The following is a 144,179-nucleotide window of genomic DNA, read 5'->3' on the forward strand; positions in this document are numbered from 1 at the left end:
AAAGATCGGGTGGAAGTTGCTCTCTGTAAGGACCAAAATATATAGGTTGTGGTTGAGACAAAGGTAGAGTAAGAGAAGAAGACGGCCTCGAAGTAATTGGTTCAATTAGTTGAGGTGCCTTAGGCTATATGACTTTAGGTTGTAAAGTATTTGAATCCAAAATTTCAAGTTCAATGACCCCAGGTTGTAATGTTTCAAAGGTTTCAATTTTGACTACGTTAGGCTCACTAGTTGGTAAGGATGTAATTTTAGGTTCAATACTTATAGGAAGTGTGATTCTGGTTGATTGATTTCAGGTGTAGTTCCAGAAGGGGAATCTTTTGAAGTAACAGTTTAGGTAGTTTCGGTCTTCTTATTCTTATGACGACCAGGTGTTGCCTCTGGAGGTAAAGGAGACAATCTTTGCATTTTACCCGAATGACGGGTTGTTGAGGGTGTTCTTCCATGATGGATTAATCAATTTTAGAAACTAACAACATACATAAATCAAAACAGGGGTAACTAGGCAAAAGGATTTACCGAGTAACTGTGAACTGCAATATATTATTTCCAATACGTGTAGGCAATCTCCATGAATATTGTGTTCGATATATCACATTAGACAAGGTGATTGAATTGGTTACCTATGGCAGGATAACAACCTATAGGGGACTTCCAAAATAAATCTGGAGGTACATGGAAGCATAGTTCTTGGTAGTTTTGTCTAATGTGTCATGTACGACAAGAAGTATTCTAATATACTTTTCATACATGGAGCGCCATCCGATATACCCAAGGGTACGTGGAGAATGATCTAATATACTTACATTCGTGGAATACCAACTACCCCCATAATGTAACGCGAACAAGTAACAATAACTCCTACATTTAAAGACATCAGGACATGTCTCTAGCCTAAACCTCTATGTGTGTCGTTAATGTTCCAAATGCTCCTTAGGTTAATTAAGTATATTTTAAAATTGATCTTCAATTATGTTTCAGTTTCAAGACTCGTAGTACACGTTCACTTGAATTTCTTATGATGCAACTAGTATGATAACAAGAACTTTTTCACTTTTCAATGAAGATCTATCTACGAGAAGGAAAAGACAAGCAATAACTCAACAATCAATGATGAAACAAACAATTCTTCCTAAACAAATATTTAAATGTAACTGCTCCAATTCAATTCAAAATCCTATATGTAATGTAAATAATAATTATTTTTTCTTTTCTTTCCTTTTCAATTTTCCAATGTGATGAAAATAAAATGCAACTAGATCATTGATGAAAGAATTCACAAATAATGGGATTGTAATATAAAAATTCCTTTATCCAATCAACAATCAAGCCTAATGTTTTCAAAAACCTAATTGATAAGAAAAAAAATCAAAGAAACTCTCATAAAAGGCAAACAAAATCAAATGTAAACACAATGATGGCTTTACAGAGACACAGAAAAATTCAGAGACTCAAGAAAATCTTTTGGATCAAATTAGAACTGAGAGCAAGGTAAAGAAATGCATTTTTTTTTCATTCTACAGAACCATCACATGTGCAGAATGGGCACGAGTGCAAACCATTGCACTTCCAAAGAGGAGAGACTGCACTGGGTTGCTTTGTCTTAGAACAAAGAGTGCATTGGGGCTAATTTCGTTCAAAAGACGACACAAAAAACCTACCAAGCTCATTATTCTATTTTCTTAAGGCCAATTTTTATCTGAATAAGTCAATTCAGGTCACTTTGAAAGGTTAAAAATGACTAGGCCAAGGAAACCACTAAGGGAAATCTCAGTCCCTAATGGAGTCGCCAAGTTGTTATGTGGAAAATTCACTTCTGCAAACAAAAATGAACTCCTTGGATCTAGTGGTCTGATCTAGAAACAATAGGGGAAAAAATATCTATGTTTTCCTTAGAGAGATTAGAATACGGAAAAGAGACCTACCTGGAATCTATAGTAAGCCCTCCTCTTCTCCTTGCTTGTAAGCTCCAACTCTAGCTCCAAGTGTTATAAATGGAACCTGCAAAATGACTAAAACAAGCAAGATAACTACAATATCCACATAGCATAAACTAATGTCTCTAATCAATGAGTCAAATGGCATTGAAATACATAAGCATCAACATGACACAAGTATAAGAAAACATAATGATTTTTGTATTAATAAAAGAAGGAGATAGTTACAATCATTTATAGATGCTTGACTTTATATATGTCTCCCCAGTTGTCTTGTCTTTCCTTGCCACAAAGCAAACTTTCAAACTCAACCCTAATGCATTAATGGAGGATGATTCCTTAAGCTCAAAGTAGCAACATGAGGGCACTAGTAATCTCCAAAAGCCAACCTAGACTCTATGGGAGGCAATGAATTTATAGGGTAAAAGTGGTAGTTTAGGATTTACCAATCTAGGCTTGAGATCCACATATGAAGGAGGATAAGCTCTAAAGATAAGAGATAAGACCTCTAGAGTAGAAATTCGAGATATATATCAATGGTAAATCGTTAAAACCACCTTAGAAGCTTCTGGAAGGATAAGTTTCATTATATATATATCTATATCTATATATATATATATATATATATATATATATATTCACGAAATTCTAGAATCATCGCACCTACAAAGTAGAGCAACTTGCGTTGATTAGTGTAGGTGCTCAGTTATGCAACTTGCAACCATTACAGGTGGACTGAAGTGCAAGATGTGCTAGGGTGAAAAACATGGTTTTTGTGCTGATTGACCCAGAAACTCAGACTTCTTGGAGAGGAAATGCTTAGGGCTTTGCAAAGGGATAATGGCAAAGTGTCATGGATGTTGATTGATCCAATTTTCAGGCCATTTAATTGGATGCAATAAAATGACCTGTAACACTACATGTCCTCAAAGACAACTTTCATAAAGCTCAAAACCAAAAAAAATCTACATAGACAGACACAAGATAAAGCATAACGTTGATGTATAGGCATGGTGTACCTTCGTCTACAACCCTACAGGCATTCATTACTCAAAATGAAGGGGGCAGAAAAATAGAAGCCCAAGTTCTATGGGCCATATAGGATTGCGAGACGAGCTGGGGAGGTGGCCTACGAGCTAGAGCTTCTGAAGGGGTGTAAAAGTTACAACATATTCCATGTTTATTGCCTAAAAAAGGCTCTAGGGCAGCTTTTAGTTACTTCTAGCAAGCTTCCACCCTTAGATGAAGAAGGGGAGTTGGTTTTGGTTCTAGAGGAAATTCAGGAGATGAGGGAGCAGAAGTTAAGGAGTAGGATTATGAAGGAGTACTTGGTAAGGTGGAAGGATTTTCTTGTTGAATATGCCACTTGGGAAGGTGAACATGTGCTCAAACATTTGGAGTTGAAGTTGCTTGAGGACAAACAATCTTAGGCGAGGAGGATTGTAATGTTCCCAACTGCTTAGGTGGCATAAAGGGGGGTTATGCTAGCCTAATAAAGTTCTTGTAGGCTAAGGTGGGGAAAAATTAACTAAGGGAACATGATTCACTTGAGAGAAACATTATAAATGCTAAAGTGACGAAAAGGTAACATGTCATAGGCTAATGAAAAGTCACTTTTAATTTATAAGTGAAAAAGCCACTAAAGTGACTGTTATCACCTAGAACTACAGTCCATGTACATAATGTTTTCCCAAACAAAAAAAAAAATTCATTGTCAAAAAATGTGTGTCAAATGGTTATGGTCCTATGTGTGTTACTTAGGGATCATGTTTTAAAAAGGTATTGATGTGAATCATTTTCAAAAACCGTTAGTCATCCTCCATCATGATTATTTAAGGCATATCTTATCTTGTTTGCGTCATTGGTCCTTTTCGCAGTTTCGCAGCGCAGTTTGATTGGCTGATTTGGCAGCGCAATGATGTTTTAGCTTTTTCGTAGCGTGTCAATAACCAGCCATTTCATAGCGCATTTCGTTAATTTATAACTGTCTGCGCTACGAAATCGGGGATTCGGGGATTTTGCAGCGCGGATTCTTGAAATGTCAAGTCTGGGGGGATGAGTCATTAGGTCCGTCCATCTATTGTCAGTTGGTGTCCTCTCCAAGTCATTATGAGTCATCATTCCGCCATGAGGTTCAGAACCACGCACATAAAAATCATTCAAAGTGATTTTGTAATGTATGGTAGTGTCATGATATTTGTTCATAGTGCGTAAACTGACCTGCTGTTTGATAAGACTATTAAAGCGCAAAGGAGCCCGAGTTTTTATTTAAAAGGACCTGATGGCAAGCGAGCCTGCATTCCAAAGTTTAAATTTGCTTTTTGAGTTGAAGCTGCTGTTATTTCTCTGTGCGGAAGTTTTCAAAGCAAAATGGAGAAGAGGGAGCATCGATCAGGAAGGTGCCAAAGAACAGAACCGGAGGGGCTGGATCTTGCATTAAAGGATGAAGGAGTAGCAAAAGCTTTTAGAGATGCTGGTTGCTGGAGGTTTTGTGAGAAGTTGCAGGGAGGGCATGCAGAGGTGACAAAAGCATTTGCAATGAATTTTACAGGTTTAAACTCTAAGGTGTCCATGCTAGAATTCCCTGTATCTCCAGAAGCTATTTCCAATGTGACTGAGATTCCGAGAGGAGGACATGAATGGTTCAAAAATTTCAAATTCGATATGAGCCCCTGTAAGGAATTCTTGAAGGAGCTTTATGTAAATGAGGATCTCACAAAGGCTGTGCCAAGGAGTTACGTGAAGGAACATTTTGCACTGCTCCTTACATGCATCCAAAAATATTTAACATGCGAAGGGAGGTATAACAAAGTTTATTCCTATCATTTTAAACTTTTGTTACATTTCACAGGCAAAGCATCTATAGATATCCCATTCTACTTATTCAGAAGCCTTAGTAAGATGTGTGATAAAATTCAACTGAAGAAAGATGACTGTGAAACATCACTGTTTCACCATGGTTTAGTAAAGCTGTTAGTGCTAGATGGTTTGCAGAAAATTGGTAAAGATTGGAACTCCTTTATTTTTATGGCTGGCTTTCAGAGCAAGACAGGCCTCACTCCATTGCCTGTTAGGGAAAGAGAAGAGTCAATTGAAGAACCTACTCTTACTGAGCTTAGGAAGGAGGTGAAAGATCGGAAGAAGACCAAAACCAAGTTGAAGAAATCAGTGAAGCCCTTGGTTGTCAAGGAGCCACCTCAATCATCATCAAAAGAGAAGGTCAAGCACAAGAAGGATACACCTGGATCAAGTGAAGTTGGAAAGGTATCAAGAGTAAAAACAAGAAGTCAATTAAGCAAGGAGAAGGGAAAATCAATTGTTGTTGAAGAAAGTCCTATGTCAAAGGCTAGTTTAAATGATTTACTTGAGGCTATTGAGCTTGAACAAGATCAGCCAGTGCAGATTGAGCCAATAGAGTTTGAGCAGGACCAGTCAGTGCAGCCAATGCACATTGACTTAACCCAATCTTCACCAGAGAGCACGAAGAAATCAAAGGCTTCGAAGAGGTTAAGGTTTGAGGAGCCTAGTGAAGAATATGTGTTCAAGCCACGAAGGCCAGTTACAAGGAAACAAATGAAAGAGGCTGAGAAAGTGCATAAAGAAGAGGTAGCTGTAAAGATGCCCAGTACAGAGGTAATTGAAGTTTTGACCAAAACAGTGCAGGCAGCCAAGCGTAAGGACAGTAGGGTCATTATTACCCAAGGAGGAAATGTCATAGCTATAAAGAACCAGGCAGGAGCAACACAAGAAGAAGTGGCCCAGGTAAAGAATGTTTCTAAAGAGCGTGCAGTGAGATATGCCAATTATAGAAGGGCTGTTTTAAAAGGCTGTACAAGCCTAGTGGGTCAAGCTGACTCGGGATCTGATGTATATTCGTGGACGGTACCAGCACTTAAGCAAGCAAAACTCATAAGAAAGCTGAACATGAGCCTGAGATCAGAAAATAAGGCTTTGAAGAAAGAGGTTACCAGTTTGAAGAAGAAGCTAGGTAAACTAGCTCGCCGATTTAAAGGAAAGGTGATTTTCTAAAGTTTTGATAAATTTTGGTTTAAGCTCCATCATTTTGAAGCCATTTAGGTCCCTAACACCTGTAGTAAAGGTCTGAAGAAGTCATGAGTCTAAGCAAAAAGCGCTTCAAGACAAATATGCTCTGTTTTAACAAAAACAGCAGTTTCGTAGCGCGCTACAAAACTGTTGTAGATGTTGTTTTATAAGGAAAAAATGAGTTTGATGATGAAGTCAGCGAATTTTTGAAGGAAATACCTCAAGGACAGGAGGGAGACTATACAAGACTATCATAACTATTCAAAGAATGACAGCTGTGCATTTTAGAGAAAAAGTGAAATATTTTGTTTTTTGCCAAAGTCTTGTTAAAGGTACTTTATGACCGAATTGTTAGGGTTCTGGTAGGGTTACCAGAATTTTTGGTTGAAAACCTCTTCAGTCCACGAGGCATCCAGCTCATGAGACATATGGTGTTATGCGTTGTTTTTGAAGAATTAAAGAACTGGGACGTGTTCTTTAAGTAGTGAAGAATAATGGAAGACAGGGACCGTGGAATCAGGGCACTTATCTTAATTGGTTTATGAGCCATCTACACAGCTAGTATCCAAGGCCAGCTCGTTCAGTGTATTCTCCTCCAACATATCTCGGCCAAAACAGAAAATATACAGGTGTCAATAATCAAGGAAGGAATCATGCATACGAGGAGATGAAGTTAGAGTTTCAGTGTGATTAGAACTCTATGTAATTACAGTTCAATACCTTATGCATTTAATGAGTTTGTTTTAAAATAGATAAGGTTAGTTAATGATAGGCCATCGAGCTCCCCTCATGCTGGAGGAGGAGACTCAAAATAGTTTAGTTTGTTTTCCTATATATAGTGAAAACTCTGATGTAATGGGGGTTGGAGATTTATACAAAAAACAAAGTTTTTATATTGACTGATGTAAAAGACTTTTGACAGTAATAGAAAGATTACTTTTTCTTCTCAAGATTCATCTTGTGTTTAAATGCTCAGAATATATATGGTTGTGTCTCTTCCTTTCTGTTTTACAGCTCCATAGATGTGCAATCACTCTGAATTCACCTAGTGCTCAGATTTCCTGTGTATGTTTATGAGTTGAGGTTCCTTTGAGAAATGTTTTGAGTGTTTAGACATTATATGCCTTGACTTCCATGAATGAGTAGTTGGTAATTTACTGCAAAGGTGTTTGACTCCATGAGCCCAATGGAAGAAGTCTTATTTTGTTGTTCCAACCAGCTTATTTTCATGTACTGTTTGAAGAGTTAGCCATCTTTTCTTGTTATTAATTCATATCAAAAATCGGTGAGAGAGCCCTCTCTGACTAAGGAGGCTAAGCCTTAGTCTAAAGCCTGGTTTGAAATAGTTGCATGAGATCTTGATAAGTAGCAGCCCTTAGTACACGATTTTGTGATAACATTTTGGTGCGTCTGCCGGGAGCCTGATGATTACTCATTCCCGAAGTTTGAAGATTGAATTTCTGAAGGTAGCAGGAGTTCAAAGTGATTTTCGAGGCTGCATTCTACCTTGGTGACTCCATTGATTCTTAAAGTTTAAAGGTGGCTTCGAGAGGAAGATATACAAGGAGTAATCCTGACCCAAACCCACCTAGTCCTGTGGAGAATCCTAATATTATCTCAAGGAGTAAACAAAGATTTTCTGATATACCAGGTACTTCAAGCATTTCAAAGTCTTTATTTCCTGAGTTTTCTAGAAGTCTTGAGGATAAAATTGTTGATGATAAAGTTCAAGAGGTTTTATTAAGGTCTGAGAATGAAGAAGAATTGATTGGTATCATTTTGGATTTACAAAAGAGAGGTATTGATACTTCATCTCTAGTATCACAAAAAGATAAAGAAGAATTTTGGGAAATTGTTACTTCTGAATTGTTATTAGAGGAAGAGGACTTGAAACAGCTCAAGGAGCTTGACCCTTTTGAAGTCTTGCTTAAGTCTAAAACTGGTTTACCTCTCCCTAATTGGAGTTCTTTTGTCAGTGGATTACAAAGCCCCAATAGCCCTTTCCGTACTCATACTTTGTCTTCTGCCTCTGCCAGTCCAAATAGCCCTCAGACAACATCTCATACTAGTTCTGGTCCTTCTGGTCATACAGTACCTATTGTCACTGTTCCTCCTTTCATTATGGTTGTACCTGCTAGGTATGCTCCCCTAGCTCTCCCTGCCGTTTTACATGATCTTCCTAATAAATATGCTGCTAGGATTCCAACATGGGGAGGGGATGAAGATATTACAGCAGAGGAACATGTGGATAGATTCAATGATTTTATTGATAGGTATGAAGTGGATGATGAAGATGTAAAACTGAGGTTGTTTGCTCAGACTTTCATTGGAGAAGTCAGAAAATGGTTTAAAGCCCTAACAGCTGGTAGTATTCATAGTTGGGTTGAGTTTGAAGATAGTTTTCTGAGGAAATGGGGAAATAGAACCAATCCTGTTCAGGCCCTCACTGAATATAATAATTTAAGAAGAGCTCCAGATGAGACTGTTCAAAACTTTTCTAAGAGGTTTAATAAAACATATAATTCCATTCCAGCACATTTGAAACCTCCTGGAGCTTTGGCACAGTTAAGATATGCTGAGTCTTTTGATTCTGATTTCTCTCTTTTACTCAGAGAAAGAGAGTCTGCTACACTGGCTGACATGCAAAATGATGCAATCAAGGTAGAGGTGAATATGCTTGCTGCTAAGAAATCTAAGATGGCAAAGACTAAGATAAAGGAAGAAGAGAGACCTTCTACCTCTGCTCAAGAAGATAAATTTGAGACCATGATGAAAACTATGGAGAAATTGATGGATCAATTAGCACTTGGGAATACTGCTGTTCCCCAAGCACAGCAAGAGCCTCGGTTCAGGAATCCTCAATTTAGAAGGCCTCAAAATCAGCAAAGGCCAAGGGAAAATAGAAATCAGCAAGCAGATGCTCCAGTGAGACCTCCTTTCCAACAAAACATGGTAGATGAAGAGGAAGATCCTGAGGTACCTGAGGAATCCATTCATTGTCTTGGTGAAGAAGATTCAGAAATTTTCTTAACAAAGGAGGAACATGATGAGTCCAGCCAGTCAAAAGCCGAGGAGGAACCCTCAGATTTCTTAAAGGGTTATCAGCATGCCATATTTGAGATCCAAAAGCAGTACAACCTCAGAAATAGAGATGTCCCTATTACAGCCAATAAAGCTCAGCCCAAGAGGAATGTGTCAAAAGCAGTTGAAGATAAGAAGGAAAAGTCAAAGCAAATTGATGGTAAAGGTGATTCTTCTCTTGAGAAAAAGGATAATCAAACCCCTGCTCCTCCTAAGGAAATTGAAAGGTCTACTTCTGTTTTTAATATAGAAAATGAGATTGCTAAAATTAAAATATCAGTCCCATTTAATGAGATCTTGAAAGTAGACAAATATAGAAGTAAGATTGTGGAAATGCTTAATTCTCCACCAGGAGGGGCTGATATTTTAAATGTACAAGAGGATAGTCCTGTTATCTGTTTAGGTCCAAGACTTGAAGATGAACAAAATGATGAGTTTCCTCCTTTTTATATAAGCATTAATATACATGAGATGACTCTTCATAATGCTATGCTAGATTCAGGGGCATCCCATAATCTCATGCCTATGCCATTGGTTCCTATCTATGTTGAAGCCCCCTTCCAGCAGTGGGGATTAGATTTCATAGGGGAAATCCATCCTCCTTCATCAGGGCAGCACCGCTGGATTCTCACAGCCACTGATTATTTTACAAAGTGGATAGAGGCAGTACCAACAAGGCAAGCAAATGATTCAGTGATAATTTCCTTTTTAGAAAACAACATCTTGTCAAGGTTTGGTTGTCCACTTAAGCTTATCACAGACAATGCTCAGGCTTTTAAGTCTAAAAGAATGATAAATTTTTGTCATCAATATCATATTTCCCTTGGTCACTCCACAGCTTATTATCCACAGGGAAATGGTCTAGCTGAAAGTTCAAACAAAAGTCTTGTGAGGATTATCAAGAAACTGCTGCAAGAAAACAAAAAGGCTTGGCACTTAAAGCTGAAGTATGCCTTGTGGGCTGATCGCATTTGCACAAAAAGGTCCATTGGAACATCACCATATGAGCTTGTGTATGGAGCAGAGGCTATTTTCCCAACATCTCTTAGGGTACCAGTTATGAAGCTGATTCAAGGATTAGAAGAGGAACCAAATGCCATACAGCGAAGGATTAATCAGTTGATAGCTTTGCAAGAGAAAAGAAGTGAAGTGTTTGAAGGCCATCAACAAAATCAGAATCGGGTCAAGAGAGCATTTGACAAGAAGATTAAAGATGTTACATTTCAGATTAATGACAAAGTCTTGAAGTGGGAAGCTAGAATTGAAGAAAAAGGTAAACATGGTAAATTTGAGAATTTATGGAAGGGGCCATATCTGATTTCTGCTTTCCATGGGAATAACACCTACATTCTGCAAGAAGTTGATGGATCACCATATGCTGGAGGACCTGTTAATGGCAGGTTCTTAAAGCATTACAATCAGTGAAAATCTGCCAAGTATCTCATGATCATTGTAAATAACCGTTTTATGAATGTTTCCTGTTGAAAATAAATGACAAGCTGAACAAGAAAACTTTAGCCCGAGGAGAAGGCCCACAAAGTTTGAAAAGGATGCTTGTCAGCTGTGTGTGTTTAATAAAATGGACAAAGGCACTGGTTCTACGAGTTCTTAGTGTACTACAGGAGCACACTATCCCAAGTGGAGCCACTGTTATCACCTAGAACTACAGTCCATGTACATAATGTTTTCCCAAACAAAAAAAAAAATTCATTGTCAAAAAATGTGTGTCAAATGGTTATGGTCCTATGTGTGTTACTTAGGGATCATGTTTTAAAAAGGTATTGATGTGAATCATTTTCAAAAACCGTTAGTCATCCTCCATCATGATTATTTAAGGCATATCTTATCTTGTTTGCGTCATTGGTCCTTTTCGCAGTTTCGCAGCGCAGTTTGATTGGCTGATTTGGCAGCGCAATGATGTTTTAGCTTTTTCGTAGCGTGTCAATAACCAGCCATTTCGTAGTGCATTTCGTTAATTTATAACTGTCTGCGCTACGAAATCGGGGATTCGGGGATTTTGCAGCGCAGATTCTTGAAATGTCAAGTCTGGGGGGATGAGTCATTAGGTCCGTCCATCTATTGTCAGTTGGTGTCCTCTCCAAGTCATTATGAGTCATCATTCCGCCATGAGGTTCAGAACCACGCACATAAAAATCATTCAAAGTGATTTTGTAATGTATGGTAGTGTCATGATATTTGTTCATAGTGCGTAAACTGACCTGCTGTTTGATAAGACTGTTAAAGCGCAAAGGAGCCCGAGTTTTTATTTAAAAGGACCTGATGGCAAGCGAGCCTGCATTCCAAAGTTTAAATTTACTTTTTGAGTTGAAGCTGCTGTTATTTCTCTGTGCGGAAGTTTTCAAAGCAAAATGGAGAAGAGGGAGCATCGATCAGGAAGGTGCCAAAGAACAGAACCGGAGGGGCTGGATCTTGCATTAAAGGATGAAGGAGTAGCAAAAGCTTTTAGAGATGCTGGTTGCTGGAGGTTTTGTGAGAAGTTGCAGGGAGGGCATGCAGACGTGACAAAAGCATTTGTAATGAATTTTACAGGTTTAAACTCTAAGGTGTCCATGCTAGAATTCCCTGTATCTCCAGAAGCTATTTCCAATGTGACTGAGATTCCGAGAGGAGGACATGAATGGTTCAAAAATTTCAAATTCGATATGAGCCCCTGTAAGGAATTCTTGAAGGAGCTTTATGTAAATGAGGATCTCACAAAGGCTGTGCCAAGGAGTTACGTGAAGGAACATTTTGCACTGCTCCTTACATGCATCCAAAAATATTTAACATGCGAAGGGAGGTATAACAAAGTTTATTCCTATCATTTTAAACTTTTGTTACATTTCACAGGCAAAGCATCTATAGATATCCCATTCTACTTATTCAGAAGCCTTAGTAAGATGTGTGATAAAATTCAACTGAAGAAAGATGACTGTGAAACATCACTATTTCACCATGGTTTAGTAAAGCTGTTAGTGCTAGATGGTTTGCAGAAAATTGGTAAAGATTGGAACTCCTTTATTTTTATGGCTGGCTTTCAGAGCAAGACAGGCCTCACTCCATTGCCTGTTAGGGAAAGAGAAGAGTCAATTGAAGAACCTACTCTTGCTGAGCTTAGGAAGGAGGTGAAAGATCGGAAGAAGACCAAAACCAAGTTGAAGAAATCAGTGAAGCCCTTGGTTGTCAAGGAGCCACCTCAATCATCATCAAAAGAGAAGGTCAAGCACAAGAAGGATACACCTGGATCAAGTGAAGTTGGAAAGGTATCAAGAGTAAAAACAAGAAGTCAATTAAGCAAGGAGAAGGGCAAATCAATTGCTGTTGAAGAAAGTCCTATGTCAAAGGCTAGTTTAAATGATTTACTTGAGGCTATTGAGCTTGAACAAGATCAGCCAGTGCAGATTGAGCCAATAGAGTTTGAGCAGGACCAGTCAGTGCAGCCAATGCACATTGACTTAACCCAATCTTCACCAGAGAGCACGAAGAAATCAAAGGCTTCGAAGAGGTTAAGGTTTGAGGAGCCTAGTGAAGAATATGTGTTCAAGCCACGAAGGCCAGTTACAAGGAAACAAATGAAAGAGGCTGAGAAAGTGCATAAAGAAGAGGTAGCTGTAAAGATGCCCAGTACAGAGGTAATTGAAGTTTTGACCAAAACAGTGCAGGCAGCCAAGCGTAAGGACAGTAGGGTCATTACTACCCAAGGAGGAAATGTCATAGCTATAAAGAACCAGGCAGGAGCAACACAAGAAGAAGTGGCCCAGGTAAAGAATGTTTCTAAAGAGCGTGCAGTGAGATATGCCAATTATAGAAGGGCTGTTTTAAAAGGCTGTACAAGCCTAGTGGGTCAAGCTGACTCGGGATCTGATGTATATTCGTGGACGGTACCAGCACTTAAGCAAGCAAAACTCATAAGAAAGCTGAACATGAGCCTGAGATCAGAAAATAAGGCTTTGAAGAAAGAGGTTACCAGTTTGAAGAAGAAGCTAGGTAAACTAGCTCGCTGATTTAAAGGAAAGGTGATTTTCTAAAGTTTTGATAAATTTTGGTTTAAGCTCCATCATTTTGAAGCCATTTAGGTCCCTAACACCTGTAGTAAAGGTCTGAAGAAGTCATGAGTCTAAGCAAAAAGCGCTTCAAGACAAATATGCTCTGTTTTAACAAAAACAGCAGTTTCGTAGCGCGCTACAAAACTGCTGTAGATGTTGTTTTATAAGGAAAAAATGAGTTTGATGATGAAGTCAGCGAATTTTTGAAGGAAATACCTCAAGGACAGGAGGGAGACTATACAAGACTATCATAACTATTCAAAGAATGACAGCTGTGCATTTTAGAGAAAAAGTGAAATATTTTGTTTTTTGCCAAAGTCTTGTTAAAGGTACTTTATGACCGAATTGTTAGGGTTCTGGTAGGGTTACCAGAATTTTTGGTTGAAAACCTCTTCAGTCCACGAGGCATCCAGCTCATGAGACATATGGTGTTATGCGTTGTTTTTGAAGAATTAAAGAACTGGGACGTGTTCTTTAAGTAGTGAAGAATAATGGAAGACAGGGACCGTGGAATCAGGGCACTTATCTTAATTGGTTTATGAGCCATCTACACAGCTAGTATCCAAGGCCAGCTCGTTCAGTGTATTCTCCTCCAACATATCTCGGCCAAAACAGAAAATATACAGGTGTCAATAATCAAGGAAGGAATCATGCATACGAGGAGATGAAGTTAGAGTTTCAGTGTGATTAGAACTCTATGTAATTACAGTTCAATACCTTATGCATTTAATGAGTTTGTTTTAAAATAGATAAGGTTAGTTAATGATAGGCCATCGAGCTCCCCTCATGCTAGAGGAGGAGACTCAAAATAGTTTAGTTTGTTTTCCTATATATAGTGAAAACTCTGATGTAATGGGGGTTGGAGATTTATACAAAAAACAGAGTTTTTATATTGACTGATGTAAAAGACTTTTGACAGTAATAGAAAGATTACTTTTTCTTCTCAAGATTCATCTTGTGTTTAAATGCTCAGAATATATATGGTTGTGTCTCTTCCTTTCTGTTTTACAGCTCCATAGATGTGCAATCACTCTGAATTCACCTAGTGCTCAGATTTCCTGTGTATGTTTATGAGTTGAGGTTCCTTTGAGAAATGTTTTGAGTGTTTAGACATTATATGCCTTGACTTCCATGAATGAGTAGTTGGTAATTTACTGCAAAGGTGTTTGACTCCATGAGCCCAATGGAAGAAGTCTTATTTTGTTGTTCCAACCAGCTTATTTTCATGTACTGTTTGAAGAGTTAGCCATCTTTTCTTGTTATTAATTCATATCAAAAATCGGTGAGAGAGCCCTCTCTGACTAAGGAGGCTAAGCCTTAGTCTAAAGCCTGGTTTGAAATAGTTGCATGAGATCTTGCTAAGTAGCAGCCCTTAGTACACGATTTTGTGATAACAGTGACTATATAAAAAATAAAAGGGTAAAAAGGTGGCAAAATTGGCAAATAAGTTATAAAAAGGGGAAAATAAGGAGTTTCTCCTCATTTTGGTCTTTTGTCATTTGATAATAAAAATGATGGAGAGCTATTGGAGAAGAGCCTAGTGTTTTGGAAACCTTACTTGCATATTGCTAGTTTTGGTGTTGAGGTCATACTTCCTAGCTAGTTTGGAGAGCGAAATCACTTAGATTTTGCTATTGTGGTTCATTAGGGAAGAAGATTGTTGGAAGATAACGGAGGCAAAAATGTTATCTGTTGATTTTATCTTCTAATGTTGAGTATTCAATGAAATCTTTGCACACTGGGCTATCTATGGTATTTGGAGGCTAAATCTAAACTTTTCAGCGAAAGCCAAAGCCATTGCCTCTTGCTAGTCAATGTTCTAGATCTGAGCTTCTTGTGAGGCTAAGTATGCCTCTCTCAATGTTAGATGAGTTAGCCATGAATCTGATGTCATGGGTGCTCTAGAAGGAGGGTTGAGTACCTTCTCAATTGTTGGTCGAGTTCACTGTTGTGTGAGGAGTTGTTAAAAGGTTGAGTTATTACTGTTATCAGAGGGTCGAGATATATCTATTTGTTTTTACTGAGTGACATGGTTTGTGCTTGAGTTAATTTTAGTTCATAGAGGGGTTGAGTTCCTTGGATATTGGAGGGTCTAGTTCCCTTTTATTGTTGGTTGAGCAACACACTTCAAACTGGAGAGATTATACCTTGTAGGGTGGACGAGTATAGTACCAAAAGAGGGACGAGTTCTTACTCTGAGAGGACCAAGCCAACTGTCATTTACTATGGTCAAGTTCTAATATCTTTTTTTGTCAAGACACTGGCCTAGAGGACTATACAACAATTTATCCATGGGGATTGATATTTCTTGTGAAAGGGGTCGATTTCATGGCCATTTTGGAGTTGTATGTCTTGAAGATAAGACTGTTATAATCACACAAAAGAGGACTAATATTTTGAATATTATAATTGTTGGACAAATACGCTAGGTTCTCCTACTCTTGTCATTCACTATGTATGCTTATGCCAAGTTAATGAGAGGTTGTTTATGCTTTGATTTAATGTTATTCACACTAGTACCAACATTAAATATATTTTTGGGTTCAATATAAGTCATTCAAGACTATTTTGAAGCAATTTTAGGACATGTAATGGTGTATTTGTTATTAGAAATAAATTGTGAAAAGTGCACCTACAACAAGGTGTTTACAAACGGTTTGATGAAACTCCTCACTGAAACATCAACAAAAACTTAGAATATTTTGGGGAAATTAAAGCATTTTCCAAGGGGGAACCTTACATGGATCCTCTCCTTTTTTAGATGTAGTGGAACATATTTTGCAATTGGTGGTTTAATTAGTCTTTTGGAATAATTATCTTTCTTTGAAGTTTGTTGTCCTCATTTCTATTTGGTAAAGCACATGAGATTGAAGCTAGTGATGTTTTTTGTGGTGTATTTCCATGGTATGAATTTCTGTTGTATGCTACAATGATTTCATAATATGCCTTATGTACCTCTACTTGTCTTCCATCCACAATTTTATAGTAGCACAATGACATGTCTTCACATCTATGTCTAGGTGTCCATTTTTTTCCACACTTACGACAATTTTCTTTCTTCATTTCCCCCTCTCTGATTCACTACTAAATGTTTCAGAGTCCTTTTTTGCTTCACAAGTACATAATTTCTTATTGTTGCATCTATGCCTTGGTGGCCATTTGTCACCATAATATATACATTTGTTTACCCCTTTCTTATTTGAGTCATGATGCTAGTTTTCATCTTCTCTAATGCATGATGGTTTTTTGAACTTGTTCTTTTATTTAATTAATTTCACTACATATCTAGCATCCTCAACTATTTTAAGGTTCCATAGCTTTATTTCACTATGGATGTAATCTTTCAATCCACATATGTACATCTTTTGCAATTGTTCATCTATGAATCCATTTTTTCTTGTGGCAAAAAATTCTCATTCGTGCATGTAGTCATTCATGTTTCCCTTATGTTTAATATGAACAAATTTGTTGTATAGACCATCATCTTCCTTGTCATGGAAACATTTTAATAGGGCGATTATGAAACTTTACCAATGAAAAGAACGAGTGTCACATTTTCTAGTCTACTGCAAAAACGAATCATTATCTTCCACTTCAAAGTTATTGGAGGTTGTCATTATTTTTCTCCTTCACCCATTGAGGGGTTTGATTCAACGACACCTTCCATTTTTTTGACCTAGACGATTGCTCCTCTATGGTCCTTACCATCATATTTCGATAAGTCCTTTTAATTATTTGATAATCTCTATTTGGAACACTTATGTGGTACTTACTACCTAAAAAAATTACTTTAGGTGCTTCTTGATGTCAGTGGTAACTTGTATTTTGTGATTCTTGACTTGACATTGGTTTTTGGTAAGCTAAAGGTTCTGCAATTAATGTGTTTACACTTTTGGTTAGCTAGTCAATTATTTTTCCTTGCAAGTTAAGTCCTTTTTGTTCCATGCTTCTCATTATTTCTCTTTCTTAATGAGATTTATCATCGATTCTTGAAATCATCTATCAACTTTTCAATTATGTCTCTTTATATATATGTATATGTATATGTATATGTATATGTATATGTATATGTATATGTATATGTATATGTATATATATGTATATGTAGATATATATATATATATATATATATATATATATATATATATATATATATATATATATATTAGTTATCTCTTTTTGTCCTCCCAACTCTATTTATGCATTTTCAACATTACTGGGATAATATCTTACACCATTAACTTCATCCCTATATCAATTAACTTCTGCTTGAAGCTCATCATTACCAACCATATTGTAGTTGGGGTTAGCCTTTTTCCTTATGTACCCCACCTTTTATCTTTAAATATCTTTTTTTTAAAAGACAAAATTTTAAAATATAATTTTACTTTATATAAAGTTTTTAATTTTTTCACTTTAATAATCTGACTTTATAAATGAAGGTGTAAATTAACTTTTTACCTAAGTAGACTTTTTTTTTTATATAAATTCCAAGCCAAAAAATAAGCAAATTTAGGAAGATGCAACCTTATGATATCTTTGTACGACTATACAAATATGATAGTGAATGGCAAGGTTAAACTTTTAAAAAGAATATTGAAGGAGACACAACCATATGGGACCCAATTAATGGCTGCAACAATGTAGTGCTAACATGTATGGAATTTGAATTGGAGAATTGACAATTGTGGCAACATATTGTACAATGAATTGTGATGGCATAAGATGTATGAAACGATGATAGTATGAACAATGGTTATGTCTAGCAACAACTTTGTATGGGGGGCGAATGAGACACAAATTGTAGGATTTACAGGCAATATAATGGAAATTATGGCGACTACAGTTGGCGTTTCAGATAGTGTATGGATTTGAAGGAATGGTCATAGTGTACGAAAATCAATAGTTGATTATGACAACAAGAATGGTTGTACAAAATAACAAGTAAAGGTTATGGTGAAACTAACTTACAGTTTGGCTAGATCAATGGCTGTAATACCAATGTAACAAACAATATTGTTTTGTATTTGAAGGTAGAATTATTTAATAGATGTATAGTCATATATTAAATGATAAATATGTAGAAGAATGATGATATTACAATTATGGACCCCAATTATAAATAACTAGGTAGGTTCCTTTTCGTACTAATGGATATGATTTTTTGAAAAGACACATTTTTCATTTAATCATATTTATTTATATTTATTTTATATATATATGTTTGCTACATTGTATTTAACATGATCCTCCTTTTTCAATATGCCTTTGAGTAAAATTCATGTACCTAAAACCAAATATATCTGGTTTGTTGTTGAATTCAATTGCTTAGTACACATCCTATCCTAACAGATGTTAAGGTGTTATTTACATACTCTTCATCTTATATTCTATTTTCTTATATTCTCCATACGTTTCATCCTATTCTCTATTTGTCTGTTATATTTGAGAGGTTGCCAAAAGACTGATTTCATTATTATATTGTCCTTAACTTCATAGAGGTTGATACAAAAAGATTATGTTGATTAGACATTAATGGATGCCTTGGTATAGTTCTTTGGACATGAACATCTAAAACAACTACAAGATTATTGGAGGACTACTTTGACATTGTGTATGAGCTGATTAAACGAATTGACAGGATATGTTGGATGCAACACAATTCAGTTATAACTTGTAGAATAATTCAACAACAAGCTAAAGTCCATTTGAGTTAATGAATGAACAACAACGCATGACACTACATTTGGTGACGTAGGGTTATTATAGGAGGATTTCCTCACTTATGGTTCATGACAAGTTGGAAGGATAAGTTGGAGATGGATCATGTTCATTTGAATGACTCAACTGGGAGAATGAATCAACATATAGATCATGAGAGATGTGATGCAGAGTTCAACACAAGGGGTCAGGTCTTTGTTAGGTTATGCAAAGATTAGTTCAAGCCACCAACCACGGTGGCTCCATCATTGGTGCAAAGGTTTGAGTGTTCCTTCAGAGTACTTGAGAGGATTGACGATGTCATGTATAAGTCGAAGCTACGTAAAGGCTCATCATCTTGTCTTTCATATCAGTCAACTCAATCAATGTTGGATAAACATGGATGATCCAAGCTAAGTTGAGCCATCATGTGCCCCTATGGTGATTGTCGATCTACCCAAGTTGAAGGTTGAGAAGATTTTGTCACATAGGATTTTTGGTGTTGGCAAGAACCAACAACATGAGTATTTTGTCCATTGGAAGGACAAATTAGATGAGGAGGATTGTTGGGAGTCTCAGAAGGCACTATGGTGATGGGGGCATATGATTCATGAGTTGGAGAACAAGTACCGTGGAGTGCCTGCATTGCGACTATAGAGGAGGACTATGAATTGGGGTGGGGGAGGACGTTGGATCCCCGATACCAAGTTCTATTGCATGCCCCCATAACATGCAATGACCTAAGATAGATCAACAAATGGACTGAGCATGTGGCATGCCCAGTCCCCTCAATAGGAGAAATGGATGACATATTAGGCATGTTGGATGCCCTAGGCCAATAAATGTGCTAAGGAACCCATGCCCAAGACTTGGGATGCATGATATGTGTGTGGGCAGGGTGACCTCACTTTGTGACAAGGTTGGGTGGATGGTGGAGAGCATGACATGATACAACTAAGTGCCTTGAGGGAAAGTGAGTAATCAATGAGGATCGATACCACCCTAGCTTAAATGAATAGGTGGTCATGTGATAAGGGGCACATGGGTCCGTGTCCAGTCAAGAATATGAATGTTGAGTGGGTTAGCTTGTTCTAAAGGTGGAATGATACAACACTCCATGAATGGGAGTGATCACTTATATATACAAATGATGGAATGAACTGAAGGATAACACAACCATGCAAGAGAAATACATCATAGTTCAGTCCAAGGTAAGATAGGTGTGTGATAAAAAGAGTGGAATGAACTATTTGAGTGAATGACCACTTGAGTCAAGAGACAAAAGGACGAATTGCTCTGCCAAGGGTTTGGCATGGTTTGAAAGGCATGATAACATGAAGGCATGAAGGGAGCCAACAGGTTGTGACAGATGGCAGGTCATGCATATTGTTTTGGGGAAAACTCTATATGAGTTGTGTGCACTCCTGTATGAGTCGTGAGCTTGGTGTATGTAACACATTGTAACTTTGTAATCAATGTTAAGGTAGTTAGGTTTCCTAATTGAATACATATTACTTATGTCCATTGTTGTCCTTTATATATTTGAATTGGCATAATTGGTTAACCGTTGGACTACAATAAAACATAATTAAAACATATAAAGAGTGAAGGTGTAGTTTGAAACTAGTATGCTCTAGTGGCATGACATCTCACCTTGTTCATATCAAATTATTATTTAAAAAAAATATTTTATTAGGTAGAATTATCTACATGTCATGTTAATTTGTTTAACATGAAAGTTACATATCTTCCTCAACAACTATGCTATACAACATGTCTCACATCTCTTGGGGCAATAAACAATGGACTTAATAAATATTTTGGATGTATTATATTTGGTTTCCTAGAATAGTTTCTATGAATTTAAATTCTCCTCTCTTCTTTTGTACTATCTTACATTGGTTGTGACCTCTTATGTGCAATAACCCATAAATATTAAGATACCATGATTGTTATACTAATTAGGATGTTTACAATATCAGTGGATCTCATAAACATAATTGTTAAATAATTGCATGATAAATATACACATGGTGAATTTACTTTTATATACTATGTCACATTATTTATAACATCTCATTCATACTAACATAAATTATGGGGTGTTTCTATTATTTTTATCTATCAAAATTCCACCTTAGTTCAATGTCTCTATTATTATTATTATTATTATTGTAAGTCCATAATTTTCTATTAAATCAGGAAAATGATACATCGTGAGGAGTTCTTCTACAACCTAAAAATGACCTCACTTCGATTGGATTTGTTGGCCTTTAAATACAAGCAAAACATATCAGAAAGAATACAGGGAAAATAGGGTCTCATTCTATCCAATGCCCACCATGCATGAAAACTATTCAAAAAATATACAAAGTTGATTTTCATCTTCACAACTGAATAGGATTAGAGGCATTTGCCTCATAAGCTCTACCATTAGCACTAGGGCAGTGAAAGGCCTCATGGATGTGGGATTCCACATGAGACATGCAGGTCTCAAAATTATTCATATGATCCTTAAGCTGTTGCTGATTTCGCTGGAGGGTGGCTTGACGATCAATGATGCATCACTGGTTGTGGAAGATAACATCAAGAAAACCAACTAGGTTTGCATGGTCCTCATTCTGTGTTTGGGCTAGCCGGTCTACCAAATGTTGGAGGAGGTGGATTTGCGCCTCTAAGGAGTCAAAGGTTGTCAAAATGACTCGCCTAGGCGAGTCCCTAAGAGGGGCTACCAACTCCCCACAACTCTCATGAATCCCTTGACCTTGATTACCTCCTCCGCGCCTAGGGTGTCTTCTCTGGTGTTGCATAATGAAGGAGCCAAAACCTGCATTCGATACTTCCACAACTTCCTCCCTTGTTGAAATGCGGGAGCACCTCTTGCCTACCACTGAAAGGCCCTGTGGTCTATTGTTCTATTCACCAATGTGTCGAGGCCCATGGGGTTTGGGAACAGGTGCCCCCCCTTTGAAACCGAGATACGCTTAGGCCTCTGAGAGACCAGTTCTGTAACTACACTTTCTAACCATAAAATTCCTTTAACCAGGAGAAAACTCATTGACCGGGGAGCTAGGATATCTAACCCTAAATGTTGGTGTGAGCAAGAGGATAGTCTACCCAGGACTCCAGAGACAACATGAAAAGAGAATATGCAGCATAGAGAAAACCACAACAGGAAAATAGGAGTGTTATAAGTCACCTACGATAGCCAGGGCAATGAGAGGTCACTCCAGCGCGAAAATGACAATGCCATTGGCTCCCACCGAACCTTCCATGGATGAAGGCAAGCCTCAAGCCATAATTCCCTCACCGTCCCTATCCTCACTTGTTGCACACTAGGATCCCACAAAATAGGAACCCCTTGAAACCTTGGAGCTCTCATAATGCTAAACGTAGCTAGGTTTGAGAACCAACACTGCCCCCCTTGAAGGACAGCAGAGTAGAAGCCGAGGATACTTGCCTTATGGCGGACCCTGGTATCCTGAACTGGCAATTTCATTTCCGTTCTTGCCACCTTAGCTACCTCTCTAGTTCCCCTATTGTTTATAATAACCTCTGCATTGAGAACATTCTCTAGGCTCATTCCCAAGGCCCATTTACTCACCTTCTTGCTCATCTTGTGTTGCGTGTGTAGGGATTAATGCCCCTTGTCTTGCTCTCAGCCTCGATACTCAGCCCCAACGGGGAATTATTTTATTTTTTAATCTAGAAAGAGTATTTATATTTTATAAATTCGCACCTGGCTTGCGGCAAATAGATCAAGAATTACATATCAATTTCTTCAAAATTTCTATCATTTTTTTCTTATCAGAGAGAAATGCTAAACTTTCCTAAGGAGCATATTGCAAAGTGACAAAAATGGGGTTTTTGTAGGTCTATACCTTACATAATTGTCCCAACGATACACAACATTTACAAAACATAAAACTATTGATTGATAATAAAGTCCTTAATGACTATGAATCTAATCTAATGAGTTGACCTGCATTGAGTTAATTTTTTTTTGAGTTAGTAGACTCCGTTAAGGGATCATTGATGGTCTAATTTGGCCATTGATGCACAATCCTCCTGTTTTTAATTTGCATCCATCATTAGCGAACTTGTTTGCTTCTTTGTTATGGTCCCATAATACATGAAACTATGTTATTGATGGAATCTCTTTTACCATTTTTCGTGTTCTGTTCATGATATTTTCTAGATATTTTTCCTTTGCCATTAAACCTTTATCTAAATGCTGCAAAATGAGCGAGTCTCCTAAGATTGTGAACTCTTTCACTTGCTTTTCTTTGACAATAAAAAACCCTCATAAAAACCATAAATCTATACTCGATTATTTGTCATATAACTAAGTTTCCATGAGCATATAAACACTTTATCATTCTTAGAACCATAAAAAAAAACCCTCCCACTTTTGCAATATCTTTAAAATTATACATATAAATTATCATAAAATAAATAAAATTAAAATTATAATATGAATTATTATAAAATAAACCAAATTCAGCCCCTTCCACTACTGCAATTTCTTTAAAATTATACATATAAATTATCATAAATAAATCAAATTAAAATTATAATATGAAATATCATAAAATAAACCAAATTACTATAGCCAAAGTAAACTTCATAATAAAAAACTTTTAACTTCTCTTATAATTGCACACATTTGAAAATAAAATTAAAGAAATATAACTGAATTATATATTGATTTCAATGGCGAAAGTCAACACGGTATCCATAGCCGTAGAAGCGGAAGGAATACGGCATATGCGAAACCGCTCTCCCGTTTGAAATTTGAATTTAAACTGGAAACGGCTTTCAAATGAAATGACGCGAAATTATATTGAAATTCAGACAAATTAAATGAATGCGTTATACTCAGAGAAGTCAATACTGTTTGAGGTCCATTGCTTTGCCTCTGCTTCTACCATTCAGATTGAGCATTTTGTTTATTTATTCATGGATGCCCCTTCATTTCTTTTCCTTTACCCTCTCTGCTTATCCAGAACAACATAGCTGCTGTCGCTAATCGATCCCACGACTTCGTGTTCCACCCAATACAAAGGTTATAGATAAACCAAAGGTTTTTAGCCTGAAACATCCGGTTCACTCCCCCAGTATTTGACGAAGGTGAGAAGCAGCAGTAGCCGATGGGCAAGATGAACGTAACGAAAAAGAGCAGAACGCCTCTGAAAGCGAGGACGCAGTCCCCTGCGCGTGTTCTTCTCTTGAATAATAACGATGACGAGTTCGAACGGGCTCAAGCCCGCGCGGTCCGAGCCGCAGCCAACAGAAAGAAGTCTCTGCTTGGAAATGATGGAAACGGTGGCGCAGGAGGCATCGGCAGATCCATTTCTTCCCAATTACGGGACGAGGATCTCCTTGACAAAGATCAGATCTTAGACCTCCTACAGAACTGCATCAAGTTAGCCAGCGAAAATGTAACCCCAATACCTTATTAGTTTATCTTACTTGGCATAGTTGTTTACTTGTACAGCATTTATTTTATTTTATTTTGTCAAATGATGTAAAACCATGAAGCAAAGCCTTTTAGCAACTGATGTTTACAACAAATGGTAAAAAAGAAACTTCCGTCTTTACAAGCTCATCTGACAAGCATTCCAGTTGAAGCCCTAAATAAATAACTCCTGTGTGGGAAGAATGCCATCTTTATGTTCCCTCACAATAGTCTATTTATTCTTTTCAGAAAATTAATCAGCGGAATACCTGGGAGCTCAGCCTGATTGACCACCTTAGTGATATTATCAAAGTGGATGATGACGACACAGAGACCAATTTCCAAAAGGTTGGATTTTATTTCGTCTTCAAAGAGGCGACGGTTTATGTGGTCCTTTTTTGTGCCTGTTTGTTCTTTGGTTGGATGTAATTCTGTTAAGTAAATGGCGGGTCGTGAATTTGGCAGGCAAGTTGCACATTGGAAGCCGGTGTAAAGATTTACTCACTGAGAGTGGATTCAGTGCACACAGAAGCATACAAGGTCCTCGGAGGAATCAATCGTACAGGGACAGTAGATCAAAATGATAATGGTTTGCCATCTTCTATGTTATAAATCTTCTTTACTATCCCTCATTCAAATATGTGGCGTGCAAGATTATATCGTGTGGTCGTGCTTATAACATGCTTTATTTTTTAGAATACATAAACTTTCATGAATAATGCTTAATATGCTTTGTTAAGTTGTGATCTGGCAATAGACTGGTGTGAGTTCACGACAATTAGCTTAGGTTCTATTCTTAGCATTCTTGTATAGGCTTTACATGAGAATTCCCAAAGCTAAACGTCCCAGGAGTTTTGACTTCACTTTGTGGAAGATTTGGATTATCATTTTTCGAAAGAAAAGACATATGTAGACAGACTTTTGTTTCTATCTTCAATACAAATTTAAATTGACAGATTAGATCTGGTTCAACAGGCTTCTAAGATCTGGGTGGGCCAAGTTAGGCTCTTTTTCTCCTTACTATGTGTCTCTTCGAGGTACTCCAGTCTGTTTTTATTTTTCATTGATGGACACATTCCTAAAATTATCTGCTACCAGAAATGAGAAATGCTGAGAAGGTATATTATGTGAAATGGAAATTCTCAGGTATTTTTCATCTTTGTTCATATTCATTTACATCAAAATCATAAATGTTCACTGTCTAGTTCAAACTTCAAACATGATAAATTAGGTCACTTACAGACTAAGTTATTGATTCCATCTGCTCAATTGACATCATGGGGTGAAAGAGTTGGAGTCACGACCTTGACCAGGATCAGTAATAGAACTAGAAAGACTTAGAGCCTTTAGCAGATCTTATAAATTCATTTGCAACACCTCCCAATGCAACACATCATCACCATTATCTCGAGAATTGTCATGATTCCACCTTGCAGTGCAAAGAAGTCCAAAATCTGAAAGGAGTTAAGTCTAAGGTAATCCAACCTCCAGCTTCCAAGTGCAAGTTTGATGTACACAAAAGAAGTTCTAGAGTCCAAGCTCCAACTTCCAGGTCTGAAGCCAACTCATAGCACAAATGTGTGATGCATTTTAAAATTTATAACAATCAAGTTTTGGGGTAATAAATCAACCTCCTTTTTCTTCTTTACTTATAAATTATTTTTTTACATTTTATTATAGATAATATTATTTTTAAATTTGTTTTAAACTTTCCCCTTTTTTGTTGGTTAATTGAAACATGTTTTTCTTGACAAGTGCAAGTTGTTTCTTGAGAAATGCATTTCCAATCCACAAATACGAAATGCTATTATAGCCCCCCCCCAAAAAAAAAAGAACATTTGACATGTTTTTCATGCATATAAATGGTACCTCAAAGTGTTGTTTATGGTCTTAGGGCTAAAGATCATAGCTGTGGCCCATTTCCCTCCTCAAATGCTCTTGTTCAACATAGTTGAAATAACATGCAAACATATTTGAAGATTTTACTATGCCGTAAGGCATTTTTTTACTGTGACGCTTATGACCATGATGGGATGTTTGTTGAATGCTTGGACTTTGATGGGCATGGGAAGTCATCAATATCTTTTGTATTGTCTATCGTCATAACATCAGATTATCTTACAAATGACATATGCAACAACTTAGAAGTTTGAAATGTTGGCCATCCATCTTGCTTGAATGGTTTGTTTGATATAGCAAATGTGTGTTTGAATGATATTACAGAAGAGTGTCATTGGTTTGGTTTGACACTTGAGTGTTTTTTGGTTAAATGATGGTCAAGAGTTCCATTCTTTTGCAATGGAGTGAAGAGGTATCTTGGCTTCTTGTTAGTGCTTTCTTAACATATATTTAGAAACAAGATAATATATTAATAACATAATAAAGGCATATGCTTTTGGAACCTTTACCATTCATAGAGGTTATACTCATCTTTTGTTTTACAAAATTTTGCATATATTTTGCACCATATGTGGAATTCTTTTACATCATTATATAACTATAAGTGGCACTTGAGATTGCCATGATTTCTTTAAGGGGAATTACCCATGATTGTAGACATTATAACACAAAATGGCCACGAGTTCGGGTTATGATCTTGTACATCAAAACACTAAGGTATTAATGATCCCTTCTCAAACGAACCTCTTGGGATTTTTCTAGAAGCTTACAAAAGGCATTGACTATCATTGCTTGACTTGGAGAAGATACGATTAGATAATTTTGTTAATATCCAACAAGATGACCATGAATAGGTCAAAGGGACTGTTAAGTACAATAGTGTGGAATAGAAAGAGGGAGCGCAAAGGTTGCTATAATAGAATTTCTAGTAGGACTTGCATATTAGTGTAGGGGAAAGAGGGCATCCTTTCTTAATCCCATTGGTACTCTTGATGAAGTTTGAAACTCCATTAGCTGTGCAAAGTTTGCAAAGTATGGATTCATAGAGGTGTGTGATATCTGTGATGAGAACCTTTGAGATGCCAGTGTCTCTGAGTCTCTGAAATAGGGCCTCCCTAGCGACTGAGTTGAATGCCTTTCAAAAGTAAATGAAGCAACATAAGGATTTTGAAGATCAATGTTTAGCCTCCTCAATGTTGGCCTAGAGTGTGAAAACATGATTAATAGTTTGGTGCTATGGTCTAAATCCTGTGTGTCCTCTAGGTTGAAGGTGTCCCCTCTTTAGCTCCTCATAGCTGTGGTCCATCGATAATGGATCAAATCATTTATTGCTATTGATTTGTGAATCAAGTGATTGATTTGGTGGGACGATGTTTGCAGGAAGCTCAGGCAAATGATATGGGTGAATAGATCGATGATGTAAATGTTTATTTTTTGGGTAGCATCGGATGTGCTCTAGCCCAAAATTTTGTGGAGGGGCTACAACACATGAGATCTCCAAGACCTAGAAATCGTTTGGTGAAGTTCCCCCCTGATTGTATTTTATTAAAATAATTAATATTTTTAATGGGATTCCTAAGTCTAAACTTAGGAAAATTAAAATATTAATGAAAATATGGATGAGAAGCTTCTAAGAGACGAGGATCAATTCTAATTTAATCTTAGTCGTTGATTAGAGATTAGATCACGACAGTTGATTTCTCAATAGGAAAAGTATAAAGGAAGGCTTGGGGTCAGTTGGAGAACACACACAGAGAGAGCAACACTTGAGCTAGATCGAAATTCTGGGCGTGGTTTGCTGAGAATTTCAGAGTGAGCTTCTAGTGCAGAGAGGGGCAGTTTGGCAGAGGGACTTTCGTCCAAGGCCGAGAATACATAGCAGAGAGGCAGAGCAACACCAGGGAGAGACAACGCAACTCCAGAAGGGCAACGCAGAGGCTAGAGGAGCTGACGCAGTCACTTAGATGTAGCGCTGGGGTTTCTTTGAGGCAGATCGGGCATCAATTCAACAAATCGATTTTTGAGCCGGGAAGGCTCACTGGGAGGGCGACGCAGCTCCTATAGGAGGTGACACAGTTCCAACGCAGAGCTGGGAGTAGCGATCGCTGCACAATACTAGGGACAACGTAGTCACTTGTGGGGTTTGTTCATCTAGTTGCTGGATTCGTCAAAATATCTGTCTCCGGATAGAGGTACTTCTACCCATAGTTTTAAAAACCGTTCCGGTCCAACCGGTTACCGGCCTAACCGGCCGGTTGGGAGGCTCACTGGTCAGAACCGGTGAAAAAACCTGGTTAGAAGCCCCATTTGCCCGGAAAATTGACCTAACCGGTAAAAACCGGCCGGTTTAGGTCAAAACCGGCCGGTTTATTGCTAACCGGCCGGTTTATGGACAGGCCGCCGGTCAAGCAAAAAAGCGCACGGTTTTTTGGAACTGAGGGCGGTTTAGGGGTTTTGGGGGTGAGGGAAAGGGATTTTCCCTCCAAAAACACCCTCACACTTGCTATAAGACACCCCTCTCACTCTCATTTGTCTCACACAACTGATTTGGAGTGTTTGTGAGTTTGTTTGTGAGCTTGGAGAGTGTGGAGTTTTTGCTGAAGTAGTCATCTTGGAGTTGGAGTTGGAGCTATTTTGGAGATAGTGTGTAGCTGTCAGTGGAGTTGCCATCATCAAGAGGAGGCTAAGGGAGCTACTTTGCATTTCCAGGTAAGGATTTGCACTTGATAATTCCTCATTTGGGTCTGCTGTCCATGAATTATTTTTTTTGTGCTATAAACTTCTCACTTCAATGATCTATCATCTATGCTAAGCCTATGAACTCTCTAGCTCTATGCTATCAAATTTTGTAGCTTGCATGTGCATTTTTTTTCCTACATTTATCATTGGTTTTCCATGTTCCTTAGCTGCAATTTTTTTTTTAAATGGCAGATTTATTTGCAAATTGTTATTATTTCAAGCAAACATGGCTCCAAAAGGAAAGGACAGTGCATGGGCTCATTGTGATGTAGTTGAGGGAAAAATGATATGCAAATTATGCCATAAATCTATTGGAGGTGGGGGTATTCTTAGGTTGAAACAACACTTGGCTGGGGTAAGAGGCCAAGTAAAGCCATGTGATGCACCAAATGCACTGTTAGGTCCTATTAGGGCAGAATACATTGCCAAGCTTGAAAAATTTTATGAGGATAAGGCTAGGGAGAAGGCCATCCAAGATGAAATTGCAAGGAAGAGGGAATTATTAGAAGCCATGAAAGAGAGTGGGTATGATGATTATGAGATTCAAGACTCCACTTCTATCCCTTCCACCAATGACCCCTTTCACTATGTTCATCCTTCTGTTGGAGTTGGCCAACCATCAAAAGGACCAAAGAGACCAAACATCCAAAGTTATTTCTCATCTTCTGCCACCATTGCTTCTTCTAAATCTAATCCCACTTCCTCCCAGCCAAGTTCTCAACCCACTTTGGATCAGCATTGGAAAAAACAATGCAAAGAAACTTCTCACCAATACATTGCTATATGGTGGTATGATTCAGATATCCCATTTAATGCTGCTCGCTCACCTTATTACCAAGCTATGTGGGACTCTGTTATAGCTGCAGGAAAGGGCTTCAAAGGCCCTAGTATGCATGACTTGAGGGGAGCTCTTTTGCAAAAAGAGATATCTTCCATTGATGAGTATTTGACTGAGTTTAGAGAGTCATGGGTCAAAACAGGTTGTTCCATTATGTCAGATGGATGGACCGATGGAAAGAACCGCACTATCATTAATTTCCTTGTTTCTTGCCCTCAAGGAACCATGTTTTTGAAATCAGTTGATGCATCTGATAGGGTAAAGGATGCAAGCCTTCTATTTGAGCTTTTGGATAACATTATTCAGGAAGTTGGGGAGCAGCATGTTGTGCAGGTCATCACTGATAATGCCTCAAACTATGTTCTTGCTGGAAAGATGCTTGAGGCCAAATATAATACCATATTTTGGACTCCATGTGCTGCACATTGCATAGACCTCATGCTTGAGGATATAGGCAAGGTGGAGTGGGTAAAAAACACTGTAGAGCATGCCAAGTGCATTACAAAATACATTTACAACCACTCATGGGTATTGAGCCTAATGAGGAAACACACTGGAGGCAAAGAGCTTGTTAGGCCTGCAATTACGAGATTTGCAACTCACTTCCTCACGTTGCAATGTCTCAATGGTCAACATAGAAACTTGCAGAAAATGTTTTCCTCTGATGAATGGTCTGAATCTCGGTGGGCTCGTAGACCAGATGGAAAAGACACCAAAAAGAAAGTGTTAGACACTTATTTTTGGAAAAGGTCTGTAGAGCTTGTGAAAATTACCGAGCCCCTTGTTAAGGTGCTAAGGTTGGTGGATGGGGAAAGATTGGCCATGGGCTACATTTATGAAGCTATGGATCAGGCAAAGGAGCAGATACGGGCAGCTTACAATGACAGGTTAGCTAAATATGGCCGTATATGGGAGATCATTGATAACAGATGGAACAATCAACTCCATCGTCCTATACATGCAGCCGGGTATTTTTTGAACCCAAGGTATCACTATAAAAATCGGCTAGGAGATCAGCATGATGGGGAGGTCAGAGCTGGATTGATTGATTGCTTGGAGCGCATGGTCCCTAACCATGTAGACCAGTTGGATATACATAGACAGCTTACTATTTTCAATCAAGCAAGTGGTACTTTTGGCAAAAACTTGGCAAAGATGGCAAGAGATGTGGACCAACCAGGTAAGCAATTCCAATTTCCATTTTGTTTTTCATTTCAAGTTAAAATTGTTTACGTTCTTTACAATTCAAATTATAAACTAAGTTACTAATTATTGTCTTTTTCTTTGCAGCACATTGGTGGGAGTCATTTGGTGGCCAGTGTCCTCAATTGCAAAGGTTTGCAATTAGAGTCCTCAGTCAAACTTGCAGTGCTTCAGGTTGTGAGCGCAATTGGTCTGTTTTTGAGTGCATACACACGAAGAAGAGAAACCGTTTGGAACAAAAACGGTTAAATGATCTTGTTTTTGTGCAATACAACCTTCGACTGAGGAGGAACCAAATGATGAGCAAGTCACCTGATCTAGATCCCATTGTGTTGGACGATATTGATCCAACATCAGAATGGGTGGAGGAGACTGAAGATCCTGTGTTTGAGGCTGATTTTGATATCGACATGGCTTTAGCGGAGGATGAGGCAGATTATGTGGCGGCATCAGAACCAGGATCAGTAGCGGCATCAAGGAAAGGCAAGGAACCAATGGAAGGCACTAGTCGTGCAGGTCGACAAACTCGTGCTTCCACTAGGTCCACTTCTATTGTCATTGGTGGCATTGATACTGATGTTGCAGATGAGGCAGAGGCATCCTCAGACTCTGAACCAGATGATGTCTATGTAGCTCCTGATGATGATCCTGTGTCTAGTAGTGGTGATGATCTTGATGATTGATCATGTGTACACTGTAGACTTGTAGTAGGCCAATGGCCTCATAGCTTGCAGCATTGTTTTTGGACTTTATAGGCCATTTAGAGCCTCATTTCTTATGTATTTTGCTATTTTGTCGATGATATGTATTGCACTCGGTGCCATTTTGATATATTCACCTTTGCATGGTATATAAATGAGCAAACTTTGCATATTTTGTCTCTATTGGCTTGGAATCATGGTTTTACATCTTAAAAATAGTTTTGTTTCATTAAAAATTAATTATTTAATGTATTTTTTAAAAACCGGTTCGTTTAGACCAAACCAGTCCCGGTTAGACCGGTTCCGGTCGGTAAACCGGTTAGCTAGGTGGACCGGTTCGGTCACCGGTTCCGGTTTTAAAAACACTGCTTCTACCGGGTTTATTCTCTGTTGGGTGAGCCGTATTTGGCACCCTAGTTGTATTAAAAAATCTGCTTAATAATAAAACCCTCATATTTGCTGCACCGATTTTCACGCATTGGGTTTTTCGGGGACGTTTAGTCCAAAAATAAGTGTGTCCTTTGTGTGGTTGTCTCATTTATTTTTCAGTACTTGATCTGTATAGTGGTGTAGGCTGCAATGTATTTGCATTATTATTTTCTGAATATTTTTGAAAATAACTTGTTAAAATGAAGAACACAAGTAGGATTCAGAATTTTTTACAGTAAACAAGTAGAGTTGGTGTACCATATTTGAAAAACTTGGCTTGCGTGCTCAAAGAAAATATTTTATTTGTTGAGGGTATCTCTTCCTGACCTAGGAGTTAGCTTTGAGGTCTAAAACATTGTAGGGAGTTTTCCTACACATTATGCCTTGACATTAACCTTGTGAGAGTGGAAACAACTTGAGGGATAACACCTTCAAAACTCATTCCACTTTAAAGAGGCATATTCAAAGATGTTATCTCTTAAAAGCCTTGTTAAGCTTATAGCTAGTAGGTATATTAATCACCTTCTTCCACATAAATCCTCCTTACATGCCCCCTCATCTACTTTTCCTTATGAAAGAGATGGCCTTTCCCTCATAAAGGGACATGTTTGCCATGCAAAATGCTTTTCACTTAGACAAGGTGTTGGTCTTACCTTAGCTAGCTAGAAGATAAGATTATGGGGGCGTGCTTCATGTGATGGGTGGGATGCATGGTGAAAGCTTAACCCTTTGTTCTATCTTAGATTATTTTGATTGATTGACATTTGGAGAGTTTACTATAGGTGGTTGCTTGCTCATGGGATATGTGCTAGAGGAACCACACTTCTTGTGGAGCTAGTTATATTACGTGGTGGTTGACATCTACATAGGTGCATGTTGAGGAGGATGGGTGCTTGGCATAAAAGGTTGAGCTATCTGGTGGAAGAGTGCTAGGCATGAGGAGTAAGGGTGCCTTAGCCCTTCTGGATTTAGGACCACATGCTACGCATGTGGAGGTAAAGTGTTAGGCTTGAGGCTGTCTTGCTTGGAGGGCACTCCACTAGCGGTTGCTTGTGGAACCAATTACACACATGGAAGGGTGTTGAGCTTGGGGTCCTGTCTTGGAGATTGTGGATCCTTGTGATGAGGAGTGCTTGACATATGGAGGCTTAGATTGGAGAGTGCTTCACTTGGGAATTGGTGCTCAACCATCTAAGGATGTGTACTCTCTTGGTAGAGGAGTGCTATACTTGTGGACCTAGTCTAGTGACTTAGAATAGGTTGTTATGGCCTTAGAGCACTTATATATTGTTGGCCTATCTCCTCCTTTGTCATAAAAAACTATTCAAGTATTTACTTTTAATCTTGATGTATTGGTTTTGGAGTCTTTGTGCTTGTGTGATACAAGAGTTGGAATACATAGGGTTTGTGTGAAGTACCCCTAGAGAAGATTTTAGTGCTAGGATTTTCTTGAAGTCTTGCTGTAAGCTAGACCTAGGGTTTGTGGGATGAAGCCCTAGAGCAAGAATTGTAGCACTTGGATGCTAGTGGAGTGATGCATACTTGGTGAATCTCCTTGATAGCTTGTGGGGTGCAAGTGAGAGATCTAAGGGTGGACTAGTTGGTGTTGATGCTAGCTTCTCGTGGAGCCTTTAGTGTGTCTGGATAATTGGTGGGATGCCTAGCCATCCTTCATATTGTTGGTTAGGGTCTATTGTTGACAATTGATGCCCTACCTAGTGTTTGGGAGCAAATTGTAGGGTCCTTGCTTGGGATGAGCTGAAGGGATTTGTTGTACTTGCTTTGTATGATATAAGGTGTTGAGATTTATTTTCGTTCGTGTAATGGACGAAGTGTACTATATCTGCCATAAATTTATATGTTGTAGATTGAAAATCAAAGTTTTTATACTTATGTTTAATGGTTAGTTTCATGTCCGTTTAATATGGCGATTTGTTGGTATAGCCGGGCTGAAATGTCATGTGTTTTAGCATGCCTAGATGAAGCTAAGAAACATAATTAGGATTGTTATGAACCTGCTATCAGAAAAGTAATTTCAAGCCTGTGTGTTGGTTGAGATTGTGCTCTAAGGCATGTGTATTTATCTGTCCTTCAATTATATTTTCAATGCCTAACTTCTTGAACTTGCCTAGTGAAAAAGTTGAATAGAGTTGAAGTATTTGTTGTTGCAACAAATATTTCAAATTTAGCCACAAGGATGAAAGTTCTATGAGATAGATTTGGGGAACATCAAGTAAACGAGGTGAAATTTTTGAAATGTTTAAAAGTGCAAATTTAGAAATACCTACAGAATTTCCTCTGACAACTTAGGGTGTGTGCTTGGATTAGTAGAGAGTGAAGATATGACAACATATCCATCAAGAGAAGCATATTTATAAGCTTTGTTTCTTAAAGAGCCCTTTATCTTCCATATGTTTTTGATATGAGACAAGGGGCAATTGTTCCCTTTTTAGGAATTTCTGGGCACCATTAAACTCTTTTTAGATACATTGGCAAAGAGTTGTTGTCCCTGTTCATTAATGTGGCACTCATTAGGGGCCCTTTAGGGTGTACTAGATGTATCACATCTTTTTTCTAGTGATTATTTGAAGTGCTAGTATAAAGTGCCCTCTTTGATAATGTGTCTTCAAGATAAAACCATAGATCTATCACATACTATGCTTTGACTTGGCTCGTTTGATCACCCTTGGGTTGATTACGTTCCAAGGGATTGGATATGGTTCTTGCTTTTCATGGAGCCTATTAACGCTCAAACTAGCAGGGATCCTGGGAGGGGGGGATCCTATGGAGCAGCTACTAGGTCAAGGGCAGGAACACATCGATAGCCCACTGTCACCTCAGCTAAGGCTCCCTGCTCTTTACAAGCTTTCACCGATAGGAGGAGACCCAATGTAAGGGGAATCACTAGATGAATGGATCAATAAGAGGATAAGGAGTGATTCTTAAGGCATATTCACAAGAGAGACTCAATTATATGGCTTTCTTGCTCAGGAAGCAAGGTGATATGCTCTTTAGGAAGGGCTAAGAAGATTCCTGAGGCTAGGGTTTGTGAGTATATCTTGTAAAGATGATTCCTAGGCCGGAAAATCCTTATGGAGAATTGTCCTTTATGTGATCTTTGTGAAATTAGAGTTATAAAGTTGCGGGACCACAAAAGACCAACTGGGCCCAGAACTAGGTCAAGGATATGGAGTTGATCAACTGAGGAGGCACTTGACCTAATTAGAGAAGAGAAGAGGATCAAAGGACACATTTTATTTTAAGGATTAAATGCAATGATCCAAATGAGGACACTAGCCAAGGGAAACCTAGGGCAAGAAATGGTCCTTGAGCTAGGGCTTGCTATATCTTGGGATCCCCTGTCAAAATTGCTTCAAATTTGGAGGGCCTCTAGAGGAAACCCTAGCGCAGTTATGGACCAAAAATCGAGGTGTTTTGATGGCTACAATGAGATTTATTCGATGCCCTAGGTGACCTATGGTGGCTAGGCCTAGAAAGAGAGAGAGGAGGCAAGAAAGATAAGCGTTTAGGTGACCACCAGTGGATGGATTAGTACCTTGCCTTTGGGAGAGATGGAGTCAAGATGAACTTGTGATTTGGAGAGACTATACCCAATCAAGGAGACCTCTAGACAACTTCGCATGGCAATTAGGGCATGAGAGTAGCTGCCAAAAGATTTTATACTTCAATATGCAATAATTGATGACTTATCAAGGTATTTTCAACAAAGATAACCTCTAGGAACATTCATCCATTCATACATGACACATGCAATGATGCAACGCTTCAAAAGACCAAAATTTCCACAATTTCGCATAGAATAGTAGTAAATTTCAGACCTATATAGTGAAAATCCTAGCAACATTCATGTGACAAAGTAAATAACAAGAATAAACATGAAAAATATCACTTACATGTACAAATGAGTATATCCAATCATCAAATTATGCCAATAATGAAGCTCCAAGACCAAGAAGATAGAATCCAAACATCAAAATTCTTTCCATGAAACCAAACTCGTCCTCCAAAAGGGAATGCGAAATTCTCACAAGAGCTAATAACCCAATCCAAGTGACAATGAGAGAAATGAATCACCTCTCATTTATTTATACCATCTCTAATGAGTTCGATTTGCCTAATTGGCCTACCCCTTGTTGTGATGCATATTCTAACTTAGTGCCATTGAATGTTTTTGGTATATGTGGACAATAATATGATTTCTACCTTTCTTTCTAAGTTAGTTATGTTTTTTCACCTAGCTACTCTATCAGCCCATCCCATACGTTTATTTTGCACTGCACATTCTCCTAGTTGTGTAATCTATTTCTCAACTCAAATCTAAGATCGATCAAAAAAACAATGAAGGAATCCATTCAAAATCCATTCAAATTGCCTACTGTTGTTTAAACTAGAACATTAGCACCGTCTAGAAAAATTATCATTAAAATCTTTGTGGTTATGCCTCTTAATATAGGTTTTAACACCAAGGAAGAAACTGAACTCTACTGATGTTGAATCAACCTACATTTTATTGCGTTACATGGACAATTGTGGGTGAAGGGATCCGTGTTCATACTTATTTCAATTGGCTGATAACTTAAGCAACGTAAGTATACTTTTGGAATGAAGGAGAGAACAAACACAAAAGGAATGTATCGAAGGCATCAAACGTGTTGCCTCATTAATTATTGATACTTATTGTTTTAGTCAATATACTAAATTGGTGTTTGCTTTGTGAGAGGTGGTTTCATCTGGACTTCGTTTGTTGGCAGGTGAGGTGTCTCCTGTGCTTGTCTGCTGAGCAGTAGTATTTAGCCAATACATTTCATTCCCTTTCCTTGAGATCTTTGCATATATTGTCTTCAGTTCTGTTCTCCCCTGTTCCATTTTTTTATCAATTATTCTTTGACTTATATGTTCTAGGTGTGGTTTTCCAGGTGCTTAAGAGTGAGTGAGTAAGTAAATTTATCAATGTCCAACTGATGACCACAAAAGTAGGTCAATGGAACTGAAGAAGAGTACAGTCAGTATGACTACAATGTGGGAGTGCAAGTGCATCTCCTTAAAAAAATGCTAAAAATAACATATAGAGAGAAAGAAACCAGTGGTAGTGCTGCAACAACACGTATATAAGAGACTGTTGTATAATACAAAATACTCAATAGTCTGCAGCACAATGGCCTGCTAAAAAGGAATGAGTTAGTGAGATGGTAAGGTCTGGCATTGGCGCTGGAGATGTCAGGGGCTCCTACATCTAATTACTTGTGGAAAGGGAGGTGAAGCTGGGTACAGGTTCGTTGTCTAAGTCCCCTGGGCTCAGCAGTGGATCTGATCATATGATCCCGGGGGAACGTATGAGCGAAGGATACTCCTAGCATTCAAGGTCGGAAAGAAGAAACTTTGAATAGGTCTTTGGGCATTCCTATGGGACTGAGAGGTAGCCGGATGTGTCAAGGGTTCCCTGCTCTGGAGCTGTTTGGAGAGTAAATTTGCTGTTTTTTTTAAATGTTGGTAATAGTTGTTGAAGTGGTAATAGTACTAGTAGCTAGAATAAAGACATTGCTTCTTTGATACCATGTAATAGATCCCAATTGAAAACTTCAATTAAAGTGATAATAAAACTACCGATGTATATCTCAGTTTAGAACTTGAAAAAAAGATGTGGTTCAAGCATGCTAGACAAGAGAAGATAATCAGCTTCAATCATTCTCTGTACCACTCTCTGGCACATTAAACATGCAGATCCCTAGGCTAGCGTCAAATTGCTTAAAATGTGTTTTTTGAGATATCTAAAAGAAGAGGCCAATAACATTTTATTTCAAAATGGCTTTACGAATAATATCATCTAGGATTAATTGCATTGGTGTGACTTTGACATATCTTGTAGTTTATATCAGAATAACTTGCCAGTAAATTATGAGCTGGTATCTCGGGCATCCATCCACTGAGTCACTGACTCAATACTTAATAATGATTTCCAGGAAATGGTGAAGAGGGTGAAAATGGATTGACAGATCAAGATCAAAGTGATGGGAAGAAGAATTTCCAAAAGGTCTGTCAAAAACTGTTAATACCTAGAAATTCTTGAAGGGGCAGAAAATTATACATGACATGATCTTTTTGCAATCTATTTTGCAGATATCAGATCCCTCGAGTACTTTGGAACCTTCTTTTGAGTCATTGAATGTAAAGAAGTTTGATGGTAATATTTTAATTTCTTAGCACGGAGGGATGGGTAATTCTATTTCCTTCATAATATTAGGATTTTGAAACTTTTATGTGGAAATCTTGTCATATTTAATGCTTACGTTGCATTAGCTTTTATTCTCTACAGTTGCTTTTACGGTAGATCCTCTGTATCATCAAACCTCTGCACAATTTGACGAGGGAGGGGCCAAGGGTCTTCTTCTCAACACCCTTGGTGTTTACAATGATTGCCGGATAGTGTTTGACTCCTGGGACATTCCAGGGAAAAGTATGAAATCTGGATTTACACAAAACAAAGAGAGTTTTGAGACAATTAACATCTCTTTCATAAAAGGTATTGCCTGCACTGCTACCTGCCCAGCAGTGCTGCCAAAAGATTGGTTTTTACTTTTCTTATCCCAATTTTGTAAATGGCACCTGACCTTTTTTGTGATGCAGATTGTATTGAGCAAATGGTGATGGATTTACAAACTAAAAGGGAGATCTCACCAACACTAAAGGAAATTCTAAGATTGTTTGATGATCCTTACCGGAATTCAGCTGAGGCCATTCTCACAATGCAAAATGAAGATGAGACACTTGATTCTTCTCTTGATAACCAAGAAAGCCTTGATGAAGAAGTTGGAATGGATGAAGCTTTTGATGTAAGCCCTCAGGACTTTGAATGCAATGACAATGGTGGAGTTCTGAAGGATGATGGCTTGAATAGCCTGGACTCTGTTTCTGGTGGTGCTGTTACTTCAGAGTGGCCTGACAATGAGGTTTGTGTGTCATTTATAATAATAGAAATTAAGTCACCACTTCTGTTTTTAGTATTTATATCTGGATAGTAATTTTGATATCGTGTCTGATTTCATAATACCTTATTGAAATCGTGTTTTATTTTCAGGAGATGGGTTATGGTGAATTAGAGTTGGAGTACAATAAAGATTTATTAAGTGAAAAAACAATTGATTATTTGTTTTTAGGGATGGGGGTGTCATCCAGATCAAATGCTTGGGCTGGTCCTGATCATTGGAAGTATCGGAGAGTTAAAGGTGGATGTCTTAAGTCCTTATGGATCTTTCTTGCTGCAACCATCATTTAATTTAATCAGGTTCTCTGAATAGGAATCTCTGATGGTTGGTGCATGCGATATTATGCAGATGTACAACACAGTTCAGATGTTGGGAATGAAGCATCTTCAAATGACAATAAACTAAAGAGAAGAAAAAGGGAACCATTTTCAATTGATTTTTTGAATCGTCCTGACACTGAGACTGGTTCTGCCTTTGCTCCACCCAAAAATCAGCGGTCATTGTTATTGCCTCAGAGTAGCTCCTCCGGGAAAACTACTCTTCCAGAAGACTGTCACTACCAACCAGAGGGGCTTGTAAAGCTGTTCTTACTGCCTTCTGTTATGGTAAACACATTTTCCTTGGAGTACTACTGCTGAACTTTAGTCTTGTATATTGCACTTACGATTGAGCATACCATTATGCTATGTTGCAGTGAATCAGTGAATTTCAAAGAATGGGAATGGGGATATGGGAGGACCTGGGGATGAGTTTCTGCAATGGGAGAGGGGAGGGCAAAATCTCAGGTGCTGTTGTAGGGGATGAAACCAATAAAATATTAAACAAAGCAAAACTAGAAAAAATATTGATTACCTCATTCATATAAAAAATGTGGACTTGGTGATGCAGCGATCTTAAGGGTGCTTGCTTACAGTTGTTCCAAATCTGTATATTTGAAACAGCAGGGGGTGGCCAGCATGTAGAATAAGGCCTAAAAGTTAGTTGAAATTTGTTAGTTTTTAGTTTATGCTAGAGCCTTATTTTTCATTTATTTTCCCCATAAAAGGGGACCTTTTTTTCATCCTCGCATTCTATGCTACATAACTATGATACAAATTTCTGTTTTCACTATTAATGAACCCACATTTATGTTCTACATTCATCTTATTATGTTTTGTGTTTGCAGTGTATTGGGAGGCATGGAAGAAAAGTATCTGGTAAGTGTCGTCTTTTTATATTTTTATTTTCTGATTAGTTTTGGGCATTATCTGCTTTTTTGATGCTACCTCTGATGGAAATCTTACAGTACTATTATAATTTAATTAATCAGAGTCTTGAGATTATACTGAGAACTACTTTATCCTCTTTGTTTCAGACGATTCTATTGAAAATAGCAACAGTTTTGAACCATCAGGTACGTGGGGCAATAAGGATGGGTTTGAGCCTAACTGGGATGATGCACAAGGTGATATTGAGGAGGAATTTTCAAATGAGAAAATGGTTGCTCAACCTCGAAAGGTTTGATTTTGCAATTGGGTTACTTTTATAAATTGCTTCTTTGAGTTTCTGACATCTATTTGCTGTCAGTGACTTTTAATATCTTTCAAGGTTTACTTTCAAATTTCTACCATACATCCTTTATAAAAGTTGAAGCAATTTCAAGGCAGAGAAGTCTCAGAAATATAATTTTTTTGAGAGAAAAGTAAGGAATGAGATTGTGAATGAAACAAAATGGGTCACATCCAATCCTGCTTAATGTTTAATTTTGAATTCTGGGATAGTAATATCATATCATTATGTTGCCCTTGTCTATTATCAGATCCTGACTTTTGTTGCTGGTGGAATTATTTTTATTTTTGTTGGATGATAGTTTGTTTTTTCTTCATTGTTTCCATTCCACAGTCATAAACATATTTTGGTCTCATAAAATGCTTAGGTGGTCAGAGGAAATGAATGGGAATACAGTCTTTTTAATTTTACTCTTACAGATTGTTTGCAGGAAAACTGCTTCTGGTTTTCTCAGTGCGCTTTGTGGCCTCATTGAAAATTGAACCTTAATTATAGGGTCATTGATTCCAACTTTCCCATATGTACTCCAGCACTCCAGTTGATCTGTAGCTTGGATGAGAAGTGAAAATTTCCCTTTGTCATTGGGTATTTACCTTTGTGTGGACTCCGAATGTGTATCTGGTGTTGCTAGCACTACAGAATAACAGTTCATCTCTGACATGCTATGCATCTTATACTGTGTCAAACCTCTCTTTACTTTTTAGCTCATTCCTTGTTTTTATCCTTTAGAAAAATGGCTATATAGGTCTGGTTATTCCTATTACAATACTCTCACTTGAATCTTTGCTATTCACATTCCTCCTTCAGTTCAGCATCATATAATAAAGAAGCTTGCCAACACATTTAAATGACATTGCATGTAGAATGGTTGCTCTCTTATACTGGACAATATTTATGAGGCACTTCACATGTTCAAACATTTATTGCCCTTGTTGCTTCATAGAGGCAGGTATGTCATATTTGTCCTGGAGATCTACTTTAATCTTTCTAGCAAGCATTGCCAACATCCTCTTACTACATGATTGCTTGTCATGTCACAAAAGTCTTCTCCAATAATCTGTTGTAACAATTTTGCATTTAACAGCATTTCTCATGATATCCTTGATATTTTTTGATGTATATAAGCTTGGTTGAAGCCACCGAAGTTCTACGCCAAGGCCACCTCATTATTGAAGACTGGAATTTGTTGAGTGATGCTTTCTTCGATGGTTACCATAAATGTACAAATGATTTCATGTTGGTGGACGTTATTTTGTCTTCGACTTTCTTCCTAGATGAGAAGACATGTTCCTTTTATAAAATGTGATTTATTGTCATTGAATCAAGTGGCAAGATTTTTCCCTTCCTTTCCTGGTTACTAGGAAAGTGTTTGCTTTGAACACTACTTCTCTCATCCTTGGACTAGAAAACCTCTTCTTGCTGTATGGTATTGTATGTGAACTTCTATGTTCACCTTTGTTTTCTGGTCTCAATGTCTTGTATGTCTCTGCTACATTATGCATTTTATCCTTTGCTGCGCAAATAACCTGCAGCCATCTGTTATCTCTTTGATTGTAATTTCTATTTCTTTCTACTCTGCTCTCATTCATTGCCATATTGATATGTGTATAGTAAAGAATTTACTGCTAAGTTGCATGATATGGGGAAACAGGTGTGTATTTTTGGTTCGAGTTTTATTTTTGCTAAGGCCACGATAGAGGAGTCCAACAAGCAATATCACTAACATGAAGGTACATAAAGGGCTTAGCGTTCTTCATTAACTACCAATTCCATACCTTCATATGTGATAGAATGTAATGAAAATAATCCGGAAATTCTGAAAACTGTTAAGTCTGCTGATTTTTGAATAAGATATGAAATTCTACTTTCTGCATATGAAGACCGATGAGGTTGGAATTACTCTCAAAACATCCTGAGACTATTAATGGTAGTGTTAAAAATGTCAGTACAAGTGAAAACTTCTTTTACTTCAAGAATTTAACATCACCATTAATTAACAACATTTTGATGCAAATTGAGAGTGAAACCCTTTTTAAAGAAAAAAATTGGTTTTAGAGGTTTCTAGATGTCACGTTAATTCATAATTAACCTCTGATTAGGTAATATAACAAAAAATGTGTTTCCCAACAATTAAATCAAAGCAAAATTAGACAAATTTCATTCGGAAAAGCATTGTACAGACATTGAAATGCGTTACAGTTTGTATGAAAGTTTGAAACACATTTACGACATGTGAAATGCATTTCATAGAAACTGAAACATGTTTCAGTCAAGTTTCAGAGTTTCAATATGGAAACAGCAATTTTTTTAAAAGTTTCAAAGGTCAGAATTCTGAAGAGGGTCATTAATACATACTCCATTCCGACCATGTCCACTGGTTTCACCTTATACTGCTGTCTGGCTTCGTATATGAACTGCATGTTACTTTTATCTCTTGGTTGCACTATCTTGTATGTCTCTTATGTTTTTTGTGCTCTGCTGCCGTAAGTAGCCGACAACAAGCTGTTATTGCTTCAGTTATAATTTAATGGTCTTTCTACTCCTTTCATTCATTATCCTGTTGATGTATGTCTAGTGAAGACTTCTATCCGTCTAAATACAACACTTTGGCAATATTCTAGTAAAGATCATTTATAAATTTTGTGTCCAGTTAAATTTTTTCTCCCTAAATTTCAGACTTTGGGGATATTTCAGTGAAAATCATTCATTAATTTTCCAAGGCATCCTGTATTCTGCATTCAACTTCTCTTTTGGACTGGTTCATGCACAGTACGATCAAATGATGTGCCCCTAGCATTGGTAAATTACCATCGAAGATTCTTAGTTTGTGTGGAAAGCTATTAGCCTGTTTGTCTATGATGCATTCATTTATGGTAATCCTACACGCCTATAATTAATAATCATCGTTATTGAAGCTGTCTAATCTGCACCATTTTACCCCCCACCGGTTCTGGACTGGTTTATAAACTAGGTAGGTTGGCTTATTCTATCCTTAACCAGCTGATTTTGAATATTTCCCGGCTTGCTCCAATATGAACCAACCCTTATCTGATCCTCTTCTGTCTAGTTCTTCAACCTGATTTTCTGGCCAGTATTCCAGTCCCTGTCTGATCCTTGCCTGGTTCCGGTTCTGATAACATTGCTAATAATATTATCTAGAATACCTATGGTTATACTTCTAATACAGTGTTGCAATTGACCATACAGGATGGACTATCCTCACATGTATATCGTAACCATGTAAGATGATACAGGCATGCAAGTTCAAAGCTGTCATAAAATCTCAAATAAATGAGTGTCTGAGAGTCTCAGACACATGTTTATTTCTATGCTAATTATTCTAGCATGAAATTCAATCGATTCTATATAAACAACTATCATGCTAGGATCAAGGTGCCCAACCTATAATGATCACATATTTCGTGTCCATTTTGATAGTGTCAGATGGAGTCATGCTATCAACAGGCACCTGTTGCTCTGGTATGAGATTTTAGAACCCAAGAGAAGAACAGCAATCAAAAATCAAGAGAGCAGCTTCAGATGAGAAAAATCAGCTTTGAAGGAAGAAATGTAATGAAAATGGAAAATTTCTGCTGAAATGGCACATATGATTTGAAGTGTGAACATGATCATTCATTACCAGTATCAAGACAGGAATAAAACTGAGAAACTAAGATAGCCGTAATATAAATTATTCCAAGGCGTGTATTGGTAGGAAATGGTTTTGGTTTTGAAGTATGATTTGTTCATTCTTGAATGACACAATGAAACTGGAAAACAAGGACGGTGAGGATATTTCTCCTATATCATAGCTTTGAATGACTGAAAATCTTTTCTGATTCATCACAATGCAATTTTATTGAGATTCCACTGAATTTGATCATGCCCCTTTTGTTTGCTTTGCTTCTTCTTTAGTGGTGGTTAAATAGAAATTTAATTTTATGAAAATTCATTTCAGTACTTAGAAAAATTCAATTGATCCATTACGTGCTAGCCAAAGTAACTGTGTGTGCATTTATTTTGCAGGTTCAGAAGATTGAAGTGGATTATGACAAAACATCAAAACAAGTTGATGTCCACGTTTTGAAAAAGACACTTCGGGGTTCTATGCAAGACTTTTGGAGGGCATCAGAAATGGTATGCCATTTTTTGTTTGTTTTAGAATTGTTTTTACAAATAGTATGCAATGCAAGCGGGAAGGGTTCCAACTTCCTATTGATCCTATTGATCCTGCATGTATCCAGTGGTTCTCATCCAACTTTTAACTACTACAAGTTTTGAGATATTATTTTCTTATTAGTAATCACAGACAGTACTCCCCACTTTATTTTTTCAAATTCTGGAACCAGCAAGAATCTATTGACTCTTCCTGTTTATATTTATGCACAGATAATTGAATTAATTTTTAACGTCCACTACTATGACACATTTACTTTAATTTAATTGTTATTGTCCACTAGTGGCTGTAATTGGCCAATTGGATTTCAAGAAGTACAAAGATGCATAAACCTTTTGTGCGCTAAAGCATCTCCTAGGATAACAACAAAGTTACAAAAGATATAAAAAATTACAAAGTGCGTGCTCAAAGAGATACATCCGAACCTTAGGAACTCGAAAGTATCAAACTAGATAAGGCTTCAAAGTGAATCAAGGAAGAAGCTTTAAACATTGTTATCAACCATCAGCTCCCTTGACATCTAAGCCCTAGAAGTGGCTAATGATATCATGATGTCCAACAGTGGTATCTTGGAGCCTACATGCTATTTGACTGTTTTGAAGAATGTAACTAGGCCTGGTTTTGATAAATGTATTTATCAAAAGAATGAAAAATAATTTTTTATTATTGTTACAATGACTTATTAAATCATGGGTTTCATGCTTGGGTCATCATTTTATTAGTCAAAGTCTCCATTGTGGACTCCTAGGATTAATATTGAGTCATTAGAGTCATTGTATATTTTATGTGACCCTTCTTGGGCTTTTGAATTATGTAAAAATAATTATTTTTGAGTCAAAAATGAATTATGTCACCTCCACACCAAGTCGGTCTCAATTGGGCAATTTGACCTCACCAGAAGCTATATATTGGAGCATATTGAATTCATTTGGATACACTCTCTCCCACAAGTTTGATATCCAAGAAAGAACTGGGAAAAAGTGCGAAGTTGAAGGAGGAGGCTAAAAGTAGTGCGAAGTTGGTCAAGAAGGAAGGGAAGGACAAAATCGAAGTTTTGGGGTGTCTATCTCTCTCTCGTTTGGGCTACTTTAGGAGATCAAAGTCTCTTTGTCAAAGTCGAAGCTGTTGCTGTTGCCAGGTGCTGCCAAGTCGAAGTCGCTGGGGTCAAAGTGATGTTGCTGCTAGGTCGAAGGTTTGGGTCGAAGAAGGAAGGGCTGACTTGGTGTGGAGGAGGTTTGTGTCTAGGTTGAAGAGTCTAAGGAAAAACTATTGAAGGAAGAGATTTTCACTGGGTTTTCCCCTACATAGGGGTTTTTTCTTGGTAGAGTGTCTACATCTTGTGTCTTGTGTTTTTGTGATCTTCATACACACATAATTTGGTAATTGCTTGATGAACGATATTATAACAAATAAGTAAAAGAATCCAACAAAATTCAAGTAATTATCAAGAAAGAGAAATGTAACCCTAATTCTACTAGCATTAATTTCTCAACATGGTATCAGAGATAAGGTCAAAGAAGATTGAAGATCATTTCGCTGGCTCAAAGGAAATGATTAATCCCCCTATGATAAGAGTGGGATTCAATACTACAAGAAGCTGGGTCAAAATTCAAGAATTCTTAGCTGCACTTACAGGTTCATGTAATGATGATAATGCATGGATCATTCACAGTGGAGCATCAAGGCATATGACAGGGGAAAGTAAACAACTTCAAACTCTATCAAAGGAACCATCTTCTCATGTAGTGGAATTGGGAGACAACAAAAGCTATGTTGTTAGAGGCCTGGGATCAACATCTTTGAAGTTGGAGAATGGAGCAAAAAACATCTCAACAACATACTATATGTTCCAAGTTTGAAAAAGAATAATTACACCACCTCCTCAAGCCCTAGTTCATATGGAAATCAATCCCATTGAGCTATGGCATAGAAGATATGGTCATCTTCACTATAAGGTCATTGCCACTCTTAAACAACTAGTTCACGGCATCCTCGATATCCAAGAAGGCTGTGAAGGAGTTTGCAAGGGATACTTTTTGGGCAAACATACAAGAAAATCATTTTCAAATAGTGAAACAAGGTCTAAAGAAATATTAGACCTCATACATTCTGATGTGTGTGAGCCTATGTCTGACAAATCACTTGGAGGTCATCTTTACTATGTAACATTCATTGGTGATCACTCTAGAAAGACATGGCTCTACCTTCTCAAGAAAAAGGAAGAAGTATTTGAGAAATTCAAAGAGTTTAGATGTGAAGTGGAAACCCTAATCGAAAGAAAAATAAATACTTTGAGATCCGAAAATGGTGTGAGCCTATGTCTGACAAATCACTTGGAGGTCATCTTTACTATGTAACATTTATTGATGATCACTCTAGAAAGACATGGCTCTACCTTCTCAAGAAAAAGGATGAAGTATTTGAGAAATTCAAAGAGTTTAGATGTGAAGTGGAAACCCTAACCGAAAGAAAAATAAAGACTTTGAGATCCGACAATGGTGGGGAATACACTTCTCAAGAATTGATTGCATATTGTAAAGAAGCAGGGATTAAGAGGGAGCTTATTGTTCCCTACTATCTCGAACAAAATGGAGTGGCCGAACGAAAGAATAGGACAATTGAAGAAAGTATACAAACAATGCTCCTTGATCAAGGCTTACCAAGATTTCTATGGGGAGAAGCAGCAATGGCAGTAGTATATATTCAAAATAGAAGTCCTCATAGATCCTTGAAAATATTACATCGGAGGAAGCATTCATAGGTAAGAAGCCTAGTGTGGACTACCTACGAATCTTTGGGAGTCCTGCCTATATACACATTCCAAAAGACAAACTGAAGAAGTTAGATTACACAAGCATCAAAGGGACCTTCATTGGCTACAATCTCTCCTCAAAGGCATATAGAATCTACTTCAAGGGAGACACATTGAAGTAAGTAGGGACGTCATATTTGATGAAAATCATGCCTACAAAAGATCCAAGGACATTCCTATTGATTCCGATGACGAAGATCTACCCATATTTGAAGAAGAAGAAGTACAACCTGACAATCCATCTACAATTCAAGAAGAAGGACCAAGTGAGCCTATTCAACCTATGTGATCATACTGAACACAAGGAAGAGGCCAAATTGGTTAAAAACTACTCTTGAAGATGCTGAAGGACATGGAGCTGCGAAAGGAACCTTTAGAGAAAGCAAAAGGCTCTAGAGATATTTTGGATATGTTGCATATATGACAAAACTAATTGAAGCTGAACCATCTACATTTGAAGAAGCTGCTCATCAAGAAGTATGGAAGAAAGCTATATTCCATCATGAAGAATGGGTTTGGGAAATCATTCCTAGACCTAGTGACAAATCGATTGTCACCTCAAAATGGATCTACAAGATCAAACACGTTGTTGATGGAAGTATAGACAAATACAAAGACAAATTTGTTGCAACGGGTTTCTCTTAAAACGAAGGAATATATTATGAAGAAACATTTGCACTCATTGCAAGGTATACTACGCTTAGATCTTTGGTTTCATTGGATGCTACAATGGGATGGAATATCTATCAAATGGACTTGAAGACAACATTTCTGAATGGGACTGTCGGCCGGATAAGTCGTTCTTGCGGACAAGACCGACCTCCCTAGTATCTAATGATATCTAGCGACAAACAAACCAAACAAATTCTATCTTTCTCTAAATATGCAATTTATAAATAAAGGCAAACAAGTGTTTTAGGCCTACCTTGGGTCCAATGCAAGTTTGTGGAAGCCTCGCTCCGTTGATGCAAATGAGCTCCCTTGTAGAGAATCTGCAAACACAAACAAGCACACAAATTAAATAGCACCTGAAAAGCCAATATAATAAAGCATACTTATCATGATGATCAAGGAATTCATGAAACAAATCACATAAGACAATTTGTTGAGAAAAATGAATCTGATTGTATTAACTTAAATCAAAGAAGAACTTTACAACCTTATGCCTTGATGCTGTACAAGCTCCTCCCAGGGTCCAGCAAGAAGTCTCCTCTACTTTGACAAGTTTCACTCTCTTCTCAATGAAGCCAAAAGGTATGTGATCTCTCCTCTCAAGCTTAACTAGGAAGTCTCAATTCCAACAGCATTTACCCTAAAAGATGTTCAGCTTCTAACCTCCCTAGCAACTAGCCCAATGCCTTAATTTATAGTGCAATGGAGGGAAGTTACTAGGTCCACCTTCAAAGGGATAAAGCCCTCCTTCAAAGGGATAGCTCCTCTCATCAAGGGATTAGCTCCTTCACTTTTGGGATGCATGAACCACCTAGGAGCGAACCATCCACGTCAAGATTCATTCTAGAATCATCTAGAATTAACCGAAAGTGAGTTTTTAAGAATAAACTTGCGCCTTTTTGACTTTCACAGGGGTCCGCACCCACTCCTTTAGAGAGAGCGGGCAGGTCTGCAGGTAACATGAACAGGGGGTGCGGGACCGCAGGCAACAGTGAGAGAAAGTGCGGAACCAGAGCTTTAATGATTTTTAAGGTCTTTCTCTCATTTTCAAAGCTTGACATGAAGAGCTGAGGTTTGAGACTTGCTTAGGAGGACAATATGAATGATGATAGATCCATACTGACTGCAAATAGTCATGGTGACAATATTTTGTGTAGCAGGGACCATCAATTAGGAAGTATACATTGAGCAACCTGAAGGCTTTGAAGTAAATGGCAAAGATACTCGTGTTTGTAGACTCAAGAAGGCCCTATATGGCTCGATGCAAGCTTCTAGGGCATGGTATACAAGAATGGATGCATACCTTCTAAGAATTGGGTTCGTGAAGAATTCTGCTGATCCAAATCTCTACATCAAGGTTGTGAATATTGAGCCAGTCATTATTCTATTATATGTGGATGATCTATTCATTACAGGTGTGGGGAGAATAATACAAGAATGCAAGAAGATGCTAGCAGCGGAATTTGAGATGAAGGATCTAGGACTGATGCACTATTACCTAGGTTTGGAAGTATGGCAAAATCTTGGTGAGATATGTTTGGGGCAAGGAAAGTATATCATCAATTTGTTGTAGAAATTTGGGATGATGGATTCCAAGCCCATGACTACTCCTATGATCACCAATCTGAAGAAGTTGAGGAGTTCTCACGGAAGTCTCATGGATCTTACTTCCTATTGTCAGTTGGTGGGTTCTCTAATGTATCAGGTAAATAGTAGGCCAAATACATGCTTTGCTGTGAACATTCTTAGTCAGTTTCAATTGGAGCCTTGTCATAATCACTCGATAAATGCCAAGCATATATTGAGATATCTTCGTGGCACTATATATCACTGCCTAAAGTATAATAGCAAGGAAGTCAAGCTGATTGGCTTCACAGATTCTGATTGAGGTGGCAGTGAGACCGATGGAAGAAGCACTATAGGTGGATGCTTTAGTTTGGGATCTGCCATAATCTCATGGATGAGTAGAAGCAAGATCTCGTTGCTTTGAGTAGTGCTGAAGTAGAGTACGTGGCTGCATGTGAAGTAGGAAAGGAGGATGTATGATTGAGGAAGCTTCTGACAGATTTGTTCCAGAAGCCTCTAGATCCTATTGTGATAAAATGTGATAATCAAAGTTGCATCAAGATGTCTGGAGATCCCATGTTTCATGCTAGGATGAAGCATATCAACAATAAGTTCCACTATATTAGGAACTTGGTGGACGATGGGATCGTGAAGCTACAGTATTTCCTGACAGCTGATTAGGTAGCTCATATACTAACAAAGTCTCTTCCTAATAAGAAGTTTGAATATCTTAGAAGCATGCCTGGTTTAGTTGATATTGCTAATCTTGTTGATGATGGTAAAAGTTTGGAAGATATTTGTTGAGGCTTTGTGTGCGAGACACATTGCTTGGGAGGACATCTGGCCGAGACTATGTGTTGATGTCTAGTTCCTGAAGTAGGGAGGGTGGTGTTGGTCATGGAGCTCTGACCTCAGATATGCACCAAGATCCCCGGTTTGATGGTTAGCAACTAAGCCTGATGGTACCTATAGAGGCTGAAAGCTTTAATCCATCATAGTCCCACTTGGATAGATTGCCCTGGTCAGGAATCTAGTCCGTGGCATTGTGGTGCTTAAACTGTTGAGAGACCTTGGATAGATTGCCCTGGTCAGGAATCTAGTCCATGGCATTGCGATGCCTAAACTATTCATAGTTCATATAGTTTGAGATCTTCCTTGTACTTGTTATGAATACCTCCCTAGTTAAGAGGGAGTGTTGAAGAATGTAACTAGGTTTGGTCTTCATAAATGTATTTATAAAAAAATGAAAAATAATTTTTTATTATTGTTACAATGACTTATTAAAGCATGGGTTTCATGCTTGGTTCATCATTTTATTAGTCAAAGTCCCCATTGCAGACTCCTAGGATTAAGATTGAGTTATTAGAGTCATTGTATATTTCATGGGACCCTTCTTGGGCAGAGCGCTTACATTTCGTGTCTTGTGTTTTTGTGATATTCATACACACATAATTTGGTAATTGCTTAATGAAAGATAATATAACAAATAAGTAAGAGAAGCCAACACAATTCACAAGTAATTATCAAGAAAGAGAAATCTAACCTAATTTTACTACCATTAATTTCTCAATGGACTGACCTTATTGCATTGAAAAAAACAATGCGCTCTTACAACTTGAGTTGGAAGAGACGTGTCATATTTATTGTCTTGGCAAATTTATCCATGAGGGTCTGAAATATAACTTTTTGGCAATGTCGGGGAGAATATAAAAAATATAGAGAAACTTAAAAAAGTGAAAAAATAATCATTGGTTTTTCAATTCTTTAAACATCTGAAGCAACAACATCAATCAAACACATTGCTACATAAATATGAAAATAAAACTGTTATGTAAGATGTATAAGATGTGAAGTGATATGTCACACATCGATACTGAAATATGATATCTATCCCAAGTCATTAGTCTTGAAAGAATAACACAAAATCACATCAAAACAAAAAAATGTATCTCATGAGATGAATCATCTTGAGGCATCTAGATACCACAAGGTCAATGCACTAAGGAATGAATAATTCCCTCAACCCCTTTTATGCGCAAGGGTCACCCATCCTCCTTTGAAAGCAATAGGTGGATGTGTTGAGGATAAGCCTTTGGTGGAAGGTGTAATTGTTCGGGTTAAGGTGGAAGCTGTTGGGGTTAAGGTGAAAAGTTGAAGATGGATGTCTATTGATTCTTCCCCTGGATACCTATCTTTGTGGTGGTGGTGGTTGCAATTTACTCTCAATCTCCTCCAAATGTGTCATTACTAGAATTGGAACATCTTCCTTCGATTTTTCCTCCTCTATAAGACATTAGTATCATGCCGCAACCACTCTGGTACCTACCCCATGATAGGCCTCTTGGTCTCCACCCTCCATGGATTCATGGTGTTAATCACATCCAATGAAATGGCATCCGTGTCTGTAAAATTTTCAACAAACAATTAATAGCTGATAAGAAGAATATTGAATGCTACAACTACACTGAGAATTTTCGATCCAATAATGAACAATGCAACATCAATTAGGGCAAAACAAAACTTTATTGGATTCTTTACTGAAGATGTCATATAAGGGATTGTTTTAGAACTTGAAACCCTTCTATGAGATTACAACAATATTATGCTCAATGAGGATCAAGTTACACTTTTGCAACAATAGTTCAGCTCCAACAAAACGAACTCGACCTCCCAAGGAATAAAATTAGCCTCATGAACAAATGAATTTAGCTTCAATAGATGGACTCAACTCCCAAGTAGACTCGACCTTCTGCAAATTAGTTCGGCTTCAATATGTTGATGTGGCCTCAAGAAATGGATTCGACCTGGAGAAGAAAGTGCATTTGGCCTGACAAAAATTCGACCTTCCTGAGAATGATAACAATGGAAATTTGGCCCTGGAAATAACCTCGTTTTCAGTAACCAATGTGACCTTCAATAAATTGGTGATCTTGCCCCTTTGGATAATGAATTTTGACCTTTTCTCAGATTGTCAATTCAAATCCCTTAATGACACAAATTCGACCCTCTGATATATCAATGAAAATTGGTCTCTAAGAGAAGATGACTTTGGCCTTCTAGAGTATCAATGCAATTATGTTCAACCTCATCCTAGACTTGGCATTCCGGCTTCCTTGGAGAATGCAATTCAACCTCCCTCTGAATTTATTAATTTGGCCTCCTTGAGACAATAATTTCAGCCTCCTTTAGAACCAACAATTTGGCCTCTCTAATTTCAGAATTTGGCCTTTTTGAGATTGGAGAATTGACACTCCTGAAACTATGAATTTAGTCTCTTTCAGTGATAGCAATTTGGCCTCAACAAACCTCCTATAAATACAATAACCCTACTCATAAATTTAATCTTCAGATAAAGGGTTTCTTCTTTAGAAAACTCGCTCCAACACCTGCAATGAACACAAATGAAAGACCTAAAGTGATCTCCCTCAAGAGATAACTAGGGTGGCATTCAAAGTCCATCGAAATTGGCTTAGCGTATCACTTGAAACCCTTGCACTAGAGTCCCTTGAGTCAAGACAAATTGCAGAAAATGATCAATAGAATACGATGTTGGTGAAGTGACCGCCTCTCTCGTTTTAAAGATATGTCAGGACCTTTTTCCAATCTTTTAAAAGTACCTTTATTATTATTTTATTTGATAAAGTCACTTAAGTGGAGTTTTCCTTATTTTCTCCAAGTGACTTTTGCCCCTTTTATTTATTTATATTATTTAGGCAAAATTTCTTTGTCCCCTTAGTAATTTCCCCTTTTTCTAGGCTAAAGGACACAAGTTAGGCTAGAAGAAAGATAACAACATGGTCAAATGATTGGGGACATTATAGTCCTCCCCACCCAAGATTGTTTGTCCTAAAACAAGTGTAATTTTGGATGCCGAAGTATTCACTCCCCTTCTCATGTTGCAGCCTCCATCGGTAGATCTTTCCATCGAACAAGGTACTCCCTGATGACCCTGCTTCTCAGCCTCCTCCGGAACCAACACCAATTGTCCCTTCTCATCCAACGGAGGCAACTCAGGTGAAGATGTGCTCTGTTGCCCTAGTGCTTTCTTCAGGCAAGATATGTGGAAGACATTATGCGAAGCTCATAGGCTACTTCTCCCACTCTCTTGGTGACTCTTTACGACCCATAAAATCATGGCTTTAGCTTCTTTGCACCCTTTTGTTTGAGGGTGGATTGTCTATAAGGTTGTTGGCGCAAGTATACCATGTCTCCCTCCTCAAAACTCCTCTCGATTCAGTGTCTATTAGCATACAATTTTTGTTGGTTCTTTGTTGTAAATTATCCTTGAGACCCTTGAGGATGTCTTGGCTCTCTTGGATCCAATCATTAGCTCTTGGGGCTAGGCTATCTCCAAATACCATCTTTGCAAATGAAGGGACATCGTAATGATTTAAAGCTCTGAATGGTGACATCCCAATCGACATGTGATATGTGGTATTATAACAATACTCACCCATGCCTTCTGCTGCCATGTCACATAATTCCTCAACTAACCCTCCAACCATTTGTTGACTATCTCTATCTGTCTGTCAGTCTGGGGATGATAACTCTTGCTGGATGTGAGGTTGGTACCTACTAATTGGAAAAGCTCCTGCCAAAATACACCCATAAACCTGCTATCTCTATCACTAACAATCCACCACAACATAGATGCAATCTCTCCCCTGAGTCGATGGTAACCCAATGATGAAATCCATTGAGATGCTCTCCCACTTTTGTTTTGGAATAGGCAATCGCTGAAGCAAACCCATTGTATGCGTGTGCTCTTCCTTGTTCTGCTGGCATGTGCCACACTCATGGACATATCTTAGGATGTCCTCCTTGAGACCCTTCAATTAGAGTCTCTCTTTGATAGCTCTATAAGTCTCGAGGAAGTGCAGATGCCTTGCCATTGAGGAATCATGTTGTTAAAATTGGAAACTAGGGCCAAAATCCATGTGGGTCATCTTATTAATGGAAGCTGATATTTTTCTTGGATCCCTGTCATCGAGAGGTGTAGGATTGATCTAAAGATCATCTGATTCCGATAAGTATTCATGGAGATATGAATTTATTTGTGTTATGGGACAATTCGTCAAGGTCGGCCAACAACCAAATAAACCCCACTTGTGCTCAACGTTTTAGTATAAATAGAGGTGGCCTTCAAGTCATTTCGACACACTTGGGATCTCTTCCTCTCTACTTGTCTTTGGGTTTTACTAGGAGGAGAGATCCTAAGGGATAACGTTGCCCTGATCATGAGGGCAGAAGTCGGAACAATTGGGAAAAGCTGGAATTGCCAGGAATAGCCAGAACTGCTGGAACAGCCGAGAAAGTTGACGCAAAGGGCAGAAGCCGGAATTGTCGGGAACTGTCGGGAATAGCCGAAATTGCCGGAATTGTCGGCACTGCCGGGAACAACCGGAATTGCCGGAACTGCTGGGAACTGCCGGAACATGCGAGAAAGCTGACGCAGAGGGCAGAAGCCGGAACAACCGAAATTGCCGGAATTGCTGGGTACAGCTGGAATTGCTGAAACTGCCGGGAACTGCTGGAACAACCAGAGCATATGTCTCCGAAGGAGAGCAACATGCAAGGGACAACTAACTAACATTGGGACAGTTGTATGGTACTTAGCAACAAATACACCAAGCATGCAATGTTACAGCTAGCATGCAAGGGACAAGTAGCATGCTAAGGACAACAACCATGCTAGGGACAACAAGCAAGCTATGGACGACAAACAAGCAAGATGCATCCTACACATAGGTTAGTATGGAAACATGGTGCAACAATGGCACATAATGCAATATAGTGATGGGTACAGCCATGATTAATGAAGCATGATGAGATGCAGCATGGTGATGATGGGTGCAGCATGGTGCAGCGCGGTGAGGTGCAGCATGATGATGAAATGCATCACAACGATAGGTGAAGGAGTCACCTTGGAGAATCAGTTGAAGCAACATGTCTTCAACTGATCTCATGTATCATCTTCTTAGAGATGATCTATGCTCTTATCTAGATAAGTCAAAGTGTTGACTTCTGTTGTAAACGTACTATCTCTCTCTCTCTCTCTGTGCTGAACTATTGAAGAACATATAAGAAGAATTGATCAAGGGTTTCCCCACATTGGGGTTTGTCCCTGGCTAGCGCCACATCTGGTGTCTTCTTGTCTTGGCTTGTCTTCTACGATTTATGTTTATGTTCTATCTGCAGTTTACTTTAATGCGCATGTGATTGCTAATCTGAAAAAGATATTGAGCTAACTGTGAAAATTGAAATAAATTGCTCTAAACATAGAAAAAGAATTTAACATGGTATCAGAGTTGAGGTGAAGACAATGCCCAAGCAAGAGTGAAAGAGCAATCACCGAAGATAGTTGGGAAAGGACAAAAGGATCAGTGGATTCCTCATCCCTCTTCAAATTCACCGAGGGTGAAGTCGAAGCAGAGAATATTATCAGAATGGTGCAATCGAAGTTTCTAATGGCCTACCTAAAGATCACTTCATTGGGAAGTTCGGATCTAAGGGTGGAAGGAAACATAGATGCCTTGGCTGCAATAAGTTTGGCCATTATACGAAGGAGTGTCCGAATGGCAGAGACACATCTCTTGATGAAGATAACAATCATTCTAGAGACATCTTCAATGATCAAAGGAATGACAGGTAATGCAGGTCATCAAGGGAATGTCTGACTCTTCAAAGAAAGCAAGGAACCCCAGGTATGAAGAATCAAATGTTGTTTTTGATAACATAAAGAAGCGTTATCTTGTATTAGCCCTCTCCTTCAGATTCTTTGGGAATTTGTCTTATTGATCGTAGTGCTTCAAGGCACCTCATCAGATAGAAGGGTGTTCTCTCGAATTTGGTAGAGACGGAAACAACCGTGGGATTATACTTGGAGTCGATGCCACCTATCCCAGAAAGGGTGTTGGGAATGTTACCCCTCAATTGAATGAGGGTAACTCTATTCATTTACAAGAATCTCTTTTATGTACCTAATTGCAAGAAGAACCCGGTGTCCATCTCGGAAATGGAAGTCAAAGGTTTTAGGGTGGCATTCATCGATGGAAAGGTACATGTTAAAAAATAGAATTTTCAAAGATGCTTTTTCTCATGGGTTCAGGGTTGGCAATTTGTATCAAGCTGCAGGATGGTCCATTGGGGATCATGTCAATTGACATATCGCATCTATAACACCAGAGGTCTACCTATGGGGCCCTACCCGATGTGAGTCCGATGGTGATAGGGATGCCTGAATTCAAGAAGAGCAAGAAGGTACATGTCTGAGATGTACTGAAGGAAAATCTTATAAGGGGACCATTCCCCTCATGCAGCAGGTCCACAGGTTCGGAACAACCCGAGGAGTTTGAGATTCATGATCGGGAATCTCATGTATAGAGGTGGAAGAAAGCCCTCTATGGCTTGAAACAAAACACCCCAGACGTAGTATGAGAGGATTGATAGTTGTCTGATGAAGCTGAGATTCACTAGTAGTGAAACCAATCCAAACCATTACCCGAAGGTTGTGGATGAGAGACCTCTCATACCGACAGCTTAAGAGGATGACCTATTTCTGACAGGTGCAAACCCTCTCATTTGCAGAAGTAAGAGGGAGTTGGATTCCGGATGTGGAATGATAAACTGCAAGCCTGTGACTAACTTGAGGATCTTAACTTTCAGAAGTTATATGGCGATGATGCTGGACTAGATTTGGGAAATGCCTCTGAGTTTCATAAACTCATTTGCATTGATGTTATTGGTGAACTTCCGTCCGGACATATGTTTTACAGTTAGCATGGTGAGCTCGTATTTGGTTGAGCCTCACTGGATTGGTGCTAAGAATATTCTGAGATATCTTCGGGGCATAATCTCTCATGTATTGAGATACACTGCTAGAAATATGAAGTTGCATGATTATTCAAATGCTCACGGGGCAGGCAGTGTGGAGGATCACTAGAGCACTTCTTAGCGCTGGTTCTCTTTGGGTTCTGCTTCGATACCATGGATGAGCAGGAAGCAGAAGTCGGTTGCTATAAGCACCGTTGAGACCGAATACATAGCTACGAGTATGATCTCGTATGAAGTTGCATGGTTGCAGAAGCTCTTAAGTGAGCTGTTTGTACACATGATGAATACCACTGTGATTCTCTGTGACAACCAGAGGGGGGATTTGATTATTGAGGAATCCCATATTCGATGATTGCTCCAGCAGATAGACATCAGATACTGCCTTATCTGGGATATGGTAAGTCGATGAGCAAGGAGGCTCCATCACATTGAGACTAATGTACAGGTCGCAGACATTTTGTCAAAGCCCCGAGGAAAGGTCAAATCTGTGACTTTCCCGAACGAATTGGAGTCGTTGAGGGACCTTCTTATAAGGGTCTTGCATGTTGCATGCATTGAGCTCTGGGAGCTTTGGGGGGCTTGGGGTACTTACTGGAGCAACATACGACCACAGGGCGACTCACCCTCACCTGGTGGTGCACTATGTAGAGGATGATAGGTTCAACCTTCCCCTGTGATATGCTGTGGTGACTGTGGAACAGGATGATTAGTTCTCCTGTGGGCTGGGATGATTAGTTCTCGCGGCAGCGGTGAAACAAGATGATTAGTTCTCCTGTGGGCTGGGATGATTAGTTCTCGCGGCAACGGTGAAACAAGATGATTAGTTCTCCTGTGGGTCGAGATGATTGGTTCTCCCGTGGCAACTGTGGAACATGATGATTAGTTCTCCTGTGGGCCGGGATGATTAGTTCTCCCGTGGCAACTGTGAAACAAGATGATTAGTTCTCCTGTGGGTCGGGTTGATTAGTTCTCCCGTGGCAATTGTGGAATAGGATGATTAGTTCTCCTGTGGGCCGGGATGATTAGTTCTCCCGTGGCAACTGTGGAACAGGATGATTAGTTCTCCTGTGGGCCGGGATGATTAGTTCTCTCGTGGAAATTGTGGAACAGGATGATTAGTTCTTCAGTGACGACTGTGGGGCAGGATGATTCGTTCTCCTGTGGACAGGTGATTAGTTCTCCTGTCGAGGCATCCTACCCATGCAGTCTAGGACTCATGGGAAGTACCTCTCATCTGATCAATGAGCAGGGACATGGGGTTAGGGACCATAGTAGTACTATCGATGGATGCATTGATGTATCTACCGTACTCCCTATGCTAGGATGACCTCCATTGATTTGGGATCAATGAACCTGATCTAGGATCAATGAAATTGATCTAGGATCAGTATGAGTGGTTTGAGACACTCTCTGGTGATATTGATCTGGGAACAATAAAACTGACTTTGGGCCAATAATAGTGATGTGACACACTCTCTTCAGATGAAACTGACTTCGGGTTAGTAGAGAATGGTATGTGACATTCTCGATCAATTCTTCTTCTTCATGGTTCAGCAGAGCAAAGCAAAGCAGAGCAGAGTAGTGCAGGGCACTGATGGCAGAGATAATACAGTCGGACATATGGATCATCGGATGGAGTTCTCCCTAGTTGAGAGGGAGTGTTAAAATTGGCAACTAGGGCCAAACTCCATGTGGGTCATCTTATTAATGGAAGCTGATATTTTTTTCTTGGATCCCTCTCATCGGGAGGTGTAGGATTGATCTAAATATCATACAATTCCGATAAGTATTCATGGAGATATGAATTTATTTGTGTTATGGGACAATTCATCAAGGTCGGCCAGCAACCAAATAAACCCCACTTGTTCTCAATGTTTTAGTATAAATAGAGGTGGCCTTCAAGTCATTTCAACACACTTGGGATCTCTTCCTCTCTACTTGTCTTTGGGTTTTAGTAGGAGGAGAGATCCTAAGGGATAACGTTGCTCTGATCCCGAGGGCAGAAGCCGGAATTGTCAGGAACTGCCGAGAAAAGCCGGAACTGCTGGGAAAAGCCGGAATTGTCGGAACTGCCGGGAATAGCCAGAACTATCAGAACAGTCGGGAAAGCTGACGCAGAGGGTAGAAGCCGGAATTGCCGGGAATAGCCGGAATATCTGGAATTGCCGGAATTGTCGGCACTGCCGGGAACAGCGGGAATTGCCAGGATTTGCCGGAACAGGCGGGGAAGCTGACGTAGAGGGCAGAAGCCGGAACTGTCGGGAACAACTGAAATTGTTGGAACTGCTGGAACAACCAGAGCATTTGTCTTTGAAGGAGAGCAGCATGCAAGGGACAACTAACTAATATTGGGACAATTGTATGGTACTTAGCAGCAAATACACCAAGCATGCAATGTTACAACTAGAATGCAAGGGACAACTAGCATGCAACAACAAGCATGCTAGGGACAACAAGCAAGCTAGGGATGACAAGCAAGCAAGATGCAGCCAACGCATAGGTCAGTATGGCAACATGGTGCAGCAATGGTACATAATGCAATATAGTGATGGGTACAGTCATGATTAATGAAGTGTGATGAGATGCAGCATAGTGATGATGGGAGCAGCATGGTGCAGCGCGGTGAGGTGCAACATGATGACGAAATGCAACACATTGATAGGTGAAGGAGTCACCTTGGAGAATCAGTTGAAGCAGCATGTCTTCAACTGATCTCATGTATCATCTTCTAAGAGATGATCTATGCTCTTATATAGATAAGTCAAAGTGTTGACTTCTGTTGTAAACGTACTATCTCTCTCTCTCTCTGTTGAACTATTGAAGAACATATAAGAAGAATTGATCAAGGGTTTCCCCACATTGGGGTTTGTCCTTGGCTAGCGCCACATCTTGTGTCTTCTTGTCATGGCTTGTCTTCTGCGATTTATGTTTATGTTCTATCTGCAGTTTACTTTAATGCGGATGTGATTGTTAATCTGAAAAAGATATTGAGCTAACTGTGAAAATTGAAATAAATAGCTCTAAGCATAGAAAAAAATTTAACATGGTATCAGAGTTGAGGTGAAGACAATGCCCAAGCAAGAGTGAAAGAGCAATCACCGAAGACAGTTGGGAAAGGACAAAAGGATCAGTGGATTCCTCATCCCTCTTCAAATTCACCGAGGGAAGTCTGGATCTAAGGGTGGAAGGAAACGTCGATGCCTTGGTTGCAATAAGTTCAACCATTATACGAAGGAGTGCCCGAATGGCAAAGACACATCTCTTGATGAAGATAACAATCATTCTAGAGACATCTTCAATGATCAAAGGAATGACAGGTAATGCAGGTCATCAAGGAAATGGCCGACTCTTCAAAGAAAGCAAGGAACCCCAAGTATGAAGAATCAAGTGTTGTTTTTGATAAGATAAAGAAGCGTTATCTTGTATTGGCTCTCTTCTTCAGATTCTTTGGGAATTTGGATTATTGATCGTAGTGCTTCAAGGCACCTCATCAGATTGAAGGGTGCTCTCTCGAATTTGGTAGAGACAGAAACAATCATGGGATTATACTTGGAGTCGATGCCACCTATCCCAAAAAGGGTGTAGGGAATGTTACCCCTCAATTGAATGAGGGTAACTCTATTCATTTACAAGAATCTCTTTTATGTACCTAATCGCAAGAAGAACCTGGTGTCCATATCGGAGGGGGCCCAATGCAAGCAACTCTTGGATGTCCCTCTTGATCTCGTCCTTATAGGCCTTTGGATGCTGGTATGGGATGGTGATAACAACTTGGACCCCCTCCTCTAACTCAATGATGCGCTCAAAACTTTTATCGGGAGATCTGCCTGGGGAAATGTCTTCAAAAACTCTTTGATGCTTTTGCAATAGAGACATAATATCTACTAGATATTGCCATGGTCGATTTGCTGATCTCTTATCGGTGATCTGACACTCCATTGCCCATTCAATCTCCTGATGCCTCAAATCTGCCTCCATCTTGTATGATGATACCACCTTTGGCAGATAGGTGTGCATACCTCTCAATACTAGATTCTTTCCATTTGGTCCCATGAACTCCATCTCCATCTCCCTATAATCACTAGTGTAATGCCCTATAGAGTAGAGCCACTGAACTCCCAGTACTACATTGGTGTCGAGAACATTCACCACAAAGAAATCATCTATGACTGTGTAATTCCCCATTGTTAGATTCAACTTGGGGATGATCTTGGTGCACTCCATACGATTGTTTGCTAGTATCACCACCGAAAACCCCTCAAACTCGTCAGTGGTTAGTTCCCTCCTGGACACAAGGTTGACATCTATGAAATTGTGGGTAGCCCCATCATCAATCAATATTGTTACTCTCTGTCCCTGTATAGTGCCCTAACTTTGAGTGTGTGGAACTTGAGGACACCTGTAAGTGAAGCAATAACTCCACCTATAGATCCAACACGAGGTTGCTCTTCCTTACCCTCTCAGAAGTCCTCCTTTTGTGGCTACTCTTGTTCAACCTCCTCATCTTCACTGTATGAGAACACCTCAATGTAGTGAGCTTTATCCTTACCTACACGTCTGTGTCCCGGTGCCCATGGCTCTTGACAAGTAAAACATAGTTTCGTTCTCCTCGTGTCCTCATCCAACTGAATCCTTTCGGTTCACTCCTTCTTAGGAGGTCTAATCTGTTTACCTTCTAGTTGAAAGGTTGGTTGAGTAAGTTTGGTCTTAGGGACTGTATCGTGCATGTCTCGTGCTTTGCTGATGGAAATAATCAACTTGTAAGGAGGTGGGTTCGTAGGCCTTCACCCACCCACACAGTGGCTCAACCAACCCCTCTATAAATAGCATGACTAGTCTAGCTTATGATATGTTTGTCACCATCACTGCTAGCCTTTGAAACTTTGATATATAGGCCTGAACGCTGTCTGTCTGCTTGAGCTGGGCCAATTCCTAGAATTGTATCTCGAGATCCCTCTTATCAAATCGCTTTATCACCCTTTGTGTGAATTCCTCCTATGAGGTTACACTTGCATGCCCCAATGTAGTCATCCCATTGTGTGACCAATCACACGCTTCCCCTTCTAGGTGTAGGGTGGCTAGCTTGATAGCATCCGTCCCCACCATTGGGTTCAAATGACAGTAAGTGTCAAGTTTTTGAATCCATGCTCTCACTGTGCATCTAGCGAAACCATCAAAGTTTCAGAGAGTCAATTTAACTGTATGTTGCAACAACATGTTCTATGTGGACGCCCTGTTAAAGCCCCTGTTTCTGCCATTGTGACTACAAAACTCGTTAAAGGTCATTGTAGCCTGGAAGTCGCCCCCCATCAACTAGTACTCCTGGAAGTAGACATCTAATGGTGGATCATCTTGATCTACCTGACCCATTGTATTGGCAGGCAAAAATTTAGGCATAGTGGACCTAGGTAGCCCATTGTAAATGTGAGGATGACTCTATGGATTGGTTGTAGGTAAACTCCGGGATGTACCTATCCCTTCACTTGCATTTGACTCTCCATTACTACCCTTGTTATCCTGTAGCCGACCACTCTTTTGCTGCCTCAACGTATTCAATCTCTCCCTTTGGCGTTTCACCAAATCATTCAGAGCTTTGAGAAGGATCTGAGGTTATTTCATCCCTGTCCTGACTCCCCATCTGTCCTGTATCTTCTTGTGTGGTCAAATCTGTAAGGACCAAACACAGTTTAAGCCACTAATTTCTACAGACTTTACCAATTACAATCTAGGCATAATTTATCAATTTAATTCACATTTACATACCTGGTTTCCGAGTTTGACCTCGATTCAGTGTTGATGTAGCCCCAATTGCTTCCGATACCAAATGACCAAATCCTCTCAGCCAAGCTGAGCACAACCTTGGTATCCAACTCCAAAATACTTCCCAATTGGAGTATTTTTGGCCCTCGTGCCCAAAAGCTTCAAGAATAATTGCTCAAATCTCAAGTTTTGCGTCGAATCTCCAGCTCTGATTCAGATCTCCCATTCTCCTTCTAGTCTTTCTTACCCCAATACCCCTTCCCTGGTATCTCTGCGTGCTTGGGATAAATACCTTTCCTTGGCGGTCACCGCCCTCATCATATTTTATTTGACAGATATTAGCTTTACATGTAAAGGGAGGTGAGGTTATATATATATATATCTTGATATATTTGATATTTTTTGAACTTAATAATTTTAACTTTTATAAAGTTTAATTATAATAAAAAAATCAATAGTTATACATATATATCAAATGTTTGTTATATTAATTTAGAAACTTTAACTTATAAATATATATTTATATACATATATATTAACAATAATTAATTTATAACTTTATCTCTATAGTGATCAATATTTACATTAGGAGGATTGGAATTGTAAATTTTATTTAACAACCTTACAAGTACGAAGTATTTAATATGTATATTTTGAGTATTGGATTTTAGGTAATATCTCTCTTCTCAATAATTTAGGTATTTAATCCTTTTTCATTCATTTAAATCATTATTTAATAAGTATATTAGTGCAAGGCGTGCGATGTATGCATATGTAGCTATCATATGTATACATCGTATGCATGCTAATACTCTTTTGCTTATAGATTGAAATGTGTCATTACATACTTCCTTCAGAAAACTTCGTCCCGATGTTAGGGTTTATATAATATATCAGTAATTGCTTTAGTGATTAGTGTGGCAATGTAAGGATTGTATCTCAAGATTGAATTTTTTTTGTTTGAAAAATTAAAGTTTTGTAAACTTAATAGTCATTCCCTGCCCCAACTTGGCTCCCAAGCTATTCTAGAATCATTTTATCCTTCCTAATCTCTTCCACTCCCTTCCTATCCGTCCTCCACTGGAGTATGCCATGGTGTCAGTTATATTCATCCAACCATTCATAGACTCTTAAGGGTGTTAGCGTCGATTATATCGACTTGATTATCCAGTAGGCATTTGACAATTATCATCACACGTTTAGGGGAGCGTGATTCGCACAGTCCTTCCATGACTCCACGTTTTGGAGGATAAACGGTGGGCAATATCTCCACCCCTCCTAATAGAACCAGGGTCAACACCCTATCATGGAATCTTATTGGGTCTCAATTATTCTTGGAGATTTTGTCATCACATGGTCATTTGGTAACCATGTTATCTGCAATGTAAACACTTATCCACATATCATAACATATGCATTAATATATTTAAAATAAACAGTTTCTGTATAATTCATACATGTTATCTACGATATAACATACTTGGTCATATCCAACTCATGTTATTAGCTTTCATATTAAAATGTAATCATTATTTTATATCTATGTCATCGATCATGTCGATATGCATAAATGAAATAAAGTTATAGCTCTCTCATCCATAACATAATTCATAATTTAGATTTCATAACAAGGTTAATCAATTATTAAACTTCATATTGGTATCCATAATTCAACAATGTTAATTTATATTGGTATCCACGTACCAATAGAATTAAGCAAATAACATATATCTTGTTCCAGTAACATAAAAATTTCATTCTTACATGTGATCATGTCAAACTAGTTTTAAGTATCTGATTTAAAGTAAAGTAAAAACAGTGTCTGTATAATTCATACATGTTATCTACGATATAACATACTTGGTCATATACAGCTCATGTTATTAACTTTCATATTAAAATGTAATCATTCTTTTATATCTATCTCATCGATCATGTCGATATGCATAAATGAAATAAAGTTATAGCTCTCTCATCCATAACATAATTCATAATTTAGATTTCATAACAAGGTTAATCAATTACTAAACTTCATATTGGTATCCATAATTCAACAATGTTAATTTATATTGGTATCCACGTACAATAGAATTAAGCAAATAACATATATCATGTTCCAGTAACATAAAAATTTCACTCTTACATGTGATCATATCAAACTAGTTTTAAGTATCTCTGTATCTTCCCAGGTGGTCAATCTATGGCTATACTTGTCCCACTGGACCTTGACTTGGTCTACCAAATGATTCTTGAGTTGTTGAACCCTACGTTCCAGTATACGTGATGGTTCGATTGAAATGGTTCCCTTGTCTGATGCCTGCAGTTCCTTCCATTGAAGGTTATGAAATTTGTCAGCTATGTAATGTCTTAATACAAATACATGAAATACATTATGAACTTTATGCAAGTGGGGTGGCAGTGCAAGACGATAGGTGACAAGTCCAACTTTTTCAAGGACTTTGAATGGTCCAATAAATCGGGGTGACAACTTCGTTCCTTTTCCGAATCAAATAGTACTTTTATTTGGTTTGATACGGACGAAAACCTGATCCCCTACTTCATAATTCCTATCTGTCCTGTGAGTATCGACATAACTCTTTTGTTTATTTTGTGTCTCGTTTAACCGTTGTCTAATTTGTTTTACATGTTCCTCCATTTCTTGAATTAATTTTGGCCCCACTATTGCTTGATCTTTTAACCTGTCCCAACTTAACGGTGTCCTACAAGGTCTGCCATACAATGCTTCAAATGGAGGCATTCCAATTGAATTGTGGTGATTGTTATTGTATGAAAATTCGACTAAGGACAAGTACTTTTCCCAGTGTGTTTGCTGGTCCATAATATACATTCTTAACATATCTTCTAGTACTTGATTCACCCTTTTTGTTTGTCCATCAGTCTCAGGATGATAAGCTGTACTTAAATTTAGTTGAATTCCCAAAGCTAATTGCATAGAAGTCCAGAATCTTAGAATAAATCGTGAATCTCTATTTGATATGATCTTCTTAGGTATTCCATGAAATCTGATAATTTCATTTATAAATACCCGAGCTACGTTAGCAACTTCGTAAGTATCTCTTACGGGGATAAAATGAGCATTTTTCGTTAATTTATCCACCACAACTAGATTGGCATTATGCCTTTGTGGAGTAAGAGGTATCCCGACAATAAAATCCATAGAAATTATCTCCCATTTGCTCATAGGAATGTCATGAGGTTGTAGGAGACCTGTTGGGTGACAATGATCAACTTTCACTTGCTGACATTCAAGACATTTTACAATGAATTGAACAATATCACGTTTCATGCCTATCCAAAAGAAAAGTTTCTTTGTATCAGCATACATTTTCTTTACACCAGGATGTGCACAATACAGTGCTCTGTGGGCTTCTTTGAGGATGGTGTTTCGGAGATCTTCATTATCAAGAATGGACATTCTTCCATGGAATCACAAAATTCCATCTTCTTCTAGTTCATATCCTTCAAATTTAGGTTCTGTTGGATTTTTACTATCGAGCTCGGATTTTACTTTTAAATACCAATTGTCTCTCAAGAGATGTTCTAGTATTTGTTGCCTTAAGTCTACCTTGATAGGTATGAGGGAAAATATATGAGGTCTTCTGCTGAAAGCATCTGCCACTACATTCTCTTTTCTTTTAATGTATGAAAATCCATAGTCATACTCACTTAGGAATTCACTCCATCGTCTTTGCTTAGCATTCAAGTCTCTTTGAGTAAACAATTATTGTAGACTTTGATGGTTTCTTTTGAGCATAAAGTTTCTCAGTGCTAGATAGTGTCTCCCTATATTTAAAGCTAGCACTACAACGACTAACTCTAAATCGTGCTTGGTGTAGAGTTCTTCATGATGTTTTAATTTCCTTGAGGCATATGCTATTACGCCTCTATCCTGCATTGAAACTGCACTTAATTCTTATTTGGATGCATCAGTACACACAATAAAATCTTTGTCCATATCAGGTACCCGCAAGATTGGTGCATTGGTCAATAATTTTTTAAGTTCAAAGAATTCTCTATGACATCCCTCAGTCCATTCATATCTAACTCCTTTATGCTGGAGGGTTGTGATAGGTTTTGCAATTTTGGAGAATCCTTCTATAAACCTTTGGTAGTAGCCGACTAAACCCATAAAGCTTCGCACTTCATGCGCATTTTTCGGTATCAACCATTCCATGATTGCCTTTACTTTCTCAGGATCTACTGAGATCCCTTCACCAGATATAATATGACCCAAGTAATGAATCTTTTTTTGAAAGAAAGAACACTTGGATAACTTTCCATATAACTGGTGTTCTCTGAGGCAAGATAATACTATCCGCAAATGTTCTTCATGCTCTTTCTCATTTTTGGAGTAGATGAGAATATCATCTAAGAAGACTTGTACAAATTGATCGAGATATTTGCGGAAAAAACTGTTCATAAGGTTCATGAATATTGCTAGTGCATTGGTCAACCTAAATGGTACCACAGTGAACTCATAATGCCCGAAGCGTGTTCAGAATGCAGTCTTAGAGATGTTGCTTTCCTTAATCCTTAGTTGATGATAACTTGATCGTAGATTGATTTTTGAAAAGACAGTAACTCCCTTCATTTGGTCGAAGAGGTCAACAATTCGAGACATTGAATATTGATTCTTTACTATAGCTTGATTCAAGTCTGGGTAGTCTAAGCATAACTACAAGGAACCATCCTTCTTCTTGAAAAAAATTATAGGAGTATCCCACGGTGAAATACTAGGTCGAATGTGTCCTATATCTAATAGTTCTTTTAACTAAATTTGTAATTCTTGAAGTTCTGAAGCTGCCATTATTTAAGGTGTTTTAGAGATTGGTTATGTACCAGGTGTTGATTCTATTGCGAGATCCAACTCTTTTTCGGGAGGTAATCCTGGTAGTTCCTTTGGAAAAACATTTGGAAATTTGGATAATACTTAATATTGTTCTAAGAGCGGTCCTTTCTCTTTGCTTCTTGAATTGCATATACCTGACAACCTTTTCTTAAACAATGCTTCATTTGCATGCTGAAATCAAGCGTAAAGATACTTTCCTATTAATACCTTGGATTTGGATCATCTCTCCCTCATCATTTATACAGAGAATTGTTTTTCTGTAACAGTCTACCCATGCTTGATGAGCTTCTAACCAATCCATCCCTATGACGTGGTCACAAGTTACTAGGGTTGTGACATAAACTTTTAACTTAGTCGAACAGATCCCTAGGTCAACTTTGCATTCCTTGACACTCAAATCTACGGATTGGACTTCTCCTGAAGCCATTTCCACTTGTCTAATATCGTTTTTCTTACAAGCTGCCAACCCATATTTATTTAATGCATATGACGAAATGAAACTATCAGTGGCACCACTATGAAATAAGATTTTGAGTTTTATGGCATTAATAATACCTAAGGATTCCACTACAGTGGATTGATGTGTTGCCTGATTGTTGTTGACTACTGCATGGATTCTATGATTACCTTGGGTATTTGATGATGGTTCTTTTCTTGCTCTATGCATTATACTTGACGAAGCTTCCAGACAATCACGTTGAAAATGCGGTCCTCCACATCCCCAACAATTAACTTGGGGTGATCCCCTTGAGTCAAATTGTGAGTTTCTAGACAAGGCGCTCTGTCCTCTTGTGCTACTTCCTCCTCCTCTATTAGCAGTTCCTTGAGATTTCCATGGACTTGTGTTTGATGATTCAACAGTTATAGTATTAACTGCGATGAGATCTCGTCTCTACTCCTCTTGGGGTAAATCTATTACCATAAGGAGGTGGTCTTGAGCTACTTCCCCTGAAGAAGTTTTGGGGAGATTTTCTTGGAAATCGTGGCCGGCTTAACATCTCTTTTGATCCGCAGATGTTCCTCTGCATAACGACCACATTCAACTGCGTCAGCTATTGATGATGGTTTCCACATCCTAACCATGGCCCTAATGCGAGGATTTAATCCATATACGAAGTGTTCAACTTGACATTCGTTAGTATCTAGATAACAAATATATTTCAGAGGCTCCATAAACCTTATCTCATATTCCTCCACTGTTTTCTTACTTTGGACTAGCGTATGAAAGCCCTCGACTTGCTACTCTTGATAGTAAGGTGGTAAGTATTTAGCGCAAAATCTTTCTTCGAACAATTCCTAGGGGACATTATCCGTTGTGAGGTGTAATTGTTTTTCCAGATTTCCCCACCAAACCAAGGCACTTTCCTTTAATTGAAAGACGACAATCTTCGTCTTGGAGGTAGAAGAGTATTCTCTTAATGCAAAACATCTGTTCATTCCTTCTAGCCATGCTTCGACACGTTCTCTAGCTCGTCCTCCTGAAAATTCTGGGAGTTTAATTTTCTACAGTTCCCTAGAAATATCTTCCTTTGATTGTCTATAATCAGAACCTTTGGGCTCTGTTGGATTTCTTTCTTCAAGTTGAGGTTCCTCTTCTTTGGTATTAGCTATTGGCGACCCTTTTAAAGTTTCCAAGATGGCTTCCAATGAGCGCACTATAATGGTTAACTCAGGTGTTGAAGCGATTGGCGTTGATGATGGTCTCGGTGGTGGTGGTGGTGACGGTGATGGCGATGGCGATGCTACCCGATCATGTCGTCGTCGTCGATATGTCATTACCATCGTAGCTTTTCCTGGGTAAATAATAAAATTATGAAAACCTGACTTATACTTTTAGATTTAACATATATAATTTTGTAAATTCAAGCTCACAAACGGGTTTAGTTTTTTTGTTGTTGTTATTTTTACCTGCTAGGCAGGTCTTACTGGTACTGAGGTCAAGGAGGGTGGCATAACTACCTCCTTGTCCTAATGCATGGTATTCTATCCTAATGCACAATAATACTTATCACGATCCATGGCTGTAATATCACTTCGAAATATTATCTTATTTTAAGTTTTAAATGTTAAAATTAAATGTATAACTTTTAATTTGAAAATATATTCTATTTTACTTTTATTTATGCAACCCTTTTAAACAACGTTGTAGAAATATGATTTTAAAACTACAAATGGTCAAAATTTATATCAAACCTTCATTTTAAAAATTTATTTGATTCAAATGAAGTAATTCACAACGATAATGAAATCTTAGCAAATAACTTAATATTATGTCATTGATAAATGACTACTTCGTTGATAGAGGAAATATATATGGGTATTTAAATCTGGTTCCTATACAGAAAGCTCCTCATAATATACAAGTACTCCTTGGAATATTTAAAGTTCGCTCATTCAATGAAATATTAGGAGTTTTCTTTAAAATTTGATAGCACACTTAAATTATCAAGTGTGAACTGTCATAGTATAATATATCCAAACTTACTATTTAGTAATGGTTTTCATATATGGTATATTATTTCATTTAAACTATTGTCAATTGACTAATAAATATTATTTTATAATAAAATTTAATTGTAAAATCACATCACATACCCTACCAATTATTCCACGTAAGGCTAGCATTTGTATGATAAAAGAAAACAAAACCTTTCACCTTAACATAAGTACACATCCTAAGACTTTATTATCATAAAGCACTATGCACATAAGTCCCTACATATACTGTTCTATTTCTAAGAGCGAAAATAATGGTGAACATGTCATGGTCGGCCCCAATTCAAAACACAAAGAGATATGACTGTTCAGGTTGATATGACCAGTATAAGTAAACAATTCGATACCTCTATTTGGACAAGTATTCAGTGAATGTAAAGGTTAAGAAATATATGATGAAGTGAAGAATAAAAAACAATTTTTCTGTGGCTCGCTAATAGTTATCTATAGACAAGTGAAGAGGACTGTGTTGAAGTTTCTTGTCTCTTCCGTTTTTTTTTTTATATATTTTATTTTATTCTTGAAATTTGTTTGATGTATTCCGCAAGCATGAGAGATTGGGACGCTGCAAAAATATCTTCAGAGTTGTTTCTCGTCCTCGCCTTTTCTAGCATGACGTATATATATAATGTTATCTCTAGCAAGTTAAAAAGGGATTTACGCACATGTTTATTTTCTTGAAGAGAGAGACGAAGATGACGATGTGCTATATGAGATTTTTGGAAAGGTTATAAGAGATGAAAGTATCCTAATCTCACATAATAACAAAATTAATTATATAATTAAATTATTATTATATATATACACATAGCCCAAGACATATAACCGTTTAAACTTGCGTTGTTTGCAATCAAAGTTGGCAAACAGTGCTTGCCATTTGGCCAACTTTGCTTCTCCTGCCTTTCTGATGTCTTTTGTCAGGACTTTTTGTAAAGCTGATGCATCAGTCCTTAGTAAGAATGGTTTATTGATGAGATATACTTCAAACTTACTGATACAATTCCAGGCTACTTTGACTTCTTTTTCTATCGTAGAGTAGTTTTGTTCTGCTGGATTCCATACTCCTGATGCAAACTGAACAATCTGTTCAGTATCTCCATGCTTCTGCTTCAAAATGCCTCCCCATGCAATGTTGCTTGCATCTGTTTCTACAATTTTAAATGTAAGATCATCAGCAACATATAAAATTGGCAGTGTCTTTACCTTGGCCTTAATATTTTGTACTGCCTTAGTATGGACTTCTGTCCATTCTGGAGGATTTTTCTTCAATCTTTTATTCAATATTCTTCTATCACTTGCATAGTCTTGGTAGAAGTTACTGACATAATTGAGGCACCCCAAAAACCTTTGCAGCTGATTTTTATCGATTATGACATCAAGGAATTTATCAGCGAACTCCAATGCATGCTTCTGTAATGAGATCTGTCCATTGGAGATTGTATGCCCCAAAAATTTGACAGTGGTCTGAAAGACCTCTATCTTTTTTTTACTAAGCACGAGACCATTGTGCGTAACCAGATTTTTAAAGATATTTACATGCTTAAAGTGATTCTGAATATTTTTAGAAAATATTAACACATCATTTATGTACACAATAAGCCAATCAAAGTATGGCTTAAAAATTTTATCCATTACCTTTTGGAATTTGGATGGCGCATTCTTCAATCTAAAAGGCATCACGTTCCACTCGTAGTGGCCTACTGGTATGCTGAAGGCAGTTTTGAACTAAGTTGGACGAAACGGGGAAACGGGTACGAGTTTCTGAAATAGAAAGTGATACGAAACGCGACCTCCCCAAATTTTGGAAACGGGGAAACACGAATATATATATATATGTGCAATCATAAAGTATAAATGATACATTATAATTTATTACACTTAAACATTAAGATTTAATTTACATCACATTTACTCATGAATGATCACATAATGAAAATAAAAATATCGGAATATCCAAAAGCAACCTTTATTATATATCCAAATCTCAAATCAGCCTTTATTTATATTAATATATGAGGCTGCAAGTACAATAAAGACTATAAGGCTGCAAGAGAGAGATCCAAATCAGGATTTTCTGTATCCACATCCCATTCTTTAGAAGGACCACTGTTGTATTGGGAGTCTCCTCCTACGTAGTCGAACGACCTTAGTGCTCTTGATTAAATACACATTTCATACCCTAGTACCCTACATGATCTTGATTATTGGGAGTTTCCCCTGCATAGAGGGCTTGGTTCTCTTGATTAAATTCAAGTTCCATACCCTAGTACATGATAAAATCCAATGGAAACATTGCAATCCCTCCAATCCTGAAATCCTGACAAACAAATAAGTCTGCTGGATTTTGAGTGAGATCTAAAATTCTACTTTCTCCATATGAAATCCAATGAGGGCGAAACCACTCTCAAACATCCTGAGTCATTTCATAGTAATGTTAAAAATTTAAGTAAAAGGATGAAAATGAAAAATAAAGGAGAATATCACTTTTACTTTAAGAATTTAACATTACCATGAACTGCATATCCCTCAAACTTCCTGATGAACTGCATATCAACACTAGGGCAAAAATTCACTTTTATAACTTTAGACACGCATCTAGAAGCAACAAGAAGTCACTAACATACCCTAAAAGTAAATTAAAAAACAAATTAAAAAAAAAATTAAAAAAAAACACAAGTTCATGAGGAAACGTGGGTCGTACAGCCCTGAAACGCGTTTTTGGCCGTACTGGGCACGTTTTTGTTTCGGGAAACATGGCACTACAGTCGGAAACGCGTTTCACGGCCGTACCAAACGCGTTTTCGTACGGAAATGGTCCTCTATACCACGTTTCCTGCAACATAGGTTTTGAATTTGTCTTTTTCTAATATGGCAACTTGACAGAAACCTGCCTTGAGGTCAAATTTAGGAAAGATTTTTGATCCTGCTATCCTTTTGATCAAATCACCTTTGTGAGGTATAGGATAGGTGTCATAAGCTAGGACTGAATTCAGAGGTCTGTAATTTATTACTAACCTTGGAATTCCTCTGATTTGTTCTGCTCTTTTATTAACATAGAATCCATAGCAGTTCCAAGCACTGTCTGATTCTCTGATAAGTTTTATGTCAAGGAGCTGCTTGATCTCTTTTCCGCAAAGATCTCTATACTCTGTGTTCATAGGGATGGCTCTGCTCTTACAGGGCCCTACCAGCATAGCCTTCTTTGTAAGGGAGCTCAACTGTATGCTGCTTTCTATGCCAAATTGCATTAGACTCTTCAGAGTAGCATTCTTCTTCAATTTGTCTCCTTAAATTCTCAATTTTATTTTTTATCTGGGGGTTTTTGAGCTGTTCTTCAATTCTGAGAGTAGATTTCAGATCCTTTAGGTCCAACAGTGTTGCTTCAGCTTTATCCAAATTCTGTATAGTCTAGACCATTGTGGAGATTCTTTGATTTGAAATATATGGAAATTCCAATTTCTTTCTGATTCCTTTGGATGTAGGAACTGATATGAAATATCCAACTTTTCCATTTTTTAGCCTTATTGAGCCATGAGGCTCTACTGCAACTAAGAAGACATTTCCAAGGATGCAATCAACATGAATATCTGCAACTGCAAATTTTAAATTAATGCAGTGATGCTCAAAACAAAGAGATGCTTTGGGTACTTCATATTTAAGCATTTTGTTGCCTAAACCCACAACTTTTCTTTCTGCAGCAATCCAATATTTTGCTGGAATGGTTTTTATATTGAGAATGTTAATATCTGCTCCTGAATCAAGAAGAGCAATCAATTCAAACATTTCTCATTTAATACAGATATTTGTTCTGATATGATGCTGCTGATAAGAGATGGTCAGAAGCCTCATTTATTTGAATCCAAAGTTTGGATCTTTGAATCTTTCAACAACTTCAATTTGTTGATTACTGCTGCATTGGGTGGTATCCCATGGTTTGTCTTCTTCTTTTTTGCTATCTAATTGCTTTCCTTTTTGAAGTTCTGCTATTTGGGATTTCATAGCAGCAATTTCTGTTTTAATATTGTGAATCTCTCGACTCACTTCTCCTAATGTGAGAGATCTCATCCTATCAGGTCTCTCTTGGTGCTTTTGAAATGATTTAGTGTTTCTTTCAAATGAGGCATCAGTTTCTGTGGAAGTCTTCAAACTGAGACATTTTATGACATTTCAGGTTCATAAGAATGACTTCATTCTTATTTGCAATTTTTGTCCCATTACCACACGAGTGTTCAAGGATCATTGATGTCAATGCTCCTATCATATTACTGATAGTGGTGCCATCTGGATTGTGTATGACATCTCCATTTTCATCTTTTAGTACTTCTTCTTCCATCTTTGCTATGAGTTTTGGAGATGACTCTGTTTCCCACCACCTGAGAAGTGTGCCTGTGAAGCACTGTATGATTGTCCTGCAAGCATCAATCTCACTCTTTCCCCTTAGACACATAAGTTTGTATTCAGTGTACATCATGTCTATGAGCTGTCTGATTTGACCAACACTCATGCTGTCAATGTTCCATTCTCTGTGAGAATCTGGGAAAAAGGTATGTGCTTCAGGGAGCTTACCTTTTCCTTCCAAGTCAGGTGCTAGATATGTACTGAACCTATGCTCGAGAGGTTCATAAATGGGAAAGATCTGAGTGTCAGGATCTTTCTCTTCTTTTTTCTCTTCTTCTTCACCCTTGAATAAGGATGCAATGGTTATTTTCTCAGTAGCCTCAGATTCTGAAGACGTGGCTACTTCTTTTGGAAAAAGTGTTGGGAACCTGTTAATAGGTTTGATAGGATCCTGCATCTTTATATTTCTTTTGAACAGAAAGGAGTTCGGAACTGGTTTTTCTGTTTTTGACAAATTTATTTTATCTACTTTATTTGTCAAACCAGTTATAAAACTTTTATTTGAATCAAGGTGGTCAACTAATTTATCCTCTACTCCTATTTTTGGCAAAGATTCTTTAGCATATGAGTGAATAACAGCAGAATCATACTGTACATTATTCAGACATTTATTTACTTCATTTATTGATACTTGAACAATATCAATTTGTTCTTTGACTTCTGCTGCTTTAGCTATATTGATTTCTAGGCCTTTGATTGTTGTGTTTGTCCAATTTATCTGCTCACTTGCCTTCTGTATTCTGCCATCAATGCCTAAAGCATTGTCATCTTTCTGTACCATAGGAATGGCTTTGGCTGCATTCTGGTTTTCTCCAATAACAATTCCTTTGAATGGAGGAAATGTTGATGGAGTTTCTACTTTACTTCCATCTAAGGTAGTCCAAGCATGCTTATTAACTGAAGTAGTTGATGATGAACCAGTTAAAACATTGACTGGAGAAATATTATCCTTCCAAGAATAAAAAGATATCCATGAATTATTAACTTCCATAAAATGCTTCCAATCTTCAGCTAATTTCTTTTTCTCTTGAGGAGTATAAGTCTTATCAAATTCTTCTGCTTGGGGATTAGTGAACAAATCCCAATTAAGCATTTCTTTCATCCATTTAGCACTTATTTCAGACTTTAAACATCCATCCATAAGAGAAAAGAACTTGTGCATTTCCATTACAACAGGCTTTTTGCAGTCTTCAGGGACTGGACCAAATCTACATGGTGGTATAAGGCCATTTGCTTGCTCTAGATATCCTAGACCATATCTAGGCTTGGCTGGTCTCATAAGACTCATCATCTCTGTTAATCTCGGATCTTCTCCTTCCAAAGTGATTATCTCATGCATCATGAGGACATGATCAAACTCCTGTTCATGAGGGAAAGGTATGTCTGAGCATTTAGGATTGGGGCATGGATTTACAGAGGTTGAAGGAGGAGCTGTACCAGATCTGGGATTATGGTTTGCATGGATTGCAGTTTCACCAAGCGTAAGCAAATTTATATTATTTTGGCATTTTGGGCATTTAACTTCTAAAGAAGCAAAATTTACAATCTGAGCAAATTCAAAAAGGGAAATATGTTTACAGGAGGAAGAATTGGAACATGCAGTATCTACAGTAGAAGGATCCTTGTAATATTTAGAACTTTTACAAGCCTGTTCAATACCTCGGCGATGGATGGTAGATCTTCTGGGAAAGGATAAGACTGCAGAAGATTGGGTTTCTTTGATGTCGGTTGAGGTAATTCTTTTTGGAATCAGAGGCTTTGGTCATAATAACAACACTTGACTTAGAATCTCGACTGGGAGTATGGCGGATGGCTGGCCATAAAGTATTTGTATGGCGAAAACAACCTTTGGTATGTATGGCAATATTATTTCTCTTCTGATGCATATTGAAACCAGTGGTTTGGATTTGAAGCTGGAGGATTTGGTCAATGGTTTCATCAAAAGTATAGATAGAGAAATTTGGAAAACAGTCAAAATAGACTGGGCCATTGGAAAGTGGAGCAACAATTCCGCCAATCAAAGAATCAATATACTTGTTGTGTGTAAGATCACGAACAACAACTAACACAAAAGTATTTAACCCTTGATGTACTAAGGGACTGATTCCGCCGATCAAAGAATCAGTATACTTGTTGTGTGTAAGATCACGAACAACAGCTAACACAAAAGTATTTAACCCTTGATGTACTAAGGGACTGATTCCTACTCTTATGCATCCTAGATGCAGATATTTAGTATTCAATCTTTTGGCCTCTGCCTGTAAAGCTTTGGGATTTAATAAAGGAATAGTCTGAATCACATCTGAGTTTTCTTGGATTTGACTAACAGACTCTTTTATGTTGATTCTAGTAACAACTTTTAAATGAAACATAGATATATCACTATAAACTTCTGAGGGAGCTATGACATGTAATTCTCATCGGGCAGATCGCTGACTTTTTTCATACTCAAGTTCAACTTGGTTTAAGACACGACTCGAACTTGAAGCAAACATATCTCTCAGTGGATTTTCTTCAGCCAAAGATTCTCTCTCTTCTAATTCACGGAATGATACAGATTTCCGGAATGAATCCATTCTATATGAGTTTAAGAATAGAATACCGACCTCAAGAACCAAACGTTACTGGCTCTGATACCAATTTTAAGCAGGGGCTTCTGTCACAAGCTTGCTACTTGCTGCGTCTCTTCGCTTATTTCTGATAGCCAACTCTTGGTGAACCAGTGGTGAACTCAGCGTGAACCTACTCAGAACTTTCACGCTCTCACGGCCTCAACAACAGCTTCCTCGCCTAACAACGGCCTTGGCGTCCCTTCGTTCCTTTGGCGAACCTCTGATGAACTTCCTGTGAACTTCAGATGAAAGCTCAAAGATAACTACTACCACAACAGACAATATAAATGCGTAAGGTATTCAAATGCAGAATGGTATACTCATATTCTTTCAGAATGGATTTGAAGATTACAGAGAGATTCTTTATCAGAGATTGACTATCTTCGCATTTATCGGGCTTTATGCTATTCGCAAGGAGCAAGCAATATCGAAGGCTACCTGGCGAAGGATAGGCTCTGCCTTAGAATATGACTGGACTTATATACAAACTTGAAGACTTATAAAATGATTCGGTCACTTTAGGTTCTTACCAGTGCCAAGCACACTGATACGCAGGCTTCTCAGATCAGACTGACTCTCCAAGATACTCTAAGACTCGATACGCCAACAATGAGCCTTACCCTCATTATATAGAAATGAGAGGGGAAAAGCATTACTGTGGGTTATCAGTAAACTGACCGAAAGGTGGATGGAATCATTGCTTTCGGGTAACGCCAGAGCGACATCCGCACAAAGATTCTAGTCCGTAAAAGCAAATATTACGGAAAAGGATTCCGACAATACAAAGTGGGTGCTTTAATTATGTCAAAGCCCACGAGAAAAGACTTAAAGTATGATACATGAACTATTTACACAGTGGATGCTTTAGTACAGCAAAGCCCACGGGAAATCTCGCCACAATTGAGTCCTTGTGACTGGACATCATGAGTACATTATGGATGCTTTTTACGGAAAGCCCATGTGAACCGTCAGAACATAGTCAGTTCTGGGAATCTATTTCTTTTATACAATAATTCATCCCAGGCTTTTGTATATATCCTACAGACAATCATTGGTTTTCCCAAAACAATTTGGTGTTTAATTTTAGTTAAAACTAACCACTCTAGATGCTCACGCATGTATTCTTGGAGTGAATAGTTTATATCATGAAATGGAGACCATTCTTGATCTGTCATTTCTTTGACAGTTTTGTAGATGGGATGAAAGCATTCTACAATATTTTGTTCAAAACATAAGTCACAATGCTTTCTACAATATTCCGTATGGTATATAGGGTCCATTGCAGTTCTGTTCACACCATAGTCACGCCACCAATCTCGGAACCATTTGCATTGTTGATTTCTTTGGAAAGTGCCTGTTGCACTGAATTTTAACTTTGTATAGTGAGTTTCTTCTTTGTCATCAACATTGAGGAAGTCCCACCAAAGTTGCTTATAACTTGCAAAATCATACACAGTGTCAGGAAAAATAATCTTAGGATCACCCTTTGGCCATAATGCAGATGGCTGGACTGGCCAATGTCTTTACTCATTCCAAGCAAGGTCTCTGGTTCGGTAGATACAAAAGTATCTTTCATGTATCCCAGTGCTTCGTCCTCCATGGTACCAGACACCAACGATGTCATGGAAATTCTGTTGCAAAACTACTTTTGCAATACCGACATCTCTTCTTGCTTTTTTGTAGACCATGTCATGAATCCACTTACTTCCTTTACGATATACTTTCCGTTCTGGCACAAGGTGCTAGATGTCAGTATGTGGTTGTAGGTTGGCGTCGAGTATTTTTTTATTTCTAAGCTGCCATGTGGATTTCTAGTTGTTTTTATATTCCTCTCAATCTTGATTATCTGGGATGGTTCGTAGTATTTCTTGCTTTTGATTTTGGTTCCACTCGGTGACAATCATCATAACATGATCTTGATGCTCAAAATTTTCTCTGCTGAGAAAATCTAGAAGATTATTTTTTTTTCCCTTGATGTGTTCAACTTTGAAATCAAAGTTGGCAAATAGTGCTTGCCATCTGGCAAACTTTGCTTCTCCTGCCTTTCTGATGTTTTTTGTCAGGACTTTTTGTAAAGCTGATGCATCAGTCTTTAGTAAGAATGGTTTATTGATGAGATATACTTCAATCTTACTGATACAATTCCAGGCTGCTTTGACTTCTTTTTCTATCGTAGAATAGTTTTGTTCTGCTGGATTCCATACTCCTGATGCAAACTGAATAATCTGTTCAGTATCTCCATGCTTGTGCTTCAAAATGCCTCCCCATCCAGTGTTGCTTGCATCTGTTTCTACAATTTTAAATGCGAGATCATTAGCAACATATAAAATTGGCAGTGTCTTTACCTTGGCCTTAATATTTTGTACTGCCTTAGTATGGACTTCTGTCTATTTTGGAGGATTTTTCTTCAATCTTTTATTCAGTATTCTTCTATCACTTGCACAGTCTTGGTAGAAGTTATTGACATAATTGAGGCATCCCAAAAACCTTTGCAGCTGATTTTTATCGATTATGACATCAGGGAATTTGTCAGCGAACTCCAATGCATGCTTAGATCTGTCCATTGGAGATTGTATGCCCTAGAAATTTGACAGTGGTTTGAAAGACCTCTATCTTTTCCTTACTGAGCACGAGACCGTTGTGCTTAACCAGATTTTTAAAGATATTTACATGCTTAAAGTGATCCTAAATATTTTTAGAAAATATTAACACATCATCTATGTACACAATAAGCCAATCAGAGTATGGCTTAAAATTTTTATCCATTACCTTTTGGAATTTGGATGGCGCATTTTTCAATCCAAAAGGCATCACGTTCCACTTGTAGTGGCCTGCTGGTATGCTGAAAGCAGTTTTGAATTTGTCTTTCTCTGATATGGCGACCTGCCAGAATCCTGCCTTTAAGTCAAATTTGGAGAAAATTTTGCTCCTGCTATTCTTCTGATTAGATCACCTTTGTGTGGTATAGGATATGTGTCATCTGCGAGAACTGAATTCAGAGGTTTGAAATTTATCACTAGTCTTGGAATTCCTCTGATCTGTTCAGCTCTCTTATTGACATAGAAGCCATAACAATTCCAGGGACTGTCTGATTCCCTGATAAGCTTTCTGTCAAGGAGCTGCTTGATCTCTTTTTCGCAGAGATCTCTGTATTCTTTACTCATAGGGATTGCTCTGCTCTTACAAGGTTTACCAGTATAACCTTCTTTGTAAGGGAGCTCAACTGTATGCTGCTTTCTATGCCAGAATGCATTAGGCTCTTCTGAGCAACATTCTTCTTCAATTTGCCTTCTCAAATCCTCAATCTTGCTTTTCACCTGAGGATGTTTGAGTTGCTCTTCAATCCTGAGAGTGGATTTCAGATCCTTCAGATCTGACAATCTTGCTTCAGCTTTATCCAGATTCTGCACTGTCTGGACCATGGTGGAAATTCTTTGATTTGAAATATATGGCAATTCAATTTTCTTTCTGGTTCCTTTTGATGTGGGAACCGATATGAAATATCTAACCTTATTGAGCCATGAGGCTCTACTGTAGCTAAGAAGACATTTCCAAGGATGCAATCAACAGGGATATTTGCAACTGCAAATTTTAAATTAATGCAGTGATGCTCAAAACAAAGAGATGCTTTGGGTACTTCATATTTAAGCATTTTGTTGCCTAAACCCACATTTTTTTTTTTCTGCAGCAACCCGATATTTTGCTGGAATGGATTTTATATTGAGAATGTTGATATCTGCTCCTAAATCAAGAAGAGCACTCAATTCAGACATTTTTCCTTTAATATTGATATTTATTCTGATATGATGCTGCTAATAAGAGATGGTCAGAAGCCTCATTTCTTTGAATCTAAAGTTTGGATCTTTGAATCCTTCAACAACTTCAATTTGCTGATGATTGCTGCATTGGGTGGTATCCCATGGCTTGTCTTCTTCTTTTCTGCTATCTAACTGCTTTCCCTTTTGAAGTTCTGCTATTTGGGATTTCATAGCAGCAATTTCTGTTTTAATATTGTGAATCTCTCGACTCACTTCTCCTAATGTGAAAGAACTCATCCTATTAGGTCTCTCTTGGTGCCTTTGAAATGATTTAGTGTTTCTTTCAAATGAGGCATCAATAAATAAAGACTTTTTACCTGAATCTTTTGAAGCTCTAGTTTTGAGTTGGTCCATAAGTGCTTCAGTGAGGCGATTCTTCATTTCACCGTCTTCCATGGCGCGGATCTAAGATAAAATCTTTATCTCATCTTCTTCTGTTGCAGCCATTAAAACTTTTTCTTTTGTAGGCTGGGAGGTTTCTTCTGCTTCACTGGACCAAATCTACATGGTGGTATAAGGCCATTAGCCTAGACCATATCTGGGCTTGGCTGGTCTCATAAGACTCATCATCTCTGTTAATCTCGGATTTTCTCCTTCCAAAGTGATTATCTCATGCATCATGAGGACATGATCAGACTCCTGTTCATGAGGGAAAGGTATGTCTGAGCATTGATTGGGGCATGGATTTACAGAGGTTGAAGGAGGAGCTGTACCGGATCTGGGATTATGGTTTGCATGGATTGCAGTTTCAGCAAGCGTAAGCAAATTTACATTATTATAGCATTCTAGGCATTTAACTTCTAAAGAAGCAAAATTTACAATCTGAGCAAATTCAAAAAGGGAAATATGTTTATAGGCTTCGGTTGCATTCTGGTTTTCTCCAATAACAATTCCTTTGAATGGAGGAAATGTTGAAGGAGTTTCTACTTTATTTCCATCTAAAGCTGTCCAAGCATGCTTATTAACTAAAGTAGTTGATGATGAACCAGTTAGAACATTGACTAGAGAAATATTATCCTTTCAAGAATAAAAGGATATCCATGAATTATTAACTTCCATAAAATGCTTCCAATCTTCAGTTAATTTCTTTTTCTCATGAGGAGTATAAGTCTTATCAAATTCTTTTGCTTGGGGATTAGTGAACAAATCCCAATTAAGCATTTCTTTCATCCATTTAGCACTTATTTCAGATTTTAAACATCCATCCATAAGAGAAAAGAACTTGTGCATTTCCATTATAGCAGGCTTTTTGCAGTCTTCAGGGACTGGACCAAATCTACATGGTGGTATAAGTCCATTTGCTTGCTCTAGTTGGCCTAGACCATATCTGAGCTTGGCTGGTCTCATAAGACTCATCATCTCTGTTAATCTCGGATCTTCTCTTTCCAAAGTGATTATCTCATGCATCATGAGGACATGATCAAACTCCTGTTCATGAGGGAAAGGTATGTCTGAGCATGTAGCATTGGGGCATGGATTTACAAAGGTTGAAGGAGGAGCTGTACCAGATCTAGGATTATGGTTTGCATTGAAGTCACCTGACACGGGGATTCGGGACACATAGGATTCGAGATTCGTGGTGTCGGATTCGGACACGTTGACCCCCCGGAACAGGACACATTATATATTATTTTATTAATATATATATATGTATATATATATATATATATATATATTTAAAAAATATACATATATATTAAAAATTAGATATTATCATATTTCTTACACAAATTTTAATTAATGATACAAATTTATTGATTTCAAACATAGATCTTCATCTATAGCTATTAGCATGCATAGTACATACAAAATTCAAATAAATGTCAGTGGTACTGGTCACATAAATGATAAATCTATTAAAAATTTAAATCATGATTCATAATTCATAACTGAAAGACAACTTACGACTACAAGATAGTAAGATAAACACACTGACAACTGTAGTTTTCTCATTAAGTCATCAAATCAAAATGTGTTACATAGGTAGTGTTGGTGCAATACCAATGGCAAATAGAAATAGAAAATATAAAACAACTACAGGTATACAAGCCTCAAGGCATCAATCAGCATCAGAATCAGCATCACTGTCCCCATCATCATGGTCCCCACTGCTCTCCTCTACATCCTCCTACTCCGCTGTATTCGTAGTCGCCTCTGCATCTGCTGGTATGGAGGTTGACCCCTCTAAGTCATCAAATCTAACAGGCTCTAGCACTGGATCATTGAGATCCATGTTGTCTAATGCCAACTCAACAGTGGTGTCCAGACCCATATCATCAGGAACAATGTTACTTGGGAGTGGGAGCGAAAGCGGGGAGCGGGAGCGACATATTCAGAAGCTCTTGGTTTGGTGCTCTTGATTAAATACGAGTTTGATACCCTAATACATGACAAAATTCAATGGAAACATTGCAATCCCCCAATCCTAAAATCCTGAAAAACTGACAAGTCTGCTGGATTTTGAATGAAATCTAAAATTCTTCTTTCTCCATATGAAATCCAATGAGGCCGGAACCACTCTCAAACATCCTGAGTCATTTCATGGTAATGTTAAAAATTTAAGTAAAAGGATGAAAATGAAGATTAAGGAGAATGTCACTTTTACTTTAAGAATTTAACATTACCATGAATAGCATATCAATACTAGGGCCTAGACTTGATCATGAAGCTGCCAAAATGCTTTACTCCTTGCTCCAACAGCACAAATCACTTGGAAAATGACAATTTTAATGAGCAAAGATGCCCTTTTCATTCCCGCGCTAAGCTTAGCGAGTCCTGGAAACCGGACACGTGTCCTAAAATCGCGACACGCTTTTGAAAATCGCGACACGCCCTCGGACACGACGTGTCTTGTGATTTGGACACGAATCCGGACAGAGTCGTGTCGGATTCGTCGGATTCGGGATTCACAGGGGTTTAGGACGAATCCGGTGACTTAGGTTTGCATGGGTTGCAGTTTCAGCAAGCGTAAGAAAATTTACATTATTATGGCATTTTGGGCATTTAACTTCTAAAGAAGCAAAATTTACAATCTGAGCAAATTCAAAAAGGGAAATATGTTTACAGGAGGAAGAATTGGAATATGCAGTATCTATAGTAGAAGGATCCCTGTAATATTTAGAACTTTTACAAGCCTATTCAATGCCTTGGCGATTGATGGTAGATTTTCTGGGAAAGGATAAGACTGCAGAAGATTGGGTTCCTTTGATGTCCGCTGAGGTAATTCTTTTTGGAATCAGAGGCTTTGGGTTTTGTACTAACCAGTGTTCAGGGAAAGTCAAGTCTTCCCACCGGATTGTTCGATGCTCGATCTTCTGATTTTTAGTATCAGTCATAATAACAACACTTGACTTAGAATCTCGACTGGGAGTATGGCGGATGGCTGGCCATAAAATATTTGTATGGCGAAAACAACCTTTCATATGTATGGCAATATTATTTCTCTTCTGATGCATATTGAAACCAGTGGTTTGGATTTGAAGCTGGAGGATTTGGTCAATGGTTTCATCAAAAGTATAGATAGAGAAATTAGGAAAACAGTCGAAATAGACTGGACCATTGGAAAGTGGAGTAATAATTCCGCCGATCAAGGAATCAATATACTTGTTGTGTGTAAGGCCACGGACATCAGCTAACACAAAAGTATTTAATCCTTGGTGAACTAAAGGGCTGATTCCGATTCTTATGCATCCTAAATGCAAATATTTGGTGTTTAATCTTTTGGCCTTTGCCTGTAAAGCTTTAGGATTTAATAAGGGAATAGTCTGAATCACACTTGAGTTTTCTTGGATTTGGCTAACAGACTCTTTTATGCTGATTCTAGTAACTGCTTTTAAATGAAACATAGATATATCACTATAAACTTCTGAGGGAGCTATGACAGGTAATTCCCATCGGGCAGATGGCTGACTTTCTTCATACTCAAGTTCAGCTTGGTTTAAGACACGACTCGAACTTGAAGCAAACATATCTCTCAGTGGATTTTCTTCAGCGAAAGATTCTCTCTCTTCTAATTCACGGAATGATACAGATTTCTGGAATGAATCCATTTTATATGAGTTTAAGAATAGAATACCGACCTCAAGAACCAGACGTTACTGGCTCTGATACCAATTTTAAGCAGGGGCTTCTGTCACAAGCTTGCTACTTGCTGCGTCTCTTCGCTTATCTCTGATAGCCAACTCCCGGTGAACCAGTGGTGAACTCAGCGCGAACCTACTCAGAAATTTCACGCTCTCACAACCTCAACAACGGCTTCCTCGCCTAACAATGGCCTTGGCGTCCCTTCGTTACTTTGGTGAATCTATGATGAACTTCCTGTGAACTTCGGATGAAAGCTCAAAGATAACTACTACCACAACAGACAATATAAATGCGCAAGGTATTCAGATGCAGAATGGTATACTCATATTATTTTAGAATGGATTTCAGGATTACAGAGAGATTTTTTATCAGAGATTGACTATCTTCGCATTTATCGTGATTTATGCTGTTCGCAAGGAACAAGCAATACCGAAGGCTACCTGGCGAAGGATAGGCTCTGCTTCAGAATATGACTGGACTTATATATAGACTTGAAGACTTCTAAAATGATCCGACCACTTTAGGTTCTTACCAGTGCTGAGCACACTGATACGCAGGCTTCTCAAATCAGATTTTAACTTATAAATATATATTTATATACATATATATATTAACAATAATTAACTTATAATTTCAACTCTAGTGATCAATATTTACGTTAGGAAAATTGGAATTGTAAATTTGATTTAACAACCTTATAAGTAGGAAGTATTTAATATGTATATTTTGAGTATCAGATTTTATGTAATATCTCTCTTCTCAATAATTTAGTTATTTAGCCCCTTTTCATTCATTTAAACATTTTCCTCATTATTTAATAAGTATACTAGTGCAAGGCATGCGATGTATGCATATGTAGCTATCATATGCATACATCGTATGCATGCTAATACTCTTTTGCTTATAGATTGAAATGGGTCATTACAAAATCCCCTTCTTTATGCTTGGGTGACTCATGTTTTAGATCAATCTACACTCTCCGTTTCCCTACCCCTGTACCTGTATCGCCTATATGTCATGTTTTCTCTATCTCCCAAGGTCATGTGCACGAGTCAAGAAGTCAACCTGTTGAACATACCTCCACAACTAGACAAGATCATGCTCGAATACCACTATCATGTTCCTTTTAGAAAGTTTACTAGAGGTAATAGCAGTGTTGATAATATCGGTATCGGCAATATATCGGCGAGGGTCCAGAAAACATCTTATCGACAATACCGACGAAAATATCGACAATTATCAACAAGCATAAATAATGCATGATACATTCATTTTTTTAAATCATATAAAGCAATAACAACATGAAATAAATACATTAGCACATAAATATGAAAAAAGCACTAATATATATGATGTAGTGGATGTAAAATAAAAATGATACATCAAAGGCGATACCAAATCCTGCTAATCCCTGATAATTGTCCAATCAAAGAGTCAAATGTGGAGAACCAATACAAAATAACATCACCTATATAAAAGTATCTCATCATCATGAATTATAAACTTATATGTAGCAAAACAAATAAAACTAGCAACTATCTATCTGAGACTAGTGCTCTCTCCCTAACAGCTATCTTTCTGTCTTTTTCATCAATTGCTTCAAGAGTTTTTTGTATAACCTCCACACTAGTGTTGTGAAAATCGCGATAATATCGCGATATTATCGTTTTATCGCGATTTTTTCCCGAAGCCGATATTATCGTGAGTAATAATCGTGAATTTTTTTTATACTCGATAATTTCGAAAAAATCGTGATAATTTGAAAAAATCGCGATTTTTTCCAAATTTATCGTTGAGGGTCGGGGCAGCGCGGTTTTATAAGGGATGCTAAATGTTCGAAATGCAATTTTTTTGAAAGAAACAAATAATTTTTGAGTGGGGCAGCTTAATGATCAAGTCTAGGCCCTAGTATTGATATGCTATTCATGGTAATGTTAAATTCTTAAAGTAAAAGTGACATTCTCCTTAATCTTCATTTTCATCCTTTTACTTAAATTTTTAACATTACCATGAAATGACTTAGGATGTTTGAGAGTGGTTCCGGCCTCATTGGATTTCATATGCAGAAAGTAGAATTTTAGATTTCATTCAAAATCCAACAGACTTATCAGTTTTTCAGGATTTTAGGATTGGGAGATTGTAATGTTTCCAGGTGACACCACCTGCCCGGGCTACCCCTGCCACTAGTAGAGGATGTGGTCTACCTCCTATAGCTCCTACTTCTAGTTCTTCAGCTTCTAGAGCACAACAGACTCCACTGCCAACTCCACTAGCACCAGCATCTACATCTAGAGGGAAAGGGAAAGTTGTGGCATTTTCTCGCAAGACTTTAGTTATTTTCTTCATTTTATTGTATATGACATTATGACATGATGAGATGCATTATTATATTTTTTGTTGATATTTTGAGGCTGAGTTGGGACTCAGGAGTCAGGACTTACTATTTAGGACATGATTCAATCTTATGTGTGAACTAGAAATGATATTGAACATCTTATATATTAGTTCTTTTATCATATTTATGTGTCAATGTATTTATTTTATGTTGTAGATGGTTTAGATATTAAAAAAATTGAAAAAAATGAATATTTTTGTACCAAACGATTTTTTCCCGATTATTTCTGATTATTTCTCGATAATTACGATTTTTTTCGATTTTTTCCTTGCGCTGATATATCCCGATAACGATTAATGCAACATTGCTCCACACTAGAAACCGTACAAGGCATTACATCATGTTCAAGGAGTCTAGCCAGATGGTATTTCAATCGTGTAACCCATCCTAACATCTTGGTCCCGCAAAATTTGCATGATAGATATGCCTGATTTGTCCCACCATTAGGCTCCCCATACTCCCAAAATGGGTCCAAGGCTTTTGGCATATTCGTGGTGACTAACTCAAATCTAGGGCACCAAAAAAACAAAAAATTGGCATTAAACCCCCAACACAAAAAATAATAAGTAATAACCAACTCATTTAAAAAAAATTACTATATTATTTGCAATGTGAATGAAAAATTTCAATAAGAGGGTGCATAAGAAAGTTGAAAAAATAAATGAAGCTTGCTGTTCAAATATGGAGAAAACCCTTGCATTGGCTCATGGGCATGAAAATCCATTGTTTCAAAAAACTTCCGAGTCGGAGTGTCACATCGAGCCAATGCTTGGCCGGGTTGGCTCAATGGCCGAAACAGAACGGCTGGCCGGGTTGTTACCAAGCCAGTCGTTGACTCGGTCGACTCGGTAACAATTCGTCCGACTCGACTCTTTGACAAAACTCCTGAAGCAAATTTGTCAAAAGTTGTTCTGCCTCCTACATATCAATGGTTGGGTTGTTGTTTATTGCATATTTATAGCCCTAAAGTAATCTATCGCTATGAGAAGGTTTTGAAAATTATAAGGCCGAAGTATGGTTATCTTAGTGGCATGAATTAGAAAACTGAACCAATGCATTGAGCTATACAATGTTTTTAAAAAGGCAAACGTTCTAGCAATGGACTAATAAATACATATTTACCTCTGCTTGTTCTAGACCTTGACTAGAATTAAATCAAGGGTTTTGAGACTTCATTAGGGGCAAAGAATTGGTCTTATTGTTGTTGTAGTCTAGTGATTGTCCTTAGGCTGAGGAAGAAAAGAATCTTGGCATTGGTGGCTAAGTATGAACTTTGTATTAGTGCACTAGGTGCCATTTTGATATATATTCATGAGCCTACTTTGATCATATGTTGTCTTCTCTCTATATTCTAAAGCTTTGTGTTTGGAAACATGAATGAAAATCTTTAAAATTATGTTTTTTATAAAAGAATAAGTATTTAATGTATTTTTTACAACGACCGAGTCACTGAGATCAAACCCGCTGAGTCGGAGTCGGAGTCGGAGTCGACCCTCAGCCGTTTTTGAACCGGAGTTGGAGTTTTAAAACATTGAAAATCATAACAAATGGAAAAAAACAAAGAAGCAAAATGTTGGTAGGCAAAGACGCAAGCAAGCATAACCCTAAATCTATGAAAAAGGTCATTAACATAAGGGTTTTAGGAACATACCTGTTAATGGAAGAAATGAAGTTTATCTCACTGTTCTTCAATTTTTAATCCACAAAAAATTCTTAGTTGGTGGTGATAATGGCTTTTTGATCCTCAATCCCTCCTTAACAACCGCCATAAAGCTCTTCCCCTTCTCCAACACTCAAAAATTGAAATGAGGAAAAAAAATGAGAAATTTTCCTTTTCTAGCCACGAACCAGCGTACCCGACGATATTTCCTATCGTCGCATGCTATTTTGACGAGATATCGACGACTTCTCAGAAATATCGCAATATTTTCTCGGCGTTATTTCAGCTCGCCGAAAATATCGATATTTTTGAAAATCGCCGATATCTCGGCAATATTATCATCATTGGATAATAGAGATGTAGTAAAGGAACTATGGAATTTTCAACAAACATTTTAATAGCTGATAAAAAGAACACTGAATGCTACAACCTTACCCATAAATTTTTGATCCAATAATGAATAATGCAACATCAATTAGGGAAAAACAAAACATTATTGGATTCTTTATTGAAGATGTTATACAAGGGAGGGTTTTAGAACCTGAAACTCTTCTATGAGATTACAACAATATTCTGCCCAATGAGGATCAGGTTACACTTCTGTAAGAATAGCTCAGCTCCAACAAAACGAACTCGGCCTCCCAAGGAATAAACTCAACCTCTTGAAATTCGACTTCAATAGATGGACTTGACTCCCTAGTGGAGTTGGTCTTCTGCAAATTAATTCGGCTTCAACAAGTTGATACCACTTCAACAAATGGATTCAACCTTGTGAAGAAAGTGCATCCGGTTTGACGACAATTCAACCTCCTGACGATAATAAGGGTTTCAACCTTCCAAAGAATGATAACAATGGAAATTCAGCCCTGGCAATAACCTCATTTTCAACAACTAATGCGACCTTCAATAAATCGATGATCTTGCCCCTTTGGATAATGAATTTCATCCTCTAAGAAATTTCATTCAGATCACTTAATGACACAAATTTGGCCCTCTAAGAAATCAATGTAAATTGGCCTCCAAGAGAAGATAACCTAAGCGTTTTGGGGAATCAATGCAATTATATTCAACTTCCTCCTATTTGACCAATTATTTGACTTGGCAATCCGACTTCCTTGGAGAATGCAATTTGACCTCCCTCTAAATTTATTAATTCAACATCTTTCAAAACCAACAATTCAACGTCTTTTGAGTTTGGAAAATTGACACTCATGAAACTATGAATTCGGCCTCCTTCAATGATAGCAATTTAGCCTCAGCAAACCTCTTGCAAATACAATAATGTTGTTCAGAAATTTAATCTTCAGGTTAAGGGTTTCTTCTTCAAAAAACTTGCTCCAACACTTGCAATAAACACAAATTGAAGACCTGAAGTGATCTCCCCCAAGAGCTAACTAGCAAGGCACTCGAAGTCCATCAAAATCAACATAGAGTTTCGCTTAAGCCCTTGCGCTAGGCTTCCTTGAGCTAAGATGAATTTAAGAAAATAATCAATAGAATAGGATGCCGGTGAAGAGGCCTCGTCTCCCCTTTTAAAGACTTGTTGAGACATTCTCCAATCTTCTAGAAGCACCTTTATTATTATTTTATTTGATAAAGTTAAGTGGATGTTTCCTTATTTTCTCTAAGTGACATTTGCCCCTTTTATTTATTTATATTACTTAGGCAACATTTCTTTGTTCCCTTAGTAATTTTCCCTTTTTCTAGCCTAAAGGAGATAAGTTAGGCTAGAAGGAAGATAACTCCATGCTCAAATGATTGGGGGCGTTACAATGTTGAGTGCTTTATCAATTTGCTTCACCCAAAGTGTGAGGTCATAGTAGACATAGACCATGTCATTAAGGTGGTGGATATCTAACTTGTATGGGGGCCATTTTGCAATTAGAGGACGATGGCCTGTGTGCATATATTAAAATTAATGAAATTATAAAAAATTTAAATTTAAATTTGAACATTTCTAACCTTTTGTGTTTCTTGAAGTGTATTTTTCAAAGCGACTCCAATTGCGCTCACAATTTGTAGAGCTGGAAGTTTGGCTAAGAACCCAAATGCCAAGCTTGTGTAAGTTTTTGTAATATCCCGATTTAATATTTTGTTAAAATATTCAGGAATTCTTTTCAGGAAAATTATGCTGTGAATTTTATCCAAAAACAACATAAATATTCACCAATTTATACAAGAGAAATTGCTAGTAAGTAATATAAAACCCAAAAAATTAATTAATGCTACTACTTCGACAATTTCATAAAACACTGCAACACAAGTATAACTAGTAACGTTGCAACAAATAGACTCAAATTTATTTATTACAGGAGCAAGATTACATGCCAATACAATAGTTGAGACATAAAATGTGGTCTCCAAAATATCTATTGGAACGCTGACATTGACCTTCCAAATATGAACGGGAAATATTGCCCAAGTTAGAGATCTGAATGATCTCCACTCCAATCCTTAGATTCGCTTTAGATCTAGTCTCTCGTCGAAGTTCTGTGAGATTTACGAATGAAATCTCCTCAACATCGGGTTGGGTTTTCGTCTAACTCACACGAAGAAACCCGAGGTTTTTCGTCCTGGTTCTTGTTGAAAGATGAGAACCACGTTCCCAAACCTCTCCAATAGAAAATATCACAACTCCAAGATATCCCAAATGATATGCTTTCCCCTCTTTTTAAAGACTTGATAGATAACTCTCCAACCTTCTAGAAGCACTATATTTTATTATTTTATTCCTGATCTAGAAGATTCTCATTTTTACATTATTTAAGTGACTTTTTATTTTATTTTATTTAAGTTACTTTTCCCCTTCCGACCCTTTTCTCAATTAAGCACTTTTCCCCTCTTTTAATAAAATGACTAATAAAATGACCAACATGCTCCCTCCGACCACTCGAAGTTGCTTTTCACCATCCCATCTTGTAGATCTCTTGATTTTGGTTCCATTGAGCTATTCACCATCCTATCCTGTATGGTGTTTCTCCAAATAATCCTCCCCAAATGATACCTTCAACGTATTTAATTAAGTATGCTAATAATAACCGTGTTTTATGAGAATCATCAGAATGCAACAGAATCAAGAACGAACTATGCAAAATTGACTTCGATGATGAAATATAGTGAGAGAACACCATCAGACCCCATAAAATTCATCCAAAATGGTCCGGGTCCACTGATGATGTAATTCTCACTCTTGTGACCTGGCTGTCACACACCCTGGAAATCCATCCTAATTGCATCATAAGGGAAACTGAAATGGAGACATTACACTTTAGGATTTTTTTACCATATCTTGTCCACCAAACTTCTATAATGAATAAATGGAAAGCAAAGACAACAAGTCATATTTCCGTCAAGTAACAAAGATAGAAAGGAAAAACATTGAAATTTAAAAGTTTGAAAGAAATTGTACTTAAGCTAACCTATCATCCTAGTGCTCCTATCTTGGATAGGCCTATCATAACCAAATGTACCAACAACTATCCTATATATCTCCATTTGTTTGGAAATCTCCAATCATTTAGCAATAGTCAACATGATCTTTTGAACACATCCATATCCTTAGTATCAAATCTAAAACTAGATGCATAATAGTATGTGTGACTGAGGTTAAGCCATGTTGCGTGGACTAGATGACAGAGAGTAATGTAGCTCTATTAATTGAGGATCTCGGTTCATTTTGTGAATCCCTCTTCCTGCTTGTATTCGTAGTTGCGACAGATAGCTTCCTTGGCCTGATCCATGGTCTCATACAAGCATAGTTTTAAAAACCGACTTGCTTGAACCGGAAACCAGTCAAACCGGCCAAAAAACCTGGTTGAAGGGTCCATTTCACCCAAATTTCACAAAAACCGGACCAAACCGGCCAGTTTATGACGAAACTGGCCGGTTTATGGTCAAATCAACCAATTCCATCACAAACCGATAGATTTATTGCCAGGGCACCTTTAAACCCCACATAATGTAGTTTTTTGAGTTTTGACGCTGTTTTGAGGGAAATTTGGGGTTGTTTTCCTCCAAAAATAGTCACTCCAAGAAAAGCATGCCTCCCCTGTCATTTTTTGACACATCTCAACCCTAACGATGTTGGCAATTAATGGTAATGTTTAAGAAAAGTGACATTTCCTTTGTTTTTCATTTTCATCTTTTTACTTGAATTTTTAACATTACCATGAAATGATTGAGGATGTTTGAGAGTGGTTTCGACCTCATTGAATTTCATATGGAGAAACTAGAATTTTAGATTTCACTCAAAATTCAGAAGACTTAATGGTTTTCAGGATTTCATGGTTTGTGGGTTTGCAATGTTTCCATTTGATTCTATCATGGTTGGCATTTGATCAAGAGCATGGAGCCCTTTAAAACCTTGATGTTGGTGGCATTGATTGTTGAACTTTGTTGATGTTGGTGGTAATGATTGTTGAACTCCTCTACCATGGCCTTAACAAGAATGTACCCTTCGCTCAAAGGAAAACAATTGGTTAGGCATGCTAATCGTTTTCCACCACATTATAAGGTTGAGGAGATGATGAAGCGAACAAAGTTCCTTTTACAGATTAATTACTCCAAAAGACTTGGAAGATCAAGATATCCAGATTAATGTACCCTTCGCTCAAAGGAAAACAATTGGTTAGGCATGCTAATCGTTTTCTACCACATTATAAGGTTGAGGAGATGATGAAGCGAACAAAGTTCCTTTTACAGATTAATTACTCCAAAAGACTTGGAAGATCAAGATATCCAAGAGGATACAAATATTATATATTACATGTGAGTAAGAATGATGATACAATGAGAGTGAGAGGCTTGCTTATATACCAAGCTACCAAGCAGGTGTCTCTTCATGGAGAGTCATGTCTCATTTAGACATGCCTCTTCAACCTAATTACTTAATTAACTAATAATTATTTATGATTATTACCATTTACATTATTTTACATTATTTCATATATATTTATTCATAACATTGCCTTTCTCTTCAAAAAGATTTGTCCTCAAAGCTTGTTAATGAAAAAGGCTTGATCTTTTTTTCGGCTTCGAATGTCTTTCTGTCTCGGAACTGTCATATTTGTCGATACATGTTGATATGATCTTCTAAGTGACCAACAAAACTGTCACACTGAGAAGGGATCAGACCATCCTAGATTAATCTTCTGTGTAATATTCTGATCAATGGAATTTTGTAACGACTTGTCATCATAGGACTAGATTGAGGTTACATCACTCTTCTCTGGAACATCAGGTTGTTGTTTCTGTTTTGAATGGTCCCGATACGTAGCATGGTTGAGTTTTCTACTCTCATGATTCAGATGTCGATAGGGAACTTTTTTGGTTTGACTTTCCGTTATTAGGTGTGAGGAAATTTTTTTTATTTTCTTCTTGTGAGGATGTTGTTGAGTTCGTTACCAAACCTTCACTTGGGGTGTTTATCATCTGAACTACAACATCCAAGCGTGTCTTTTCTTCAACTTGCTTGTCTTCTTCCTGAGTTGTGACATTCACTGGATCGGTTCCCTTATCTTCAACCTGGACTGTTATGTTTATAGACTTCGATACTTCTTGATTAAGTTGCTCTAACTTGTCTGTTAATGATTTTTTGTCCTTTTTAAGCTTCTTAATTTGTGTTAGTAATTTTTCACTATGATCCCTAAGTCGCAAGACTTCTTCATTTCTATTAACAGTGATTTTGTCAATTTCATTTTGCATATTTTGTAATACTTTTTACCTTCTTGAGAAATTAGTTTTGAAATATTTGATATATCTTCTGGCGTTACTGAATTTGGTTTCAGTGTAACATCATGGAATGCTATTTTCTTCTTCCTGTAAGAAAATGTTAGAAACTTTTTCTTCATATTTAAGATGACAGATCCTACCGTTTCCATCTAGGGTGATCCCAAAATAATGTCACCTTGATTGTTCCATAGGGCGTGAACTAAGAATTGCGCTACAAATGTATAATCTTCAATGTTTAACTGTAAATTAGCTATATCATATTTTTTATTGCCAAAAAAGTCTAATTTTTCAGTTATGCGATTTTAGGTGTTATATAATTTGTATCTTCTGCCGGAGAAATAGAAATAATAACGTCTTTTCCTGTGAGAGTTCCTTTAATGTTAAATAGCGCTTTACCGTCTCTGGGTAAGGTTTCTGGGAATCTTTTGGCCTTCATTTCTATGTTAGGTTCCATTTTGCTTCTTGAATATTAAATACTTTTAAATCACTTTTTTTTATAAATAAATCCTTTTTTTCTATATATATATTTCAAATATTGTCATCTTTTTTTTTAAATAATCTTGACTCTACTGATTTCCTCTTAATATATATATATTTCTAATAAATTAAATCCTTTTAAGGAGAACCTTTATATTACAATACTTTAATACTTCTTTTTGTTGTTGGTGAAAATACTCTTCTATTTCTAATTGACCTTAATAATACACTTTGTGATGCACATGACCCTTTGACTATTACCAATAGTTAGTACTATAGTAGTGATTCAATAAACAACTTATTTTAATTGCCTTGTGTTTTGGTAAAGAGTCACACCTTGTACATATGAGTCACCGCCTTTTACTCAACAAAGCAACTGCACAAATTGGTATGGAATCGATTCTAACTTAATGACTGTATACATTAGTATGGAAGCGAACCGGTAAGAATGAGTCGTGGCTTTGACTTCACAATGAAACCGTAGCACTGATGTTTTAATTAATTTGTTACTGTTCAATCTGCACAGGTTTACTGCCGGAGGCAATGAACATTGATGGCATGCGTTGGCAATGGTTGTGTGCAACAGAGACAACGAATGCAAAACAGATGGAATGGTTGTCGAGGGATAGTGTTTGGAGCTCTGTAGGTGGGGTTTGTCGAGCGATTGGTTGGGCAGTTGAGCAGCAACAGTGATGGCGGTGGTGGAGGTTTTTGGTGGGGGTTTTCGGTGGCTCTTGGGTGTCACAAAGTTGTCACGGCTCAAGGGTCTGTCGTTTCGTATGGTCACGTGGACAAGTGGGTTAGTCCGCTCTCAGGTGGCCAAGGTCTTTTTTTATTCGTTTTTTTTTAATTTTTTATATGATTTTTTTTCAATTGTTTTTTTAAATATTGATTTTTTTATATATATATATATATATTTTTTTTTTTTAATAGACCTTTTTTTAATAATTTTTTTTTTTATAATCTCTTTTCTTTTGTATTTTGATTTTTTTTTTTTTATATAAATTTATTATTTTTTTCTCTTTTTTTCTTTTAATATATATATATATATATATATATATATTTTTTTTTTTTTTTTTTTTTTTTCAATGGCCAAAGCCCTGTCAGTAGTATGGAGAATCTCCAGAAACTGGTAGTGAAACGCTGGAATCACGATGGTAATACAGTTGATGACAGGTTGATTGCTAAAGTCCTGGTGATCAGCCAAACGTGGCTCTGACACAAAATGAAGCGAACAAAGTTCCTTCTACAGATTAATTACTCCAAAAGACTTGGAATATCAAGATATCCATAAGGATACAAATATTATATATTAAATGTGAATAAGAATGATGTGAGAGGCTTGCTTATATACCAAGCAAGTGTCTCTTCATGGAGAGTCATGTTTCATTTAGACATGCCTCTTCAACCTAATTACTTAATTAACTAATAATTATTTATGATTATTATCATTTACATTATTTTACATTATTTCATATATATTTATTCATAACAGATGAACCCTTCACTCAAACCAAAATCATTGGTTAGGCATGTTAAACCTTTTCAATTTCTATCATGTTATAAGGTTGAGAAATCCAAGTCTGAAGATTTTGAGCTAGATGATGTTTATGTATCTCTTGTTGATGATCCCATTTCTAGTAGCAATGAACCAATGATGAGTTTCATGAGTGACCATGTTGATCAGTGATTTGTAGTTTTGATGTCTATTTTTGCTGCTACTACTGCTACTCCTAAAGTTGTAGAGGAGTTTTAGGAGTCTTCAAAATCTGGGCCATATTATTTATGTAGCTCATGTTGATGATTTCGTCTAGTAGTGGTGATGAATTTGATCATGGTGAGGAGTGATCATGTTGTTGATCACTGATATGTAGACTTGTAGTAGGTCAGTGGCCCCATAGCTTAGAGCATTGTTTTCGGACTCTAGAGGCCACTTAGAGCCCTCATTGATTATGTATTTTGTCGCTGATATGTATTGCACTCGATGCCATTTTGATATATTCACCTCTACATGGTATATAGATGAGTAAACCTTGCATATTTTGTCTCTATTGGTTTCGAATCATGGTTTTAAATCTTAAAAATAGTTTTTTTTTTTAAATTAAAAACTAATTATTTCATGTATTTTTTTAAAGACTGGTTCATTGAGATCTGACCAGTCCCGGCTTGAAACCCGGTTTATTACGTGGACTGGTCACGTCACCGATTCCGGTTTTTAAAACTATGCATACAAGTAGTCCATTGTGTGCTTGTAACCCCAGGTCGTAGAAAAAAAATTGTAATTTCATTTATATAAAATACAAACACATTGTCATATGCCAAAATTAAAAGCTCTGTTGCCAGATGGAGTAACAGCTCTGTATACATGCATCATTATATATCAGTGAGCTATATCAAAAAAGGTAGCTGTTCCTTGATTTAAAAGAACATTACTTACAACTTTCAACATCAAGATCTGAAGACTGTAAACTGTTCACTATTACAAATCCCTGAGCTGTATCTTTATAGAAGTATGGCTGTTCTATGACTTGAAGCCTTGAAGGGCAAAAAATATAAAAAAATGTCTTTCAAAAGGAAAATCTACAATTTGTCCACTGTCAGAAGGAGTAAATTAAATCCATGCTGCATGAGGGAGATTAACAATGTGCCCATCCTGAAAGATTGAAATGGTCCACGTACTGCACTCCGGCCCCAGTGCCCTTTTTGAAAGGCTATCCACTACTGTGTAGCTGTCCCTCTATATAAGATACAAATAAATATGTGAGAAGGCTGTCATCTGCTGTTGTATATCCTCAAAAAAGCTATGCTTGAATTTGAGGAAAGACACAAGATTCCTCTTGAGCCTCCTACTAGAGGATTCACTTGAGAGGCAACATCAAAGTACGCCCAAAGAATATTAATGTTGCTGACTTCTTTTCTGCTCAACCTTTTTTGTTTTTCCTTGACCTATGAATAAGCAATTAATGTTACAGTCTACAACACACGAGGTGTAGAACCAGGGCTCAAGTTCCTCATGGGGAGGGGTTGAGGATGGAAGCCACTTTTGGGGGAAATAAACAATCCTAGTGATAGAATCCCACTATAGGTAGATCATTCTTCCATCCAATAGACAGGCTGGTCCCGACCTAGGCTTAACTACACTACAATCTACAATAGAAATATTCCACATATGTTTTTTTTTTGCTTGCTAGTTTGTCCATGACTTGTGGGACTAGCCTTTGGCTAACAAAATGTGACCCAAAGGTATATAATGTTAATTTTAAGGCCAGATAGTTCTATGCGGTAGATAATTGCACTTTTTATCTTTTCAACAATTTTCACATTACATTCACTCCATATCATCATAAGCAATTATAGGGAGAACATTAATATCAACAATATAGTGGAACAATCAAGAACATTAGAAGAAAAGCATACACAATAGAGAAAACAAGATTTAGGTCAGAGACCAGGGCAAAACACCACAGGGAGAAAAACCCAATAATCAAGTCTTCTTCTTCTTAGATATTCATCAAATGTTCCGCTAAGATACTATGTACAATGTTAATTAGACACAAAACATCACACATTAGGCCTCCTAGGGCCAAACCTGAATTATATAGGATCCTCATAAGAAGGCAACATACAAGTCTATCAAGGAGGCATTCACAAAACCTCTAGGAGGGGCCACCCCCTTGTCCATCATATTTCGAGGAATTTATTTCTCAATATGGCACTTCAGGATATTATTGAGCCTTTAGAGGGCCCTACAACATGCACGTATCATTATTTGGACCCTTGTGAGTCTTGTTTTTAAACTTATGAGCTAGTTTGGTGGGCTTGTCACCAATAGGGGTTTTATTTGCACATTATTTTTATTATTAGGGGCTAATGTAGGCCCATAGGTTAATTTGAACCCATTAGGAGGCTATATATTGATGTTAGATACATTCATTTGTATCGTCACTTGACTTGGGATCTCTTTAATCATACAGAAATTTCACACTTTTTCCTTGGTGGATATTTTTGGAGGTGGATGAATTTTGATGTATCGATTTGGGCTATTTCTGTTGTCTTGGAGCTTTATTGAGCAAACGAAATGTTGGTTGGGTATACTCTATAACGTTGTAAGTAAATTTTGATGCTATTATTTTTGTTGCTTCATACTGCTAAAATTAGGGCTAGTTACTGCATTACCGAAATGTGGAATTGAGCATGTTTTAGCTAATTTAATGTATGGGCCAACATTATATGAATGAAATGTCCTAGAGATTTATTTGTCTCGAGAAGCTTGCATCATTTGCTGAAGTATAAATGCTTGAAGGTCACTTTTCTTCTCTTTCTCTGAACATTGGACGAAGTTGACTTTCTCGGCATCCTTGATCAAGAAACCAAGTTCTTACTCATCATTATCCTTGACTCCATATCCCCAAGTGACCTAGGCACTAATCCCTCAAAAAGGGTGATCATTTGAACCGTCTTTTAACCATTTTGACCTTTTCCCCAAGTCTAGCCCCATTAGGTCACCTAAGGCATCAATTTCTCGGGGATTGACCCTAGAAAAAAGTTTAATCTCCTATAGGCTACTCTGGTGGTGGGTCCCCTCCCTCTCCTCCAAATTAGAGGCAATTCTAATGGTGGAATATCTGGGAATTTCAAGCCCTAGCTTTAGGATCGAATTGTGCCTAGATATCAATAAGATCAATTCAACCTTTTGAAGAAAGTATTCTTGTTTGTTCCTTTCCCCTCCCGTTGTCCAGGATAGGAACATCATCAATTGCTACATTCCATCCTCGAATCTGGGCTGTGTCCACTTGGCCCCATGTGGTCCCACTTCTCAATAAAGACTATTTGTCAAGGACCATTTGGGAATCCAATTTTCCCAAAGATTATAGGGATTGAGAAACTTGTTCATAAGCCTATCCTTCTCCCTCAACCCTGCAATCCTCACCCCTTATCCCTGGTGGACCAAGTCCCTTGCTTAAAGAGCAAGCAAGCTCCATTCTTCACTCGATCCTTGGGAAAGGGTTTTTAGGGTCACTTCTCACCTATCCATTTACATATACTTTACAAGAGAATCCCTACGCTACCGGTACTCCTCCCATCGGTGAAAGTTCGTAAAGAGTAGGGAGACTTAGCTGTGGTGACAATGGGCTCCAAAGTTTCCCTTTAACTAGTAGTTGCCCTTTTATGAACCCCTTTAGGTCCCCTGCTGGTTTGAGTGGCAACAGGTTGGCTGATAGTGGGGCCACGCATAATTTCTCTGGGTATAAGAAAGTTCTCTCTAATTTGGTAGGGAGGTAGTCAAATTTGAAAATTATTCTTAGAGACAACTCCACTCATCCCGTCAAAGGCTTTAGGTTTGTCAAATTTCATTTGGATTACATGGAATCTATTTTTGCTGGGATTGAAGAAGAATTTGGTATCAATATCCGCTTTGGAATGTTGATTTCTGGTAGCATCGAATGTGCTCTAAGTCTCAAAATTTGTAGGGAGGCTTAGACACATGCATTCTCCAATACCCAGAAATCGTTTTGGGAAATTCCACCCGAAGTCAGTTTTATTAAAATAATTAATTATTTTTAATGGGACCCTAAGTCTAAACTTAGGAAATTAAAATAATTAAAGGGTATTAATCTAACCGTGGGTGAAACTTCTAGAAGTTAATTTGGGCCGTTGGTTGTCCAACAGAAAGATATAAGAAGATGCTCGAGGGGCACTTGGAGAATACATCGAGTGAAGTTCAAAAGATCGAATTTCTGAAGCAGAGCAACTGCTAGTGAGAAATTCAAAGTGAGATTTTGCAGTGAGTGGCAAGGATATTTCTGGTTGGAGATTTCTCTTGATTCAGGAATACTCAGTAGAGGAGGCATAGAGAGATCTGGTAGAGGCAACGTAAAGCCAGAAGAGGTTGATGCAGAGGCAGCATAGGCTGTCGCAGAGGCAATTGCAGAGCCTTGAGGAGGTCTGAAAATTTGCTGGAGGAATCGATTTCTGATGCCAGACGCTGGGGTGTGAGACCGGGAGGTGAAAGTCGAAGTTCGTAGGTGGCAAATCGATCAGCAGAAGGAGTGATGCAGTCCCTAGAGGTTGTGACACTAGGCTGACGTAGTGACTGCACAGAGGCAGTCAGGGGCTGTTCATTTAGTGGCTGGATCAGTCAAATCTCCAGTGATAGTGTGAGGTAGTCTCACTTATCTCTCTGTTAGTAATATTCTCTGTATTGGATAGTAGCAGGGCATCCAGAGATTGTATTTAGAAATTACTACTGCTTAATAATAAAACTCTTTAGCTGCTGCACCAATTTTCCCACACTGGGTTTTTCAGGGGACATTTGTCCAAAAATCACTGTGTAGATGTGTTGTATATTTCTTTCTTGTTCAGTTTCATGTTTCCACATTTTATTTAAATGGTGAAGGCTACAGTGTATTAGTTTCAGTGTTTACTGTAGGAAACAATAAATAATTTTGTTAAGTAATTAACAAATAGAAGAAACTTAATCAGTTGCTGTAGTAGAAATTTGGGCGTCTATTTTTTCACATGGAAGACAAAGCATGAGGGTTGCCTTCATCAAGGGAAAAGGTTCTTACTTGGCCTGTTGGATCACCTATGAGAGATGCATTTACATTGGGATCCAAATTTGAAGGACTCTATAGTCACTGAAAGGCCTCTTGCCATGATACTAATCATCTAAGCGAGCTATGGCACTAAAGATTGGCCCTTCTACATTATGATGCTCTTACCAAATTGAAGAAATTGGTCTCTGGTATTCTTGATGTTGAAGACCAACATGATGGAGTATGTCCAGGTTGTGCAGGTGGAAAGAAGACAAGGGGACCATTCCCCTCTAGTGAGAACAAGACAATTGACATCCCCAATCTCATTAATTCTGACATATGTGGTCCGATGCCCGTGCATTCTATTGGTGGCCATCTCTACTACATCACCTTCATTGATGATTTCTCAAGAAAGACATGGATATATTATTTGAAGCACAAGGATGAAGCCTTTGAAATGTTCAAGGAGTTCAAAGCTTTGGTTGAAAATCAAACAGGGAAGAAAATCAAGATATTCAGGTCTGACAATGGTGGAGAGTACATATCAAAGGAGTTCATTGATTTTTGCAAGAAGGAAGGTGTCAATAAAGAGACGATTGTGTCCTATACTCCCACTAGGAAGAAGTGTTCATAGGTGTCAAGCCCAATGTTAGCCACCTCCGTATCTTTGGCTGCCCCGTATATTTCCATGTGCTGAAGGATAAAAGAAACAAGCTAGAAGCTACGAGAAGAAAATGTACTTTTGTCGGATATTGTGAAAATTCTAAAGAATTTAGGATATATATTCCTGGTCAAAGGATGGTTGAAATTAGTAGGGATGTAACGTTTGATGGCGATGCTGCCCTTGGGAAAGCAAGGGACCTTCCTCTACCTCCTCCTCCTCAGAAGAGGAATGATGATATGGATATTTTAGATGGCCCTTTCGTGTCCAAATTCGAAACAAACATTGTTGATCATCCCATGGAGCCTATGGATCCCTTGGATCCTCCTCCAAGTGATTCTCCCACTAGGAAGAAGCCACTTTGGCTCAATGACACAACAAGATGATGAGAGACGAGTTCCCGTCCAAAGATCATTTAGCGCAAGGAAGAAGATATGCAGGTACCATGGATATGTTGCGGCCATGAGCACTATGATTCAAGTCGAACCTCCCACCTTTGAAGAAGCCGTGAAAGAATGAGTTAGGAGGATGCTATGGCAGAAGAATATTAATCAATTAAGAAAAATGTCGTATGGGATGCTGTGGCGAGAGTGAAGGGGAAATCTGTGGTTACTTCAAAGTGGCTATTCAAGATCCGACATGGAGTTGATGGCAAGGTTCGTGGCCCGAGGATTCTCCCAAAAAGAGGGAGAAGATATATTTACACCTGTGGCTCGAAATAAAACCATTCTTTCGATAATTTCTCTTGCCGGAAGTCAAGCATGGACCCTTCATCAGATGGACATGAAGACGACATTCCTCCATTGTATGTTACAAGGAGAAGTGTACGTTGAACAACCACAGGGATTTGAAGTAAAGGACCTGATTTGGAAGCTACAGTTGATTGGGGATTTGATATATTTAGTGAACACTCGTTCGAACATATGTTATGCAGTGAACATGTTGAGTCAGTTCATCACTGAGCCTCTCCATCATGCACATTTGATTCACCCTTGGTCTTAGATATTTTGTCGGAGATGTTCGACTTCATGGATATACTGATGCTAACTAGGCAGGAAACGTTGTCGACAGGAAGAGTACGTCTGGATGTTGTTTTAACCTTGGATTTGCCATGATATCTTGGATGAGCAGGAAGTAGAAGTCCATAGCACTAAGTATCCCCGAGACAGAATTGCCGCTATCATGGCTAGTTGCGAAGCAGTTTGGTTGAGAAAGCTCTTTGGAGAGCTATTTGAGCAGGTCCTAGACACTACATTGATATATTGCGACAACAAGAGTGGGATCCGTCTGGAAGAGAATCCCGTATTTCATGACAACTCCAAGCACATAGAGATTTGATATCATTACATTAGAGACATGGTGCAAAGAGGATCTGTTAGGCTCCATCATATATCAACATATGAGCAAATTGCAAATATTCTCACCAATGCTTTGCTGAAAGGGAAGTTCTTGGTCTTCAGAGAGAAGCTTGGACTGACAGAGGTGACCCCTCCTAATAAGGGGCATCGTTGATCGAGGACATTGAGCCAACTCCTCCCCCCTGTTTGAGCTCCTAAGGTGTGGAATTGAGATGGAGGGCTCTTGGGGTGGAGGGATCTTTGGACAATAGGGTATCACCCCTATCTGCCACCCATAGGGTGTGTGTTATCCTTGTCTATTTTGACAAGTCGGGTATCTCCCCCTATCTTGGTCTTTGCAGAGTATACCCCAATTGGCATCATACCCACAAGCTGGGCTTGCTGGGACTGTCCCTGTTCGTCTGGCCAACGGGTTGAGGAGGCCTCAAGGTGTGTGATCCTTACCTTTGGTAAGTCGAGTATCTCACCCAAGCTCAGATTATGATGCAAGTGTTCTATCACATGAATCTTGAGGGACATTGTTGGGAAGATCAGTAGGCAATAAGATGGGTTGAGATGTGCTCCTCTATATCACCTATTGCTCGATATGGGGTTGAAGATGTTTAGCTGTCCCATGAGATTCTGGGTTGAGATGTGCTCCTCGATGTAGTTTTAGGTTGAGATGTGCTCCCTAATATTATTTCAGATTAAGATGTGCTCTCCAACGTTAGAGAGGGTGGTAGCTAATGCTCCTCGATGATTCTTCTTCTTTAGATTCGAGAATGTTTCAGCAGATAGAGTTGAACAAAGATGGGACATAATATGATGATAGGATACACATGATTATTACATGATGTAGTTGGAATTTCTCCCTAGCTAAGAAGGAGTGTTAATTTGACAGCTCAATAACAAATTCCAACCATGGGAGCAGATTCCTATTTTCGAGAGGACCAATTTTGACTATTGAAGCACTCAATTTGGTTAAGGGAAAGTGTACTTATGAAGAAAAGCCCACATATGCACATTTGGATAGGTCAGCCCTAACAACAAATTAGACACCCTTAAAAGCCTATAAATACAAGTGACCTCAAGCTCATTTGGACATCACCAAAGCATCTTCTTCTCTTCTTCATTGATTGGTTTGCACAGGTGTGAGGCTGGGTCAAGGAAATTGTTTCACACAAGTCCAAGATTACAAGGTCTGAAGCTCACACATGTTTCTAGGGTTTCGGTCACAACTGCAAGCTTGTCAAAGGAAATTTTCGAATGTAGCCATAGGCATGCAGGCTCAAGGTAGTGACTAGAAGCTCTCAGTTGTACGCATACCCCTTCCTCCCTGCGACTGGAAAGTAGGGCTAAAATTTGAAATTTGACCGTAGTTGACCGCAGATAGGAAGAGTTGTCTCTGATCTATATTGATGCCAAAAAAATATTTTTGAATATTGTTGGGATAACTTTGCTGGGTGATATTGTATTGGGCTCATTGTACTCTCTGCTGAACATTTTATGAAATCTAATAGAAGAAGAATTTCAAAGGGTTTTCCCCCTTGTGGGGTTTTTCCCTGGTCTTTGACCAAACCTGGTGTCTCTTGTTGATGTTTTGATTGTCTCCTTTGTCATTGCATTTATTGTTCTATCTTCAATTACTGTTGATGATTGAAAACATTAATAGTTATTGAAAATATTGCTAATTGAAGAATTTAATTGGGCTAAAGTAATTGAAACAACTTAGAACAATATGAAAATTAACATCAAGGAATGCTACCTGGTTCCACCAATTCACTAGACCTGTCGGCATATCAAGAACAACCCTATTTTAGGTGTGTCAACCCTCCAATAGCTTGACAAAAGATTGACACTAAATATGCCTTGAAATCAGCGCCAGACTAGGGCTCAAGCCTCCTTCCAAAAGACAAAAAACTTTGGTATGTTAAGTAGAGAATTGCCACGACAAATCATGCACAGGATTGCCCTTCAAACACTACCAACATTCTTCCTAAGCTTGGCCTTGCAATCACATAAATGATGCACAAAAAATTTGTCTTTTCTTGCTCTTGAAATAGCTCCTATATGCTGTGGCCAAATCAAAATATCTTTTTCCAAAGATGCGATGTGATTGTGATGGTGAACGAGCTCTCAAAGGCTCTTTATTTGTACAAATCGACGAGGAGCCAAGGGGTGCCTTAAAGTCAACGTGACTGTAGGAATTCACAGGGTAAGTTCCTCAGACAGAACACCAAAGGACACCGCTCACAAACAGATCACAGATCAATACATCAGTATTGTTGACGTGGTTAAAACCCTCAAAGAGAGAAACAGTCCACGGCTTGAGCCAACGCGGCCACTTTAGGCAATTTATTAATAAAAGAATGAAAATTTACATAAGCTTCTCTCATGAGCGGTTACCCTACAAATGACTCTCCATGCTCTTTAAATAGAGATCATGGACCAATCGGGTGTTAAGCCACAGATCAAGTGTCGGCAATACCGAGGAGAGAATGAACCGTCAGATCACTACATATCGTGACCGTCAGATTGTAAGTTACAAAAGTACATAGTAAAGAAACACACTTTACCTAACTCTACACTAGACCAAGCTATACTTAACTATTTCCTATGTGTCGGAATATCCTAACATCCCCCCTTAAGAACAACTTGGGATAAGATTGAAGGATGTACAAATATAACACAATAGGAGAAGGAAGGAGGCATTAGAGCCTATCCCCCCTTAGTGACAACTTCTTGAACTCCAACCATAAATCGAAGTTTAGTAAACTTAGCCTCTGTGAGAGCCTTTGTAAAGATGTCTGCAACTTGATAATCTGTTGAACAATATTGCACTTCAAGAACATGGTCGTGAATGAGCTTTCTGGTAAAGTGCATGTGCAGTTCAATGTGTTTGCTGCGTTGATGTTGGACTAGATCTTTGCATAGTTGAATGGCACTTTGATTATCACACCAAAGTGTAGTCGGAGGTTGCTGCTGAGAGCCAAACTTTGATAGGATCCGACGAAGCCACAGGGCTTCCTTACTAGCTTCTACGACACCACGATACTCTGCTTCTGCTGAAGAAAGAGAAATGGCACTTTGTTTCTTGCAAGCCCACGTAATAGGTCCTGAACCAAGAGTGAACACATAACCTGCCGTAGACTTTCGATCATCAGGGTCACCAGCCCAATCAGAATCAGTGAAACCAACCAACAGAGGAGATGCTTCTGCACTGTAATGAATCCCAAACTGAACTGTACCTTGAACATAACGAAGTATTCTTTTAGCTGCTTTCCAATGACTTTCATGTGGGTTTTGCATAAATGGAGCAATAAGGCCAACAACAAAGGAAAGGTAGGTCAGGACGAGTATGGGTCAGATACAAAAGTTTTACTATAAGTTGACAGTATAAGGTAGCATCAACTTTAGGGGAAGTACAAGTGACTAAAAGTTTGGCTTCAGACTGAAAGGAGAAGGGGCTAGCTTATAGTCTTCCATGTGAAAATGGCGTAGAAGATCACATGCATACTTGGACTGGGAAAGGGAAATACCTTCCTTGGATTGCAAGACTTGAAGACCAAGAAAATAATGCAAGTGTCCTAAGTCTGTCATTTCAAACTTCTTTTTAAGGTTGGACTTCACATGTTCTTGGTGTAGACAGTGTTGTCAGAATGACACCTAGAAAATCCGGTTCTTAAAAGAAAGCTATCCATTTTGGCATACCAAGCTCGAGGGGCTTGCTTGAGACCATAAAGGGATTTCTTAAGCCGACATACAAGGCTGGAGTCTGTTTGTATAAAGCCAGTAGGTTGTTCCATATAGATTTCTTCATGCAAGTCCCCATGCAAGAAGGCAGATTTAACATTCATCTGATGGACTTCCCATTTGAAAGAGGCAGCAAGCGAAAGAACGAGGCGGATAGAGTTCATTTTGGCAACAGGGGAGAAGGTTTCAGTATAGTCAATGCCTTCAACTTGTGAAAAACCCTTAGCAACAAGACGAGCCTTATGTTTATCAACTTTTCCATCTGTTCCATACTTGGTTCTGTAAACCCATTTGCATCTAACAAGTTTTCGTCCCTTTGCAAGGGGAAAAGATCCTATGTATCATTTGCCAATAATGAATGATATTCTTCATTCATAGCTACATCCCAATCTGAATGGCTTGAAGCTTCTGTAAAGGTGTTAGGATCATAATTAGCTGAAGCTTGAGCTAGTAAAGAAAAGGCTCTATCGAACTGAGAACGTGTACGTCGCTGATCTGTAGGACCACCGGCAAGAGCACCTGCTGCATCCCGAGTAGCACAAAGCCATTTTGGAAGCTGAGGAGCTGAAGGAGGATCCTGAGAAGGGGGGAGGATTATCATCCTTGCTGTCATCATTTGAAGAAGAAATATTTTCAGAAGTAGAAGGGATAGGGAGAGGTGGCACATCAGCTGAACTATGCTCGTAGGCCGATATATTTTTAGCAAACTTTACATCTCTTCTAATGATAACATTTTTGGACTTAAGTGGAATAAGTTTGTATCCTTTGACATCTTCAAAACATCCAACAAAAATACATTTTTCACTCTTAGGTTCTAAAGCTTTATGTTTCTCATCTGGAATATGGGCCCATGCTTCACTTCCAAAAACACGAAAGTGACTTACATCTGGTTTAATTGAGCTCCATGCTTCTTCTGGAGTGATATTCTTTAAAACCTTAGTAGGAGTGCGATTTATTATGTAATTTGTACAGTTAATTGCTTTTGCCCAGAAATTAAGACTAAGTCCTTTAGATTGAAGCATACAATTAGCCATTTCCTTTAAGGTGCAATTCTTCCTTTCAGCTACACCCTTTTGTTGTGGAGTATATGGAACAATATGTTGCATTTGAATTCCATTCTCAGTGCAAAAGTTGATGAATTTGTTGTTAGCATATTCTTCTCCATTATCAGATCTTAGCTTAAGAATTTGATGTCCAGATTGTTTTTCAACAAAGGCCTTAAAGGCCAAGAACATGTTAAATACTTCACTCTTGAGTTTTAAGAAGTATACCCAAGTGCGTCTGGAGAAATCATCAATGAAAGTTAAGAAATACTTGTAGCCAGAGAATGAAACAATTGGAAGTCAACCACATAAATCACTATGCACAAGTTGTAAAGGGGTTGAGGCGTGCCAAGAGGCATGTTTTTCAAAACTATCTCGATGATGTTTTCCGAGTACACATCTGGAACAAACACCATCTCTGCAAGATACCATTGGAAGACCTATCACCATATTTTCTTTACATAGATTCTGAAGGGAGCGATAGTTTAAGTGACCAAATCGCTCATGCCAAAGTTTGTTCACTTCATCATTATGAGCAACAAATACCGAGGGAAGATTTGATGACCCAAAGTTGTTAAACTTATACAACCTTGTAGAATCATCAACAATGCCAGTAGCTAAAATCTGTCTAGGATCTCTTAGGTCCTTAATTACAACATCATGAGGTGAAAATTCAACGATTTTAGCTTCACCTGAATGAGTTATATGATATACAGATAGAAGGTTGCAGGATAAGGTTGGAAGACATAATACATCATTGAATTGACCATTGTCTATATGAACAGTTCCAGTCCCTACAACACTAAGAGATCTATCATCACCAACATATATATTTTTGGTGTGACAATCATTTAAAGAAAAAAACATGGCTTTGTTTTTCGCCATGCGATAAGAAGCTCCAGAATCAATGAGCCACTCATGAGAATGAGAAGAAGATACATTTAGTGCATATCTAGACTGAGATGCTTGACAACCACATGAAGAAAGTGCTATTCTTTAAGATGAAGTTGAAGTTGTTGAGTGCTCCAAATGGATGTTATGCTTCTTCATTGTTGCTTCCAAGGCTTCCATCATCTTAATGCATTTGGATTCTAAGTGGCCATCTTGATTACAAAAGTGGCAATGTCTATCAGTCTTCTGCTCTTTGTTTTTATTTGCCTTATCATTTTGTTGAAATGATTTTTCATTTTAAGACTGAAATGGCTTAGGACCCTTGTTTGGTTTAGGACCATTCTTTTTAGGATACGATGACTTATGATTCTTTGAATTTGGTTGTTGCGGGGCGGCTAAGGCTTTCTTAGAAGAGTTTCCAAGATTAAAAAGACTAAGATGTAAGAGTTTTTCTTGTTCTCTTATTAAAGAATCATAAAAGGCATCAAAGGAAGGGGACTTGTAGTCTTGTCCTTGAGAAATGAAAGCTTCTCTTGTAGAATGGAAGGTGGAAACAAACACAGAGTAGGTTGGTCTCAACTTAGTAAGAATGGAATAGATAAGGTTACCATCTTCTTTCTTAATCTTAACACCTTCCAAGAGAAGCCTAAGGGTCTTGAACTTGGACAAAAAATCTTCAATGGAAGAAAAATTATTGGGGTCCAATGTAAGCAACTGATTTTCGAGTTGATGGGCTTTAAATTCATTTTTAAATCCAATAACTTTAGTGATCTGTTTCATTGCTTCATTAGGAGTATCAAGTTCTGATATGGAATCTAAGGTCTGGAGAACTAGACATCCCTATCAATCCACGTGCTTGATCTTGCATATTTTCCCATTTGGCTGCCTTATCTTCATCTTTCGGTTTGGTTTCTTGGCCTGAGGCTATTCTGTAAAGACCTTTACTTCTAAGTAAATCCACAATGTAGGACCACCATTGGAAGTAGTTGGTGCTGTCAAGAATAACTTGGCATGGACTTTCCATTTTAACAGAAATTGAAGCTATAGATGCTAAAACTAAGTGTTCCAATGGAAAGATCTCGAAAAATTAGGCTGATTAAAAAAACGGCTCTGAAAACGGCTTCCGGATGAAGAAGTTATGGCTTTTTGAAGAAAAGTTGTTGAAGATGCCGACGAAGTGCGAGAATGTGCGGAAATGAATGATAATGTTATATTTAAAAAAAAATCCACCCTCTTTCCAAACTTAATCTAATTAGTTCAACAAAATAAAAGATTTGAACTCAAGACCTCCATTCTCATAGAGTAGCTTTGGACCAAGTGAGCTAGATTAAAAGGTTAGTAATTTTTGGAAAAGAGGAAGGGTTTTTTTTAGTCACTGAAGCTTTGGGGTGCGTGCTTACTTGAGAAAACTATTTTTGCCTACAAAACAAAAAACACAAAACCCAGCACAGACATACCAAAAAAACAAACCTTATGGCTTGAAGTTAGCTTTAGCCGGAAACTAAATATTTTCCTCAATGTTTCTGATTTTCCGAGATCACACTAAGGGGTGGCGGAAAAGAGCATATGCATGAGAAAAATCCTTTCTTTTTGTTTCTGATTTTCCCATATCGCACAGAGTCGTGGGGAAAAAAGCATACACAGAAATGAAAGGTATAGATCCTGTAATAAAAAAAACAAAGAGCTAAACAAACCGAAATAAACAGAGAGAAAATAACTAAAAACTGCAAATAAACACTGTATACCTCCAAATCTTAAAAATGACGTAGCTAGGGCTATCGGAAACCTTTTCGCGTCAAACGAAAGGGGTTCCTCAGTGGAACAAATGCTCCTAACACAATAGAGCAGTCCTCTCGGCCTGAAAGCAGTCAATAACAGTAGATCTAGGAAACGACAGTCGGATGCAGTTCTACCGGCTTTAGATTTGGATCACCAACGGATGCGGCCCTCAAATAGCTCTGATACCATGAAGAGGTTTTCCGTTACACCAAAACCCGCAGGTATTGGTAAACGTTCCAAACCAATAACCAGGATCCCCGGGGTGGAAATTACGGATTCCATAGAGGTGCGTGATTCTTCCAACACCCCCTCAAAAGGAACTCGGGGAAATGGAACCTGGGTCCAAGCTCCGATACCATGTAGGAATTTATAGAGTAAGTTCCTCAGATAGAACACCAAAGGACACCGCTCACAAACAGATCATAGATCAATACACCAATATTGTTGACGTGGTCAAAACTCTCAAAGAGGGAAAGAGTCCACGGCCTGAGCCAACGCGGCCACTTCAGGCAATTCATTAATAAAAGAATGAAAATTTACATAAGCTTCTCTCATGAATGGTTACCCTACAAATGACTCTCCATGCTCTTTAAATAGAGATCATGGACCAATCGGGTGTTAAGCCACGGATCAAGTGTTGGTAATACCGAGGAGAGAATGGACCGTCGGATCGCTACATATCGTGACCGCAGGATTGTAAGTTACAAAAGTACATAGTAAAGAAACACACTTTATCTAACTCTACACTTGAACTCAAGACCTCCATTCTCATAGAGTAGCTTTGGACCAAGTGAGCTAGATTAAAAGGTTAGTAATTTTTGGAAAAGAGGAAGGGTTTTTTTTAGTCACTGAAGCTTTGGGGTGCGTGCTTACTTGAGAAAACTCTTTTTGCCTACAAAACAAAAAACACAAAACCCAGCACAAACATACCAAAAAAACAAACCTTATGGCTTGAAGTTAGCTTTAGCCGGAAACTAAATATTTTCCTCAATGTTTTTGATTTTCCGAGATCACACTAAGGCGTGGCGGAAAAGAGCATATGCATGAGAAAAATCCTTCCTTTTTGTTTCTGATTTTCCCATATCGCATAGAGTCGTGGGGAAAAAAGCATACACATAAATGAAAGGTATAGATCCTGTAATAAAAAAAACAAAGAGCTAAATAAACCGAAATAAACAGAGAGAAAATAACTAAAAACTGCAAATAAACACTGTATACCTCCAAATCTTAAAAATGACGTAGCTAGGGCTACCGGAAACCTTTTCGCGTCAAACGAAAGGGGTTCCTCACTGGAACAGATGCTCCTAACACAATAGAGTAGTCCTCTCGGCCTGAAAGCAGTTAGTAACAGTAGATCTAGGAAACGACAGCCGGATGCAGTTCTACCGGCTTCAGATTTGGATCACCAACGGATGCGGCCCTCAAATAGCTCTGATACCATGAAGAGGTTTTCCGTTACACCAAAACCCGCAGGTATTGGTAAACGTTCCAAACCAATAACCAGGATCCCCAGGGTGGAAATTACGGATTCCATAGAGGTGCGTGATTCTTCCAACACCCCCTCAAAAGCAACTTGGGGAAATGGAACCTGGGTCCAAGCTCCGATACCATGTAGGAATTTATAGGGTAAGTTCCTCAGATAGAACACCAAAGGACACTGCTCACAAACAGATCATAGATCAATACACCAATATTGTTGACGTGGTCAAAACTCTCAAAGAGGGAAAGAGTCCACGGCCTGAGCCAACGCGGCCACTTCAGGCAATTCATGAATAAAAGAACGAAAATTTACATAAGCTTCTCTCATGAATGGTTACCCTACAAATGACTCTCCATGCTCTTTAAATAGAGATCATGGACCAATCGGGTGTTAAGCCACGGATCAAGTGTTGGTAATACCGAGGAGAGAATGGATCGTCGGATCGCTACATATCGTGACCGCAGGATTAAGTTACAAAAGTACATAGTAAAGAAACACACTTTACCTAACTCTACACTAGACCAAGTTATACTTAACTATTTCCTATGTGTCGGAATATTCTAATAGTGACCCTTTCTTTTGTGAGGCCAACATGAAGAAAACCTTATTAATTTGCTTTTAATAATATTTAAATATATTTACCACATGCCTTGATGATTGCTTGCCCACATAGAGATTGAGTCCCATCATTTAAAGAAAGAAATATTAAGTCGATTCGAATAATAATTTTCCTTTAACCATTTGAATTCTCTTTTGGGGCAAAGTGGTTTCTCCTTGGGGTAGTTGGGCTTCTCCTTGGGGTAATTGGGTTTCTCTTAGGGAAATTCATGCCAAAGCTGCCTCAAATTTCAACATCTAAGCCAATTCCCCCAGGGATTGCACCCGACCTAGGCCACACCAACCCTGATCATGGTTGGATTTTTTGTATCCACAGAGTTTTGAACTGGTGACCTTCATAGGGGTGCCTTAACAAAACATCTTCTCGCCGATTGTTCTATGTTTTGTGGGTATTGTTCTGTATATGTTATTCTTATGATAATTTATGTTTTTCTTCAATCTTTTAATACAAGGGCTTCAATTGGTCCTACCTCCCCCATTTCCCTAGATATGGTCTAGTTGGAGGTTATTTTGTTTTTTGTTTTTTAAATTGGCTTCACCCAAGGGGGATTTGAACTTTTGAATCTCATGGTTTACACAATACTTCATATCACGATAATCACCAATTGAGTTGCCCCCCATGGGCTTGATCTAGTTGGAGGGTTTTATTGAAATCATGATTTTCAATAGTTTTACCCAATTCATACATAAAAAATTCTGTTTCTATTCAATTATGGAAGCGATTAGTTGTTTACTTGTGGTTCCTACATTTCCTGCATTTCAATATAACATTTTAGAATGCTCTGGCTAGAATTATATTCTCAGACTACACTTGGACCTATTGCTCTAATGAAAAATCTAGATTCTTTACTTGGCATAATAGAAATAAATTATAATTGGAGCATTAGCATGTGGCCTGACAGTGCCATCACTGTTCGCTACCCAACTCCCTTATAGGTTATTGGAACTACATATTCTGCGCAATTATCAATTTAGCGTGCTCTCTCATATTTCGATCTAACATTGAATTGAATTGAATTGAAGGAATTTTAATGACGTCCACGAGACCCAACGGTCTAAGGGACCTAGAACTCCAAACCAAACAAAACATCACATTTTCAAGTTTCCCTCTAAAACAACCCTTTTGCCATGAATCTTGATAAAAAAATTCGCTGTTTTGTAAAGCCTTGCTTCCTCAAACAACTAGCATAAACTGTCCACCTTCAAATTGCTTTCAAATTGATTACGAATGTCCTCATAAGCCAGACATTCCATGATGAAGTTCTTTTCGGTTTCAACTGCTCCTTTCCTACAAAAGATGCAAGTTCTTTCTTCCCACTCTTCCTTGGGGGTTATTCATCTACCTATTTCATACCTAAGATGGTGAGATCCGGTCCTTAGCTGCGATATTAAAATTTTAGCCTTTCCCTTGATTGCGACACTCAAATAAATATTTTCATCATGTGACTGTGTTGATTTGAAATTTTTGACATACAGTTTTTTATTTTTTTTGTTTTGTTTGTAATTTCGACTAACCTGGTTTTCCCACATGGCAATTCTAAGTGTTGCAGTCACCCAATTTTTTATGTCCTCTTTAGAGTTAGGACAATCTTGCCAATTATATCCCCATTTGCTCATCCACTTGTCATTTTGCTTCTTCCAATTTTTCCTATGCTTTAGTTCCTCTGCAACAATCATTTTGGGCCAATGGTGCTCATCCATGCTTTCCACCTTTTTTAAATAACTTAACAAATGAATCGTTTCTGAAGCCTCCATCAGGAACCATACAAGCCTCATCTAACAGGATTTCATATGGGACCATTGACTTGATTTTGAAGTTACTAATGATTAAGTGCTTTTGAATTCTTTCTAGTTGTCTCCACTTGTGATTTGACATGCTACTCCCCCAAACTTCACATCCATAGAGGACAACTAGGGTAACCAACTCTCGAAAATGCTATGTTTTAGGAAATGCCAGATTCAATTGAGTACTAGTACCCAGGACGACCCGAAATGTCGTCGATCGTACTATACAATGTTTCGTGATTTTGAATCACCGAACGATACGACCAACGACATTTTGGTGGAGTTTCAGCTGCAACAGGGTGAGATTTGGAAACCAGAAAGAAAAATAGAATTTTATTTGGGCCTTATCGAGCCATCTCAAGGAGTGGAAAGAGGGCATGGGCCCCATCTAACACCAAAACACAATTTTTACGTGGATGTTAGCTAAATTTAATAAAAACAATTACAGAAGGAATTCTCTAGAAGATGAGAAGAATAGAATTCTGTAGAAACCTTATGAGCCTCTTCTTTTCTTTAAAAAGACACTTCATTCACTCATTTTTCATACATTGGGATGTGGATGCAGAATGTCCAGATTTAGAGCTCTCTCTTTCTGCGCTTGATATTTGTGTTAGTGGTGATGCAAGTGCAACTGGAAGCACTAGTAGAGTTGCCTCTTCTGTTGAACAAGCATCTTGTTCTATCTTTGCTGGTGAGGATGAGGAGTTTTATTAGTAATAATATGTTAATGTAGCCAAGATTAGCCTCACATATAAAGGTTGATTTTGGAGCCTTGGATGTAAAGCCTCATCTATAAAAGCTAATTTTGGATATTTGCATCATGTAAACATTTATTCGAGTTGATATAAATTTGGATTTCCTTCTAAAATTACATTTATATGTCTCATTATTTTTTTTCTTGCAAAATAATGTGTTATAATTTATTTGATATTGACTAAACGTCATATATATATATATATATATATATATATATATATAGATATCTGACGTTTTGGTCGCATTTCCATTTTCCGGGGGTTGTGTTTCGGGCCGTCCTCGTTTCTGAAACTGCTAGACATTTTGGCGTTTCGTGCAACTTACTAAAAAGAGTTTTCTCAGATTCTCAGAATTGAATTGATTGAATTTCTCCATTAGAATGAATTGACTGTAATCATATTCTCAGATTACTCTTGGGCTCACTGCTGTAATAATAAAAGTAGATTCGTTGCTTTGCAAAAGAATTGAACTTGATTGTACGTAAGTATTAACATGTAGTCTCACAATGCCATCACCCGTAATTATTTGTGTCTAGTTTCTTTTTGCTGTGTAGACCATTTACCCTGTTACTATTTTTTCTTGGTGGTGAACCTAAGTACTTTATGTTCATTTACCTCTGACCAGAAGAAGCACTATACTCTTATTTTGTTTACTTCCTAGGTGTTTTGAACAAAGTTCCATGAGGACGCGTAGCCCAGGGTGGGGTGCACGCGCCTCATGCTTCCCTCACACTCTGGGATGGGGGGACACTTGGGAAAATGTTTCCCACGGCCCCTTTTGGTGAGATACAGGGGAAAACATTTCCTAGTTTGAGGGACACGTTTCCCCAAAAAGTGTGCTTCTGGGAATGCCCCCCTCAAAAGGGGGATGCCTAGAAGCCTTTGGAGTTTGAGTTATATCAATTTACTATTCCAGAATGGTGAATGATGGATATGGATCAATGTATTTCATTGTTGAATCTTGTGGTGTATTGGGGAATGATGAGTATTAATGATGCATGTATCAATATGAATGATGAATATGGATCCACATATTTCATTATTTAATTCAATTATGTATGGATCAATATATTTTATGTTTCATTATTGAATATGAATTTGGATTACATACACACAATGTTCCATGAGGACGCGTAGCCCAAGGTGGGGTGCACACACCTCATTCTTCCCACACACTCTGGGACGGGGGGACACCTGAGAAAATGTTTCCCATGGCCGCTTTTGGTGAGATACAGGGGAAAACGTTTTCCAGTTTGAGGGACACGTTTCCCCAAAAAGTGTGCTTCTGGGCATGCCCCTCTCAAAAGTGGGATGCCTAGAAGCCTTTGGAGTTTGAGTTATATCAATTTACTATTCCAGAATGGTGAATGATGGATATGGATGAATGTATTTCATTGTTGAATCTTGCGGTGTATTGAGGAATGACGAGTATGAATGATGCATGTATCAGTATGAATGATGAATATGGATCCACATATTTCATTATTTAATTCAATTATGTATGGATCAATATAGATTTGGATTACATACACACAAATGAATTCCCCCCATGTTGTCCCTAAATTTACCTAAAATTTGAGGGTACTCCCACACGTCCCCTCTGTGCATCTCCCCACACCCGTGGTCCCCCATCATGAAGTCTTGGTGAAACATAGGTTTTGAATGTAATGGATTGACATATTATAACTGCAAACACTATTTTCAGTGTTTGTGCAACTTATTAGTCATTTTGGAACGATGGATAATGTCGTAACAGACTGGCATTGCAATTTGCGCAGAGAATTATTCACATTATATTGACAATAACAAAGTACTCTCTGGGCTTTTAATCAAAAGGTTGCTGGAAAATTTACTTTTAAAACGATTTTGGTTTATTTATATCCATGATAAACAAATCATTATATTGTAGTTGTTTATTGTGGATTGCCTCTTATGGTGCCAGTCAGTGTGTTGCTTAGTCTTTAGTTGTTTTTTGAAGACATTAAAATAACATTTGTATTGATCTTCACGTTTGATAGACTTATTTAGAAGTTAGGCGGTTCTGATTCTCGTGTGATGCTTTTATTTTCTTTGTAAAAATAGATATAAATTCTTTTCGAACTTGTAATATTCACACTTTCTTGACAGGAACACGATGAAAAGCCTGAAACTATAATGTCATTTAAGGGACTGCTGAGCAGCTTGCCTCCAGATTGCCCAGCGGCTGCACCTGAGGACATTTCTGTGCATCTATGTTTCATCTGCTTGTTACATTTAGCTAATGAACATTGCTTAAGCATCCGAGACTGCCCAAGTTTAGATGAACTCTGTATTCAAATACCAGCGAGTTTGCAGGAGTAACCATTTGAGTGTGATGCATGACATGTTTTATATGCAAGTCAATTTCTGTATTATACCAAAAGAAACTATCAAACAAAGCTCATTCTTTGCAAGATAAGCTCTTGCATAAGGTACCATATTCTTTTGGGCAGTAATCTCACTGCCTGTTTATTAAGATGGAAAACTCCTGCAATGGGTGTTATACATACTGTTATTATTTGATGTTTGTTGGACGCAGAAAGAGGTTGCAGTATCAGTGCATAAATAAAAGGTAATTTTTTGTGAAATTTATTTGCACCGAATTCCTTTTTATTTCTTTTGGTGAGCCTTTAGGTGTTGGATGTTATGCTTCCAAAATATTTTGATGTAGAAATATTATTTTAGAAATTATTGCCCAGATGCACTTGCCTAGGATTGTTTTCTGTGTTAGTTTTAAATCTAGTTATTATTTCCTCCTTGAAATAATGTTATCAATCTTTCTTGAGGTGGTGTCTTTGAAGTCTATCGAACCATTTGTGTCATAGAACATGTTACGTCTATTTTCATTTCTTTGTGATCCTATAATCATGTGTTTATGAACTCATTTACCATGCACGAGGAAATAAATTTGGTGGTTGTTCACTTGCTTCATCCATAACAGTGTGATGCAATAGCAGAGTGATTATATATAAAATACAATAAAATGAATTGACCTTGTAACAAGGAGAACCATTTGAAACTAGTTTTAACATGCACCTCAAGATCACATAAGTCTTGAGATTCAATATTTGATATGTAAGTGATTTATGTGACCTTGAAATATGCAATCTCATACCAATGCCATATCAGGCCAGGGTTTAGATGGGTTTTTGCTAGTGTCCATACTCAATGCACCCAACAGTGAATACACACACACACACACACTCTGTATGATTGCTCCCTCTCATCTGCGCTGTGGAGTGCACATTCCACCTTCCACCTGAATGCAATAAGGTGAACAACCTGGCTCTGACCATGTTGTAGATATAAATATTAATGACATGGTTGCTTATGGGGATTCGATCTTTGAACCATCTGAAGCTGTCCATTGGTGCTTTGTGGAGCTTTCTCCAGAAAGCATTTGTATTTCTGTACTGGTCTGTTGTTTCTTCCATTCATAGAAAGAAATCCAAGAGTTTGTAAGATTCATGTATTCTTTCCATGCCAATGAAAGATTTTGTTTTTCTTCCATGGATGTTGTTAAATTAAAGTCATTGGAATCTGGATGTGAAAATAGATCCCAATTTAGCATGTTTTTCATCCAGGTTGCATTAATCTTGTGTTTTGGACATCCTTCCATGAGAGAAAAGAATTTGTACATTTCAGGTTTGGATGGCTTTTTACAGTTAAATCGACAAGAAGGGATAAGTGAGTCCATCTGCTCAAGATAACGAAGTAGATTGAAGTAAGCAGTCATGTATTGATGTTCAATTGGTGCTACAAGCAACTCCTAATCTGTTAAGAGCATGCCTGTTTTCATATATGAATTAACAAGAATAGCGCCATGTAATATCCCTTATTAAACTAAATAATTTTACTGAGAAATTACACAGCGCTTGTGGACAATAAACTACAAAATCTAGCTACTTTATTTATTTAATATTGAGAAGGAATTTACATCAAATTTACTAGGAAACCTGGCAGATAGATGAGCAGGAATGACTTGGTCTTCGTCAAAATCCTTCTCTAGCTGGACTTCCTTATTGACAATGTATGTTGCTTCAACCTCCAACATTTACTCCAAAATCTCACCTTTCCTCGCTAAGCACCACTAAAGAACTGAAAGTAGCTTTTTCTCTTGTCTAGCTAGTGTGTCTCTCAACACTGAAACTGGGAACTATACAAGGGTTGTCCCTTCACTCGATAAGCTACTAGAGTTCCCGAATCCAACTCACAATAATCCAAATCATCATGTCATCAAATGATCCTCTGCCTTCCTTTTATTGTGATCATTGTGAAAATACCATGGGTCTTTTCCTTCTTTTAATAAAGTGATTTTTTATAAGGTTTATTCTTTAAGTATTTTTAAGTCAATAATTACTTTTATTAATTTAATTACTCAATATCACCTTATAGATGACATTAAATAATTAAATTAGTTAGCTGGTCTTCTATTCTTGAAAAGGGACATTATAGTCCTCCCTTCCCGAAATTGCTTGTCCCCAAGCGATTATAATCCATAACTTTGGAGTCGTGGATTCCCACTAACTATGATGAAGGCACTGCCCAACTCCTGTTGCATCAATGGAACACTAGGGAACCTGTAACCACTGCTATTTCTGATCCGGGGTGAATACATCCAACCTGAAAATTCTTGGATCCTAAACAAGTATGTGGAAGGCTTCAACACATATTTGATGTATCATCTCAGTGCTGCTAGACTCCACATCCCGGTCACTATCTTCCATGCAATGGAATGACCCACCTGGATCCCATTGCCAATTAAGGAATCTGACACCCCCATACTAAAAACCTCTTATTGTGTTGTAATCCTGGCTAAAAGTGTTTTCACATAAATTCCCCACTGGATAGGGTACCAACTCATAATCTCTCGCTAGTCTAACTGCCATGGACTTCTGCCATAGGATGTATCAATGGTACCCAAAAGACCTATGGAGTCCATGACCTCGAAAATGTCTCTACTACTAGTTCTTGGCAACTTCTAAAATTGTCCACCATGTTGACGCTGTGCTACTCTGATTACAATTAGGATGCTCTGATTACTCTGATTACCTACCTGCATCCCCATATGCTTGTCTCCCTGTAAAAGCAATTTGCAAGTTTGATACCATCCATCCATGCCACCCCAAATCTGCTATGTGGCCTGAAAATATGCTCAAGTGGACCCCTGCTGCTGCATGCCTAGTCTATGTATATGTCTGAAGGGAGCTACTCCACAATTCAAGAGTGGACTTCTGTTGTGGCCCCACTAGAAACTCTAATCGCCCCCCAATTCAAATAAGATTGGCATTTGTTCTAGCACTCATAACTTCCAAGGCTTTGAGCGCATTATCTTGCTATATTATTGAGTCTCTGTTAAATTTTGGTATGTTCTATGCTAGAGCAATTTATTTAAATTTTCACAGATAGCAATCACATCAGCATAATGATAAACTGCAGATAGAACATAAATATAAAACGCAGAAGACAAGCCAAGACAAGAGGACACAAGATATGGCGCGAGCCAGGGACAAACCCCACAATGTGTGGGGAAACCCTTTGATCAATTCTTCTTTTATCTTCAGAGTTCAACAGAGAAAGAGAGAGAGAGAGAGTACATTTACAACAGAAGTCAACACTTTGACTTGTCTAGATCTGAGCATAGATCATCTTCTATAACGATGAGATCAGTTGAAGACATTCTGCTTCAACTGATCCTCCAAGGTGACTCCTTCACCTATCATCGTGCTGCATCTCGTCCATTTGCTGCACCTTACTGTGTAGCACCATCATGATGCTCATGATCTCATACATCACGCTGCTCATACATCATGCTGTCCATGATCTACATCATGTTGCCCATGTCCATGATCTTATCCATCATCATGCTGCCCTTCATATCCATGATCATCTTTCAACTTCATGCTGCCCATACTAATGTGCATCATCATCATGTTGCTGCCTTAACAGATGACATTCTATCACTGCTATTCATTGTCATGTGGCTGCTACAGGTATGCCATTCTATCACTGTAGATTATGCTTAGAGTGTAGTGGACACAGTCATCACTTAAATCCTCTCCAACATGATCACATCAATGCTGAGACTGAGATAGCAACTACAGCATTACTATGATCTCCATTAGACCCAGACAGTGAGGCACAAAAATACTTCTGTATATGCCGAGAATGTAACTATCATTGTCATTACTACAACAGCCTTTAACAAGATCTTACTTGATACTGAAACCATCGCCGTTACAACTTCACAGCTGTATCACCAAGATCATTTTTCTGTTGTATCTTTCCACGAAGGTATCCGGACTGAGACAGTGATCACAAATATGTGTGGTTGAAGCAAGAATGAAGGACGTTGAGGTATACTGTTATGAGATCATCAAGTTACAAGTATGCTGAGAATAATAGATCTGGTCTTCTCATTGTAATATATTCCTATGCCAAGTTATACTGCTGTCTGCTACAGGGATACTGTACCTTAGACCCTCCCGAGGATACTTCTAATCCATTTGACTGCATATAACAAGTGTACAGGACTGCATGTATCCTTTGCGTGAACAGAATTGCATTTATCCTTAGCGTGAATCAGGATTGCGTATATCCTTTGTGTGAACAGAATTGCATTATAAGATTTGCGTTTTATCCATTGCGTGAATCCTTTGTGTGAACAGGACTGCATGTATCCTTTGCGTGAATCAGGATTGCGTATATGATTCTTCATAAGCCTGCGGCTAGGGCACATTATGACTGCGGATTGGGCACCCACTGAACTGTACCTAGGGCATCTTCTTACCTGCGTTAAAGGGTCTCCTAGGACTGTGTCTATAGGGACAGCGAAGTCCCTCTTCTTGCTGCATATAGAACAGCGTATAAGAATCTAATTACTGTGCCTTCATGGACTGCATATTGAGCCTCCCTTTGCTGTGACTTAGGGCATCTTATGGTTGCGTTTAGAACCTCCTTTCTTAGTGGAATTAAGTCTCTTCTAGACTGCGTATAAGTGCCTCCCTTTGCTGCATTAGATTATCATTTATTGCTGTCAAGAGTACCCTCAAATGCTATGGCTAGGGCACCCTTAAATGCCGCTGATAGATTTACTGTGGCTAGGGCATCATAGGCCAGCGTACATTTTCATGGTGTCTCTCTCCTGCTCCAAAAACCCAAAACGTGGAGAGGAAGAGATCACCACACTAATGTATGTCTCAAATGACATCAAATCCTCTTTTATTTATACTAACTTGTAGGGGTTGAATAGACACGTCGGTTGGGCTTCTAGAGCCTACATAAGTGCTGGTCGGCTTGATAATAATTACATAAACAAAATAAATTCATATCTCCATAAATACTTATCGGAACTGGATGATCTTTGGATCAATCCTACACCTCTCGACGAGAGGGATCCAATAAAAATATCAGCTGCCATAAATAAGCTGACCCACATGGAGTTTGGCCCTAGTTGCCAATTTAACAGTCTCCTTTATTGTTAAGGCCTTCTTTTATTTCTTCTCGAGTATGGTTATCCCTTGGAAGCTATGGAGGAGAGATTTGTGAAGTAGTATTATCATCCTCACCTGTGTGGGTATCTAAACAAATCTCCTCATCCTTTTCCTCTGCTTCAACCAGCTCCTCGCATTAGAGAAACTCTGATGTCTAAAATGGGCCTCCTAAGAAATATTATAAAATAATAGTGGAAATAATAAAATAAGATTAAATTACCTCATCAAGTTTTGGAGGGAAAAAAGAAAAAAAGAAAAAACTAATTTTCAATTTGTATTTTCAAATTCTCCCTATGATTTTACTCAAATTTTGAGTGGGAGCAATCGTTGGATGGAGAATTTAATTTTGCATCCAAGGAGTACCCATGTTGCATACTTTCGATGGATCCTACTACACGAAAAATGTGAAATAGTTCACATTTTTCATGTAGGTAGGGCTTGTCAAAAGTATGCAACATGGGTACTCTTTGGATGCAAAATTAAATTCCACATCCAACGAGTGCTCCAACTCGAAATTTGAGTAAAAATGTATTTACACTCCAAATGAGTCATCCCCCATGGTTTGAACATCATCAAATGGAATCGTATTGGTTCTTATAAAGTTGATTTTTGTTGTACATTTTTTGTTTTGAATCTTATTGGTTCTTATAAGGTTGATTTTTGTTGTACATTTTTTGTTATAAGACCTATTTTTAACGTCAAAATTTCTCTAATGTCAAACAAGTGAAGACTTAATTTCCCTCCACATTGTCTAACAATACTGCATACCAAGTTGTAAGCAATTATAGAAATAACCTTTTGTTGTTTTAGTACAACCACTAACAAGGACATAATGGGCTGGGAAATCTCGTCACTCATTAATAATGGTAATCATGATAGCTTTTATGGGAGTTGTCTACCGAGGCGGAGGAATTGCCCGGACGGTCAAAAGTGGCTGGAATCTGGGCAAAAAAATTTCAAAAAATCTTGTAAAGGCAGTTTTTGAATCGTGATTTTGATGGTGGAAATAGATTCAGCACCATCAAAAACCTCTAGGACACCTAAAATTTTGAAGTTTAACAACTATAACTTGGATTTGCAAAAATCCTTGCTGGATTTTCTCTAAATATACCCGGAATTTCCATAACTTTCCGGGCAACTCTTCCGCCTCGTTAGACTACAGCGCTTTTATGTGATCCTAGATGGCTATGTCATGGGCTTCACTGATAGTATCAAGGAAGTGATGAAACATTTGCAGAATAAGATCATCACAATCTAAATCAAGCATGATGACACATGATTTTACCTTTGCCATCAACTCTAGAGCCCTAGTCCTCTTATTGAAGGAAGGACCTCTTATGTCACTTAGCCCACAAAAACTTTCAATAATCACATGCAAGACCTCCCTTAGAAGCTCACTTAAACAATGTGCAACAAGTCTTACCTCCTTACCTTCATGTTTTAGCAACCTGTGTTCGCCCAAGTGAGTCACTGCTGGAACCATAGCTGCTTGCATTAACTGGGAAGGTGTCTGATTCACCTTTTGTAAGTATTCTACCCCCTCATCCAATTAGCTAAGGAGGGTGTCTTTTGATGGAGACCCTTGACCCAGTTTGTCTCCTGCAATAAAAGGCTACTGCAAAAACTCCATCTTCCCAATGTGCTGGTCAACATACTCTGCTTGTATTCTTATGATTGATGGACTCGAAAAATGCCCGAGAATTTGCGAACACTGAAATTGATTATTTCTCGGATGTGGCTTAGCCTCCACAGCGAGGGTTTGATTTGATCTCTGCAGTATGACGTGGAAAGGCGTTTCCAAAGAGCCAGAGATAAACCTTCAGCAATTTCGTCTTCAACATTGGCGATAATATCCCCTTAAATTATTTGCTAAGAATTTAGGCAGATTTTTTTGCTCGAAATTTACACATTGAAATTCATCAATGATCAAATAAAAACGTGGAAACCAAAAATGCAATGCTGTAGCTTTTGGCACTATCTTATTAAAGTGGAATTCTTTAGAGACTACTGAGATAGAACTTGGTGAAATGCTGGGCAATGATTTATTCGACCCTCTACCTTAAACAAATGCGACAGCACAGTTATGATAATTTCGGCCTCCAACTCTTACTATCTCTGCGTAGCTGTAGTTCAACCCTTTCTCCTCAGGTGATTTCGCTTGGAAATCTTGGCCACAATAACTAAGTCTTCTAGCTCGACCTGAGAGAAAACTAAGGTTTTTAGTGGGTCACTGCGTTGGTCTTCCAAGCAACTAGGCCTGCAATAGAATCATGCTAGGGTTTTCAGTAATAAAAAAGGTGGCACAGACTTCTCCTCATACCACGCAGGGTGACTTCACGAGCAACTCGACCTCTATGGCTACATGCAACAAGTCAACATTTACAGCTGCTGCAATTTCCACAAAATCTTAATCAATTAAATTGCATTTCACTGGTCCCGTAAGTGCTAGAACACGACCTCCACAACATTTCAAACTCGACCTTTCGTTTTGCTTCCCTTGTTTCGGAAATTTTGTCACCCACAGACTTGGGAAATTTCAACCTCAATCATCTGTTAAATTGGCCCTTAAGATGGTGTATTTGTGCCCTTGAAAATGAACTCGACTCCTGAGAATTGGGCTTGTGGTTAGCAATTTTGCTTTTGCTCGTTTTAATTGCACAAACGACTAATTCGCCCTCGGATAATTGTGGCCCTCTACACTTCAATTTCCTGACCCATAGATCCGCTTCAAATTGGGCAATTCGGCCCAATTTTAATAAATATGGTCCATACAGATGGATAAATTCGGTTTTCAGGATAAGTCGATATTGGCCCAACTACTTTGGTGAACTTGGCTCTGTTAAATAATAAGCACGACCCCTATAATCATCAATGGAATCGGCCCTGGCTCTTGGAATTAATTCGACGGCCTGCCAAAATAATACTGCAGCCCCTGTAAGACAAGGTTCCCAAATCAACCACCTCACTTGCTTGTGCTAGAGTTTCGACTTGCGCTGGGGCTTCTGGCTTCTTCTTTGCAGGTATCTCTTAAGGCTGTTCAATTCAACTAGGGTTTCAATCTGCATTAAAATTTCATGCTCTGGAAACGAATGATAGACCTTCAACTGCTAAATCCCTCGACTGACAGAAAACCATCTCTGATATCATTGTGATATTTCTTATATATTAAATTATAACTTTCCAGAAATATTTCGATGATACACTGTATAATTTTACCAAGAAAATACACTCCAGAGATTACCGAGAAAATTAACAAGAAAATTCACAGAGCTGGTGGAAAAAACTTTCCAGAAATATTTCGATGATACATTGTATAATTTTACCAAGAAAATACACCCCACAGATTACCGAGAAAATTAACAAGAAAATTCACAGAGCTCGTGGAAAATAAACTGCGAAATCCAACTATTATATTTATTTAATATTGAGAAGGAATTTATATCAAATTTAATAGGAAACCTGATACATAAACCAGAATAACTCGGTCTTTTCCAAAATCCTTCTCTTGTTGTACTCTTTTATCGACAATGTATGCTTCTTCAACCCTCAATAGTTATTCCAAAATTTCACTTTTTCCAGCTAAACACCACTTCACCACAGAAGTGGCTCTTTTTCTTGACTGGAATCTTACGCCACCTAAACTAGGACTGGAATCTTACACCACCTAAACTAATCGCACTAGCTAGGGTGTCTTCCAACACTAAAACTGGAACTATACAAAGGTTTTCTCCTCACTTAGTAAGGTATTAGAGCTCCCCAATCCAACTCATTTCTCCTCACTCAGTAAGCTACTAGAGCTCCCAAATCCAACTCACAATAATCTAAATCATGTTCTTAAATGATCTTGTGCCGTCTTTTTATCGTGATGACTATCAAAATACCATGGTTTTCTGAAAACAATAGTTTTTTATTAAATACCATGGGTTTTCTGAAAACAATGGTTTTTTTTTAATAAAGTGATTTTTTACGAAGTTTATTTTTATTTAATTTCTAGTAACGCAATAATCATTTTATTAATTTAATTACTCAATATCACCTTAAAAATGATATTAAATAATTAAATTGGTTAGCTGATCTTCTCTTTTCGGAAAAAACATTACACATGAAACAAAATAATGCACACATATTGATGGGGACACTCATATTATACAACTAACTAAAATATTTAGAAAGGCGGTTGGTTTTGTTTTCACTATGTTTAACTTTTCCGAGACAAGGAATTTCATCGCCAACTTTTACAACAAATATATTTCATTTTTTACAACAAATATATTTCATCTGTTATTGGGATTATTCATTGGAATCAACTAAAAGGATTCAAAAATCCTGCTCATTAGATATGACACATGACTAATTATTGATAGTTCTAGTGACATTGTTGACATTTTCCTTATCATTATGCGACAAAGAACGTGTGGACTTATTTGAAAAAATGAATGGAGCGCCCAAATAATTTCTTATGCTCACCTGCCCTGGTGTGTTATCCATGGATGCATGAAGCTTTATTTTATCCTAGTGGTTTTCTTAACCCACTAAAAATGAATTAAGGCATTGATGCGAAATGTTCATAGTATATTATATTCTCACAAGGACAATGGATAAAAAATTGTGATCAAGATTTGGAGAGTTATAAGATGTATGGATATCTAAATCTTCACAATATTAAGGGACATTTGCAAGTGAGAAGACAATTGAGGACATGGTGGAGGCTAAGGAAACATGCTAAACAACTATAAAGAGTTTGTGTAGAGGAACATATGTTATGAATCTAACATAATATTTATGAACAAAGAATATGCATATGTAAGAGAATTTTGATGTGATATAGATTGAGATGTAAGTATAACAATCAAGAGTAGGTAGGTTAATAGTACCTCTCATTATTCAAATTGATTATTTGCATCACTGTTTGATATCAATCTTTTGATTTTGATTTATAGGATTTGTATTTCAAAACTACATGTTCAATTTAGTTAATAACCATATAAAAACTTACAATAAATTTTTTTTTCTAAGCTTTATTTTTTTTCCTTGAGGAAAGAAATCGGCCTCCCTCTTAGCTCGAGGGTTAGAGTGAGGTTGCTGGTACCATGCCAGCCCACAAGTATACTCACTTAAGAGTTCACAAGGCACAAAGCCAATACAACAATATTCATAGGCATGAAACCATTACAACAATGCTCATCATGTCACTAGCGGGAATTTGAAATTGGGTGGGTAAAAGAACCATTATGCCCAACCACCTCAGAGAACCCCAACTTACTTTTTCTAAGATTTATACATATATATAGAAATATATAATCTATTCTATGCATATCATATTAAAAATTATAAATATGTATTATGAGAGTTTTAATAGAATTATAAATAACAATATTTTTATAGATAGATATGTGAAATATATATTTCTAATCTCTCGAGGTGCAAACCTTTCCTCAATTTTTGCATTCAAAAAGAGGTTTGCATCTTGAGATATTTGATCCTTCTTGGTGCTTGGTAGATCTAGATTTAAGATGGATTTATGCTAGTTATTTATACAATCATGTGGATGTAATTCCTTGTAGAAAGACGTAGATAAGATTTTACATTGAAATATGTGTGCAAGATTTTACTTGGAATCATGTGACAAAATTTTCCCTAAAAAGACATGGACATAAAAATCCATTTAAAAGGCTCTAGAAGGTCATGGGGCCGATTATGTGGATGAGAGAGATTTACATGCGATGTTTAGCTGTGTTGTATGCTTGACACAATGAGGTCTACAAATATTTTGCACATAGGTGATATTGGTGTGACATTCTACTATTGCGCTACCTTGGTATGGTGACTTGGCACGCCATCAATGGATACAGGCTAGTCATTGACATATCCTAGTTATTGGCACTAGTGTTTCTATATTGTTGTTGTAAATCTTGACCTTGGTTACATGCATTGAATTGACTTTGTCATTGAACAATCTTGCATTGAAATTAGACTTTGAGTTGGGGTTTGGATTGGCCACCCCTCCTTGGGAAATTGTCTCCATTGCATTAATCTCAATTACATTAGAATGCAAATGAGGAAAATTCTTGAGGATTTGGTGCAACATTTGCTTTTGCAATGTGTCATCTTGTATTGTTTTGTGTGTGTTTCAAACACTAATTTAGGATCTAGTCTTTCTTTGTTGTTTCATTGAATTGAAGATCTTCTTCAATTGATGGTTTAGGGTGTGCTATAGAATCACTTTGTTGAAAATAGGTGGTGACCCACATAAGGAAAATGCCATATGCATATGTATATAGCTATATGTATCATTCAAGTTTTAATAGAATTATAATGAACAATAAATCTATGTATAGAGATGTGTAATATATATTTCTAATATCTCAAGGTGCAAACCTTTCCTCAAGTTACTCAAAAATAGGTTTGCATCTTGATAGATTAGATCCCTTTTGGCTTGGTAGATTCAAAGTTAAGATGGATCTATGATAGTTATTAATACATCATGTGGATGTGATTCCATGTATAAGTACGTGGATAAGATTTTACATTGAAAGATGTGCAATAATTTACTTGGAATCATTTGACAAGATTTTGCCTAAAAATATGAGGACATAAAAATCTTTTTAGAAAACTCTTGAAGGTCCTTTATTAGCATGGGACCAATTATGTGACTAAGAGGGATTCACATGATATGTTGTGTTGTGTTGTGTGCTTGGCACAATGAGGGATGCACATGTTTTGCACATATGCGATATTGATGACACATTCTAGTGTTGAGTTGCCTCAATATGGTGACTTGACACATCATCAATGTATACAACCTTGTTGTCATTGACATTAAGGGTGCAACATTGTTGTTCTAAATCTTTTCCTTGGTTACATGCATTGAATTAACTTTGTCATTGTGCATACTTGCATTGAAATTAGAATTTGAGTTGGAGTTTGGATTAGCCACCCCACCTTGGGAAATGGTCTCCAATGCATTAGTCTCAATTACATTAGAATGCAAATGAGGAAAACTCTTGAGGATTTGGTGCAACATTTGATTGTGCAATGTATCATCTTGCCTTAACATGTTGAAACAAATGAATACGATTATTTTGTGTGTTCTTCAAACACTAATCTAGGATCTAGTCTTGCTTTATTGTTGCATTGAATTGAAGATCTTTGTCAATTAGTGGTTCAAGTTGTGTTATAAAATCATTGTATTGAAAATAAGTGGACACCCACATAAGGAAGAATGTCTAGTACACATGCATAATCAATGATATTAGTGACAATATAAGAGGGAATTCATGTGAGGGATTTTGAACTTCTCTGGGATATGCAATTAGATCGTTTTCCACTTTAAACTTGTGAGGGTAATGACGATTTCCATGACTAGCTTTGTATTTTAGTGTTGTTTGCTAATTTTTTGTAGGGTTTGTCATTGAATGGTCTAAGTTTTATAAATAAAGCTTGCGTCTTTACCATAATCCTTTTATGGTGTTCCAAATTAAGTGAAATCAATTGGAATAAACAATCCTTGTTTTTACAAGATTCACAATTGTTTCATTAAAAATATGATAAAATATTGAAAAAGATGAATGATGATTACAATGACCCTAATGATTACGTATAAATATACATTCATTGGTAATGAGGTGAAGGAGTGTGTGATCCTTGATGTTTCATTTAGTATTATTAGTATTAATATTATTAAACTTGTGGACATCTATTGAAATTATTTTTGAACAGGAACAATTGGTACATAAAGCAAAAGTAGCCATAACAGAGATCAAAGAAGAACTGAACCACAAACCTGGAGAGGCAACAAGGATCATCAAAGTGTTAAATTCAAAAACTAAAGATGAGCTTGAAGACATGGGGATTGAAGATAGGACAAATGCAGTCCTAGAAGTCAGAAAGGTGTTAATAAAAAGGAATTTGATGTTGCAACTAGAAAAAAAATTCCAAAACTTAGAAACTCAAATAAAAAAGTTCCATAGAAAGTTTTCTATCCTTCAGCAAAAAGGACTCCCATCCTTAAGAGATTCTCATGGTCAATTGATTCCATAGGAAAATTACCAGTACAAGTTACATGACATAGAAAAATATAACTTAAAGTTTTCTAAAGTAAAAGGAATTATTGGTGGAAAAGCTTTTCTTGAAGGTTTAGAAAATGATTTATTTATTTCACATGAGGTTTATCATCTTTTTATCACTAAGCCAACTTTTGAAAAATACACCGAGGTGGATGAAGCTTACAGGAGGGTAATCAAGTTTTCATGTCCATATGATGAGAAGTGGGATAAGTTCCTTGAACTTATTGAGTAAACTAAAAACAAATTTTCAGATGGCATTGCAGAAAAGACAAGATGCAGAATCAACATAGTTAGGTTTCTAGACAACAGTGACAAACAACATCCTCAAATAACGTGTTATTTACACATAATCAGTTCTAGAATTCCTATTTTGAGTTGTATAAATTGGAAATATCCAAATTATTTTGGATAAACCTTTATTTTTTGTAAAAGATTGTATTAATTTAGATATTTTTGAATTACACTCTATATATACATTGTAATTCGAAGTAAGAAGGGTTGACCCTTTAAGAGAGAAAAGAAGCATCAGTGTACTTAACTAAATAAGTCAGTTATTCTTCTAACAAATCATTAATTGATTCATTCCATATCTTTTAATAATATAATTTTAATATTTGAGCCTTTGAATAAAATTAATTATAAATATTATCTTAAATAGTAATATATTCTTTCTCCAAAGGGTTAATTGTTGAAAGGATTTAAGTTATAATAAACCTTTCCAATTAATAATTAAATACAATTCATTGATAGTATTAATAATAAAAAATAACTAACTTATAAATTATCTAAACTAATTCTCCATATCCCTATCCCTCGGTCGAGTCAAGTCAAATATAGCCGTTGTCCCTATCCTTTGGTCCAGTCTAGTCAAATATAGCCGTTTCTAGTCAAATATAGTTGTTGGATGATCTTCTCTCTCCCTATTTAACATGCAACCATGATCTGGTTCTTCAACTTGTCCTGACGATGAACCACACTTGTTGGTTCGAAACGCGTCGACAATTGATTAATAATGTGATTTACGCTGAAACCCCTATCATATACTTGTTATGGATCACAGAAGCCTCAATTCTACAATCATTGTACTTTTCTGGAAAATTTGGAAGATAATCAAAGGCTTATGACTTTAGTTTTAGCATCATTTTTGTTCATGTGATATTTTCCTGTATAATCATTTCTATTTTTCATCTTATGTTCAATGTTACATAGAAGTTAGGGCAAGGCTAAGTTGAGGATTGAATTCCATGAAAACCCACTACAAAGTTATAATCATTACTGAGAATATCTAATTGAACATGTTGTTTAAATTAGTACCTCTGCATCATTAAATTGTTGCCTTCTGCTATCTCTTGAAGATATATGTGTTGGCTGTAGAAATTTCTCTACACACTTCTACTATATTTGATAAATTAAGTATTCAAGATGAATGTTTAATTATCAAATATCTCCTTATTTCATATATCACAATCAATTGAAGAATTATGTGCTGTTAGGATTGAAGATCAACACTTTGAAAAATCTCTGAAGGTTTTAGATTGTATAAGTGCAAATAATTTGAATCATTGGTCATCCATTTAAATTAAATACCTCATTTAGATGCTTTGGCACAGTTCATGGCCCTAGAATTTTATTTAAAGAGACAACATCGTATTGGCGTCGTTTCTGGGGAACGGAGTTTGAAGTTCATTCCCCCCCGGGACAATGATAAGTTCTACCTCTTAATGGTGAATACGAGGTTAACAGGATAAAATTATTCACCTGGAAGCTTCATAAATTAAATTTGGCTTCACGTAGGCATACTAGATCTCACTCTGATCCTTAATTTTTCACTCCATTATCAGATCTTAGAGAGGCTTATGTGAGTTGCTTCCTTTAGATGTATAATTGAAGCTTCTACTTACACTTCTCTCCCACCTGAAACAATTTCACAACCAGAGAAATTGGAATCAATTCCTATCCCTATGGAATTATATGATTTACAACCTAAAGCCTTAGAACATCTTTCTAAAGGTAGATCTACAATCTGCCTTGTTAGTTCATCAACTTGAATCATTTAAGCTTCCTCTATCCCTTTCAAAATCTTTTGATGTAGAAGCATAAATTGAACTAAAGTTTCATGAGCATAAACCTAGAGATTTTATATCCTCTATTATACACACTTATCCTTCTACTTCTGACAAGCCTAAAGAGGAACTTAAAATCTATGCAAATCCTTTAGCTTTTGAATACCAAGAAAAGTTGTTCATGAAGTTCAAAAGTTAATCGTCCAGCGTCCGTTTCCAAAGAAACTTATAGTTTTAGGCCACTAATCTTTCTGTAAAAATTTATTTCCTAGACAACTGATTTTACCTAAATAACAAATGGCTGGATTTAGGCCAATTGTGACAACATGATATGCAACACTAGTACTACCACCAACAAATCAAATCCATGATTTTCTTGAAGGATATTTGAAACATCTGCCTAGATTTAATGGAGAAACAGGACCATCAATAAAAGATCATTTATCTGCATTTCTAGACTTTGTAGATAATATGAACATAGGACATGAAGATGTTTATATAATACTTTTTGTTCAATCATTAGAATGAAATGTCAGGATTTGGTTCAGATAGTTACGAGAAAATTCTATTAATACATGGACAAAATTGACTACTATCTTCATAAACCGATTGGGAAAAAAAAGATCCTGTTTATTATCTGACAGAATTTGAATACCTAAAAAGGAATCCTGGTGAACATGCTGGAGAAATTATTAAAAGGCTTAACAAGATTTACAATAAGATGCCACCAGATTGTAAACCTCTAGTCACTACAGCTAAAGTTATATTTTCTAAAGCATTTGATGATGATTTTGCTTTAATGTTGAGGGAAAGAAAATCTGAAACCTTAGCAGATATGCAAATAAATGGAATTGAAGTAGAATCTAACATAACAGGATCAAGTAAATTGAAGGAAAAGGAAGAAAAAGGAGAAAGGAAATTGAAAGCTAGAGAAGAAACTAGTTCATCATCAAAGAATAAGGAAGAGGAACACAAAATTGTTGAGATTACTTCATTATTAAGAAATTTGTCTAATAGAATCTAAAGGATGGAAACTCAACCAAGATTAGCACAAAAAAATGTAAATAGACCTCCAGGACAATACAGAAGACCTTTCCAACCATAAATCTTACAGAGAGAAAGACCAAATAATGACCAACAAATCCAACCTCCATTGATGATTGATGATTAGGACCCTGAAGAAGTAATACCAGTTGTGACCAATGATATCAATTATTTCATTGATCAACCATCTAAAAATGTTATTGTCCCTGTCAATCAAATTCATCCTCTTGTTCAAAATGAAGAATCTTCTGAAGTTTCCAAATACCAAGCTTTTTTCTGAATTCCTTATTACTGAGTTAAATAAAATATATGACTTACAACCCAGACAAGGCCCAAGTAAACCAACTAAAAAGGTTACCATTGATGTCCCACAAGATAAAGTTGTTGAAACTTCATCTGTTCAACCTCAAAGTCAGCCACAAGACCAATCAACTGTAGAAAAACTTGTGTCTCTTGTTTTTAATGTGGAAAAAGAATTAGAAAGGGTCAAAATTCCAATCCCTTTATCTGAACTTTCAATAAATCCAGGTTACAAACAACAAGTTTCTAAATGGATACAGTCTTCAAGTGTAGATGTTGAAGGATATGTGATTAGCCTATAAGATGAGAAACATTCCGTGGTTTTTGGTCATAGCCTAGATTAGAAGAATGAAAGTGTTCCACCTTTCTATGTCACTTTAAAAGTTCATGACTTTCTTTTGTACAACTATATGCTAGATTTCGGTACCTCTCATAATTTAATGCTTAAAATTATTATGGACTAGATTCAATTGCAATTCACTAGGCCCCATCATGATTTGTATACATTTGGTTCAAAGAAAGTGCCATGCTTGGGGTTAATCAAAGATCTGGTTGTCACCTTTGCCCAGATTCCTGTAAAGAGTATAGTAATGGTTATAGTAGTTACAGATATCCCTCCTAAATTTGGTATGTTTTTATCAAGATCATGTTGTGCTAAGCTTGGAGAAAGCTTACAAATGGATATGTATTACACTAGCATCCCTTTTTATGGAGGAGAACATCTAAGATTGTACAGATAAGTGAGGTAATTATAAATATTCTGTCTAATGCTAATTAAACAGTGAATCAATGTTATGAAACCAACTCACAAAAAGATAGAAAAGATAGATCAACGACTTCAAAATCAGCCTCTTTAAAGGGGGAAACCTCCTTTACATTACACAAATGAATAATTCTTGGATGACACAAATGACAATACCTACTTTTTATATATAGGAGTCTAAGTGGTCCCAATATCATCATAGCCTACATAAGAATAATATTGTAGGAGGCACAACAATAACAATAGTGGGCTTCTATGGGGCACATTAATAACAACATGGGGACTACATGGGCACAAAAATACCATAAGGGGGTTACACTAATAACAATAAGGGGCCACACTAGTAGTATAGGGACCTATCATGCCCCTCTACTTACGAAAGTGTTGTCCTCAACGCTTGAGTAGTTGTGGATGCTTCTGTATAAAATTATCGTCCTTCCATGTGGAATCTTTAGCAGGTAAGTTCTTCCACTTGAAGAGATACTATGAAATTGATTGATTTCGTAGCTGTCAGGTTCTTGTTTCCGTGACTGCTTCAGGTTCAAATATGACTTTTCCTTTCTCGTTAAGTTCTGACAATATCGTTTGAACTGGGACCTTGTCACCTATATCCTTCTTTAAGCCCAAAACATGGAAAACTGGGGGCACTTGAAAAGATGCAGGAAGCTCCAATTTGTATGCGATAGTACCAAACTTTTGCAACAATTTATAAGGACCATAGTACTTTGGTGATAATTTAGTATCCTTCTTAGCTTGCTTGAGGGACATTTGTTTATATGGTTGTAGTCGTAAAAATACCTAGTCGCCTATGTCAAAAATTCTTTCGCTGCGATGTTGATCTTCCTGTTGTTTCATTCGATTATGTGAGAAAGTGAGGTTATCCTTTTTCTTCTTGATATTTCCTTCTATATTAAGAGTTTGAGGAGTGGTAATTCTTGCCAATGCATTACAGGATATGGTCGGATTCATTTCTTCTTTCTCTGGGGTTGGTTCTTGGTGTATATCCTCTTCTTTTGGCATTTCTTGATCCTTTTCTTCCTCCTCTGCACAATCAATGTAAAATAATTTATTCTCAGCACACTTATGACCTTTAGTGTATTTCCTATCACAACTGTAACAAAGGTCATTTTATCCTTTTTCTTCCAATTGTTGTGGTGTCAACCTTGTAGGTTTTGGAAGGCTAGGAGAAACAACACTTCCATCTTTATAATTGTGAATGGTAGGATTTCTTGTTGCCATAATTTTGCTTTCAATTTTTCTTGCCAACCTAAATGCCTTCTCAAATGAATCAGGTTCCCAAAGACGGACCTCATGTTGAATGTTATCCTTTAAAGTCCCTATGAAGACATCAACCCTTTGCTTCTCTGGAATATCATTTACCCTTATATTCAATTTCTGGAAGTCCTCAATGTGCTCTACCATTGAACCCTTTTGTTTGAGATTTATCAATTGGCTAAAGAAGGTGTTGCTCTTTGTATCCTCATAATGCGCTATCATTTCCTCCGTGAAAATTGACTAGGTGACAAGTGGTTTATGAGAACAAAGCCCTTTATACCATACAAATTGATTCAGTTCTAAATATAAAGATGCAATATGTACCTTTCGTAACAGTTTCACATCATGTAGATCAACCTATTTCTCAATCTGTAGAATCCATGTTATGGGATCCTTGCCATCAAATTTCCTCATATCGATATTTGGAATATGGTGGGTCTTCAATCCAATGTTAGGTTCTATGAAATCATGGTTAACATTTATTTTTTTCTCATCATGAGTTTCCTCTACTACCTTTTTGTCATTAGGAGGCCTTTCTTTAACAATTTTATCCCACCTTCCTTCAAACCTTCCATGTATTTCTTCAAGTCTTCCATGCCTTTCTTCAAATCTGATTCCCTACCACCGATATTAGCTTCCATGGCACATATAAAACTATTTATCTTAGGTTCGATCGCATTCTTCAAAATCATCCATCCAATTTTTCTGTCTAGGTGTTTCTATTTTCTTGATTCAAGTCATTCTTTTTCTTTCTTTTAGCATCTCGATCTTGAATCTGTTGTATCTCTGAAATTTCGGATCTCCAAGGTCTAAAATTGTGACCTCTAGTAGCCCTCTGTGTTCTCTTTCCAATGCCACCAGTCTGATTGAAATTGGATTCTCCAAGAAAGAGTTATGCCCAATCTCCCAAGTTGACCTGATTATATATTTTTTTAGTAGAGCGAACTTGTACGAAGTACCACGTGTCACTGTTTCGACTTTCGAACCTGAAAAAAATACATAGAAAAGTACAGTCCGTTCTATTTCTGTAACTTCTTATAAAATTTAAATATGATGCTCAGAGAGAAAGTTATGACTATTTTCCCAAGGTCACCTGTTTGGGATGTAATTCGAGAGCCTACAAAAACCCTAAATATCTTGGACTATATCTCCGAAAATATAGTGAAACAAGATCTAAAATTCAGGCTTGGGCTTCACCAAGAGTTTGAATCAAATGGGTTTTAATTTTAGAGTCTGTAACTTCGTAGAAAAATAATTATAGCGGAAATTCCACGATGACTTGTTTGAGATGGAATTTTGGAGCTTGCAAAAAGCCTAACTTTCGCAGATCATTTCTCCGAAACTATAGCGAGACAAGATCTGAAATTCAGACCCGAGTTTCAACGAGATTTCGGCTCAAATGGGTGTTTTTCATAGCTTCTAAAATGTCTCAGAAAAAAGTTATAGCGCAAATTCCACGATGACCTGTTTGGAGCAACAAAACCCTAGAATCCAAAGCTTTGATACCAAAATTTTATGAAACCAGCTCACAAAAATATAGAAAAGATAGATCAGCGACTTCAAAATTAGCCTCTTTGAGGGGTAAACCTCCTTTACATTACACAAATGAATAATTCTTGGATGATACAAATGACAATACCTACTTTTAATATATAGGAAGTCTAAGTGGCCCCAATATAATCAGAGCCTACATAACAATAAAATTATAAGGGCACAACAATAACAATAATGGGATTCTATGGGGCACAATAATAACAACATGGGGACTACATGGGCACAAAAATACCATAAGGGGGTTGCACTAATAACAATAAGGGGCTACACTAGTAGTATAGGGACCTAACATGCCCCTTTCTTAAAAGAGTGTTGTCCTCAACGCTTGAGTAGTTCTAGATGATTTTGTATAAAATTCTTGCCCTTCCATGTGGAATATTTAGCAGGTAAGTTCTTCCACTTGTTGAGATACTCTGAAATTGATCGATTTTGTAGCTGCCAGGTTCTTGTTTCCGTGACTTCTTCAGGTTCTGAGTTTTCCTTCCTCGTTAAGTTCCGACAATATTGTTTGAACTGGGACCTTGTCACTTATAACCTTCTTTAAGCCTAAAACATGGAAAACTGGGGGCACTCGGGAAGATGCAGGAAGCTCCAATTTGTATGCCATAGTACCAATCTTTTGCAATAATTTATAAGGACCATAGTACTTTGGTGATAATTTATTATCCTTCTTAGCTTGCTTGAGGGACATTTGTTTGTATGGTTGTAGTCGTAAAAATACCCAGTCGCCTATGTCAAAACTTCTTTCATTGCGATGTTGATCTGCTTGTTGTTTCATTCGATTATGTGTGAAAGTGAGGTTATCCTTTTTCTTCTTGATATGTCCTTCTATCTTGAGAGTTTGAGGAGTGGTAATTACTACCAATGCATTACAAGATATGGTCGGATTCATTTCTTCTTTCTTTGGGGTTGGTTCTTGGTGTATATCCTCTTCTTTTGACGTTTCTTGATCCTTTTCTTCCTCCTCTTCACAATCAATGTAAAATAATTTCTTCTCAGCACACTTATGAACTTTAGTGTATTTTCTATCACAACTGTAACAAAGGTCATTTTATCCTTTTTCTTCCAATTGTTGTGGTGTCAACCTTGTAGGTTGTGGAAGGCTAGGAGAAACAACACTTCCATTTTATAATTGTGAATGGTAGGATTTCTTGTTGCCATAATTTTGCTTTCAATTTTTCTTGCCAACCTGAATGCCTTCTCCAATGAATCAGGTTCCCAAAGATGAACCTCATGTTGAATGTTATCCTTTACTATGAAGACATCAATCCTCTGCTTCTTTGGAATATCATTTACCCTTACATTCAATTTCTGAAAGTCCTCAATGTGCTCTATCGTTGAACCCTTTTGTTTGAGACTTATCAATTGGCTAAAGAAGGTGTTGCTCTTTGTATCCTCATAATGTGCTATCATTTCCTCCGTGAAAATTGACCAGGTGACAAGTGGTTTACAAGAACAAAGCCCTTTATACCATAAAAAATGATTCGGTTCTAAATATAAAGATGCAATACGTACCTTTTGTAACAGTTGCACATCTTGTAGATCAAAATATTTCTCCATCTGTAGTATCCATGTTATGGGATCCTTGCCATCAAACTTCCTCATATCGATATTTGGAATATGATGGGTCTTCAATCCAATGTTAGATTCTATGAAATCATGATTAACATTTATTTTTTTTCTCATCATGAGTTTCCTCTACTACCTTTTCGTCATTAGGAGGCCTTTCTTGTAACAACTTTGTCCCACCTTCCTTCAAACCTTCCATGTCTTTCTTCAAATCTTCCATGCCTTTTTTCAAATTTGATTCCCTACCACTGATATTAGCTTCCATGGCACATATGAAACTATTTATCTTAGGTTTGATCGCATTCTTCAAATCATCCATCCAATTTTTCTTACTAGGTGTTTCTATTTTCTTGATTCGAGTCATTCTTTTTCTTTCTTTTAGCATCTCGATCTTGAATCTGTTGTATCTCTGAAATTTCGGATCTCCAATGTCTACAATTATGACCTCCAGTATCCCTCTGTGTCTTCCTTCCAATGCCACCAATCTCATCGAAATTGGATTCTCCAAGAGATAGTTTTTCCCAACCTCCCAAGGTGACCTGATTATATATTTTTTCAGTAGAGCGAACTTGTATGAAGTACCACATGTCACTGTTTCGACCTTCAGACCAGATTTTTTTTTAGCAGAAAAGTACAATCTATCCTATTTCTGTAACTTCTTACGAAATTTAAATTTGATGCTCAGAGAGAAAGCTATGACGATTTTACGAAAGCCATCTGTTTGGGATGTAATTCGGGAGCCTGTAGAAACCGTAAATGTCTTAGACTATATCTCCGAAAATATAGTGAAACAAGTTTTGAAATTCGATTTTGAGCTTCACCAAGAGTTCGAATCAAATGGGTTTTAATTTCAGAGTCTATAACTTTGTAGAAAAATAATTATAGCGAAAATTCCACGATGACATGTTTGAGATGGAATTTTGGAGCTTGCAAAAACCCTAACTTCCTCAGATCATTTCTCCGAAACTATAGCGAGACAAGATCTGAAATTCAGACCTGAGGTTCAATGAGATTTCGGCTCAAATGGGTTTTTTTAGCTTCTGAAACGTCGTAGAAAAAAGTTATAGCACAAATTCCACGATAACCTGTTTGGAGCAGCGAAACCCTAGAATCCAAAGCTGATACCAAATGTTATGAAACCAGCTCACAAAAAGATAGAAAAGATAGGTCAACAACTTCAAAATCAGCCTCTTCGAGGGGAAACCTCCTTTACATTACACAAATGAATAATTCTTGGACGATACAAATGACAATACCTACTTTTTATATATAGGAGTCTAAGTGGTCCCAATATAATTAGAGCCTACATAACAATAATATTGTAGGGGCACAACAATAACAATAGTGAGCTTCTATGGGGCACACTAATAACAACATGGGGACTACACGGGCACAACAATACCATAAGGAGGTTACACTAATAACAATAAGGGGTACACTAGTAGTAAGGGGCTACACTAGTAGGATATGTGATTAGCCTACAGGATGAGAAACCTTCTGTGGTTTTTGGTCCTATCCTAGATTAGATGGATGAAAGTGTTCCACCTTTCTATGTCACTTTAAAAGTTCATGACTTTATTTTGTACAACTATATGCTACATTTCGGTGCCTCTCATAATTATTATGGACTAGATTTAGTTGCAAATCACTGGGCCCCATCATGATTTGTATACATTTGGTTCAAAGAAAGTGCCATGTTTGGGGTTAATCAAAGATCAGGTTGTCACCCTTGCCCAGATTCCTGTAAAGAGTATAGTAATGGTTATAGTAGTTACGGATATCCATCCTAAATTTTGTATGCTATTATCAAGATAATGTTGTGCTAAGCTTGGAGAAAGCTTACAAATGGATATGTCTTACACTACCATCCCTGTTTATGGAGGAGAACATCTATGATTGTATAGATAAGTGAGGTTTTAAAATATTGTGTCTAATGCTAAAGTAGTAAATCACCCTATATATGCAATTGATCAGGATTTAGGGTGTTTTATATTAGTTGTAAATGATGAGTGCAATGTACAAAACATAATTGAAGACACTGTAAGTGTTCCTCAGTATTCAGAGAATGATATTTGGAAAATGTACTTTGAAGGAGCTTTCTCCAGAGATGGGGCTGGAGCCAGGATTGTTTTGATTTCACCTGAAAATAAAAGTATTACTCATTCTTTTAAGTTATATTCTGAGGTCACTAACAATGTGGCAGAATATGAAGCTTTAATATTGGGATTAGATCTAGCCAAGAAAATGAAGGTGCAAAATTTGACATTATTTGGTGATTCATAATTGATAGTGAAATAGGTTAGAAATCTTTGTCAAACAAAACATCCTAGATTAAAAGCTTACAAAAATGAAGTATGGGACTGTGTGGAGAATTATTTTCAAGCTTTTAACATCTCAACCATACCAAGAGAAGGCAACATGCATTCAGATTCCTTGGCAGTTTTCGCAAGTACTTTCAAAATTACAAATTCCCTACAACTACAGTATCAAATTGAAATTAACTACAGACCTTCTATCCCTGATAACTTAAGACACTGAAAAGTTTTTGAGGATGATGAACTATTGAAGGATTTTTTGCAAACTATTGAGGAGTTTTCTTGCTCACATATTGAAGAAAAAATAGTGTAGTGGTAAAAGAAAGTATTATTGATTCAGATGCAAATTTGAAACAAAAAATAGTCGATCACGATATAATACAATTGTCTAATAATTACATTTCTAAAGGCCTAGTTCCTCTTGATAAATTGTTTGATCATATTGATGTTTCAAGATCGTCAATGTCAAACTCACAATAGGAAAATATACAAGACTGAAATATTAGTACTGCAAAAGAAGTAAGAAATATCAAAATCTTAGCAACTCTGCCATAGGATATCAAAGATAAATAAATCAAGTTGTTTAAAGAATACAAAGATGTATTTGCATGGTCATATGAAAATTTGAAAACTTATGATACAACTATTATTGAACACAAACTTCCTTTGAAACGAGGAGTTAAGCCATTTCATCAAAAACTGAGAAGAATCAATCCTATCTTGCTGCCAATTATTGAGAAAGAAGTAAAGAAATTGCTAGATGAAAAAATATTGTTCCCTTAAGATATTCTGAATGGATAGCTAATTTGGTTCCTGTTAGGAAAAAGAATGGAGAAATCAGACTGTGTGTTGACTTTAGAAATTTGAACAAGTTGTCATTGAAGGATAACTATCCACTACCAAAGATGGATCAATTGCTTCAGAGAGTAACATGTTCTGATAGGATTTCAATGTTAGATGGTTTTTCTGGATACAATCAGATATTGGTCAGTCAAGAAGATAGAGAAAATACAACTTTTACTACACCATGGGGTACTTTCATGTATGCTAAAATGCCTTTTGGTTTGACAAATGCAGGGGGAACATTTCAAAGAG

At 37.5% G+C, this 144,179-nt stretch overlaps 2 protein-coding genes across 2 annotated transcripts; both read left to right on the plus strand.

Moving 5' to 3' along the window:
• Window positions 1–23,692: 23,692 nt before the first annotated feature.
• Window positions 23,693–119,230, plus strand: LOC149168859 (condensin complex subunit 2-like). The gene is made up of 13 exons (XM_089428450.1): window positions 23,693–24,249; window positions 24,516–24,614; window positions 24,732–24,855; window positions 38,057–38,127; window positions 38,214–38,277; window positions 38,410–38,616; window positions 38,721–39,043; window positions 39,172–39,319; window positions 39,428–39,684; window positions 40,245–40,275; window positions 40,434–40,576; window positions 44,654–44,764; window positions 118,752–119,230. Exons 1-13 carry the CDS (start codon window positions 23,959–23,961, stop codon window positions 118,962–118,964), a joined length of 2,082 nt encoding a protein of 693 aa, XP_089284576.1. The 5' UTR covers window positions 23,693–23,958; the 3' UTR covers window positions 118,965–119,230.
• LOC149168860 (uncharacterized) lies at window positions 28,625–37,030 on the plus strand. The gene is made up of 3 exons (XM_089428053.1): window positions 28,625–30,922; window positions 31,033–31,307; window positions 37,013–37,030. Exons 1-3 carry the CDS (start codon window positions 28,999–29,001, stop codon window positions 37,028–37,030), a joined length of 2,217 nt encoding a protein of 738 aa, XP_089284179.1. The 5' UTR covers window positions 28,625–28,998.
• Window positions 119,231–144,179: the final 24,949 nt, after the last annotated feature.

The sequence above is a fragment of the Pinus tabuliformis genome, chromosome 4_2 (assembly GCF_031772625.1).
Source record: "Pinus tabuliformis cultivar Carrire ecotype Pingquan chromosome 4_2, CPIR1, whole genome shotgun sequence".
NCBI lineage: Eukaryota > Viridiplantae > Streptophyta > Pinopsida > Pinales > Pinaceae > Pinus > Pinus tabuliformis.

Bases quoted from the DNA above. Each gene is read 5' to 3' on its own strand.
- LOC149168859 (XM_089428450.1), top strand. From the start codon at position 23,959: ATGGGCAAGATGAACGTAACGAAAAAGAGCAGAACGCCTCTGAAAGCG. The intron at 24,250-24,515 runs GTAACCCCAATA...TATTCTTTTCAG, and splicing joins TCAAGTTAGCCAGCGAAAAT to AAAATTAATCAGCGGAATAC. The intron at 24,856-38,056 runs GTTTGCCATCTT...AATGATTTCCAG, and splicing joins AGTAGATCAAAATGATAATG to GAAATGGTGAAGAGGGTGAA.
- LOC149168860 (XM_089428053.1), top strand. From the start codon at position 28,999: ATGCTATCAAATTTTGTAGCTTGCATGTGCATTTTTTTTCCTACATTT. The intron at 30,923-31,032 runs GTAAGCAATTCC...TTTTCTTTGCAG, and splicing joins AAGAGATGTGGACCAACCAG to CACATTGGTGGGAGTCATTT.